Source organism: Somniosus microcephalus, unplaced genomic scaffold (genome assembly GCF_052327205.1).
Source record: "Somniosus microcephalus isolate GS21.2 unplaced genomic scaffold, FLI_Smic_1.0 scaffold221, whole genome shotgun sequence".
Lineage (NCBI taxonomy): Eukaryota > Metazoa > Chordata > Chondrichthyes > Squaliformes > Somniosidae > Somniosus > Somniosus microcephalus.
The window spans coordinates 170948-315126 of record NW_028225408.1 but is presented as its reverse complement, the minus strand read 5'-3'; the positions used below and the strand labels follow the sequence as shown (position 1 = coordinate 315126).

The window sequence follows — 144179 nt, the reverse complement described above, 5'->3', positions numbered from 1 at the left end:
CACTCAGCGGAGCCTCCGCAGAACGCTGCCGATCACGCCCCAACATTGCCTCAGTTACCGCCCCGCCAGGAAGAGGAGCGCTCGACATTGCGTTCCACTTCCTGTGCCGGACGGTTAGCTGAATTTAGCAGCCGGGGCGGTACTTCTGTGCAAGGCACTAAGGCCTAGAAATTCAGTTGGTTGCGCCAGCCATTAGCGCCTTAGGAGGAGTAGATGTCGGGCGCTAGGCGGGTAGCGCCCGGGCGCAGCGCGAACTGCGCCTCGCCCCAACTTCACTAGAGATTTAGCGGCGGCGCAAAGTCTTTGTGCGCGCTCAGCTGCGCGCGCAGATCATGACGTCATTTCCTCGTGCAACGCCCTTTGTGCGCCCCCAACCGGAACTTCAGTGGCGACGCCCCATTGTGCGCCTGGCACCCCTAGCGACTGTTAGAGTGGAACGGTGCTCAGCCGATGCGGGGCGCGGGGGGCGCAAATTAAAGGGCACTCCTCCTGCAATATAAAAGGCTGCCATTTTGCAGCACACCTTCTTGCGAAACGGATCTTTGGAGAGAGACCAAGGTAGATAGCTTTCTGCTTTGGCCCAACACTCGGACAGGTACTTCTGGCTTCAGGCCACAGCTTTCCACTAGTCTTTGCCTTCATTGACATCTCATTGTTTGCCAGCATATTATGGGGGCTGCAATGGGCTGCTGGCTTTCTCAATTACATCCAAAGGGCTCACAGACGCCGTGAGAGAGTGGCAGCCCTGGCTAGATGGAGAGGGGGCAACGGGCGTCGGCAAAGGAGGCCTTACCCACCCAGGGTATACCGCCAGCAGTTCTCCTATCTCAACATGTCTGAGGAGCAGTGTGTTCGGAGGCTGCAATTCAGAAGGGACGATCTGCCAGCTGCTTGGCGGTGATCTGCAGCCACAGCTGAGGAGCAGGACGTCTCTGTCGGTGGCAGTGAAGGTGACGGTGGCTCTCAACTTCTATGCCACCGGCTCCTTCCAATCCGCTACTGGGGACATTGCCAACATCTCCCAGTTCGCCGTGCATTGCTGCATCCGGCAGGTGACCAATGCCCTTTTCAAAAGGAGACGTCAGTTCATCTCCTTCTCCATGGCCCTTGACAAGCAGCAACAGCGTGCAATGGGCTTTGCAGCATTCGCGGGCTTCCCCATGGTGCAGGGCGCCATTGACTGCATGCATGTGGCTTTGCGGGCACCTCTGGAGAATGCCGAGGATTACCGCAACCGGAAGGGCTACCATTCGCTGAACGTCCAGCTGGTGTGTGACCACAGGCAGCTCATCCTAGCTGTCAATGCCCGCTTTCCAGGCAGCAGCCACGATGCCTTCATCCTGCGACAGACTTCTGTGGCAGACATGTTCCAGGCACAGCCTCGCCCACGAGGATGGCTTATCGGGGACAAAGGCTATCCTTTGTGTACCTGGCTGATGACCCCGCTCCGTGCGCCCAGCACCCCTGCTGAAGAGGGATACAACGAGAGCCATCAAGCGACCAGGAACATCATCGAACAAACAATCGGCGTCCTGAAGCAACGGTTCCGCTGTCTGGATCGTTCCGGTGGAGCCCTCCAATATTCGCCGGAGCGAGTCTCCCATTTTGTGGTCGTTTGCTGCATGCTGCACAACCTGGCTATCCGCAGGACTCAGCCACTGCCACCACAGATTGGAGGACCACCTGAGGAGGAGGAGCAGGAGGAGGAGGAGGAGGAGGACCAGCACAGGAGGGAGGCAGAAAGTGCAAGGGCCGCCCGTCGCCGGCTTATTGAACGTCGGTTCTAGGCCCCCTCTCAGGGACTGGCTTGTGCCAATGTCAGCAGATGAATGTAGCCGCTCCACAAGCCCTCAGCCGAGCAGGGCAACCAGGACTTAACCAAAAAACCATGCACACTGCAATTTAACAACAATAATTTATTGAAAACCTCTGCCCTTCCCACATTACATGCTCATGTGGAGAAGCCCCCTCCAAAAACACAAAACTACCAGTCTAGGCCTTACAAAAAGAAAGAAAGACACCAGTCTCAGCCTTACACAAAGAAAGAAACACACCAGTCTCGGCCTTACACAAAGAAAGAAAGACACCAGTCTTGGCCTTACACAAAAACAACTGCACCAGTGTCGGCCTTACAACAAGCACCAGGCATTTGTGCATACCTCTACTTTTTGCCCTGCGAGGGCGATGCCTTGCGCATCCTTGCCTGGCCCCTGCCCGCCCTGCTGCTCCTCCTCAATGGGAGCCCAGTGGCTGCAGCAAGGCTGGGGGAAGGCTGCTGAGGGGCAGATGGCGAGACGGCAGATGCCCTTGGGGGTCGGCCTGCACCAGCTCTGGCCTTGGAGTGGCCGGCTGCTGACTGCTCCAACTCTGGCTGGGCGGCAGCAGTCTGTCCAGCAGCTCGTGGCAGCTGCAATGGTGGAGTGGCAGTGTCGGCTGCAGGAATGGTGGCAACCTGGCAGCTCGCAGGTGCTCGCTGGTCGCCTGACACATTGGCACTCGCACGGGCCAGCACTGCAGCATGCGCAGCAACCAGCTGAAGGACAGATTGCTGGGCTGCTGCTGCGCGGCGAGTGCCCTGGCGAGGCCTGGCTGATCCAGCGAGGGTGGCAGCAGTTAGTGCCCGTGTGGCCCTGGTCTGTGTCCGCAATACACCAGCCAGTGAATGGACGGCACGACTGAGCACTTGGCTAGAAGCCGACTGTGCTGCCGTGAAGTCCTGCAGACTCCTGGCCTGTGCTCCCGCGATGTCCTGCAGACTCCTGGCCTGTGCTGCATTGATGTCCTGCAGACTCCTGGCCTGTGCTGCATTGAATTGTTCCAGACTCCTGGCCTGTGCTGCACTGAATTGTTGCAGACTCCTGGCCTGTGCTGCCCCGAATTCCTGCACACTCCTTGCCAGTGACTCTATGGAGTCAGGCATCCTTGCCACTGCAGCCATGAGCTCAGTGTGCCTGCGCTCAGCCTGAACGGCCATTTCCTCTCGGAGGTGCACCTCCTCTGCGCTCACCGTTGCAGGACTGGAGGCCGCACTCACCCTCTGGGGAGAAGTCCGCCGAGCTTCCCCACCCCTCCCGCGTTGCTGCAGGCCGCTGGGCCCCGGAGCTTCACTCTCCTCCGACCCTTCCCCCCGGCTCCCCTCCAGGGAAGACGTTTCCCCTACATCGCCATGGGCTGGCGCGGCTGAGGGTGGCACTGATGGGCCGGCTTCCTCTTCCTCCTCCTCGTCTTCCGAAGGGCTGACAGTGGCAGCTTGCGGGCCCGCCTCCTCACCTGGCGATTCACCATCTGAAAGCAGGAAGGCACAAGAGTAGCTTTAGAGTGAGGACAGGGTGGCAGCGAGGGAGGCATGAGTGGTGCCATTCACCGCATTGGTCGGACAGTGGCAAAGGATGCTGATCTGATGCGCAAGTGGAACGAAAGAGGTCCAAAAGGTGATGCCCTTACCATTGGTGCCCAGAACAGGGTCGGCATCTCCAGTGGTGACGGGGCGAATCAGCCGGCCTCCCATAATGCGCTCCACACGCTGGTCGAGGTCGGAGAGCTCTTTGAGGTCAGGACAGCCTCCCCCGGTCTCAGTTCGGTTGCGCCGGTTGTGCGCAACCTTGGCCTGCGAGAGAAAGGACGGCCTCTAAGTACAGTGTGTAGCCCTGATCTTGTCTGCAATGCCTCCCATGGTCGAATAGCTTGGACAGTGTGTAGCCCTGATCTTGTCTGCACTGCCTCCCATGGTCGAATAGCTAGTACAGTGTGAAGCCCTGATCTTGTCTGCACTGCCTCCCATGGTCGAATAGCTAGTACAGTGTGAAGCCCTGATCTTGTCTGCAATGCCTCCCATGGTCGAATAGCTTGGACAGTGTGTAAAGTGCTGAATGTGCAATTGATTTTCATGCCAGTGCCATAGCTGCTGGATGAGGGCTGGCCATTAGGGCTTTGAGGTCCCTTTGCCCATAATGTGAGGTGCACATGCAAGGATGAGGAGGACACTGGAAAGGGTACTCACCCTGACAACCTGAGTGAGGTCGTTGAACTTCTTCCGGCATTGCACAGGAGTCCTGGCAACCACGCTGTTGGGAGACACCCTATTGGACACCTCCCTCCAGGCTTTCCGGTAGGCGCTGGGCAGCGGCCTCTTGCCACCTTCTGGGAACAAAACATGGCGCCTGCGCTCCACTCCGCCAACCAGCACCCTCAGGTCACCGTCGCTGAAGCGCTGCGCTCTCTCCCTGGCCTTCTCCATAGTCCTGGGCGTTGTACAGGTGAAGCTGAAGTGGTCAGGCCTAGGTTGAGGGGGCAAACAAATCCACCCTCCCCCTTTAAGAGATGACCGGCGCCAGAGTGTCTGCCGTAAATCAAGAACTCGCCGCACCTGCGCTGCGCCCGGCCTCGGGGCTATCGCTCAGCACCGCCGGCTTAGCGCCTAAAGATAGTCGTGCATCGCCTGTTTTTGCGCAGCAGCAACCTCTTGGGGTGATGCGACTGAATATCGGCGAAGGGGGCGCAACTTTGCGCCGGGCGCAAACTTTAGCGTCCGCCCGACTTTACCGCCCCAAAAGTGGCTATACTGAATTTCTAGGCCTAAATGTCTGGCCTTAACTTGGTTACGGCCCCAAACGGGGCGTAGCTGAATTTTGCGCCCTTTAAGAATCTAAATGGGGTTCAGATACACAGATCACTAAAAGTAGCGATGCACATTAATAAGGCCATAAAATGAGCAAATCAAGCACTGGGGTTCATTTCTAGAGGGGCAGAATTGAAAAGCAGCGAAGTTACATTAAACGTGTATTGAATCTTGGTTAGACAGCACGTGGGAGTATTGTCCACAGTTCTGGTCACCATATTACAATAAGGATATAGAGGCACTAGAGAAGGTGCAAAACAGATTCACAAGGATGATACCAGAACTGAAAGGATATACTTATCAGGAATGGCTGAACAGGCTGCGGGTTTTTCCCTAGAAAAGATAAGGCTGAGGGGTGACCTGATACAAGTCTTTAAGATTATGAGATGGATTAACAGGGTAGACGTAGAGAAGATGTTTTCACTTGTGGGGGAGACCAAGACTAGGGGCCATCAATATAAGTTAGTCCCCGATAAATCCAATGAGGAATTCAGGAGGAACTTCTTTACCCGAAGAGTGTGAAGAATGTGGAGTAGTTGAGACGACTAACATGGGTGCATTTAAGGGAAAGCTTGAAAAGCACATGAGGGAGAAAGCAATAGATGGATATGGTGCTAGGGTGAGAGGAAGAGGGGTGGGAGGAGGCTCATGTGGAGCAGAAACCCCGGCATAGACCACTTGGGCCAAATGGCCGGTTTCTGTGCAGTAGATTCTATGGCCGGGATTTTCCTTACCTCGGTGGGTCCAGGGCGGGTGATGTCGGTGGTGGGTCGTGGCCCCGCTGCTGGCTCCATCCTGCTCTGGAAAATGAATTTACGTTGCTGGGGTTTGTTAAACCCCGCCCAGCGCGTTTCCTGGCCCAATTAGAGGAAGCGGGTCTGGTGACGTCATTCATGACGTGTCATCAGCCGGTTTCCTTAGAGGGACCAGAGCCAACTTTCTTTTGACATTTGTGTGTCAGTGTTCTACAGCATTGAAAGGCTGAAAACACTGACAATGACTGTACAGAGGCACAGGGCTGTACCCAGGCTCTCCCATGACACCTCTATATGCTTATGGAGGGAGTCAGAGCACGCAGGGAGGTCCTCTTCCCTTCCAATGGGCAGAAGAGACCTCCCCAGGAGAATAAAACAGCCTGGTTGCACATTGCACAGGAGGGCACAAGCAGGGATGTGGTCAGGAGTTCCTGGGTTGCAGTGGAGCAAACCTTTCAATTATCTCATTAGATCACAAAACGTTAGTACAAAGCCACACTCGACCTCATCCTGCTGTGCCTCTCAACACATCACCATCACTCTGCTTTCCCTACCCTACTCCTGCACTTCCTTACTCACACCAACTTACCTTGCACCTCCACCCATCCCTCTCGATCTACATTATCACATCTCCATCTCACTAGCCACCCCTCACACTCACCCTCATCCTAGTGTAATCATATCAACTAACAACACACATGAATAACCACTTGGGTGTTTTATGCAATGTTCATGTAAGATTTCTCTTAATGTGATGTCAAACATTGAAACCTTTATTTTCAACACTTTCCGATCTTGGACAGATTTGTGTGCACCTTTGGAAGTGTCTTAGTGAGTTTCACTGAATGATGAGACATAACGGTCCTCCCGCAATGGTGGTGAGTGTGAAAGGAATGGATTGGACATTGTAGGGATGCTTTACCGTGTTGGTGTGAGGTGGTGCCAACCTGGCGCATCATGTGGCAGCCAGGGTGTACAGCGTCAAGTGAAGTAAATCTGGCCATGGTGAGGCCATCCCTGGCCTCTCGGGCAGCAATGTGCTCGGGTGCTAATGCTTTCTGTCCTGTGTAGCATCAGGTTGGTGTTGTTGGTGCTGCTGGTGTGCCTGGTGCTGCTGGTGTTGGGGCTGATCGTGGTCGGATTCTGAGGACCAAGATGAGACAGTATAAAGGGCACCCATGTTGATGGAATAGATGGCAGGTGAAGTAGAGATGACAGAAGCATTCTATCAATGGTGAGAGAGTTCTTCCAATGAGGTAAGAGTGGATGGAGAGTGGAAAGTGGAAAGCCCGCAGAATCTGTGCTGGAAATGGACTGAGAAACAGCTTGTGGCTGAGGAAAGTGATGATCTGTCAAGTGGGAGCTTTTACTGTACATTTGAAGCTGTCAAGTGATCAGCTGGAGCAATGGTCATTCAACTCCCGCCTCAGGTTCACAGACTTGGTCCCCGAGCAGCAGGGACCCCGTGGGTGAGCAGTTAAAGTTAAAAGGTAAGGTTAAAAGCATTATTAACTGTCTGTCAACAACCCAATAATTGCTTTAATTGGGTTGCCCGTCTCTGCAGGCTGGGTTGGATCGGAGATCATACATGCGCCTGTGGGAAAGTCACTTTGCAGTGAGTTGACAGCGGGGTCCCGTCCCACTGTCAAAAATATCAAATTTCCCACCGACCCGCCACCAATCCCGTCCGCTGACCCGAGGGAAATTTCCAGCCTGTGTAATTATGTTATTTGCAGTCAATAAATATGTATGCTCATAGGTTGGTTATGAACGACAAAATGTCCTTTTTCCAAGCAATGCTTTGCAGGCTCAGATTTCCAGGTGCTATTTCGAGGTTCAGCGGAGGGATCTTGCACCAAGGTCGGTCCTTCCCAGCAGAGTCAACATGGAGCAGAAACCAGGAAAATTCCAGCTGCAAGTTGTAGTGATTCTGAGAAATGTTAGAATCTGAAAAAGAAAACCTGAGGATTTATAACAAATGAAAACATGTTTAAAATGTAAAATCAGACAACAGCAGAGAGAAGGGGTTTGGTTTCCACGGTTGCAGTTCCAGTGACGGGTTTCTCGCTGCCTTGTGCAGGTTCCTCTGCCCCAGTCTCCGAAGCCTTTTGTTCAGCAACCTCCTTTCTCCTCTGGTTCACAACAACACTTTCCCAGTAAGCACGAGACTTCGTAGTGGAGTAAACTGAACAGACTTTATTGATACACAGTAAAGGTGATCAGTCTTAACTGAATACAGAGAGTGACTTTACCGCTTTCTCTATCTTTCCAGCCCATTCTGACAAACTGTTGACACCGTGCTCCTTTATACACCATATAATATATCTTGACTACATCAAAGGAAAATGTCAAAATGACGAATCTATTTCCCAAATCCTCTGGAAACAGATTATCGATGGAAACAGTTTGCAGTTGTTTACCTCAGAACCATTTCCCCAAAACGAGACTTCCTGACGTAATATTTTCTAGCATCTTTGACCAATTGTTATCTGCATCTAATGGACACCTACTGCTCATGTTTATTACCCTAAAACTAAACATTAACCATTCATGGGTAATGTCATCACTGACACTTCTTCCCTTACACAAGCACTTTACATTTCAGAAACAAGCACTGCCTTCTCCCAGACTCTTCAATGTCATCCTGTTTATATCTTGGAAAGCCTGACAATGCATTCCTTCTACGACACTTCCAGGAAAACCTGATGCTTTAAGATACAAAGTAGTTTAACTGTTAAACTTTTAACTTTCACGATGTCCAACATATCCGCCACTTTTTATTTCTTCTTCTAATGCATGCTCCTATAATGAGGTCAGCTGTTTATACAGGATAATTCTAGTCCATAAGTGCTGAACTATGTTTTAAACTGTCACCCACCATTCACGATTTCAAAAGGTAGATGTCCCCTTTTTAACGTTAGCATTACATCATATCATATACATTTAGGCCACGATTTTGCCGGTGCTCAGGGGGCGGGTTCAGAGGCGAGTCAGATGTTAAACTCGCAATGATTGACGGTGGGTCAGAAACCCGCCGCGAACCCGCCTCCGTGTGAGTTTCAAGAGTGTCTGGTCTGTTTTTTCACCAAAGACCCGGCACCAAGCAGCAGGTAAGGGACTTAAGGCACTTAACTCCTTGTTAGGTGCTTGTTAACTGCTATTTAGAGAGCCTTTTGCAATTTGCCAACATTTGATTGGGGTTTCACGACGTTCGGACAACACGCCAGGTCAGTGTGTCGGGAAGACCAACGAGCTGGAAACGCCACAGCTGTAAATGCAGAATAAAAGCTGCTCTCTCAAATCTGCTCAATTTCAAATGTCAGAGGCTGCTGATTTCACAATTTGGGATACTGTCTTGAGGCTGTAAGTGTCTATTGTTAACTCTATATGCACTGTCACCTGCATTGCTGGACATAAAAGGCGCCCTCATCCATCATTTTGCCACTTTAAATTGGGATCACACAAATGGCAACGATGTCAAATGTTCAGACAAGATTAATTTATTCCAACATAATAAAAGAAAAGAAACTTAACATTGAATTTTATCAGAACACTCAAGTGAGTACCCTTGTGATCATTTATGTGTCAGCTTTCTCTTACGCGTGCTTCTACGTTGTGCTACCCCTGTGTTTTCAGCAGAGGTAGAGACAGCCTGCTCACTTCTGTGCTGCACCTGCTTAGACACCTTTGCCAGTTGTCCTCTGGGTATTGGAGCCTTTGCAGACACATCCCATTGTGCATCATCATGAGCATTCCATTTCTAATGACATCAGATATCATATGTATCACTGGTGAAAGCCAAATAAGATGGATGGAGAAGCATTCTGACACCAGGTTGTTCAACTGAGCCCATCTCTCCGTTCCCCACTTCGAGCTGTTCCACTGATCCCACAATTTCCAGAGCGGCCTCCTCAGCTTTGGTCAGCTGTGATAAAGATGGTGGTCCTCCTCCTGTTCTCTCGCTCTCCCTCTTATTGTGGGCTCTCTTTTCCTGCAATGAGGAAAGAAGTGGAGTTTCAGTGAGAGTGATGGAATGAGTGTAAAGAATGGATAGGATAGATGCTTAGAGGGAGACTGTGAATGAGTGGGTTCCCATAATGAAGTTCCCTCCTTTTGAGTTGTTAGTTGTTATCAGTGCATAAACTTGAGGGTGGGTGTGAGGGGTGCATTGTAAGATGGGGAAGTAAATCTGTGCATAGGGAGAGAGGGATGGGGGATGGTGCAAGGGATGTTAGGTTGAGTCAGGCTGTGCAGGAGTAGGATTAGCAATGCAGAGTGATGTGGATGTGATGACAGGCACAGCAGAATTAAGGTAAGTGAGCATTTATACTCAGAATGCAGGAGATCATTGAACCTTTACCTGCATTGGACCCAGGTGCATCTGTACACAGACCCGGCATTGACCTCCTCAGCTATTCGCAGCCAGGCTGCCTGATGTGCCTCAATAGTTCCGAGACTCGATGTTAGCGAAACAAAACAAGGCTTTTATTAACTTAGAAGGTAACACGCAGTGGAGAGAGGTATCTTCCATCTGGAGGTCTGCAGTACTGGATATGAGGCCAGACTGAGCTTGCTTACATAGGGGCCAGGTATGGGCGGAGCCCTACACACAATACATTACAATATACAATACAATGGTGAGGAGACGGAACTGAGGTAAGGGAACTGAAACCTGAAACCAACCACAGTCACAGGCAGTGATGAATGGAATATTTCATCACATTCACCCCTTCTATAGATTTAGTCTGCTCGGGGGTTTGATAGTCCTCTGCGACCGACGTGGCTGTTGTGGTGTCGCGGGTGTCGGCTGGGTGTCCCCGGTGGCCTCCTGGGTCTCTGCCGGGGGTGCCGCCAGGGTTGTTGAAGGGGTAGTTGGTGGGGGTGCCGTTGGTCGATGTTCTTCCGGGGGTGATGAAAGAGTAGTGGGTGGGTAAGAGTTGCTGTGATCGTTGTTGTTGCTATTGCCGTGGTTGATGTCGTTAGCGGCTGGGGCGACATCTTTTATGGACACGGTGTCCTCCCTTCCGTCGGCGTGCCGGACATACGCGTATTGGGGGTTGGCGTGGAGTAGGTGCACTGGCTCCACGAGAGGGTCCGTCTTGTGGCCCCTCACATGCCTTCGCACGAATACCGGACCTAGGGTGGAGAGCCATGACGGCATGGATACGCCTGAGGTGGATTTCCGGGGAATGACAAACATTCGTTCATGAGGCGTGGCATTAGTGGCAGTACACAATAGCGACCGTATCGAATGGAGCACATCTGAGAGGACTTCCTGCCAGCGGGAGATAGGGAGGCCCTTGGTCCTTAGAACTAGAGTGACTGCTTTCCATACTGTCCCGTTCTCTCGCTCCACTTGACCGTTACCCCGGGGGTTGTAGCTGGTGGTACGGCTCGTGGCGATCCCCCTGGACAGCATGTACTGGCGTAGCTCTTCACTCATGAAGGACGCCCCCCTATCCGTATGGATGTAGCTCGGCATACCGAACAGGCAGAACAGGCTGTTGAGGCATTTAATGACCGTGGCGCTGGTCATGTCTGGGCAGGGGAAGGCGAATGGGAAACGGGAGTATTCGTCCACAATGTTCAGGAAGTAAACATTGCGGTCGACTGACGGGAGGGGGCCCTTGAAATCTAAGCTGAGCCGCTCAAAGGGCCGTGTAGCTTTGATTAAGTGGGCTCTATCTGGGCGGTAGAACCAAGGCTTGCACTCAGCGCAAGTGCGGCAGTTCCTGGTCAGAGACCGAACTTCCTCAATCGAGTAGGGTAAGTTACGGGACTTTATGAAGTGGAACAGCCGCGTGACCCCTGGGTGGCAGAGGTCGTTGTGGAGGGTCTGTAGCCGATCCCCGGTGGCGCTGGCACACATCCCTCGTGAGAGGGCGTCAGGGGATTCGTTAAGGGCCCCTGGCCGGTAAATGATGTCATACTCGTAGGTGGAGAGCTCGATCCGCCACCTAAGAATCTTATCATTTTTAATCTTCCCCCTCTGTTTATTATTGAACATAAACGCTACCGACCGCTGGTCGGTAAGTAGGGTGAAGCGTTTGCCGGCTAGGTAGTGGCGCCAGTGGCGCACTGCCTCCACGATGGCTTGGGCCTCCTTTTCTACGGAGGAGTGTCTGATCTCGGGCCCTTGGAGGGTCCTCGAGAAGAAAGCTACGGGCCGCCCCGCCTGGTTGAGGGTGGCCGCCAAGGCAAAGTCAGACGCATCACTTTCCACTTGAAAGGGAGTGTTCTCGTCCACTGCCTGTACCGTGGCCCGCTCAATATCCTGCTTAATGCTTTTGAAGGCGGCGTGGGCCTCAGCAGAGAGCGGAAAAGAGGATGCTTTCAAGAGGGGGCGGGCTTTGTCGGAGTAGTTGGGGACCCATTGGGAATAATAAGAAAATAACCCCAGGCACCTTTTCAGGGCTTTGGGAGTGTTGGGCAGGGGCAGCTCCCGTAGGGGGCGCAATCGGTCGGGGTCTGGTCCGATTTCCCCATTCTCCACCACACTGCCTAGTATGCAGAGACGTGTGGTGTTGAAAACGCACTTGTCCTCGTTGTAGGTGAGGTTGAGTTTTTGTGCGGTTTTCAGGAACCTCTCGAGGTTCGAGTCGTGATCCTGCTGGTTGTGACCGCAGATGGTGACGTTGTCGAGGTAGGGGAAGGTTGCCTGCAAGTGGTGGTCATCGACCATGCGGTCCATCTCCCTCTGGAAGACCGAGACCCCATTCGTCACCCCAAAGGGGACTCTGAGGAATTGGTAGAGGCGTCCGTTCACCTCGAAGGTGGTGTACGGGCGGTCCTCTGGTCTGATAGGGAGCTGGTGGTACGCTGACTTGAGGTCGATGGTGGAGAACACCCGGTATTGGGCGATTTGGTTCACCATTTCTGATATGCGGGGTAGCGGGTAGGCGTCTAGTTGGGTGTACCTGTTGATCGTTTGGCTATAGTCAATCACCATCCGTTTCTTCTCGCTACCCCTTACCACTACCACTTGGGCGTGCCACGGGCTGTTGCTGCGTTCAATAATGCGCTCTTTCAGGAGCCTGTCTACCTCGGTCGCGATAAACCGCCTGTCCTCCCAGCTGTACCTCCTGCTTTTGGTCACTATTGGCCGGCAGTTAGGGGTAAGGTTCGCGAATAGCGAAGGCGGCTTTACCTTCAGGGTAGCCAGACCGCACACTGTGAGGGGCGGCTGGGACCCACCGTACTTGAGCGTGATGCTTTGGTGGTTGCACTGGAAATCCAGGCCCAAGATCACGCTCGCACATAGATTCTTCATGATTAATACTTTAAAATTATCGTATACAGTTCCGTTAATGGACAATTGTACCGTGCAGTAACCCAGAATGGTCGATGTCTGGGTTTTATCAGCCATAGAGATGGTACCCTGAGTAGGGACCACCTTTAGGGAGAGTTGTTGTGCCAGTTCAGGGTGGATAAAACTCTCCGTGCTTCCACTGTCAATTAAACATTTAACCCGGCACCCGTTTACCTCGATGTCCACCATTGATTTGGATAGCGGGTGCGGCCTGGTCTGGTCCACTGTGACCGATGCCACTGTAGGGCCCTGATCGAGACAAGATGGCGTCCACGCTGTCTGCTCATGAGATGGCGGACCCCACGAGGTCGGGCAAGATGGCGTCCAAGATGGCCGCTCCCACGGCGCACACGCGGCGGTGGCGGGTTTTCCGGCGGGGTTCCCTCTGCACACCTTCCCGAAGTGCCCCTTCTTACCGCACTTAAAGCAGGTGGTGCCTTTCGCCGGGCACAGGTTTCTGGTGTGCTTTGGCTGCCCGCAGAAGTAGCAGTTGGATCCCCGACGCGTCGCGGCTGTCGTAGGGCTTCTGGGGGGAGAGCGGGGCCCCGACAGTGTCGGGCTGCCGGGCGGGGAAGATGCCTTCCAAGATGGCGGCACCCCTGGTGCACACGTGGCGGCGTGGACGGCGCGGGCTGAAGAGTAGGCGTCCGAGTTTCTCTGGGCCACATCCAGGGATCGCGCGGTGTCCGCAGCCTGTTTCAGGTCCAATCCCGTTTTTTCCAGCAGTCTCTGCCGGATGTAAGTGGAGCTGAGGCCTGTGATAAAGGCATCACGAACAAGCTCGTCAGTGTACACTGCGGCTTTTACATCTTGGCACTTGCAGTCTTTGCCAAGCATTTTCAGGGTGCCTAGGAACTCCTCCACCGATTCCCCGGGTTGCTGTGCGCGAGTAGCGAGCAGATGCCTAGCATACACCTCATTCGTAGGCTGCTGGTAATGCGCCTTTAAGATGTCGCAGGCGGCCAGGTAAGTGTCGGCGTCTTGGATGAGGGGGTAAACCCGGTGGCTTACCCAATTCCGCAGAATTCCGAGTTTCATACTCGCAGCGTCCGTAGCGCCTTTGACGGCTGCGGAATTGTCCAGGAAGAATTCCATACACATAAACCAGTGTCCGAAGCGTGCCGATGCGTCCGAAGCATGCTGGTCCAAATCCAAACGTTCGGGTTTTAGGAGTTGATCCATTGTGTTGAAAAATAAGTTAATAAAATTGATGTGCCTCAATAATTCCGAGACTCGATGTTAGCGAAACAAAACAAGGCTTTTATTAACTTAGAAGGTAACACGCAGTGGAGAGAGGTATCTTCCATCTGGAGGTCTGCAGTACTGGATATGAGGCCAGACTGAGCTTGCTTACATAGGGGCCAGGTATGGGCGGAGCCCTACACACAATACATTACAATATACAATACAATGGTGAGGAGACGGAACTGAGGTAAGGGAACTGAAACCTGAAACCAAGTGATGAATGGAATATTTCATCACACTGCCTTTGTCTGCTGAGAAGGTTTCTTTCTTCCATCAGATGGGTGCAGGACCTCCCGACATCCTCTGACTCCCTCCACAAGAACATGGAGGGAGTCCTGGTTGAAGCGGGGAGCTGCCTTTTGTTTCTCTGCAGACATCGTGGTGAGAAGCAGCAGTCAGAAACACCAGAAACCACCTGAGATCTAAAGGGGAAATGGCCCCTTAAATGCACCGGCTGCAAACGCGTCAGCCTATCAGCTGACCAGAGCCGCACCTTGTGATCAGGGCGGGTAACCCACACGGCGGCTTAACGAGGCCAATCAACGGGAAATTGTGTCAGCAGGCCAGCAGGAGCCGGCAGCAGGACGGGAACCCGCCCACTACCATTCCCGACACAAACCCGCCTCCAGGAACAAAATCACGGCCTTACTGTTTGGGTTTTAAACTATAGGGGACAAAATTTGGCTCCTTTGCGCCTGTGACTAGCGCCTCTGGGGGGCGCTAATGGGGCACAAAGGCGTTATTACCCAGGGCGGGGTGGGGGGCGGAAAAAGACCCTCCCACGAAATTCGGCGGGGCATTGCTGAGGTGCTACCCGATAGTGCCGCGCCACCACCGGTAGCGCCCCGGGCCACCGTGCCGCTGGTGATGACACCATCACCGTGCACGGCAACCACTCAGCACGCCGCTGCGTCCCCTTACCACCCTGCAGCAGATATTCAGCTGTGCCCCATGAGGCTGCTGCGGGCGGTGTCAGTGCCAGCCTCGCGGGTCATGAGCCGGGCCAACCTCTGCTCGCGGGGCGGTACTTACAGGGGAGTTGCGGCCTTGACCGTCGCCGCCATTGTCTTTCTATTGCTGACCTCCAGGTCGACCCTCCGTGGTGGTTCGTGGCGTGGTCCTGGCCGCCATCGCGCAGCCGAGCGCCCCGTCTCAGAGCCAGGCTGTGACCATGGCACCACGCTGCCCTGGTGGCCTAGTGTGGGCCATGGGAGGCCCTGCAGAGTGCGGAGCAGCCCCTCCCCTTTAACTGAAGTGCAGGGTGTTGTAACGCGGCAGTGCTCTGCGGCGCCACCGTCAATCGCTGCCGATCGCGCCCCGACATCGCTTCAGTTACCACCCTACTAGGAAGTGGATCTCCCAAGATTGCACTCCACTTCCTGGGCGGGGCGGTAAGGTGAGTTTCACGGCTGTGGCGGGACTTCCTCGCCGGGCGCAGGATGTCCCGCCTCGCCAGCGTTACCGCCCCGAAACGGGGAGCTACCGAATTTCGCGCCCTAGCGGTCTTGTCTATGTTTAACTTGGGTAGTAATGTTACTCATCATGATACACACAAAGAAAATCTTAACACATTGTACAGAACATTACAGTTTACCATATGATCAAGTACTCAGAGATTAATAGAGTCTCCAGCTCTCCTTTTACAATTATACATCTTGTGGATGTTGTCTCTAACTATTGGCCCAGAAATTCGGGTCGGAGGCTTCCCACAGGTGCAAGCCTCCGACCTGCACTTACCTTGCGCGCCAGCCGTTGAGCTGTGGGCCCCTGTGGAATTGCGATCCTGGGCCTCCTCCAACTGCCGGCACGCATTGCTTGCGTATCCCAGGGGCGCAGTTAGTTTGATGCATCCCCTGGGATCACGTGGGCCATGGAGAGCCAATGGTAGCAGGGAATGCATCATTCATAAATTTGACAGGAAAAGCTGTCAGGAAAAGCCCCAAAACATCACTAAAACTTCAAATAAATATTTTAAAAATACTATAAATTACATGAAATAACTATTTAAAACAATAATTTAAATTTTTGAAAAAAAAATTACATTTTCTAACGGAGCTAAAAATAAACTTACCTTTCTTTAAATTATTTAAAAGTAATAAACCTGTTGTGTATGTCCCTTTAAGGGAATAACTGGTCTTAGACTGCAGTACCGGCAGTGACCACCCCTGTATAAAACGCCCTAGCAGGCTTCTGTAGTTTCAGTTTCAATCTGCCTCTTGTTCAGTAAAGTACCTGTTAAACTGTTCTCCCGAAGTCCAAGTATTATTCAGGCGCGGACTTTACAGTGGCGACGAGTAAGTTCGAACTCACCTGCAGTGTGGCATCATCTCACGGGGATCTCGCCTGAAAGGAAGGTCCTGGAAGGTCGTAGTCTGAGCAACGGGTGTCGACGGAGGGCAACCGCCCAAAGAATCCATCGGTGTTTGGAGAATTGCGGGAGAGACTGTGGTTCCAGCGAATCGTGCTGGTAGCAGGTAGCGCGCTGACCCTTCCGGACTGCGGCGGGCCCAAGCTCGATCGAGCGGCTCTACAAATCGGGCCGCGCAGTGTCGCCGGATAAGAAAACAAGAGAGAGAGGGTGGAGCGCACAGGGCACGGTCGGTGCTCGAGAACAGGACAGTGGAGAGAAACTAAACGGGGGGGAAGGAAAGCGAGACGAGCCGAAGCTGCGGGTCGCCGCCATTACCCCGTAGAACGCTAGGAGCAGCGTGGCAGTAAGGGGAAGAAGCAAAAGCGCGGGAGGTGCCATTTTATCCTGTTGGGGAAGAAGCGAAAGCGTGGGAGGCGCCATTTTATTCCATTGGGGAAGAAGCAAAATCGCCCAAGATGCCGAAAAGCGGCAGTATCACTGCTTTCGACAACGAGGTAGAAGACTGGACCACGTATGTGGAAAGAATTGAAGTGTACTGCAAGGCAAATGAGGTGGCTGATGGAAAGAGGGCGTCGGTATTATTAAATCTGATGGGTGCGAGTACGTACGGCCTATTGCGGAATTTAATTACCCCAGCTAAACCAATGGAGAAAAGTTTTGAGGAGATTGTTCATATCTTACAGGAACATCTAAGCCCTACACCACTGCTGATAGCAGAAAGATTCAAGTTCCATAAAAGAAACCAGCACAAAGATGAGAGCAATGCTGACTATCTTACGGAACTACGCAAGTTATCGAAGCACTGCCAGTTCGGAGCAGGACTGGCAGACACCTTATGGGATAAGTTTGTCTGCGGGCTCCAGAGTGAAGGAACCCAGAAATGACTACTTTCAAAAAAGGACCTGACGCTAGAACAGGCTTTCAGTGTGGCAGTATCCTACGAAGCAGCAGCATGGGGAGCTGCGGAAATACAACAGAAACCACAAGAACACAGCGCTAACGAAATGGCGTATGGAGCCGAAAAGTGCTATCGCTGCGGCAGAACAACCCATGAGCAGAAGGACTGCTGCTATGCAGGCAATGCGGGAAAATGGGACATATAGCAAGAGTCTGCAGGTCGGGAAAGAAGACCAACACGACAAGAACTACTAAGGAACAGTACAGGAAAGTAAGGAAACTGACAGATAGTAGTTCAGAAGATCAGGAGAGTGATAAGGACTCCGGGAACAGGCGACTAAGTTGTTTAAAGTTACACAACGTGATCGCAAAAGAAGATCACCGAACCATTTGGGTCACCCTCATGATAGCAGGGTCCCCAGTGAAGATGGAATTGGACACAGGATCAGCCCTAACTGTCATGAATCGACGAGACTATGAGCGGCTATTCTCACACATAGCCTTAAAGGACACGTCCATTGTATTGAAGACATACACGGGGCAAAAGGTCTACCCCAGAGGAAAAATAAGGGTGCCAGTTGAATATAACGGAAAAGAAACACAGAAACTATACATGTATATACTACGAGATGGAGGACCACCATTATTGGGACGTGAATGGATCCGAAGACTACAATTGGATTGGCATTCCATTCTGGCACTAACTGTGACTGACAAAAAAGATGATGACGTCGCACCTGGACGTCTGTCACAAATTCTATCTGACGCGGAAGAGGTGTTCCAACAAGGACTTGGGACTCTAAAAGGAGTAAAGGCAACCATAAAGATTGAGGATAACGCTACCCCAAAATTTTTCAAGGCCAGACCGGTGCCATACGCAATACGCCCAGCTGTGGAAGCTGAACTGGAGAGTCTGGAGAGTTCGGGGGTTCTGTCTTAGGTGGACTGGAGCGAGTGGGCCACACCCATCGTTCCTGTAATGAAGAAAGCATTGAGCAGCACGCCTGGGAAGCCAAGGAAAGTTCGCATCTGTGGGGACTTCAAGGTGACTGTGAACCCAGTCCTGCACACAGTACAGTAGCCAGGGCGTTTGCGTGGTGGCCGGGAATCGATAAAGAAATCGAGGATATGACCAAGAGATGCACAGGATGCCAGAAGGTCCAAAACGCTCCACCACAGGCCCCGCTACATCCATGGGAGTGGCCCTCACCTCCATGGCAACGGGTGCACATTGATTTCGCTGGTCCATTTATGGACTCAATATTTCTAATCGCTGTGGACGCCCATTCGAAATGGCCAGAGGTCATTAAAATGTTCTCCACCACCACGGAGAAAACTATTGCAGTCCTAAGGACCATCTTCGCCAGGAATGGGTTGCCAGAACAGATCTGTTCCGACAACGGCCCACAGTTTGTGTCTGAGGATTTCCGGAGGTTCCTGAAGAATAATGGGGTGAAACATTACACATCTGCCCCATATCATCCAGCCACAAATGGATTGGCTGAGAGGTTTGTTCAGACCTTTAAAAAGGCCATAAAGGCAATGTATAATGACGACATACCACTGCAACACAAGGTGGATAACTTCCTGTTTGCTTACCGGAATGTGACGCATGCAGTAACCAACCAAACTCCAGCCGTACTGTTTTTCAACCGGAGACTAAGATGTCGCTTGGATTTGCTCAAACCAAACATAAGACGAGATGTTGAGGATAAGCAGTTCCAGCACATAAATGAGAAGCCAACCAGGAGCTTCAAGATAGGGCAACCAGTCTTGGCCCGCGACTACCGAACAGAAAAATGGCAGCCAGGCACGATATGCACACAGCAGGGACCACTAATGTACACAGTGGGCGTTGGAGAGAGCATCATGAGATGCCATGCTGACCAGATTCTAGAGTCACAGGAACAAGCCAAACCTGTACCACAAGCATGTGCACCTGGTAATGAACCCGAAGTACAGATTGCGTCTACCTCAGAAGCAGGGGTATTGGAAGCTGACGAACCAACCAATGACAATGAGCCAGAATTGACTCCACCGCCAGAACAGGATACTCGAGAAAGGCGCTATCCAGTCCGGATCAGGAAGCCTCCTCAAAGACTGAACTTATAAATGACTATTCCAGTGGATGTACATATTACTGAGAAAATTGTAATTGTAATTAGTTATTATTTAGTTGTTAAATGAATGTTATGTACTGTTTATCTAAAAGGGGAGGAATTGTTGTGTATGTCCCTTTAAGGGAATAACTGGTCTTAGACTGCAGTACCGGCAGTGACCACCCCTGTATAAAAGGCCCTAGCAGGCTTCTGTAGTTTCAGTTTCAAGCTGCCTCTTGTTCAGTAAAGTACCTGTTAAACTGTTCTCCCAAAGTCCGTGTATTATTGAGGCGCGGACTTTACAAAACCTGTGGAAAAAATGTTTTAATTTTAATTAATTCACCACTTACCTTGTTAAAAGCAGACCTTGCGACTGCTTTTTGCATGTCTAACTGCTGGAGACTTAACTTCCCGGAAAAACCTGTAAAAAAAACGTAAGTTCAATGCACACGCGCAGCCTCTCCTGCGCATGCGTTCGACTTTTGAACCCCTTCTTTCAGGGGATGGAAGTGCCGGTTTCCCGCGCATGCGCAGTGCATGCAGGAAACCGTCACTTTCGTTGGGCCTACGCGTCAGTACCCTGTGCGTACTCACGCGTTGGGACCCGAATTTCTGGGCCATTATTTCCCACTAACTTTCAGTTATTCCAACTTCATTGTGATCTCCACCCTGAATTTTAGAAATCGAAATCCTATGTCCCAACTTTTTTAATTCCAATCCCTCTGATAGGCCCCAGTGCATTTAACTCTAAGGTTTTCTACAGTCTGAGCAAAGTCCTGTAACTGACTCCGAGCTCCCGTCTACAGAAGGCTCACAATCAGCTGGTCCCTTGGCGGTGATGTCGTCCATGTGGCGTGTCCCAGCCACATCCGCCTGGAAAGTTTGGCTGATGATCCTCTGCTGCCAGCAGGTCTTGATTGGTTTTTGACACCAGCCCAGCCTCACATCCTCTTCCTCTCACTTGCTTCTTTTGGGGTAAAGCACGCACTGTAATATTCTGGGGTTCAGCAGGAGGCCCCATTGGCTGCCCATTCCTCCACATCATCCAGCCGTGTCTGGGGCTTTCCTGATGCTATTTCCCACCTCGTGGAGGATACCCAACCGGTGATGTCATCAGCAACTGTGAGGAAGCTCCAGTCCTGTATCGAGGTGTTGGAGTGTTGTTGCCATAAATGAGGAATGGGGGTGGGCCGTGTACGGATGGAGTGGTCCACTTCCTTTACCAAGCTGCCGTCTAGTTCCTTGTGATTGGGTTTGGTGTGGACAGGGCAGAGGTTATCATTGAAGAACTCTGCTCTCTCTGGGCCTGTCTCCAAAGACCAAGAGACTAGTCCCACTGATTATTCATGAATCCAAGAGCATATTTCAAATGAATCGGTTTCTGCATGTGAAGCCAGCCAAGAATTTACCAGCGGAGAATGTAAACAGGAGTTGGGAACATTTTTAAAAAATTTGTTTATGGGATGTGGGCGTCACAGGCAAGGCCAGCATTTATTGTTCATCCCTAATTGCCCTTGAGAAGATGGTGGTGAGCCGCCTTCTTGAACCGCTGCATTCTCCCACAGTACTGTTAGGGAGGGAGTTCCAGGATTTTGACCCAGCGATGATGAAGGATCGGTGATATACTTCTAAGTCAGGATGGTGTGTGACTTGGAGAGGAACTTGGAGGTGATGGTGTTCCCATGCGCCTGATGCTCTTGTCCTTCTAGGTGGAAGAGGTCGCAGGTTTGGAAGGTGCTGCCGAAGAAGCCTTGGCGAGTTGCTGCAGTGCATCTTGTAGATGGTAGACACTGCAGCCACAGTACGCCAGTGGTAGAGGGAGTGAATGTTTAAGGTGGTGGATGGGGTGCCAATCAAGTGGGCTGCTTTGTCCTGGATGGTGTCGAGCTTATTGAGTGTTGTTTGAGCTGAACCTATCCAGGCAAGTGGAGAGTATTCCATCACAGTCCTTATTTGTGCCTTGTAGATGGTGGAAATGGTTTGGGGAGTCAGGAGGTGAGACACTCACCGCAGAATACCTAGCCTCTGACCTGCTCTTGTTGCCACAGTATTTATGTGGCTGGTCCAGTTAAGTTTCTGGTCAATGGTGACCCCCAGGATGTTGATGGTGGGGGATTTGGCGATGGTAATACCGTTGAACGTCAAAGGTCGGTGGTTAGACTCTCACTTGTTGGAGATAGTCATTGCCTGGCACTTAAGTGGCAGGTAACATTCGCGCCACACATCAGCCCAAGCCTGAACGTCATCCAGGTCTTGCTGTATGTGGGCATGGACTGCTTCATTATCTGAGGAGTTCTGAATGGTGCTGAATCAGCGAACATCCCCATTTCTGACCTTAAGTTTGGCTGAAGGTCATTGATGAAGCAGTTGAAGATGGTTGGGCCTAGGACACAGCCCCGAGGAACTCCTGCAGCAATGTCCTGGGGCTGTGATGACTGACCTTCAAGCACCACATCCACAACTGTAAGATCCACAAAATTTGAACATTGTATTATAAGGGTCCTTTGGCAGAATAGGCCCTGTTTTAAAGACTGTTTTAAAAGAAGCCCAGGAAAAAGGGGCATATAAAACGGCCGCCAGACCCCATGACTAGCATTTTGGACACTTTAAAATGGTTCCTGCAGTCCCCAGGCAGCCTTTGTGGATTCAACCCACAGTAAGTTCTGGAAGCCGTTTCGGAGAAAACGAAACCAGACAGAAACACATACAGATAGATAGGATGCAGATCCAGTCAGAACGGCCTGTAGATAAAGACCGTCTAAATGTTTACCCAGACAAAGGGAAACAGTTTCATATTCATAATGGGAGCATCAAAGACCCATTAAAGACATCAAGAGGACATTCAGAACAATGCAGGGTCATTCCAGACCAGAGATGGCCATCACCGGCCATCCCGAAAGCAGTTTAAATATAATAACTACCCCGCTGTGATACAAGCCCGCCAAAAGTTAAACAAAGACTAACTTTGATTTGGCGGAAGATAGAGGCTTCTCTTGAGAAGTATATTTGGGGAACCCGGGGTAGCCATCGAGAGCGATTAGCCATCGAGGACGCTGGTCATCCTCCTTCACAGATCACCAGCTCGGAAGAAGAAGAAGAAGAAAATGAGGCAGCCATCAAGAAGGTGATTCGAGTCTGCGTCCCGCCCCGGGGTAACCATCGTCGACAAACCCCGGGCCGCTGACGAGACCAAGGGCAGCAGCCCTACAGAAGAAACCCATGTGAAAATGGTAACCAGCTAGAGACCCCTCTAACCGTGGTCTCCGTCACCGCCGACGTCCAGGCCTGCCAGTGTCCAGCCTGCCCGTGACCTTCACCTCGAGGAGAGAGTAGAGTAGAGTAGCGCAGCTCGCTGTGGCTCCACTGACCACGCGGAAACAGGACGCCTGAGGGGATCAAAACGCAGGCTTGTTTCAAAACTCTATACTTTTCCAACTGGATTGGTGAGCATGTTTCTGGCCCTTCATAATCGGATCTAGATAGGTTTAAGGGGGTGGGCATTTTGGGTATAATTAACATGAGTTGTCCCTCGATGTTCCGTGTGTTTCCCCATTTCATGATGACGTTTGTTAAGTATAATATGCCTGTATCTATTTTAGTTAGTACTGTATTTTGATTTGTTTTTCCCTCCCATGTACCCTCTTATTTGCTTGCATTTGATTTGTTTTTCCTTATGCAATAAAATTTCATTTTGTTTCATTAAACTTGGTCCATTGTAGTTCCTGCATCTAAGTCCAGTGTCTAGAACCTAAGGGGTGAGTGGGTCGAACCACTCAAGGTTTTACTGTGCAAGAGGGAGAGAGAGGCCTCTAGAGAGAGAAACCTCTGCGATCCAGATAGGAGGAAACCCCTTACACAATCATTCACACCTCATCTAGAGTCATCTTTTGTTTCTTAACTTGTCCCAATACCTCTCTTTATGCCTTGCACCATCATCCCTTTTGTCAGTCAATCTCTCCTGCCTTCCAGCCTGTCACAGACCTTCCCTTTGTTCTTTCCGCCCCATCTCCCTGCGCCTGCTTAAAAATCTCTCTTCTCTAAACTTTTCTAGTTCTGACGAAGGGTCCTCGACCCGAAACGTTGACTCTGTTTCTCTCTCCTCAATGCTGCCTGACCTGCTGAGTGTTTCCAGCATTTTCTGTTGTTAAACCACAGCCATCTTCCTTTGTGCTAGTTATGACTCCAGCCAGTGGAGAGTTTTCCTTCCAATTCCCATTGACTTCAGTTTTACTAGGGCTCCTTGATGCCACACTCGGTCAAATGCTGCCTTGATGTCAAAGGCAGTCACTCTCACCTCACCTCTGCAATTCAGTTCTTTTGTCCATGTTTCGACCAAGGCTGTAATGGGGTCAGGAGCTGAGTGGTCTTGGCGGAACCCAAACTGGGCATCAGTGAGCAGGTTATTGGTGAGTAACTGCCGCTTGATAGCACTGTCGATGACACCTTCCATCACATTGCTGATGATTGAGAGGAGACTGATGGGCCGTAATTGGCCGGATTGGATTTGTCCTGCTTTTTGGAGGATGGACAAGATGTCTGCTGGGCTGGCAGCTTCTTTCTGAACTGCTCGTCTCTTCAACTGTAACCGTGGTCATCCATTGCCATCCTTTGCCCTTTCTTCCCCCAGTCTGCTCTCTTCAATTGCTTAAGATACCCTGCCTCTGATAGTGAAGGCATTTCAGCTCAAACTACAAGTTCAAACTACAAGTTTAAAGCTCCCCCTGCAGAGTCCACTGCCCATCCCCCAGTGTCTTTGTTCTCACTGAGCTCCTTCAACTGCTGGAACTCTGCTGACCCTTGCCCTCTATCACTGGATTCCTCGCGGACAGGACCTCGGTGACTACACCGTTTGACTCAGCGGCTGTGGCACTGCTTTGTTTTTTAGTCACTTCAAGTCTTAAGCTGCGGAATTCTTTCGTCAAATTAGCTTCCGATCTCCTGGTCTTCTCCGGACATCTAGACTATATTTCTGCTTTGAACTACATTGGATTACACTATGTTTCTGCACTGGATTACACTGTAAGACATAGCTGCTGTGTCTCTATCTCTGAAAAGGAAAAATGATTTTTACCTTTAACCCTCGGGCTGTGTGTCTGCTGAACTGGTTCTACTGGTTTTTCAGCTCTGCTGGATTGTAGGTAGCAGCTCCACTTGCTGTCCGGTGACTCGTTTTGCCGGTTTTCAGCTTCGCTGGTCACTGGTTTATGGTTTTACTTTTTCTCCGCCGCTTTGATCTATGGTGACCTCCAACTTGCGTCAATTTCACCATCATCTTTCTGCACTGCTACCGACTCTCATTCCTACAGCAACAACCTCCATCCTCGAACTCTCCACCCTTCAAATAGCTTCTGGACTTCACTCGCCTGCTTTGGACAGCAGTTCGTCGATGCTCCGTGCCGGCCCCATCCTGCTCACGTCAGCTTGTCCTTCCATGGGACCTCTGACTTTGACCCTGGTCTCCCTGTTATTGTCTCCAACCTATTCCCTGCTACCAGGAAATATGTATCCCATTAATTATTACATTAAAACAGGCCTATGTAACCTGAGCTTTTCCCGTTTCCATTTGTTTTCACACTTTGGCTGTCGCTCCAAACCCGAGCCATTCCACTTTTTCCCCCATTTTCCTTTTCTCTCTATCCCTCCCTGTCCGCTCTCTCCTGTCGTCATGCCTCCTTTCCTCTCTTCTCTCTCAGATACACTGCCCTCCCAAATCCCTACCCCAATCCTTCATTACACTTTGACCTTTCTACTCTCCTGCCGCCATCCCAGGATTGACTCCCTCTTAGATAAGCCTACAGCTCCTCTCTGTGCCTCTCTAGGCATCCTACGAAGGGCCCATCGATGCACTGATCGCAGCCGCAACAATCCCAACTGTCCCATCCTGCTCTCTGGCTGACCTTCCAGCCCAGCGCGCCCACTGGGAGCAAATCTTGCCAATCTCCTCCCCGTCCATATCATCTCCCCCAGCGCTGACCCTGTGGATGCTGGCAGCGGGGCAGCCATCACCGACCCTCTCCGCATCTCCCTCCAGAATGTCCGTTCACTTGCCAACAAGGCCCTTGCCATCCATGAGCTTATCGTGGATGATTGCATTGACATCATGGCCCTGACGGAAACTTGGTTGAGGGGTGATGACACCTTACCACCTGGCTAGACCTTCCACCACTTGCCCCGCTCAGACCGCCGTGATGGCGGTGTGGCTCTCATCACCAAATCTCACCTTGGTCTGTCCCGCTATTCCTCCGCCACTTTCTCCTCCTTTGAGCATCTCACCTTATTCCACCCATCTCACCTCTCATTTAAAAACCTTGTTCTCTACCGCCCACCCAAGTCCCATAAACATTTTATTACTGAGATATTTTCAATGCTCTCCTCCCTCAGCCTCTGCACCGAATGACTTCTCATCCTCGGTGATTTCAACCTCCATCTCAATTCATCATGCTCTCTCCCCTCTGAGTTCACTAGCCTTCTATCCTCCCTTAATCTCTCCCTTCATGTAAACTCCCCAACCCATACTCACGGCCACTCCCTTGACCTTGCCATCCATCGTGTCAATTGCAGATAAAGCCATCGCTGACCATTTCCTTGTATCGCTCTCCACCCACATCCCCCTTCCACCCCCCCTACCCCACAACCCTACTTCCTTCTGTGTCTGCCCCTGGAAAAAACATAGAAACATAGAAGATAGGAGCAGGAGTCGGCCATTTGGCCCCTCGAGCCTGCTTCGCCATTCAATGAGATCATGGTTGATCATCCAAATTCAGTACCCTGTTCCTGCCTACTCTCCATATCCCTTGATCCCTTTAGCCTTAAGAAATATATACAACGCCTTCTTGAATATATTTAATGAATTGGCCTCTACTGCCTTCTATGGCAGGGAATTCCACAGGTTCACCACTCTGTGGGTGAAGAAATTCCTCCTTATCTCTGTCCTAAATGGCTTACCCCTTATCCTTAGACTGTGACCCCTGGTTCTCGACTCCCCGACCATCGGGAACATCCTTCCAGCATCTAGTCTGTCTAGTCCTGTTAGAATTTTATAAGTTTCGACGAGATCCCCTCTCATTCTTCTAAACTCCAGCGAGTACAAGCCCAATCGACCCAATCTCTCCTCATATGTCATTCCTACCATCCCAGGTATCGGCCTGGTGAATCTTCGCTGCACTCCTTCCATGGCAAGGACATCCTTCCTCAGATAAGGCGACCAAAACTGCACACAATACTCAAGATGTGGCCTCACCAGGGCCCTGTACAACTGCAGCAAGACATCCTTGTACCTGTACTCAAACCCTCTCGCTACGAAGGCCAACATACCATTTGCCTTCTTAACCGCCTGCTGCACCTGCATGCTTACTTTCAGCGACTGGTACACAAGGACGCCCAGGTCTCATTGCACTTCCCCTTCTCCCAATCTATTGCCATTTAGATAATAATCTGCCTTCCTGTTTTTGACACCAAAGTGGATAATCTCGCATTTATCCATGTTATATTGCATCTGCCATGTTTCTGCCCAATCACCCAACCTGTCCAAATCATAATGGAGTTTCTCGGCATCCTCCTCACAGCACACATGCCCACCCAGCTTTGTGTCGTCTGCAAACTTGGAGATATTACATCTAGTTTCCTCGTCCAAATCATTAATATATATTGTGAATAGCTGGGGTCCAAGGACCGATCCCTGCGGTACCCCACTAGTCACTGCCTGCCACTCGGAAAAAGACCCGTTTATTCCAACTCTTTGATTTCTGTCTGCCAACCAGTTCTCTATCCAAGTCAATACCTTGCCCCCAATCCCATGTGCCTTAATTTTACACGCTAATCTCTTATGCGGGACCTTATCGAAAACCTTTTGAAAATCCAAATACACCACAGCCACTGGTTCTCCCTTATCTATTTTACCAGTTACATCCTCAAAAAATTCCAGTGGATTAGTCAGGCATGATTTGTCTTTTGTAAAGCCATGTTGACTTTGTCCGATCCGGTCACTTTTTTCCAAGTGCTCTGCTATTACATCCTTTATAATGGACTCTAGCATTTTGCCCTCTACCGATGTCAGGCTTACCGGTCTGTAATTCCCCATTTTCTCTCTACCACCCTTTTTGAACAGTGGGGTAACATTACCTACCCGCCAATCCATGGGTACTGTTCCAGAGTCTATCGAATTTTGGAAGATGAGCAACAATGCATCTATTATTTCTAGGGCCACTTCCTTAAGTACCCTAGGATGTAGATTATCAGGCCCTGGGGATTTATCGGCCCTCAATCCCATCAATTTCCCTAACACCATTTCCCTACAAATACTGATTTCTATCAGTTCCTCCCTTTCATTAGACCCTATGTTCCCCGACATCTTTGGGTGGTTATTTGTGTCCTCCTTTGTGAAGACAGCACCAAAGTATGTATTTAATTGATCTACCATTTCTTTGTTCCCCATTATAAATTCCCCTGTTTCTGACTGCAAGGGACCTACGCTTGACTTCACCAATCTTTTGCTCTTCACATATCTATAAAAGCTTTTACAGTCAGTTTTTATGTTCCCTGCAAGATTACTCTCATACTCCCCCCTTTTTCCCCCTCTTAATTAATCCCTTTGTCCTCCTTTGTTGGATCCTAAACTGCTCCCAATCCTCAGGTTTACTGCTTTTTCTGGCCAATTTATATGTCCTCTCCTTGGATCTTATGCTATCTCTAATTTCCCTTGTTAGCCACGGTTGAGTCACCTTTTTTGTTTTATTTTTATGCCAAACTGGGATGAACAATTTCTGTAGTTCATCCATGCGATCTTTGAATGTTTGCCATTGCCCACCCACCGTCAACCCTTTGAGCGACACTCCCCAATCAATCCTACCCAACTCGCACCTTATACCATTGTCGTCTCCTTTATTTAAATTCAGGACCCTAGTCTCTGAGTCAACTATTTCACTCTCCATCTTAATGAAGAATTCAATCATATTATGATCGCTCCGACCCAAGGGGCCTCGCACAACAAAATTGCTAATTGATCCTTTCTCATTACATAATACCCAGTCTAAGATGGCCTGATCTCTGGTTGGTTCCTCGACATATTGGTCCAGGAAACCATCCCGTATACACTCCAGGGATTCCTCCTCCACAGTATTGTTACTAATTTGGTTAGACCAATCTATATGTAGATTAAAGTCACCCATGATAACTGCTGTGCCCTTATTGCACGCTTCTCTAATTTCCCATTTAATGCCATCCCAGACCTCCGCATTACTGTTTGGAGGTCTATATACCACTCCCACTAACGTTTTCTGCCCCTTGGTATTTCTCAGTTCTACCCATACAGATTCCATATCATCAGAGCTAATATCCTTCCTTTCAATTGTGTTAATCCCCTCTTTAACCAGCAATGCTACCCCACCTCCTTTTCCTTTCTGCCTATCTTTCCTGAATATTGAATACCCCTGGATGTTGAGTTCCCAGCCTTGGCCACCCTGGAGCCATGTTTCCGTAATCCCAATCATATCATATTCGTCTACCTCTATTTGCACAGCTAATTCATCCACCTTATTACGAATGTTCCTCGCATTAAGACACAAAGCCTTCAGGCTTGTTTTTTTAACACTCTTAGACCTTTTAGAATTATTATTTACTGTGGCCATGTTTGATTTAAACCTTTGATTTATCTGCCTGTCACTTTTGCTTTTCTCCTTCCTGTCTTTTGCTTTTATCCTTGTTTCCCTTTCCTCTGTTTCCCCGCTCAGGTTCCCAAACCCCTGCCATTTTAGTTTAAACCCTCCCCCACAGCACTAGCAAACACTCCCCCTAGGACATCGGTCCCGGCCCTGCCCAGGTGCAAACCGTCCGGTTTGAACTGGTCCCACCTCCCCCAGAACCGGTTCCAATGTCCCAGGAATTTGAATCCCTCCCCCTGGCACCATTCCTCTTGCCACGTATTCACGTATTCATCTGAAATATCCTTCTATTTCTACTCTGACTAGCACGTGGCACTGGTAGCAATCCTGAGATTACTACCTTTGAGGTCCTGTTTTTTAATTTACCTCCTAACTCCCTATATTCAGCTTTTAGGACCTCATCCCATTTTTTACCTATATCGTTGGTACCTATTTGCACCAGTACAACTGGCTGTTCACCCTCCCCCTTCAGAATGCCCCGCAGCCACTCCGAGGCATCCTTGACCCTTGCACCAGGGAGGCAACACACCAACCTGGAGTCTCGTTTGCGGCCGCAGAAATGCCTATCTATTCCCCTTACAATAGAATCCCCTATTACTATAGCTCTCCCCCTCTTTTTCCTCCCGTCCTGTGCAGCAGAGCCACCCCTGGTGCCAGGAAGTTGGCTGCTGCTGCCTTCCCCTGGTAAGCCATCCCCCCCATCAGTATCCAAAGCGGTATATCTGTTTGAGAGAGGAATGGCCACAGGGGACCCCTGCACTACCTGCCTGTGCCTAGTACTCTGCCTGTTGGTCACCCATTCCCTTTCTGCCTGTGCCACCTTTATCTGAGGTGTGACCAACAGATTAAACTTGCTATTCACGACATCCTCAGCATTGCGAATGGTCCAGTATGTATCCAATCACTGCTCCAGCACCACAATGCGGTCTGCTGTAAAGTCTGTGGGTTGTGCAGCTAATAAATACACAGACTTCAGGAGTAACAAACAAACAGGTCTTTACTATTCGAAGGTCCGGGCGAATCTGCCCCAGAAATCCTGCTACAACACTTATATACTGGTGTGGTCACTATCGGTATTACAGTATACAGAAGCCAAACAAATAGTGCCACACCTAAAGTAGTTCCCTTAAAGGTGAACGGTTACATTCAATATTTCCCTTAAAGGTAGATGGGTACATACACTACAATCCTCCCTTTTTAGCTTATTACTTACAGAGTCCCCGTTAAACATACATATCTTCAACTTCCTATAAAACAAATTACAGCTATAATCTCGGTGGAGTCAATGTCATATAAAACAATTTACAAATATAATCTCAGTGGAAACAGTTCACAGGTTCCATCTCTGCGGAAACAGTTCATAGATTCAGTCTCTGATCTTGACTCGTTCCGAACAACATTTCTTTGGGGTAGCCGGTTCACCTGGCTAGCGTGACTCCTCCATAGCCTTTTTCTTGACGTAGCAGCTTGAACTTTCGTCCTGTTGAACCAGCAGTGCGGACTTTGACAACCAACTGGCTGTCTTGACATTTACCAGTTTTTCAACTAAGTTAGCTCCTTTCGTAATGTCCCGCCTGGAATGGTAGAAGTGCTAATATTTTAGACAGTTATTATCTTCTGCTTCTTCTTTTTCTTTTCTGCCTTTTTGAAACTCTCGGAGCTCCTTTCTCGGCTGCCAGCTGTAGCGCCACCAACTCTCTATGTTCCTTAGACCTTAAGTGCTTCATCCGGATTTCAGCACTTTGAGAGTTTTCTTCACAAGCTGGCAGACCACATCCTCATAATATTCAGTGTCACTCAACAGGTCATGGTAATATTCAGGTTCGTCCTGAGTTAGGCCAGCGAGAGAGACTTCTTCTTCCTCCTCACCCGTCTGGACGTTAGCTGACGGTGGTTCCTTCCCTAAACATCTTTCTTGAAAAGCCTTCTTCATGCATTCATATTCATCCCGCTCTTCCTGGGTTATCTGCCATTCCTTCCCGACGGACCTCATTTGTGAGTTCAATACCTTCCGTTCCACTGGTAATTGCGTTATCAGGCTATTTAACCCTTCTACTGAAGTAACGGGTTCCACCTTCTTCTGTTCACCTTGACGTGATTCAACGTACTTTTGGCATCCTTGTAAAATTTGTGTTGCCACCTCAGCTATCTCCGTGACTTTTGAGAGCTCCGAACTCGTTCCCCCTGAAGATTGAAGCTCGTGTTCAGATTGTTCCCCTTGTAGAGTCTTGTCCTTCAGCATATGAAGGAGTTGGCCGACCGTTAACTCTTCCCTGGGAACACGGTGGATCAGAGTCTTCTCCATTTCATCCACCTCTTTCTCCAATACTTCCACCTTACGTTCCTCTTGAACTTTGGCTTTCAGCGCTCGGAAAAGTTGCGCCCTGATGCTCTCTAGTTCATGTTCAGGGACCATTCTTACAGTGTCCTGTTCTTCCACTGCAAGGATTCCCAGTTGAATCTGTTCTTCAAGTTGTTGAACCTCAGACATTGCCGCCTCATATTTGTCTTGGGTGTCCTTCAATGTTTTTATAAGTTCTTGGACATCCTGTCTTTCATGCTCTGCCATGATTTTCACCTCTAATTGCTCATCTATGGATGGAGCTTCTATCGATGAGTCTGTCTTGGCCTTGAGCTCATCAAGAATTTCCTGCAGCCTTTGGACTTTTTGCTCATGTTCAACCTTTAGTTGTTCATATGCTTCTACTGAAACTAGCTTTTCGGAGGCTGCCGAGTTAACCCCCTTCTGAATTGTAGCCTGGGCCTGTTCATACTGTTCTTTCAACTTCTCACACTCTGCTTGTAAGGAGTCGTAAAGAAGAACTGGAATAAAATCCTGGCTCCCTGAAGATTCCTCTTCCTTTGGTTCATTCTGTAAATATTCTAGTTCCTGAACAGCATCAGGGGAATGTGATTGGTATTTGACCATGATGGCTCTATGGTCGTTCTCTGCTTGAGCTAGCTGTCTCTGTAGTCTTTCCAGGTTCCCCCATTCGGTGTCCCAGAACTTTTCCATATTTTTCATCTCCTGTACGAGACGATCACTCAACTGTTCTAATTGTTGTCGTACTTTGACATAAGTTTGCGTCCGAGCTCGGTGTTCTTCCGTCATGGATGAATCCTTTGCTTGAACAGGCTCAGAATTCTCTGTCAACCTGGAGTTCTGCTCTGCAGCTTTATTCTTCTTGGTACCATAAGTCCTTCTGCCTGTCTTCGTTTTCGACTTGGTCTTATCATCATCCATTTCAGAATCTGAGCTAATAGCTTGCACCGAGTCCTCCCTCATTATGGCTTTTAGGTAATGCCCTTCCATGTCTATTTTCTTAATCCACTCCCATCCTAGAAGTGGTGGTCCTCCCTCAGATAATACGTACAAGCTCATTCTTGGTTGTTCTTTACCCCTATCTCTCACCTTGACTCTTATTTTCCCCACGGGGTACATGTTATGCCCCGTGTATGTCTGTAATACGAACTTGGTATTTCTTAAAGGTATGTGAGAGAATAGCCGGTGGTAGTCCCTTCGGTTGATGACTGATAGAGCTGATCCAGTGTCCAGCTCCATTCTTATTTGGACTCCAGCTATTTTTAGTATGACCCAGATGGCCTGTAGATCCGTTTCTTTACCCACATTGTGTATTCTCAGACTACCCAGCTCCTGGTTGTTTGGGTCTGAGTCTGAATTCTGTTCGTCTGAACTCTTCTCAGCCACCTTGTGTACCTTGTTGTACTTTTCTGGTGGTGGCTTCCTTTGATTATTGATCTTTTTCCCGGACCGGCATACCTTCGCGATGTGACCCAGTTTGCCACATTTCCTACACTCTTGGTTCCTAAACCAGCATTGATTCTGGTCATGCGTTGTCTTCCCACAACGGTAGCATTTTGTTGTGCTTGAAGTAATTTGGTCCACCCCGAGTGCCGCCGCCTTTAGTTGCATTTCCGCCGTTCCTTTCGCTGCGGCTTCGTGCGATGCAGCTATAAGGACAGCCCTGTCCAGTGTGAGGTCGTTCTCTTCCAGTAGTCGCTTCTGCGTCCCTTCTTTGGACAATTCGCATACGAACTTGTCCCGCAGCGCTTCTGTCAGATTCCCTCCGAACTGGCAGTATTTCGCTAGCCTACGCAGTTCGACCAAGTATTCCGCATTGCTTTCGCCTTTCTTCTGCGTTCTTGCGTAGAATTTGAATCGTTCAGCCAGCATCAGCGGTGTGGGGTTCAAGTGGTCCTTCAGCACAGCCACAATCTCTTCGAAGGTCTGATCCGCTGGTTTATTTGGTGCTATTAGATGCTTCAAGAGCCCGTATGTTTGTGCCCCCATCGAGTTTAGCAATGTTATCGCCTTGTCGTCTTCCTCTATTTTGTTGGCTTCGCAATAGATCTCTATGCGTTCCACGTACGTGGCCCAGTCTTCTATTTCAGAATTAAAGTCGTTAATATTCCCTCGCTTAGGCATCTTTCTTCCCTTGGGAGCAGCACCAGTATTTCTTTAAGTATTCTTATTTATTCATTTGTTTCTAAGATGGCGGTTTTCCCGCGAAATCGGCGGTTTCCCGCTCTTTCCTTCTCTCCCCGCCCACTTCAATGGCGGTATGTCAATCAAGATGGCGGTTTTCCCGCGAAAATGGCGGTTTCCCGCTCTTCCTATCTCGCCCCGCCCACTTCAATGGCGGTTTCCCGCTTCTGGCGTCTTCTCCGCCTAACGGCGGCTTCCCGCGTTTCTTCCCGATGGAAGGGGTACGCTTCCCCCTCAGCGGACAGGTTCAGCCGCTGGCTGGCTACCGCACAGCTCCCCTTACTCGGCTATGTCGTTTCCTCCCGCCCGCACGGCTCTACCGGCGCTGGGTACACCCCGTTAGCGGAGGACAGTTCAGCCGCTGGACTGGCTCTCGCGCAGTCTCTCTCTCCGTACCCGGCTCTGTCTCTCTCACCCGCACGTTCGATGCTGCCGGCCCTGGGTACCCCGTTGGTGGAGAACAGCTCACCGCTGGACTGGCTCTCGCGCAGTCTCTCACCCCGTTTTCGGCTGTGTCTCTCACCCACTCCCGCACGTTCGGTTTTGCCGGCTCTGAGTACCCCGTTGGTGGAGAACAGCTCAGCCGCTGGACCGGCTCCTCGCAGTCTCTCTCTCCACACCCGGCTCTCACCCGCACGGTTCCCGTTCGCCTCCCCAGCCCTCTCGCAGACCGGTGTTTCCCTCCCCGGCTGCGGCTGGGTTTCTCTTCCCGCGCCTACTCGCAGGCTCAGCGCTTCGTGGCTGCGGTCGCTGCCCCGATTGTCCCGCCGATTGCGGTCCGGCTGTTACCCGACGCCGTTGGACCCGTCTTTTGGCCGGCACAGCTCCCCCTCGACCGAGGTCGAGTGCTCTGCCCTTATCCTCCGGATGCTTCTACACCTTCCCCTACTCACAGTCTCTTCGGCCGCCTTGTTTCTTGCTGGTCGGCTCACTCCGCACCGTGGCAGAAGGGTAGTCAGTGCCTGTTGCTGATACAGCTTTTGTTGTCCTGCTTTCTGTTGTTGCAGCCTCGTGTTTTCTTTTGGTAGCACGACGAGGGCGGTTGTCTCTCTTCGACGCTCTTCGTTGCTTATGGTAATCTTGCCACAGGGCACGATCGGACTCGTCGCCACTGTAAAGTCTGTGGGAAGTGCAGTTAATAAATACACAGACTTCAGGAGTAACAAACAAACAGGTCTTTACTATTCGAAGGTCCGGGCGAATCTGCCCCAGAAATCCTGCTACAACACTTATATACTGGTGTGGTCACTATCGGTATTACAGTATACAGAAGCCAAACAAATAGTGCCACACCTAAAGTAGTTCCCTTAAAGGTGAACGGTTACATTCAATAGTTCCCTTAAAGGTAGACGGGTACATACACTACATCTGCCAGTAGCTGCAGCTGGACACACTTCCTGCACACGTAGTTGTCAGGGTCACAGGATATGTCCCTGAGTTCCCACATAGCGCAGGAGGAGCATACCACGGCACCGGGCTGTCCTGACATGACTTACCCTTTAACTAATTGAAATTAAATCAAATCAAATCAATCCCACCAATTACACGACAGATAAATGATATATTTTAGGGCCCTGGTTCACCAACAGTCCCTGCTACACCACAGGGACCCTAGAAACTATAAACCACAGAGTTAGAGTTAAAAAGGAAAGAAATACTAACCAACCAATCACTTAGCTGCTTTCTGGTGACGTCACACTTCGATTACTTTTGACTTCTCTCCCTCTCTGAGATTGGAGATTAGCATGCTATGAGGCCTACCTGGTCTCTGGGGGCCTTTTAAAGCCTCGCTGCTTATGTATCCCGCCGCCGCTGCGGCCGCTGATGCTATGAGGCCTACCTGGTCTCTGGGGGCCTTTTAAAGCCTCGCCGCTCATGTATCCCGCCACCGCTGCTGCCGCTGATGCTGTGAGGCCTACCTGGTCTCTGGGGGCCTTTTAAAGCCTCGCCGCTCGCGTTTCCCGCCGCCGCCGCTGCCGCTGACGTTGTGAGGCCTACCTGGTCTCTGGGGGCCTTTTAAAGCCTCGCCGCTCGCGTTTCCCACCGCCGCCGCTGCTGCTGACGCTAACATCTCTCTCCCAACTCTCTTACAACTGCACTTATGAAATCCCAACTGTCCAGCCTCTGGCCCTCCATTCACCATAACATTTCTGCAGCTACCGATCTGCTCAACCACACCCTCACCACTATCTTTGATGCCCTAGTCCCTACTAAAACAATAACCCTCTCTCACCCTGACTGTTCCCCCTGGTACGGCTCTCATCTTCGCTCCCTTTAGTCCAAGGGATGCAGACTCAAACGGATATGGCGGACAACTGGTTTAGCCATTCACCGCCAGATCTGGATGGACCACATGAAGCATTATCGGGTCCTGCTCTCGTCTGCCAAAACTGCTCACTATTCCAGAATCATTCTGGATTGCAAAGATAAACCCTGGCTCCTATTCTCTACTGTTAACCTTCTTCTTAAAACCCCTCCCCTGTCTCCTCCACCATCACCTCCAATAACAAGTGCGAGGAGCTCATGGACTTCTCTGTCTCTAAGATTGGGACCAGCCGTTAAGCTGCCTCTGCCACTTCCCTTCCTTCCCCTAGCCCACTTGGACAAACTTTCTCTAAGGTTCCCCCCTGCCCTAGCCCTGAACTCACATCTTTCTCCAGTTTCTCTTCGATCTCCCCTCATGAACTCTGTGCTCATCTTGTCCATGAGACCCACCTCCTGCTCCCTCGACCCTATTCCCACCAAACTGCTGACCACCCAACTTCCTTTTCTGGCCCCCATGTTAGCTGATATTGTTAACGGTTCGCTCTCCTCAGGTACTGTCCCACTCTCCCTCAAATCTGCCATCATCACCCCTGTCCTCAAAAAAACAAACCTTGATCCCTCCTTCCTTGCAAACTACCGCCCCATCTCCAAACTCCCTTTCCTCTCCAAAGCCCTTCAACGTGTTGTTGCCTCCCAAATCCGTGCCCATCTTTCCCGCAATTCCATGTTTGAATCCCTCCAATCAGGTTTCCGCCTTTCCACAGTACTGAAATGGCTCTCATCAAAGTCACAAATGACATCCTTTGTGACTGTGACAAAGGTAAACTATCCCTCCTCGTCCTTCTTGACTTCTCTGCAGCCTCTGATACGGTTGACCACTCCATCCTTCTCCAATTCCTCTCCACCGTCGCCCAGCTGGGTGGGACTGCACTCACCTGGTTCCATTCTTATCTATCTAATCATAACCAGAGAATCACCGGCAACGGATTCTCTTCCCGCTCCCACATCGTTACCTCTGGTGTCCCCCAAGGATCTATCCTTGGCCCCTCCTATTTCTCATCTACATGTTGCCCCTTGGCAACATCATCAGAAAACACAGCGTCAGTTTCCAGATGTACGCTGACGACACCCAGCGCTACCTCACTAACACTTCTCTCGACCCCTCCACAGTGTCTAAATTGTCAGACTGCTTGTCCAACATACAATTCTAGATGAGCAAAAATTTTCTCCAATTAAATATTGGGAAAAACAAAGCCATTGTTTTCGGTCCCCACCACAAACTCCATTTCCTAGCCACTGACTCCATCCCTAACATCTGTCTGAGGCTGAACCACACTGTTTGCAACCTTGGTGTCATATTTGACCCTGAAATGAGCTTCTGACCACATATTTACAGCATAACAAAGAATGCTTATTTCCACCTCCGTAACATTGCCTGTCTCCATCCTTGCCTCAGCTTATCCGTTGCTGAAACCCTCATCCATGCCTTTGTTACCTCAAGACTTGACTATTCCAACGCACTCCTGGCTGGCCTCCCACATTCCACTCTACATAAAATTAAGGACATCCAAAACTCGGCTGCCCGTGTCCTAACTCGCACCAAGCCCCGTTCGCCCATCACCCCTGTGCTCGCTGACCTTCATTGGCTCCCGGTTAAGCAGCGCCTCGATTTCAAAATTCCCATCCTTGTTTTCAAATCCCTCCATTGCCTCATCGCTTCCTATCTCTGTAATCTCCTTCAGCCCCACAACCCCCGAGAAATCTGCGCTCCTCTAATTCTGGCCTTTTGAGCATCCCTGATTATAATCACTCAACATTTGGTGGCCGTGCCTTCTGTTGTCTTGGCCCTAAGCTCGAGAATTCCTTGCCTAAACCTGTCCACCTCGCTACCTCTCTTTCCTCCTTTAAGACACTTCTTTAAACCTACCTCTTTGACCAAGCTTTTGGTCACCTGCCCTAATTTATCCTTATGTAGGTCGGTGTCAAATTTTTTTGTCTTAAAATACCTCTGTGCAGCGCCTTGGGACGTTCTACTACTTTAAAGGCGCTATATAAATACAAGTTGTTGTTGTTGTTTTTGTGGTCAGGACATACCTGGGCAGTTTTCCATATTGTCGGATAGATGCCAATGTTATAGTTGTACTGGAACAGCTTGGCTAGAGTCGCGGCTAATTCTGGAGCGCAAGTCTGCAGCACGATAGCAGGGATGTTGTTGGGGTCCAAAGATTTTGCTGTATCCAGTGCGCTCAGCCATTTCTTGATGTCACGTGGAGTGAATCGAATTGGCTGAAGACTGTCTTCTGTGATAGTAGGGACCTCAGGATTAGGCCGATATGGATCATCCACTCGGCACTTCTGGCTGAAGATGGTTGCAAACGCTTCAGCCTTGTCTTTTTACACTCATGTGCTGGGCTCCACCATCATTGAGGATGTGGATATTCATGGAGCCTCCTCCTCCCGTTAGTTGCTTAACGGTCCACCACCATTCACGACTGGATGTGGCAGGACTGCAGAGCTTTGATCTGATCCGTTGATTGTGGGAATGCTTAGCCCTGTCTATAGCCCTGCTTCCGCTCTTTATCCTGCATGTAGTCCTATGTTGCAGCCTCCGCAGGTTGGCACCTCAATTTTAGGTATGCCGGTGCTGCTCCTGGCATGCTTTTCTACACTCCTCATTGAGCCAGGGTTGGTCCCCTGGCTTGATGGTAATGTTAGAGTGAGGGATATGCCAGGCCATGAGGTTACAGATTGTGGTGGAATACCATTTTGCTTCTGCTGATAGCCCACAGCACCTCATGGATGCCCAGTTTCGAGCTGCTAGATCTGTTCTGAATCTATCATTTAGTATGGTGGAGGTTGTCCTCAGTGTGAAGATGGGGCTTAGTCTTCGCAATGACTGTGCGGTGGTCACTGTTACCAGTACTATCCTGTACAGATGAACCTGCGCCAGGTAGATTGGTGAGGATGAGGTCAAGTAGGTTTTTCCCTTGTTATAGTTTTCACACCACCTGTCGCAGGCTCAGACTCGGTCAGCAGTGGTGCTACCAAGCCACTCTTGGACACTGAAGTCCCCCACCCAGAGTACATTCTGTGCCCTTGCTACGCTCAGTGCTTCTTCCAAGTGGTGTTCAACATGGAGGAGTATAGATTCATCAGCTGAGGGAGGGCGGTAGATGGTAATCAGCAGGAGGTTTCCTTGCCCATGCTTGGCCTGAAGCCATGAGACTTCATGGGGTCCGGAGTCAATGTTGAGGACTGTATATATTATATCCGTGTATAATTGAGACACGGACTGCAGGAGTTGGTTATAACAGGTCTTTACTGAATGGAGGCAACCTGGAACTACTATGCAAATGTTACTACAGAGGCTTATATACAGGGGTGGTCACTATTGGTACTGCAGTATACAGAGGCTGCAGAATATAGTTCCTTCTGCAAAGTACATACACTACAATTCCTCCCCTTTTAGCTAAACAGTACATAACATTCGATTAACAATGAAATAACATATTTACAATTACAGTTGCTAGATACATTAGTTGAAGTTAAGCAATTATAAGTTCAGTCTTTGAGGAGGCTTCCTGATTCTGTCTGGATAATGCCTCTTTGGGGTATCAGGTTCTATTGGCAAAGTTGAGTCGGGATCAATGTCGTTGTTTGGCTCGTCTGCTTCCAATATCACCGATTCAGAGGTAGATGCCATTGGCACTTCGGTTTCATCGCCAGGTGTATCAGATCGTGGTGTGGAGTTGACGTTTCCCAGTGACTCTAGAATCTGGTCAGCATGGCGTCTTACAATGCTCTCTCCAACGTCCACGGTATACATTAGAGGTCCTTGCTGTGTACAGATTGTTCCTGGCTGCCATTTCTCTGTGCGGTAGTCCCGGGCCAAAACTGGTTGACCTATCTTAAAACTCCTGGTCAGCCTTTCATTCATATTCTGAAACTGCCTGTTCTCTACATCTCTTCTGATGTTTGGCTTAACCAAATCCAAGCGGCATCGTAATCTATGATTGAAGAACATCATGGCTGGAGTTTGGTTGGTAACCGCATGTGTCGCATTCCGGTAGGCAAACAAGAAGTTATCCACCTTGTGCTGTAGGGGTATATCTTCATTACACATTGCCTTGATAGCCTTCTTGAATGTTTGAACGAACCTCTCGGCCAATCCATTAGTGGCTGGATGATATGGGGCGGATGTGTAATGCTTAACACCATTGTTCTTTAAGAACCTCCGGAACTCCTCAGACACAAACTGTGGTCCATTGTCGGAGCAAATCTGTTCAGGTAGCCCATTCCTGGCGAATATGGTTCGTAAGACTGTGATAGTTTTTTCTGTGGTGGTTGAGGACATTTTTATTACCTCTGGCCACTTAGAATGTGCATCCACCGCAATTAAAAACATCGAGTCCATAAATGGACCAGCAAAATCAATGTGCACCCTTTGCCATGGAGATGAGGGCCACTCCCATGGATGTGGAGGGGCTTGTGGTGGGGCGTTTTGGACCTTCTGGCATCCTGTACAGCTCTTGGTCATCTCTTCGATTTCTCTATCGATTCCCGGCCACCACACAAACGCTCTGGCTAAGTTCTTCATTTTTACCCCTCCCAGAAGACCCTCATGAAGCTCATTGAGCACTCTATCCTTCAATTTGGGTGGAATTACTACTCTGGATCCACACATCAAGGTTCCTCTGCACACTGACAGCTGTTCTCTTCTCGGCGAGAATGCTGGCAGCAGTGGTTCGCCATGTGCTGGCCATCCCTTCACCGTTAAATCATAGACCCAGGAGAGTGTCGGGTCATTTCGTGTTTCCTTTTCTATGTTCGCATTCGTCACAGGGAGACATTCGACTATGGTCGAGTGGAAAATCTCCACTGGATCCACTGCAAGTTCTTCTTCCACCGCCGGCAACGGTAGGCGCGACAATCCATCAGCATTCCCATGCTGTTTAGTTCCTTTGTACTCGATGTCATATTGATGTGCCCCTAGGAAAAGGGGCCACCTCTGTAGCCGTTGTGCTGTCATTATCGGTACGCCCTTCTGAGGGTTGAAAATGGAGAGAAGAGGTTGATGATCAGTAAGTAGAGTAAATTTCTGACCGTGCAGGTAGTGATTGAACTTCTTCACCCCCCACACCAGGCTGAGGGCCTCTCTGTCAATCTGGGCGTAGTTACGCTCGGCTGAAGTTAACGAGCGTGACGCAAAAGGTATCGGCCTCTCTGAACCATCAAGGAATTTACGTGACAGTACCGCCCCAATGCCGTAGGGAGACGCATCACATGCCAGCCTTATCGGTAGTGATGGGTTGTAGTGAGCCAATACTTCTCTTGAAGTGATTAGGTCCTTACTCTTCCGAAAGGCCCGCTTACATTCATCGCTCCATTTCCATGCTATTCCCATTTGCAGCAGGGCATTCAGTGGGTGCAGAATTGTGGACAAATTCGGCAAAAACTTATGGTAGTAATTCACCAATCCGAGGATTGACCTCAGTTGCGACACATTTTCAGGCGCTGGAGCCTTAACTACCGCTTCAATTTTGTCAGGGGACTTATGTAACCCCTCTTCATCAATCACGTGGCCACAATACGATATCTGTTTCTTAAAAAACTCGCACTTGGGGCGATAGGCCCATAGCCCATGTTCACGTAGTCTAGTGAGCACCTGCTCTAGGTTGGCAAGGTGTTCACTGTCATCTTCACCTGTCACTAGGATGTCGTCCAAGTAACACTAAGTCCCCGGAATTCCTTGCAGGACTTGTTCCATCGCTCTTTGCCATATCGCCGGAGCTGATGCTACTCCGAATACCAGTCGATTATACTGGTAAAGACCTTTGTGAGTGTTTATCGTGAGATACTTCCTAGAGGATTCTTCAACCTCCATCTGCAAATATGCTTGTGCTAGGTCAATTTTTGTAAAACGCTTCCCTCCAGATAGTGAGGCGAAGATATCTTCTATCCTTGGAAGAGGATATTGTACTGTGTGAAGGACTGGGTTCACAGTCACCTTGAAGTCCCCACAGATGCGAACCTTCCTTGGCTCCTCAGACTTATTGTTTAACGTTTTCTTCATGACAGGAACGATGGGTGTCGCCCACTCGCTCCAGTCTACCTTAAATAACACGCCTGCATTCTCCAGATTCTCCAGCTCTGCCTCGACGGCTGGGTGAATTGCATATGGCACCGGTCTTGCTTTGAAAAACTTGGGAATTGCACTCTCTTCTATTTTTATCGAGGCGGTTACGCCTTTAAGAGTTCCCAGTTCTTGTTGAAATACCTCTTTGGCGTTAGCTAAGATTGTTGACAATCGTCCAGGACTGACGTCGTCATCCTTTTTACCAGCCACCGTCAGTGCCTGAATGGAGTGCCAGTCTAAACTTATCTTTCTGATCCATTCACATCCCAATAACGGTGGTCCACCATCTTGCAGTATGTACAGATACAATTTCTGTATTTCCTTGCCATTGTATTCGACAGGCACCCTTATTTTTCCTCTGGGGTATACTTTTTGCCCCGTATACGTCTTCAAGACAATGGATGTCTCTTTCAAGGGTATGTGTGAGAATAGCCGCTCATAGTCTCGTCGATTCATGACGGTTAGAGCTGATCCTGTATCCAATTCCATTTTGACTTGGGACCCTGCTATCGTGAGGGTGACCCAAATGGTTCGGTGATCCTCTTTTGCGATTACGTTGTGAAGTTTGAGGCAGCTTAGTCTCTTGTTCCCGGATTCACTATCGCTCATCTGGTCTTCGGAACTACTGTCCGTCATCTTTTGTACTTTCCTGTACGGTTCCTTCGTAGCCTTTTTGTTGTCGTTGGTCTTCTTCCCAGACCTGCAAACTCATGCAATGTGTCCCATCTTTCCGCATTGCCTGCATATTTTGTCCTTGGACCAGCAGTCCTTCTGGTCATGGGTTGTTCTGCCGCAGCGATAACATTTTGCAAATCCCCGTGTCATTTCGTGGGTGCCGTATTCCTGTGGCTTTTGTTGTATTTCTGCAGCTCCCCTTGCTGCTGCTTCGTACGATACTGCCACGCTGAAAGCCTTATCTAGCATCAGCTCTTTCTCTGAGAGTAACCTCTTCTGGGTTCCTTCACTCAGGAGTCCACAGACAAATTTGTCCCGTAAGGTATCTGCCAGTCCTGCTCCGAACTGGCAGTGCTTTGATAGCTTGCGTAGCTCTGTAAGGTAATCAGCATTGCTCTCATCTTTATGCTGATTTCTCCTGTGGAATTTAAATCTTTCTGCTATCAGCAGCGGTGTAGGATTTAGGTGTTCCTGTAGGATATCAACAATTTCGTTAAAACTCTTCGCCTTCAGTTTGGCTGGAGTAATCAGGTCCCGCAATAGGCCGTACGTTCTTGCGCCCATTAAGTTTAGCAGTACTGATGCCTTTATCTCATCGGCTACTTTGTTTGCCTCGCAATATACCTCGACTTTTTCCACATACGTGGTCCAGTCTTCTATTGCATTATCGAAGGCAGTGATATTGCCAGTCTTCGGCATCTTGGAAATCTATGATGGCGCCTCCCGCGCTTTGCCTTCTTCCCCGCTGGATTAAGATGGCGCCTCCTGCGCTTTCTGTCTTCTCCGCTGTTGCTAGCGCTGTTGCTGGCATTTTATGCATTGATGGCGACGCCCTATGGTCTTCGCGCACTTCCCCCCGCGCTGCTGCTAACGCCGCTCTCCGCGGTTCCCGTGGCAAACTGCAGCTCCTCGCGGCTTTCTGCACGTTTAATTTTTATTATTTCCCCGTCGTCGGAACAACACTGCGGGACACTTGCCTCCCTCTTCTCGGGTCTGTACGCTTCCCGGCTTCGTAGCACCGGCCGCGCCCTGTATGCTCCACCCTCTCTCTCTCTCCTCTTCCCGACAACGCTGCTCGGCCCCGTTGCAAAGCCACCCGCTCGAGCTCTAGACCGCCGCAGCCCAGGAAGGATCAGTGCACTACCTGCCACCAGTCCGATTAGCTGAAACACCATCGACAGGATAACCAAGCCCCGCTCTCGACAGCCTCTCCTGCAAATCTTCAACTCCGCTGACTCAGAGGCGGATGCCCACGGTCGACGCTCGTTTCTTCTGTTTCTTTCTTCCTTCTGGCCTCGACCTCTGATAACTTCGCTTCAGGGATGGATCCCCATGAGGTGGTGCAGACTGTAGGTAAGTTCGTATCTGCTCGTCGCCAGTATTATGTCCGTGTATAATTGAGACACGGACTGCAGGAGTTGGTTATAACAGGTCTTTACTGAATGGAGGCAACCTGGAACTACTATGCAAATGTTACTACACAGGCTTATATACAGGGGTGGTCACTACTGGTACTGCAGTATACATGGGCTGCAGAATATAGTTCCTTCTGCAAAGTACATACACTACAGTATACCGCTGTGCCACCACTCCTGGTGGGTCTGACCTCCTGTGATGGAGGATGTTGGGACATTGGCTGAAAGTATGATACTGTGAGGATGACTATGTCAGGCTGTCTGTGCAGCAGCTCTCCCAATTTTTGCACAAGTCCCCGATGTTGGTGAGGAGGACTTTGCAGGGTCGACTTTGCCTTTGCTGTGTTGGTGCCGGGTGGTCTGTACAGTTTCATTCTTATTATTGTGTTTCGTAGCATTTTGTTACAACTGAGTGGCTTGCTAGGCCATTTAAGAGTCAACCACATTGCTGTGAGTCTGGAGTCACATATAGGCCAGACCAGGTAAGGACGGCAGATTTCCTTCTTTAACGGACATTAGTGAACCACGTGGGTTTTTATAACAATCCGATAGTTCTATTGCTGATACTAGCTTTTTATTCCAGATTTTTTTAATTAACTGAATTTAAATTCCCAGCTGCTGTGGTGGGATTTGAACTAACGTTTCTGGATCATTAGATCCAGGCCTCTGGATTACTAGCCCAGTGACATTACCAGTATGCTACCATTCCCACAGGGAGACTGTAGTGGGAACTGGTCCAAGGCCCAGAGCAGCACAATCCAGGGAAAGGGGCAGAGCCACAGGTTAGTAGGAACCCCATTCAGGGCCAGACAGGGCCGGTTACTGATTGGGGGACATATTAAAGTATAAATTCAGCCCCACCCTGGGCACTGTTCCCGTGGATATCAATGGTCCCCTGTTCTGTTCCTCTCACAGTGAACGGGCAGCAACAAATCAACAAACTCAGCGACAGATTGTAAAGGGCAGATTATTCATCAATTTACAGCTCCGCTCCCTCACACATTACTGCCAGTAATAACCTTTCACCCCAGCGTGCCTTGCCCTACCCATGAGCCCTGTCTATCCAGACTGGGGTGGCACTGAGTAAAGATCTACAAATTGAATAGTGTGGGGAAACATGCTCGGGGGGGGGGGGGCAGGGCGACTACCCACTGCGGTTCACAGCCGTGCAGGCAGCAGGTAAAATCTGCCCATGCTGTTCATTGGCTGCAGGCCTGAAGGTGGGGCCTAGTATTGGGAGTCCAGGACACTACTTAAAGGCAGCCAGCACCTCTTAAATGGGAGGTGCACTGTGGCTGCAATTGCTGTTCTACAAGTACCTGTGAAAGAAATGGCTGCAGCAGGGAGAGAGAGGGCACCAAGGTTCTCTGATGCTGCACTGGAGGCCTTGGTGCAAGCAGTGAACATGAAGAGGGCCATCCTCCCCACCCCCACCACCCCTCGACTGGCAGGATGTCATCCAGGCAGCTGATGAGGCAGTGGGAGGAGAAGGGACATCCTTTATCCCCTGGGGGCAGGAGGCCCCCCTGGTACCTGAGGCAGAGGCAGTGGGAGGAGATTGCTCACAAAGTCAATGCTAGGTGTATTGTTCCCAGAACGTGGAAGGAGTTCAATGATTTGACTAGAATCATCAAGGTAAGAGCACTGAAGTACTTTCTCATCACAGCTGCACCACTCACAGACCATGAATGACAACACTCACAGCACTCACTACACTCCCCTCCCCCACTACCCTGCACGGTGCTGCAATCACTGCACCACAGTTCACTCAACATCCTTCTCCTCATCCTCACACGCTCAGCACGATTACAAACTTCACTTACCCACAACTCACATCTCACACACACACGGTCAGCTTTTCCACCATGACAGCCACATTCTCCAAACACCTCACAAGACTCTCACTGACACACTTCCCTCTTTATTGCAGGAGAACTATTAGTCGAACGTCTGTTGTGGGGAGGTTATTACAAACTGTTATTAGGGACAGAGTGACTGTCGGATTTTTTAATTTACTCTCTGAGTACTGAGTGCGGTTTAAACAGAGTTCTGCTAGTTGGGTGAGTCAGGGATTCTTAACTGTTTGCTAAAATCAAACTTTTGTTTGTTTTACTTTTACTGTTACTGTTTAAAATCTACATTTCCCAGCTTTAAGCAGGGTTATAAAGGGATATACAAGGCCTACAATTCAGAGGAGCTGAAGGCAGTTAATTAGGGGAACTAGATTAAACTGGTTCTCCTGTAGCAGGGCAGGGCCCAGCAAGCTCCTTGGTTTCAAGGCCTATAAAAGCAGGCTTTGAAGTGTGATTTTGCACTGTGTGCGGTTTGAACAGAGTGCTGCAAGTTGGGTGAGTCAGGGAGTTAGGTGAGGAGTGGAAGGAGGAGCTCCCTTGCTTCGCCTTTGTTTTTCCTAACTTTTCACCCTGTAGGAATTGGTTCTTACTCTACACCAATGAAAGAGTCTGAGAGCGGGACCAGTCAAACAACAACAACTGCGAAACCACTAAAGTGACATCACAACCAAGGAAGGAGCTGATTGGTAGGTAGGACCTGGTGAGTATTTCTACAGTCCAGTCGTTAAATGCAAAGTAATGTCTCTAGTTTAGAGCAAGTAATGTTTAAAGGGAAGTGACGTCCCTCGTGTAATTAATATTATTTAATTTAAAGGGAGTAAATTAAGGGTAGGACATGGCAGGGCAGCTCGGCTGCGTGGAGTGCTCCTCCTGTGCTGTGTGAGAAGTCAGGGACACTTTTGGTGTCCAGGGCGAACACATACAGGAAGTGTCTCCAGCTGCAGCTACTCAAAATCCGCGTTTCAGAGCTGGTGCTGCGGCTAGAGTCACTGTGGAGCATCCGCAAAGCTGAGGTCTTCATGGATAGCATGTTTAATGAGGTGGTCACACTGCAGGTAAAGACTGCTCAAGCAGAAAGGGAAGGGGTGACCGCCAGAGTAAAAGAACTAGGAAGGTAGTGCAGGAGTCCCCTGGATCCATCTCCCTTTTGTGGTAGATTTTCCATTTTGGATACTGCTGGGGGAGATGGTTTCTCAGGGGAATGCAGCAAGAGCCAAGTCTGTGGCACTACGAGTGGCTCAGCTGCACAGGAGGGGAGGAAAGAGTGGGAGAGCTATAGTGATAGGGGATTCTATCGTAAGGGGAACAGATAGACGTTTCTATGGCCGCAGACATAACTCCAGGATGGTATATTGCCTCCCTGGTGCCAGGGTCAAGGATGTCCCTGAACGGCTGCAGGGCATTCTGAAGGGGGAGGGCGAACAGTCAGAGGTCATGGTTCACATTGGTACCAACGACATGGGTAGAAAGAGGGATGAGGTCCTGCAACAAGAATTTAGGGAGCTAGGTAGCAGATTAAAAAGCAGGACCTCAAAGGTTGTAAACTCTGGATTACTCCCGGTGCCACGTGCTATTGAGTATAGGAATAGGAGGATAGAGCAGATGAATGCATAGCTGAAGCGTTGGTGCAGGAGGGAGGGCTTTAGTTTCCTGAATCACTGGGTCTGCTTCTGGGAAAGGTGGGACCTGTGCAAGTCGGACAGGTAGCACCTGAACTAGAATGGTACCAACATCCTGGCGGGGAGGTTTGCTAGTACTTTTGGGGGGGGGTTAAACTAACTTGGAAGGGGGATGGGATACGGAGTGGAGCTATAGTAGAGGGTGATGCACAGCCAAATATAGAGGAAAAAACAAGTCAGCCTGGAAGGCAGAGCAAATATGTAATGGCACAAGGGAGTATGGCAAGGCTGGATGGCATTTATTTTAATGCAAGGCGTCTTGCGAATAAGGCAGATGAATTGAAGGTGTTGATGAACACATGGAAGTATGATATTGTTGCTATCACAGGGACATGGTTGAGGGAGGGGCAGGACTGGCAGCTCAATATTCCGAGGTATAGAATCTTCAGCCGAGACAGAGGGGGGTGTAAAAGAGGAGGGGTTGTCGCAATATTAATCAAGGAGTCAATTACAGCTGTAAGGAGGGATGGTATCTTAGCAGGTTCCTCTAATGAGGACATATGGGTAGAACCTAAAAACAAAAAGGGGGCAAGCACATTGCTGGGAGTGTACTATAGGCCGCCAAACAGTCAGGGGTAGATAGAGGAGCAGATATGTAGGCAAATCTCAAAGAAGTGCAGAAATAATAGGGTAGTAATAGTAGGGGATTTCAACTTCCCCAATATTAACTGGGATAATCAGAGTGTGAAAGGCTTAGAGGGTGCAGAATTCTTAAAGTGCATCCAGGTGAGCTTTTTGAGCCAGCATGTAGAAAGTCCTACAAGAGAGGGGGCAGTACTGGACCTAATTCTAGGGAATGTAGCCGGGCAAGTGGTAGAAGAGTCAGTAGGAGAGCATTTTGGTGACAGTGATCTTAATTCGGTGAGATTTAAGGTAGTCATGGAAAAGGACAAAGAAGGACCGGAAATAAAGGTTCTAAATTGGGGGAAGGCCATTTTAATATGATAAGGCAGGATCTGGCCAAAGTGGACTGGGATCAGCTACTTGTAAGAAAATCCACACCAGAGCAGTGGGAGTCTTTCAGAAAGGAAATAGAGAGAGTACAATGCAAACATGTTCTCGCAAAGGTCAAGGGTGGGTCCAACAAACCCAGGGAACCTAGATGTCAAGGGATATACAAGAATGGATTCGGAAAAAAAGGGAGGCTTTTTGCAGATACAAAGGACTAAAAAGAGTGGAAGCCCTAGAGGAGTATAGAACGTCCAGGGGGGTACTTAAAAAATAAATTAGGAGAGCGAAGAGGGGAATGAAAAAACACTGGTGGGCAAAATAAGGGAAAATCCCAAGATATTTTATAAGTATGCTAAGAGCAAGAGGATAACCAGGGAAAGAGTAGGGCCCATTAGGGACCAAAGTGGCAATCTGTGTGTAGAGTCGGAAGATGTAGGTGAAGTATTAAATGAATATTTTGCATCTGTGGTCACTATGGAGAAGGACGATGTAGGTATAGAAATCAGGTTAGGGGATTGTGATATACTTGAACAAATTAGTATTGAGAGGGAGGATGTACTAGCAGTTATAGTGGGCTTAATAGTGGATAAATCCCCAGCCCCTGACGAGATGTATCCCAAGCTGCTGTGTGAGGCAAGGGAGGAGATTGCAGGGGCTCTGACACAAATTTTCAGAACCTCTCTGGCCACAGGGGAGGTACCAGAGGACTGGAGGACAGCTAACGTAGTACCATCATTCAAGAAGTGTAGTAGGGATAAACCAGGGAATTACAGGCCAGTGAGCCTATCATCAGTGGTCGGGAATTATTGGAAAAAATTCTGAGGGACAGAATTTGTCTCCACTTGGAGAGGCAAGGATTAATCAAGGATAGTCAGCATGGCTTTGTCAGCGGGAGATCAAGTCTAACCATTTTGATTGAATTTTTTGAGGGGGTGACTCGGTGCATGGATGAGGGTAGTGCAGTTGATGTAGTCTACATGGACTTCAGTAAGGCTTTTGACAAAGTCCCACATGGGAGACTGGTCAAGAAGGTAAGAGCCCATGGGATCCAGGGCAATTCGGCACATTGGATCCAAAATTGGCTTAGTGGCAGGAGGCAGAGAGTGATGGTCGAAGGTTGTTTTGGTGACTGGAAGCCTGTGTCCAGTGGTTTACCGCAGAGATCGGTGTTGGGTCCTTTGCTGTTTGTCATGTACATTAATCATTTAGATACGAATGTAGGAGGTATGATCAGTAAGTTCGCAGATGACACAAAATTGGTGGAGTGGTAAATAACGAGGAGGGAAGCCTCAGGCTACAGGATGTTACAGACGAGTTGGTCAGATGGGCAGAACAGTGGCAAATGGAATTTAACCCGGAAAAGTGTGAGGTGATGCATTTTGGGAGGACTAACAAGGCAAGGGAATACACAATGAATGGTAGGATCCTAGGAAGGACAGAGGATCAGAGGGACCTTGGTGTGCATGTACATAGATCCCTGAAGGCAGCAGGACAGGTAGATAAGGTGGTTAAAAAGGCATATGGGATACTTGCCTTCATTAGCCGAGGCATAGAATATAAGAGCAGGGAGGTTATGATGGAGCTGTACAAAACGCTAGTTAGGCCACAGCTGGAATACTGTGTGCAGTTCTGGTCGCCACACGATAGGAGGGATGTGATTGCATTGGAGAGGGTGCAGAGGAGATTCACCAGGATGTTACCTGGGCTGGAGCGCTTCAGCTATGAAGAGAGACTGGACAAGCTGGGATTGTTTTCCTTAGAGCAGAGAAGGCTGAGGGGGGACCTGATTGAGGTGTACAAAATTATGAGGGGCATAGATAGGGTAGATAGAAAGGAACTTTTCCCCTTAGTAGAGGAGTCAATAACCAGGGGGCAGAGTTTCACGGTAAGGGGCAGCAGGTTTATAGGGGATTTGAGGAAAAACTTTTTCACCCAGACGGTGGTTGGAATCTAGAACTCACTGCCTGAAAGGGTGGTAGAGGTAGGAACCCTCACAACATTCAAGAAGCATTTAGATGAGCACATGAAATGTCACAGCATACAAGGCTACGGACCAAGTGCTGGAAAATTGGTTTAGAATAGACAGGGCTTGATGGCCGGCGCGGACACGATGGGCCGAAGGGCCTCATTCTGTGCTGTATGACTCTATGACTCTTTACTGTTTAATCAGTGGTAAGATCAACAAGGCTTTAAGCATTTCTAACTAATTGCTTTTATTAACGTTAAAATACAAGTAGTTTTACAGATAGAGATTCATACAAGCTTTAAGTCAGTAGTAGAACTCAACTCAGAATGGTCAATTCTTCTGCTTCGGGAGACTGAGAGGTTAATTCTCCATCGGCATCCTGTGAGGTGATCTTCTGGTCTGTCTCATGGACTGTCTCCTTCCATCTTACTAAAATGGCTGGTTTATACCCTTCTTGCTGGTAAAATCACACAGTTGGTACTTTTCCACTCTCTCTCTTTCCCACGGTTTAAAACAAGTTGATACGACAGCATCTGATGTTTACAGCAGTTTCTCACAGCCCATCAAGGCCACGCGGCTGTCTGACCTTTAACCTTCTGGACAGTCTGCTGAATAAGACTTTCCCAATGTGGCCAACCTTCCCAGCATACCCCTCAACAGGCAGCTTAACAATTCCTTGGTTGAATTCATACTGTTAAACAAACTCAGCTCCTTTAACAGGGAATTAATAACTGGGATTAAGAATTCCAAGATCCATCAATCCTCCATCAGTGAGTGTGAGAGATCAAACAACTCCCTTTAAATCATTCATGGAATCTGAATTGTGCTCGCCACAATCGGGCCCCGCCCACAGCATCACCAGGGGGAGGGGCCTGAGAACCCAGCCCACAGCATCACCAGGGGGAGGTGTCTGAGAGAGGCCTGCACACAGCATCACCAGGGGGAGGAGTCTGGGAGAATCCCACCCACAGCATCACCAGGGGGAGGGGCCTGAGAGCCCCACCCACAGGATCAAAAGGGGAGGGGCCTGAGAACCCAGCCCAGAGGATCACCAGGGGGGGGGCCTGGGAGAGCCCCACCCACAGCATCACCAGGAGGCAGGGCCTGAGAGAGCCCCGCCCACAGCATCACCAGGGGGCAGACAAGGAAGTGACATTATCAGTGCCCCCAGCCCAGAAGTGACATCTTCAATGTGCCAAAACAGGAAGTGACAGCATCATTGACCCCCAGGCAGGAAGAAACATCACAAACCCGTTTATGAGGACCCGCCCAAAACCGGAAGTGACATCACCCGATTCCCGGAGCCGGAAGTGATGTCGCCGAGTCTCAGTTATGGGGCTTAATTTACCAGGGGGAAGGGTCTGAGAGAGCCCCGCCCACAGCATCACCAGCGGAGGGGCCTGATAGAGAGCCCCGCCCACAGCATCACCAGGGTGCAGACCAGTAAGTGACATCATCATTGACCCCAGCCAGGAAATGACATCATCATTGACCCCAGCCAGTAAGTGACATAACAAACAGCAACAGAAAATGCTGGAAAAACTCAGCAGGTCAGGCAACATCCGTGGAGAGAAATTTGAGTTGACGTTTCGGGTTTGACCCTTCTTCAAAACTGGAGAGAAAAGGAACTAGATCGAAGGCAGGGCTGCGATCGGACAAAGGAATAAAAGAACCAAAAGAAGTAAAAGAGATTAGAAGCTAGACGAGATGGTAATAGGCTGGGATTAGGTGTAAAGTGTACTGGCAGGGCAAAAGATAGCTGCCAGGTGTGAGCGAGAAACAAAAGGAAAGGGGGGGGGGAGGAAAGGAGTGGAAAAATATAAGTAAAAATGAAATAGGGGCCGAGGTTATGATCTGAAATTTTTGAACTCAATATTGAGACCGGAAGGCTGCAGAGTGCCTAATCACAGACCCGTTTCAGAGGCCCCACCCCAAACCGGAAGTGACGTCACCCGATTCCCGTAGCCGGAAGGATGTCGCCGAGTCTCAGTTATCGGGATTAATTTAACAGTTTTAGGGATTTGTTCCAACAACAAAATGCTGGAAACACGGGTTCAGTGAATGTGGTTTGAAATGTGTGTAAATGTGTCAGTGAGTCAGTGACCTGGTGAAATGACACAGTCCCGGCCTCGCAGTCCAACTGAACTCGGATCCTGCTCCCAGACCCGAACCGTCCGAGGTCAGTGACCTGGGAATTGTGCCGGGCCCTGAGAGAACCAGAATAATAATTTAAACCCCAGGATTTACTGCTGTTCCCAATGACAGAGTTTCTCCCCTCCCTCTCGACACTCCCACACACAATCCCGATTCTCCAGCCATTCCCATCAGTCTCCACATCCCAGGAATGGGATCCTGAGGAGAAGCTCTGGGAGCAGAGGACTTGGGAACAGTCTTTAAACCTCTCTGGGTGAGGTGGGTAGGGCTGTTTCTGTTCAGTCCATGTCACTGATCTCAGATCATCAGACAGAACCAAGTTCCAGTTTGCTGTCTTTGGATCCAGGCTCATCGGTGAGCTTTGCCCTAGAGAGGAGAGAAGAGATTGGTCAGACAGGGTTATTCCACTCAGATCAATGATTGACAGCTGCTAGGTAGGAGTGTCAGTATTTCCCAGACAGTGTCAGCCCCATATTACCGGTTAGAATGGATTCTTCCCATGTTAAATCAATGGCCTTCAATCAGAATCCCTGTTCACTAGCAGTGTGTGGGCCCCAGTGCTGTACACTCAGGCCAAACACTGCAGTGAGACACACAGTAGCAGTCAGTTTAATCACACAAGCCCCTGGCACTGTGCACACGTTCTCCCAGACACAATGGAGGAGATTCACCGGCACACAACACATCCAACAGCCCCACAATCTCAGCACTGGCTGTACTGGGAACGCACAGCTCACAGGAGTGTGCCCGGGGCTCACTCCCTCCTGTTACTGTTTATCCTGACTACAGGAATGTTCCTGGGCTCCCTCCCTAATGTTACTGTTCATCCAGAATACAGGAGTGTGCCCTGGGCTCTCTCCCTCCTGTTACTGTTCATCCTGAATACAGGAGTGTGCTCTGGGCTCTCTCCCTCCTGTTACTGTCCCATCCTGAATACAGGAGTGTGCCCGGGGCTCTCTCCCTCCTGTTACTGTTCATCCTGAATACAGGAGTGTGCTCTGGGCTCTCTCCCTCCTGTTACTGTTCATCCAGAATACAGGAGTGTGCTCTGGGCTCTCTCCCTCCTGTTACTGTTCATCCAGAATACAGGGGTGTGCTCTGGGCTCTCTCCCTCCTGTTACTGTCCCATCCTGAATACAGGAGTGTGCTCTGGGCTCTCTCCCTCCTGTTACTGTTCATCCTGAATACAGGAGTGTGCCCTGGGCTCTCTCCCTCCTGTTACTGTTCATCCTGAATACAGGAGTGTGCTCTGGGCTCTCTCCCTCCTGTTACTGTTCATCCAGAATACAGGGGTGTGCTCTGGGCTCTCTCCCTCCTGTTACTGTTCATCCAGAATACAGGAGTGTGCCCTGGGCTCTCTCCCTCCTGTTACTGTCCCATCCTGAATACAGGAGTGTGCTCTGGGCTCTCTCCCTCCTGTTACTGTTCATCCAGAATACAGGGGTGTGCTCTGGGCTCTCTCCCTCCTGTTACTGTCCCATCCTGAATACAGGAGTGTGCTCTGGGCTCTCTCCCTCCTGTTACTGTTCATCCTGAATACAGGAGTGTGCTCTGGGCTCTCTCCCTCCTGTTACTGTTCATCCTGAGTACAGGAGTGTGCTCTGGGCTCTCTCCCTCCTGTTACTGTTCATCCTGAATACAGGGGTGTGCTCTGGCCTCTCTCCCTCCTGTTACTGTTCATCCAGAATACAGGGGTGTGCTCTGGGCTCTCTCCCTCCTGTTACTGTCCCATCCTGAATACAGGAGTGTGCTCTGGGCTCTCTCCCTCCTGTTACTGTTCATCCTGAATACAGGAGTGTGCTCTGGGCTCTCTCCCTCCTGTTACTGTTCATCCTGAGTACAGGAGTGTGCTCTGGGCTCTCTCCCTCCTGTTACTGTTCATCCTGAATACAGGGGTGTGCTCTGGGCTCTCTCCCTCCTGTTACTGTTCATCCTGAATACAGGAGTGTGCCCTGGGCTCTCTCCCTACTGTTACTGTCCCATCCTCTATACAGGCGTGTGCCCTGGGCTCTCTCCCTCCTGTTAGTGTCTTATCCTGAACACAGGTGTGTTGCCCTGGGCTCTCTCCCTCCTGTTACTGTTCATCCTGAATTCAGCTTTATTAAAGCCTCCACCATTTTACACACAGCAGTGAGGATTCAGTTGTGAATTGAGATGAATCTGAGGACCCTTCTGTACATTAAACTGTTGCTCCCTGTTCACTCTGAATTCACCAACACCCCCTCGGCCCCAGGTTCTGAGACTCTGTGAGGAGGGAACAGGTGCAGGAACTTGACCCTCAAATCCCTCACACTGAACCCTGACTGACGAAACAACACAGAAAGACAAAGGGTAAAATAGAAATTTAAAACTGTCAGAGTGATCCCCGTTTCAGATTCTAAACACACATTGGGATACTCCCTCTCTCCCCCTGATCCCAGTCGACTGTTTGATGGCGCTCTGTGGGACAGGGGCTGCCCCAGAGGAGCTGTGTGGGGGAGGAGTTACGTTCGATGGGCCCCTGTATTCGGTGGAAGCTGGCACTGTAAACAAAGCAGACGGTGATTGGGAATTGTGACACAGCGAGGTCCCGACTCCTTCATATTACTCGATGGGGGGGTTATATATTCCATACTTAGCTATTCTGACATTACAACTGTGACTACACCTCAAAAATAGAACTTCATTGGCTGTAAAGCACTTTGGGACCTCCTGAGGTTGTGAAAGGCGCTATATAAATGCAAGACTTCCTTTTTTTTACTTTACTCTTTAATAATACTGACGGCCCTGTGATGAACGGTGCCCCTTTAAGAGACACTCTGATTGAACATAAGAACATAAGAATTTGGAGCAGGACTAGCCCCTACGGACCGTCGAGCCTGCTCCGCCATTCAATAAGATCATTGCTGAACTTCGATCTCAACTCTACTTTCCCGCCCGGTCCCCATACCCCTTGATTCCCCTGGAGTCCAAAAATCTATCGATCTCAGCCTTGAATATACTCAACGACTCAGCATCCACAGCCATTTGGGGTCGAGAATTCCAAAGATTCACAACACTGAGTGTCGAAATTCCTCCTCATCTCAGACTTAAATCCTGAGATTATGCCCCCTAGTTCTAGACTCTTCAGCCAGGGGAAACAACCTCTCCTATATGTTTCAATGAGATCCCCTTTCATTCCTCTAAACTCCAGAGAGAATAGGCCCAATCTACTCAATCCCTCCTCTCATCCCAGGGATCAATCGAGTGAACATTCGTTGCACCTCCTCTAAGACATGTATGTCCTTTCTCAGATAAGGACAACAAAACTGTGCACAGTACTCCCGGTGTGGTCTCACCAAAGCCCCATACAATTGTAGGAAGACTTCCTGACTCTTGTACTTCAACCCACTTGTAATAAAGGCCAACATGCCATTTGCCTTCCTAATTGCTTGCTGTATCTGCATGCTAACTTTCTGTTTTCCCAGTACGAGGACACCTAAATCTCTCTGATCACCAACATTTAATTGTTTCTCACCTTTTAAAAAATATTCTGTTTTTCTATTCTTCCTACCAAAGTGAATAACCTCACATTTCCTCACATTATACTCCATCTGCCACCTTATTGCCCACTCATTTAACCTGTCTCTACCCCTTTGCAGGCACTTTGTGTCCTCCTCACAGCTTACTTTCCCACCTAGCTTTGTATCATCAGCAAACTTGGATACATTGCACTCGGTCCCTTCATCCAAGTCATTAAAATAGATTGTAAATAGCTGAGGCCCAAGCAATGATCCTTGTGGCACCCCACTAGTTATAACATGCCAACTGGAAAATGACCCGTTTATCCCTACTCTCTGTTTTCTGTCCTTTAACCAATCGTCTATCCATCCTAATAAATTGCCCCCAACCCCATGAGCCCTTATCTTGTGTAGTAAACTTCTATGTGGCAACTTATCGAATGCCTTTTGGAAATCCAAATATACTACATCCACTGGTTCCCCTTTATCTACCCAGCTAGTTGCATCCTCATAAAACACTAATACATTTGTTAACCATGATTTCCCTTTCATAAAACCATGTTGACTCTGCCTAATCATACTATGACTTTCTAAGTGCCCCATTATCACTTCCTTAATAATAGATACCAGCATTTTCCTGATGACTGATGTCAGACTAACTGGCCTGTATTTCCCTGTTTTCTCTCTCCCTCCTTTCTTGAATAGCGGGGTTACATTTGCTACCTTCCAATCTGCTGGGACCGTTCTAGAATCTAGGGAATTTTGGACGATCACAACCAATGCATCCACTATCTCTGCAGCCACCTCTTTTAGAACCCTAGGATGTCGGCCATCAGGTCCAGGGGATTTGTCGGATTTTAGTCCCATTAGTTTCTCAAGTACTTTTTGTTCACTGATATTAATGACTTTAAGCTCCTCACTCTTATCAGTCTCTTGGTTCCTCACTATTTTGGGTATGCTTGGCAGAGTATAACCCGCCCCTACCTGGCCCATGGGGGGTGAAGCTCTGGCCCATTACAGTGAGGAATGTTTAAAGCAGGTGTTACTGGGGGCTGAGGATTAATCTCAGGCTCCTGATCCACAGACACAGGGAGCTGATATTAAAATTCGGGATATTCACTGTCTGAACACAACTAACCCGACCTGCTCCCAGTCCCTTATATTGGAGAAAAGCTGCATGTTCTTACTGATGATTCCCAATATGTCGGAGTGGTACTTTTCCCATCCATTCAGCCTCTTCTGGATAAGTTGAGATATATTGGACAGGTTGAGGGTGAGCGCTGGAACATCTGGGTCTGTGATTCTCCGAGTCTCAGTCACTCTAGAATGAAAGAGGAGAGAATGTTTTTATCAGTGGGGACATTTCGATCAGAAACCCAAAGGGGAACGAGTGATCAGTGCAACAACCTGCAGCCCTTCTAATGCTCGTACTGACACCCTGCAGCAACCCATCCTGAAAATGGCAGAATCCCGGGATTGTCAGTCTCCCTGCATTCACACTGATCTCCACACGTGCAGTGGGATCCTGCTTTGCTGCCACTTCAGCTCAGTTTGTGATTTTCAAAGCTGTCTGTGTTCAGTCCAGTGTCTCTGTCCTGGAGCCTCATCTTTCCATTATTAATAATAATTATTATCCCGAGGGTCTCCAGTCCGTGCTCCCCCTCGCTGCAGGAACACACTCACTACAATCACGTGAAGTGAGGAGAGGAGAAGGAACAGCCTCCCAGGTACCTGGGATCGGTGGGTTTCCCTCACAGATGTCTCGATTTTAATCCCCTCACACCCCGATGGGCGGGAGAGGATCTGGGGTTAAAACATCCGGATCGAGTAACCCGACCCCAGCCGACCCCGTTCCCAGCTATTTCAATTTAAACAAACACAAATCAGGCCATCGACGAGGCTGCTACGAAAGGCAGGCGGGGCCTCATTAACATTCGAAAGTCACGGCCTGATGACATAATCAGGATGGTGAGTGAAATGTGAGTGTGGGTCAGGGGGAGGCCGGCGCTGTCGGCTGCCCCACAGCAGATCCGAGACGGGAGGAGCCGACTGGCCAAGGTAAGTGCGAAAGATCAGATCATTTTAGCACTCCTTGTGGGCCAGGAGGAGCAGGAGACCCCCAGGCCTGACAAGGAAGCATTGGGCCTGCCCCAGCCCCAATCTTTCAGTCTTCGTCCCCAGCCCCCCGCACCTCCCTCCCAGTGGGCCCCCGGTCCCTCTCCTCTCCCCACCCCTACCCCACACCCCCCCAGGCCTTCTCCCAATGGGTCCCCGGAGACTCTCCTCTCCCCCCCCCCTCCCTCCCCTCTCCCAATGGGCCCCCGGAGCCTCTCCTCTCCCACCCTCCCCCTCCCTTCCCCCCCGCAGTGGGCCCCAGAGCTTCTGCTTCCCTCTCTCTGAGTGACGGGGAACGCCCCCACGGGCCCCCGGCTGCAGCCTCCTGCCGCTTGTTTTGTTCCTGTCCGCCGGCCAGGCCGTCAATCAATAGGGCCTCCATGTCCCCGGCATTCCCACGTTAACGGCCTCCCCCGCACCCTCCCCGTTAATATCAAGGTCATAGTGTCCAGTGACACTGACATTCCTGGGAAATCTCAGCACCCACTCATTTCTCTGTTAGTGGATAGAATGAGCCAATCACAACACATTTTACTGTCACTCTGACACTAGGACCCGCCCCTCTCCTCATTCTCCATGGGCTGGTTGACAGAACAAGCCAATCACACAGCACTTACTGACCCAATGGAATAAAGCTGTCACTGACACACATGGAGCCTTTAGGAAGCCTCGGTTAGATACAGGTCACTGCAGCTTTAACTCTCTCTCACTTCCTGTCTAACAGGTTCCGGAGAAGCTCGACACACCGATGGAACAGCTCATGTCACTCAACAACAACAACGTGCTTTCATATCGTGCCTTTAATGTAGTAAAACATCCCAAGGCACTTTACAGGAGCTTGGTCAAAGAGGTAGGTTTTAAGGAGCATCTTAAAGGAGGAGAGAGAGGTAGAGAGGCGGAGAGGTTTAGGGAGGGAATTCCAGAGCTTGGGGACCAGGCAGCTGAAGGGGCGGCGGCCAATGGTGGGGCGAAGGAAATCGGGGATGTACAAGATGCCAGAATTGGAGGAACGCCGAGATCTCGAAGGGCTGTAGGGCTGGAGGAGGTTACAGAGATAGGGAGGGGCGAAGCCATGGAGGGATTTGTAACACAAGGATGAGAATTTTAAATTCAAGGTGTTGCTGAACCAGTGGTCAATGTAGGTCAGCGAGCACAGGGGTGATGGGTGAACAGGACTTGGTGCGAGTTAGGATACAGGAAGAGTTTTGGATGAGCTGAAGTTTATGGAGGTTGGAAGATGGGAGGCCGGCCAGGAGAACATTGGAATAGTCAGCTCAGGGTCACACAGGACACTGAGGTTACAAACAGTCTGGTTCAGCCTCAGACAGTGAGCAGGGAGGGGGGATGGAATTGGTGGCCAGGGAACGGAGGTTGTGGCGGGGACTAAAAGACAATGGCTTCAATCTTCCCAATGTTTCATTGGAGGACATTTTGGCTCATCGGAGACTGGATCTCGGACAGGCAGCGTAACCAGACAGATGCAGTGGAGGGGTGGAGAGAGGTGGTGGTGAGGTAGAGCTGGGAGTCCTCAGTGGACATGTAGAATCTCCCATTTCCCACAGGCTGCCTGAGCCAATAACCCCTCAAACCCCAGTTACACATCACTCAATATTCCCACCATTTGAAAGCTCCTTATCTGGGAAGGTTTCCAAGCCGTGATTCTACTTTCACTCTTCTCCCAGATACAGCTGAAGGTTCCCTATCAGCAGCAGCTACTGTATGACTGAGAGGAACTTACCTGGAAAGGAGCTGCTTCGAGTTCTGTGAATAAAGAGAGGAGATCAAATCAGTCAATGAACAAACCAACACCCAATGGAACCAAACCGTGAATTTGGGATTGAGAGTAAAGAGTTCAGTGTGGGACAGTAGGTGGGGCCAGTCACAGGAATGGGGAATAATCCCATATTTCACTGCACTCCATCCTGGGGCAGCACCAACACTCCGAGGGCAGGGCTGAGGGGACAACAACACTCCGAGGGCAGGGCTGAGGGGGCACCAACACGCCGAGGGCAGGGCTGAGGGGGCACCAACACTCCAAGGGCAGGGCGGAGGGGGCACCAACACTCCGAGGGCAGGGCTGAGGGGCACCAACACTCCGAGGGCACGGCTGAGGGGGCACCAACACTCCGAGGGCAGGGCTGAGGGGGCACCAACACTCCGAGGGCAGGGCTGAGGGGCCACCAACACTCCGAGGGCAGGGCTGAGGGGGCACCAACACTCTGATTGCAGGGCTGAGGGGACACCAACACTCCAAGGGCAGGGCTGAGGGGGCACCAACACTCCGAGGGCAGGGCTGAAGGGGCACCAACACTCCGAGGGCAGGGCTGAGGGGGCAGCACCAATGCTGGGTCCCACCAACAATCTTCAAACAATTCAGCCCTCACACCAGCCTCACACAAACGCCCCATTCCCCAGCCATGGCCCTGTTTATATTGAAGATGTACCTGAATAAAGGAGAGAGGGTCCCTCTGTACCAGACTCTGGGTTTCTCCATCTATTGATGAAATCTGTTCCATCCTCTTGTTTAATGCTTCAGAACAGCTTCTAATCTGAGAGAGAGCTCGGAGCCCCTCCTCATCGATCAGTTTCAGTGCGTATTCTTCATCTTCTTCCAGCTGTCTCCTCCATTCAGAGAAGCTCTTCGATAGCTTTCCTTTCAGCTCATTGATTCGTGTCTGAAACCCAAACCAACTCTCATTACAAACGTCCCTTCCACACAGCTGTTACCCTGAGCACACGGCACTCTCCAGGGACGGGACAGTTTGTTTAGATCACAACTCGATCACCCGTTAAAGATAGACAAGCAGTGGGGGGTGTCTACTGGGAGAGAAAACAGAGTTTAACCAGAGTTGCCTTGAGCCTTCTTAAAAAAAAAACCTGCAAAGGAGTTAACCCTTTCCACTGACAGCTGTTTAAGTTCACCAAGCAGCAACTTTAGTGTTGCTGAATGAAATTTAAAGATATTGGACATTATTAAATTTAAGTTTCTTAATTTTAAGTTAATATTTCCCCACAATGAATGAAGGAAAATTATGATTTGATAAATTAACCCCTTGGGTTCTTAAGCAGAGCCACAATGGATTCTCTGCTTTCTTTTGTTATCTGGAAGTCACCTTGTAAACTAATTGTAGCACTTCTGTCTCTAATGATCAAACTCGGTGTAAACCACCTAGCCTGGGAATCACTGGTTTCTGAAATTGGAGTTAAGATAAATTGATAGAAATGAAATTGAACACTGACAAAACCGGTCAGTTCAACAGTACTGCTTTTTGGATTTTGGGATAATTTTGAAATGACAAAATGAACCCAGGCACTATATATTGGGTTACTTTCGGGAAAATAAAAGATCCTCTAAATTAATGATAAATAAAAAGTGTTAATAACTTGGACCAAGTGAGAACGTGTGATCGATGCTTTCTATCTTAAATATTGTACTGGACAGTAAAGTTCCTCCAGGGCTGATGAATGAGATATGAATGGTAATTAATGGGATGTGTACAATGGAGAGAGGAAGTGATTGAGGGTGTAAGATAGAAGCAGGAAAATTACACCACCAAATGAGAATGTTCCTAGCTTTCTATTGAAAGGCAGAAAAGCGTAAAGAGTAGTAAACTGACAGCTTTCTCTCGGAGACATTAGTGTCCCTGCATTGACACATACTCCACCGAGAAACTATATAATTAATGAAACAATCAGAATAGAGTTAAACACACTGGTACCTGTTAGAGGAATTGAAATTGAAGTTTAAGTGAAGAGATACATGGAATTTGGATTGGACGGCTGAGGGCGTCTTTGGGCTTGTGTGTTCCCAATTTCCAGAGGTAAGGGCTAGACACAAACAGGATTGTGGGAGGGTCGATATGACACCCTTCATAATCAAGAGGGAAACCCACAAACCACATAAACAATATCCTACTTAATACTGGATGGTTAAGAGCAGTATCAGATAGCCGAAGAGCAGCATGGGAAGCGGTACTTATCCCAAAGGATAAGCCCGTACAGATTGTTAAAGACGGTGGATTAAACCCTGTGGGCGGCATATTAATGGAAGGAGAAGAACATCAGTGTGAACTAGTGGTAGAGGATAAGGAAAGTTGTGGGGTAAAAGATAGCCCACTTGAAGGGGAATGTGAAGTCATCCTTGTTGATGGTTCTAGGAAATTTAGAAGTGGTACACCCCATACAGGATGAGCAGTCGTGAGGAAGGATGGTCGGGTGGTCCGACAAGGGGCTCTGGAAGGAGGGGACTCCGCCCAGGTAACGGAACTGGTAGCTCTTATCGAAGAATTACAGGCTTGTCAAGGGAAACGAGTGAATATTTTCACCGATAGTCGGTACGCATTCAGCGTAGTCCATGATTATATGGCCTCATGGGCTTGAAGGGGATTTATAACATCTTCAGGGTGATCACATTATACATGAAGTGCTAGTAAAGGCATTGGTGGAGGCTGCAGGGCTCCCACTGGAGGGAGCAGTAGTCAATGTAAAAGCACATCAGAAGGGGGGCGATTGGATACAGAAAGGATACGAATGAGCAGATATGGCGGCTAAAGGGGCCGCAGGAAATATGCCCCCTTCTCCAGCCCCGGTGGTAGCTTGCGCCATCGGACCAGAGGAAATAAATATGGTGCAACTGCCCGAAGATACGTCAAAGGAAGGGAGAGAGGTTTTGGAGAGTCACAGGGCAAAGGAAGATGTGACTGGGGTATGGGAGAATCACGGGGCAAAGGAAGATGTGACGTGTATGGGAGAGTCACAGGGCAAAGGAAGATGTGACTGGGGTATGGGAGAGTCACGGGGCAAAGGAAGATGTGACTGAGGTATGGGAGAGTCACGGAGCAAAGGAAGATGTGACTGGGGTATGGGAGAATCACGGGGCAAAGGAAGATGAGACTGGGGTTTGGGAGAGTCATGGGGCAAAGGAAGATGTGACGGGTATGGGAGAGTCACGGGGCAAAGGAAGATGTGTCTGGGGTATGGGAGAGTCACGGGAAAAAGGAAGATGTGACTGGGGTATGGGAGAGTCATGGGGCAAAGGAAGATGTGACTGGGGTATGGGAGAGTCATGGGGCAAAGGAAGATGTGACTGGGGTATGGGAGAGTCACAGGGCAAAGGAAGATGTGACTGGGGTATGGGAGAGTCACGGGGCAAAGGAAGATGTGACTGAGGTATGGGAGAGTCACGGAGCAAAGGAAGATGTGACTGGGGTATGGGAGAATCACGGGGCAAAGGAAGATGAGACTGGGGTTTGGGAGAGTCACGGGGCAAAGGAAGATGTGTCTGGGGTATGGGAGAGTCACGGGGTAAAAGGAGGATGCGACTCGGGTATGGGAGAGTCATGGGGCAAAGGAAGATGTGACAGGGGTATGGAAGTTAGAAGGGGCAGATCAGGTGGTAGCCCCCGAGTGTATCAGGCAGAATTGACTAGAAATCTATCATGGGGATATACATCAGGGACGTGGCAAAGCACTGCCAGAGGTGCCTGATCTGTGCGCAGTATAACCCAGGAACGGGGATAAAGGTTCGTATGGAAATCACCCGAGACCGAAGGGACCATGGGAAAACCTACAAATCCATTTCACCGGTCCCCTTCCAAAGAGTAGGGGAAAGACCTACTGCCTGGTGATAATGGATTACTTCACTCGCTGGGTAAAGGCCTTCCCAACACGGGATTGCACCGCTGTTACGGCCGCAAGCATTTTGGCAAAGGAGGTGATACCTCGGTGGGCGGGTCCCCCTACAAATAGATTCAGACCAGGGGACCCACTTTACTGGTAGGATCATGAAGACGGCATGTCAGTTACTGGTGGTAAAGCAGAGGTTCCACATACCTTACTACCCTCAGAGTTCCGGAATACTCACAATGGCGGCCTGGTGGACGGCCGTGTTGGCGATCACCCTCCTGACAATTACAGTAGCGTGGGAGGCGCCCACCGTGCACATCGATAAAAGTACTTGATTACATCCAGAACAATACATGCAACTGCCACGGGGGGGAAAAGGGGAATGGATAAATAAACCCAATATATGGATCACGGACCGGGTCACCGCACGTACCCATACGACCAAGGTATGGAAAATAAATCCCAAATGTAAAATGGGACAAGGATACTGGGACACTATCTGTGGCAGCAACCGTGAACTGTCCGCCTCCGGTCAACCAGTCCGATTGGAAACGCCTCCCTGCCCATCACAAAGGGAAAGTTCAGTGTCCGGCACCCCGGGCGGTTGGTCCTACGGCACCACGTAAGCAGACTCCTTCAACTCGGTCTGGATCCCTGTTATCGGACCCAGAAGTGACAATTATACACAACTACAAATTAGCGTGAATACTGATGGAGATATAACAGTCACCGGCATATATGATGACGCCGGACTGTGACGTTGGTTATACTCCTGCTCGCTGCACAAAGGACAGCGCGGAAAAATGAGGGGTGTGGTCATCAGTACCGTCAACATTATAGCAAGGTGGACTAAATTTCCCCCATTCATTTGGGAACCAGGACTTATGGGACAATATTGCCAAGAATTGTGTAGCGATGTTCTTAAGCGGTTGGGATGTACTGATATAAGATGCATTGATTTAACAACATGTGGATATCAAAAGCCGTCGCGATGTCCCACCACGGTGCCATCTCCAATGGATGGCATGATCAGTGTCGGGGGTCCAAAGGCACTGTTACATGATGTAACTATGGTCACTTTAGAAGTAACCTATAACCTGAGCAGTATAGTGCCAGCGTTAGAGGCCAATGGTGGTGATCACCCAGCATCAATTGCTTGGGCTAAGCATAAATTGCAGCGATTACTTAGTGATTATAAGGACCACATAGCCCCCGAAGTAGAGGCCCCCAAGGGGCGGCAGAGACGGAAAATATATGGGGAAGTCGGGGGCTTGTTTGGAAGTGCCAACTTGGTCCTAAATTCATGGCAAATCACGGGCCTGGGTAGCTATGCCTCCTGGGTGGCGCAGGAAAGCGCCAAGGGTCTGCGGTTCACAGCTCAGGGAATGGAGTATGCGCTTACGGCAGTAGAAGTGCAGGGAATCTGGTTAAAGAGAGGTATAGAGGTCCTAGGGAAAGCCGTAATGAAGGCGAGTGATTTACAGTCCAAGGGGCGAGCATGTGATATGCTGGCTTGGGACTTGATTGACAGTGTTGAATCAGACATTGAAGACATCAGGATTGGGACGGTGCCCCGGCAGTCGCAGAAGGAAGTCAGCAGTCTCAATCTGATTAACTGGGAGGAAGATAGACAGGAACTCCTGGTAACCCGACCAGCAGGCAGGGGGGCCTGCAGATGTATTTAGATTTCTAATGCTGATGCCACAGGGGCACAAGAATGGGACATATAAATGGGGATGTAAAGTAGAGTCTCTGGGAGTGGTCAGAAGTGAATCGGCGTACCAGGTGGGTACCCGCGGATACGTAGCACCTGGCAAGAATGGCAACCTCCTTATGACCACGGATGAGTGCTGTACTGTGTAGATTTCAACAAACCCAGTACAATAGCAAAATGCTGGAAGCCTGTTTGGCCCAGTGGTAGGGGCGAGGTGCAGTTGGACCTAGAAGCACAGACACACCTGTGAGTTTCAATTTAACTTTGGAAAAGACATTTACTTTGGACAATGAGCGTCTCGATAGGTGATTTAACGGTGAATAGATGATTTAACTTTGGACATTGAGACTTTGTGTTTTAATGGGTTTCGATGGATCTTCAATGGATAAGACAACGATGCCAATTTTGCCGGAATAATGGACTTCCTGGCCTCAATGAAAAACATTTTAACCTTGGGCAAAACACATCAGCAGTAAGACTAAATCACATCAAATATGTACCACAGGGAGGGGGAGAAAAGATAAGGAATTGTCTTCCATCCCCCAGCCCTGTACGTGTCCTGTGGTTTGGATTACTGGGTGTGGATTGTTGGGGGAAGGCCCAGACGGGGGAAGGCCCAGACTCAAAAAGGCGGGACGGAAGAACTGTAAGAAGGAACCACACTAACAGTTTTGGGTTGAACGTAATCCTTTGTGTCATCTACGATTTTGTTCCTGTAAAACCCAGAGTCAAGGTACCCTTGTAAGGACGAGGAAACCAAACACCTTCCATATCTTGGCGACTGTGGCAAGGACTCTTGAGGTGTGGAGCAAAATAAGGCACAAAGTAAGGGCAACAAACCCTTGGGAGGCTAAGGTAGTCTCAGGGATGCTAAAGTAGTCTCAGGGAGGCTAAGGTGGTCGCAGGGAGGCTAAGGTGGGCTCAGGGAGGCTAAGGTGGTCTCAGGGAGGCTAAGGTGGTCTCAAAGAGGCTAAGGTGGTCTCAGGGAGGCTAAGGTGGTCTCAGGGAGGCTAAGGTGGTCTCAGGGAGGCTAAGGTGGTCTCAGGGAGGCTAAGGTGGTCTCAGAGAGGCTAAGGTGGTCTCAGGGTAGCTAAGGTAGCCAGAGTAAACATTTCTGAGCCAGGGGCAAATTAAATGATGTACTCTCCGCAGGAGAAAGCGGCAGAGTGGGCGGTTAGAAGTAGCCGTAGGAAGTCTATGGGGGCTAAGGTAGCCTCGTATATATGTAGCAAGTTAGACATTTCTGAGCCATGGGCACGAGAAATGTTACACTCTGAGGATCCGCAGGAGAAAGCGGCAGAGTGGACGGTTAGTGTTAACCATAAAAGAACGAGAGAGAAGGCGATTTGGCTACTGTGTCTACAGAAGCAAACCTCAATTCTCAGGGAAAAGGTGAAACAGCTGGAAGATGAGAAAAGGGAACTAGAAACCAAGGCAAGCGATAAGGACGCCGTCATAGAGCGACTGACGAAAGATTTAAGTGAAGAAAGGCAGGAGAGAAAGGTTAAGGAGGAGAGGGCGCAGAACAATTTTGAATACTTACAGTGTCAGGTGTCAGAGGGTAAGAGGCTGGGTCAGACTCACTGCGAACAAAGTGAAAGGAATCTAGAAAGAGGCGAAGAGGCGGAGGAACGATTGAAAGGTATCAGGGTAGCGAAATGAGTAGCCCAAACTCTGGGTTATGAGGGGGCAGATCACAGGCCTTGTAATGAAAAGATCTGTAAGTTGACCTTAAAACTATCCAGGGCCAGAGGGATGGTTCATCTCATGTCGCCTGGAGAGGTTGTGGAAGACTGGGATATGGAGAGTAAAGAATCAGATGATGGGCCCCCGTACAGCGAGCATCGGCCGGCTCCCGAAGCACCGGGACCACCGAGACCAATGTGTCCCCTACGACAGCAGAAGTTCGGTCCGCCACCAGTGCGTGGTGGCCCAGTGCCATTGCAGAACGATTATGTGCTCCCATTTACACCGCTTCAGCTACAGGGAATGCTGACGAGTGTGGCTAAATTAAAGCAGGGAGGAGACGCCTCCGTTCATTTCGCCAATGTAGAGCAGGTAGGGGGCATTAATAACTGCAACAAGCAGGAGATGAGGAAGTTGATACTGTTCTCCCTAGAAGGGAAGCGATATCAGAGTTTGTCGGCAGCCACCAAGGGGGAGGAACCATGCACGGCTTAAAAGATGAGATCTTGGTAGCACTGGGGCACAGCCAAGGTAGTCCGTTCTTGCAGGTGGAGCAGACGAGGCAGCAGGCAGGCGAGTTACCAGATACTTTTGCAGATAGATTGTGGCCGACTTACGTGAGGGCCACTGGAGGAGATCGAGTGCGCGCAGAATTAAGAGGGGCTCCCAGGAATCATTGGCTGAGGACCGTAGTGTCCAACAGTTTGCCGTGAATCAGCGCAAAGGCTGAGTTATGGTTTGACCCAGAGGGCCTCCACAATACGGAGATGGGTGTGCTGAGGAAGCTGGCTCTAGCTTTCAAGTCAGGACAAGGGAGGAAGAGGAGAAACACGGGGAAGGTGCACGAAGTGAAAGGGAATGTGAGGAGTAAAAGGGAATGGAGACAGGAGGGAAGTAATGCGGGTCGATCCCAGGCGTGTTGTAACTGTGGGAAGTTGGGACACTGGAGTAAGGAGTGTAAGCTCCCGAAAGGGGGGAAACCAGGGCACGAGGGTCCCAAGGTAGAGACAAACCGAGGGAAGGTAGAAGACGACCCAATAAAAATCTTAGTGGCCGCATTACAGCAGGTTCTGGGCAAGGATAAAGGGAAACTGGATGTTGCTGTGGGTGACAGAGGACCCAGCGCGTCTGCACCCTCACTGTGACGGGGCCGCGCCCAGCCCGAGTACCTGTGTCCGCTCATCTACAATGAGTGGGGTGTGGAAATATGATTTTGCCCTTACTAGTGCATGATGGGATACTTGACATCTAATGTATTTTTGTATCATTGCCGCTGGACTAAAGTCGAGTCAGCAGCAATTAACGTAATCTTCTGACCTATTGCAAAAGTTAATCACAAACTGCTAGAACAATACATTGCAGAACTATTGGGTAACCGCACCACGTTTTGTACGCTTGCAAACTGAGAGGTGATAATGACATCTGATCAAAGAGTGAAAAGTTCTGTTAAAAGTTAATCTCGTTCTGCATGAATACTGAAATAGCTTTGTACAGAGTTGACTTGCTAACTTTTATACATGATCATATGGAACTTGTGTTCTTCACTGTATAAATATGATAATCAGACATGAGTAAGCAAATCATTTTTGGTAACAAGATTCAGACAGAACCTCCTGACAGAATGTAATTAACTAACCTTGTCTGAAGATATTTCTGTCCTGCTGACCTTTTGATTGTCCTTGTGCCAAACTCTTAATTTGTTTGAACTCTTAATTCATTTTAAAATGATACAATCCCATTACAGGTGATTTATGGAGCACGGGCTTGTTTGAGTGTATAAATATGCTGCATTCACAGATGTTCTCTGGAGTTGTGAGCCGAGCCATTGACTGGGCTCTCGCTCCCCTTGTGCAAGTCAAAATAAAGCTTTGCTTATCTGACGGTATTTACGTGTTTCAGAGTCTTACTCGGAGTCGAGATTTTGACGGGGCAGACCATGTGTAGATGTGAAAGTGGAGTCCGTTAGGGGAAGGTATTTGGTAGATACAGGCGCCTCTCACGGTGGTCCACTCACCGAATCCAACCACTACCCCATGGTCGAGCGGGGTCCCATTTACACTAGCAGGTTTCACAGGTAATGAACAGGCTGGGGCGGTATCGAAACCCTTAACAATAGAATTAACAATAGAATTAGGACCCAACGTAACAATATGGGAAGGGAATCAGAAGGCTGATGTACCTGCCAAAATGGGGGCAGGGGAAGGGATACCTTGGGACCCGTACCGATCTGGACAGATCATGGCTGTAAAAGGGAAAAGAGAGACCCAAGGAGGTACAATTGCCACCCGATTTGAAACAGGCTCAGTTGCAAGATGCAGTCCTTAAGATGGTAATTAAGGATAAGGAATGTGGGAAGCCTGTAGAGGGACCTTTGGAGCAGCAGACGTAGCAGTGAAACAGGGGATGTAAGTCAAGGGCAATAGGTGGGTCGTGCCCGTGCAGTACAGGGAAGAATTGTTGCAGCTAGCTCATGGGGGTCCGGGGGCCGGACATACAGGGCCAGAAACGACTTGGAATAAAGTGGAGGCTGTGGGATGGTGGCCCCAGCTCATGGAAGATGTAAGGGATTATTGTGAGAACTGTTTAGTGTGCGCGGCGAATAATCCAGACCCCCACCGAAGGAAGGTTCCGTTGGGACACACAAGGAGGGTAGAGGGACCATGGCAGTCTATACAGGTAGATTGCATTGGGCCACTGCCCACCACAAGTAGGGGCAATAAATATTGCCTGGTATTAGTGGATACTTTCTCGAAATGGGTGGAAGCTTTTCCTTGTAGGGCAGCGACAGCGTTAAACACGCCGAAGATTCTAGTGAAGGAAGTGTTTTCCCGGTGGGGACTGCCCCTAATAGTAGAGTCAGATCAGGGAAGTCATTTCACCGGACTAGTAATGCAGGACACCCTGAAGCTGCTGGGAATACAGGGAAAATGGCATGTGATGCATAACCCCCAATCATCGGGTATAGTAGAGAGGATGGACCGGACCTTAAAAGAGAGGCTTAGGAAAGAGATAGGAGAGGTCCTGAAAAGATGGGATGAGGTCCTACCCGTCCTACTGAGCATCAGAGCCAGTCTCTGTAAAAGTACGGGGCACTCCCCGCATGAGTTAATGACAGGGGGGTCGCTGAGAACCCCGACTCATGTGTTGGTCCTGGTCCTGACCCAAACACAGGTTCAGCAGGTCACACGGGACAGGTTTGTTAGAGATCTGTACCATACTCTAAGGGGGCTGCATTGGGAGGCAGCTAACAATATGGGAAGGCAGCACCAACAGAATAAAATGCTGTTGGAACCACGAGTGGAAGGTAGGGGACCAGGTAATGGTCAGGAATTATGCCAGAATAGGGGCATTCGAGCCATTATTTAAAGGACCCTATAACATCGTGGATAAGGCAAGTCCTATGGTCGATGCGATCCAGCTGCCGAGGCGAGTAAAATGGTTTCACATTAACCAGTGCAAGCTGTACGACTCCGGAGAGAGAAGCACAAAACGGGCCAAGGCCCAAGGAACCGTAATGAGTTTGATCAATGTGAGCCTTTCTCCCGTGCTGTGGGATGGTGAGGATGACTCAGAGGGCGGAGCGGTGAGACGAAGTAGTCGGGTGCCGAGACCCAGGGTGCTCTGGACACCTCCTCCTACTCCACCCCCGGGCCTCAAGAATCCCAAACATCAGGACAAGAAAAAACGAAAGCAGTGATTGAACCAAAGTGTAAATATGTGTATCAGTTAAGTGTGACCTGTGAAGGGGAGACCCCTCACAGAGCAGTGTTATTCTTTTGTTTTGTTTTTATAGAAACGAATCGAATCAAGGACGCGAGATGAGGTGGACGCTGCGGCTGAGCGTGTGGATGATCCTGCTTAAAGCAGGGTGGGGAGATCGGGGAGACACCGAGACATTCTTTACATACAGGTGTATGGGAGGAACTGGCCCCACCGTAACTCAGCGGGGGCAACACGGGGTGATAATGGTACAGTTACATACTCCCACATTGGGAATTGGCCGGGTTGGCTAAGGTCGAACTCGGCCAAGTATTCAAGGCGAACCGGGGACAAGATTTGGGAAGTGTCAGTGTCCTGCCCAAAGGTAAACATCAGGACTAAGAGGGTACGGGTGAAAGAGGGTAGACGGGTTTGTCTGGAATGTAAGGGAGCACCCCCATGGGATGGTGGTGGTGGTTGCGGAAAACAGACAAAGGTAAAAATAATGCATCCACGGAATGGGAAAAGTTGGATAATAATTCAAACAGACGGACCATGGGAACTAAGGAAGGGGTAAAATTGTGTTGGGATAAAAGGTGGAAGAAGGAGCAAGGAGTTTATGTGTTCATGGTCGGGTCGGGGCACAACTGCAAAGGGGGGGTTGCCATTACTTTCAAATGGCAGTGGCAGGACTCCGGATCAGGAGTGAATTGGACTCAGAGTTTTGACTCTTGCGTGACCCCGGATCCTCCAAAAGCAGTCAATGCGACCAAACTGGTCGCAAGCAAGATGAAGCCTCTACCGAAAGCCCCAGAGACTCAGGGTACAGAGGTCAAATGTCCCGTAACAGCACCCGGGCCTAAAACTGGGCTGGTGTTGATCCCAACAGGAAAATTAATGGCCCAGAAATTCAGGTCTCCACGGGTGAGTACGCACGGGGTAATCGCCCGTAAGCCCAATGGAAGTGCCGGTTTCATGCATGCACTGCGCATGCGCGGGAAACCGGCACTTCCGTTCCCCTGAAAGAAGGGGTTCAGAAGTCGAACGCGTGCGCAGGAGAGGCAGCGCGTGCGCTTAGAACTTACGTTTTTTTTGCAGGTTTTCCCGGGAGGGTAAGTTTCCAGAAGTTAGACATGTAAAAAGCAGTTGCAAGGCCTGCTTTTTACAAGGTAAGTGGTGAATTAATTAAAATTAAAACATTTTTTCCACAGGTTTATTATTTTTAAATACTTTAAAGAAAGGTAAGTTTATTTTTAGCCCCGTTAGAAAATGTAATTAATTTTTTCAAAATTTAAATTACTGTATTGTTTAAAATAGTTATTTCATGTAATTTATAATTTATTTTAAAAATGTGATTTTTAAAAAATGTATTTGAAGATTTAGTGATGTTTTGGGGCTTACAGTATTTATAGGTTTGGCAGGTCTTCCTGTCAAACTTATGAATGAAGCATTCCCTGCTACCATTGGCTCTCCATGGCCCACGTGATCCCAGGGGATGCATCGAACTAACTGCGCCCCTGGGATACGCAAGCACTGCGCGCCGGCAGTTGGAAGAGGCCCAGGATTGGAATCCCACGCGGGCCCACAGCTCAATGGCCGGCGCGGTAGGAAAGTGCAGGTCGGGGGCTTGCACCCGCTGGAAGCCCCTGACCCGAATTTCTGGGCTGATGTATCATGCCGTATATTATGAAGTAGCGTCGGTTATTCTTAATTTAACGGAGTTACAGTTGCCCCGGTGGTGCCCGCCAAAAGTTGTATGAAAAGTTGTTAAAAGGAATGTTCAGACAATTCTACTAGAGGAATTATGGGGACAAAAGTCGGGTGGGAGCATACATACCGGGAAATAACAGCCACACGGGCTGGGGGAGATGAAAAAGGGGACTGATTAATGATGTGGCCACGGTGTTTAATGCAGGGATGTCACTGGTCAACAGTATGGACAAGGTGCAGTTGCAATTACAAGTAAATAAACTAAGGGACTAGCTGAGGAAAATACTGGGGGGGCAGGTAATGACATTGAGGGTCAGGAATTGCAGGAAGACCAGGTGATGACGATTCATCTAAAGGAAATGGCAGCTAAGCTGGAGACTCATGCTCAGACCATCAATGTATTAATAAAGGAGGGCTGAAATGTGTCGGATCGGGCTGCCCAAAATGATGTGTGTGTCATGTACGGGGCCTGGTTGTTAAACGAGGGGCGCAGTAATTTAAAGGATAATCCCCATCTCAGACCACAAACACATCGGTATCACAGTTAACGGTACTTCACCGAACCTCCAAGAATACATATCACGTTTTGGCTACGATATCCTGTCGTTACCCGAACATTTGGTTAAGCTATTAGTTGTCCCTAAAACATTATTATGTGTTACAGCAAAAGAATGAGAAAGAAAGGGAGGAAATTGAAGAGATGATTACCCCTCCATGGTGTGATGTGGGACTCAACATTGAGGTCCCTCCTTGGATTCGAATCGCATCGCATGTGTTGGTAATTGTACAATTGTGTATTATGTTGTATCTATTAATCTTGTCATGTAAATTAAAAAGGAAGACAAGAAGGGGGAAACTTAAAAGATTGAAACGGGAGGTTCAGAGTGTTTGAACCGAATATATGTATGTATGTAATAAAAGTGAAATGTAAAGGTTTGGTTGAGACCGGCAATGCACCCAAAGGCAAAGAAGGAGTAGAATTCGTCAAGAGTAACGTCTCTAGTTTAAAAAGAGACATTAAATGGAGGAATGTAGATTTCAAAAAACCCAGTACAATAGCAAAATCCTGGAAGCCTGTTTGGCCCAGTGGTAGGGGCGAGGTGCAGTTGGGTCTAGAAGCACAGACACACCTGTGAGTTTCAATTTAACTTTGGAAAAGACATTTACTTTGGACAATGAGCGTCTCGATAGGTGATTTAACGGTGAATAGGTGATTTAACTTTGGACATTGAGACTTCCTGTTTTAATGGGTTTCGATGGATCTTCAATGGATAAGACAACGATGCCAATTTCGCTGGAACAATGGACTTCCTGGCCTCAATGAAAAACACTTTAACCTTGGGCAAAACACATCAGCAGTAAGACTAAATCACATCAAATATGTACCACAGAGAGGGGGAGACAAGATAAGGAATTGTCTTCCATCCCCCAGCCCTGTACGTGTCCTGTGGTTTGGATTACTGGGTGTGGATTGGAATACAAGAGTTGGGGGAAGGCCCAGACTCGAAAAGGCGGGCCGGAAGAACTGTAAGAAGGAACCACACACAGCTCTCTCTCTCTTTCGCTCAGAAGCTCTCTCGGAAGCTCTCTCTCTCGGAAGCTAGCTCTGACTACAGCGACTGCCAGGTGTAAGAAGGAAGGGAAGACGGTCATCTCCAGCTCCCAGCCTGCAATCAACGCCGGCCACGACCAGCCGGATGGGTGATTGTATATAACAGCTGACTCTACAAGGGGTTTGTGCTGTGTAGGCAGCTGCAGTCAGATAAAGGAGGACGGGGACAGGTCATCTCCGATCCAGGCCTACAATCCACAACGGTAACGACCGGCCGGATGGGTGATTGTAAGTTTCAGCCAAATCGCAACAGGATTTTGTCTGTGTTTTGTTGCTTTTAATAAACTAACAGTTTTGGGTTGAACCTAAACCTTTGTGTCGTCTACGATTTTGTTCCTGTAAAACCCAGTGTCAAAGAACCCTTGTAAGGACGAGGAAACCAAACACCTTACAAATGAGTCAGAGCACTACATCATATGTACCTGTAACACCCTGAAACCGATAGATGAGGACTCAGCAGTGGTGGTGATGGTAGAGCCTTTAGGGCAATTCAGGCATCTCCAACTCAGTGGTGTTCTCTGAGTGATGAGAAGAACTACCTCTACGGAGGATTGGTTTGTGCAAATAATCATATGTTTTGCCTTCAAGTTTCAGACTCACCTTGGGTGATTTCCATCTCCCAGGCAGAACCCTCGCCGGCCTGGTCTTCAGCTCACGGTGGGATGACAAGTTGAGTGTGGATGATACACCAGGGAGGGCCGCTAGGGTGGCGGTGGAACAGGCCTTGAATGCCACAATGGAATAAATTGCACGAAGTAAACAGGCCCTCACGGGGAAGAATGGAAGTGGACTTGGCCAATAGAACGGCTAGAAGGCTGGAGGTAGGACATTTAGGACTGAGGTGAGGAGAAATTTCTTCACTCAGAGGGTGGTGAACCTGTGGAATTCTCTACCACAGAATGCTGTGGAGGCCAAGTCACTGAATATATTTAAGAAGGAGATAGACAGATTTCTAGACACAAAATGCATCAAGGATTATGGGGAGAGAGCGGGAATATGGTACTGAGATAGAGGATCAGCCATAATCATATTGAATGGCGAAGCAGGCTCGAAGGACCGAATGGCCTGCTCCTGCTCCTATGTTTCTATGTAGGCTTTGCAGTTATGGAAGATTTCAGGATTGTTATATAGCGCTTGCAAAGCCACGTGGGTGCAGTCGATGGCGCCCTGCACCATGGGGAAGCCCCTATCCTGACAAAGCCACATGCGTCCTCGTCCTTCTTCTCTCTGCTCAGAGAGAGGACAATGTAGTCCCTTCTCCTGGTGTAGAGAGCCTCAGTGACCGCCCGGATTCAGAGATGGACGGTGAGCAGTGAGATGTTATCTATGTCTCCTGCTACAGACTGGAAGGATCCGCTGGCGAAGAAATTGAGGGCCACGGTGACCTTGACTGTCACTGGGAGAGCCGTGTTCACCCTGCTCTCAGGCTGCAGGTCTGGCAGAGTTCTGTGACGACCTCCTTGGTGAAGTGTCGCCTCCTAATACACTGCTCCTCACTTAAATGGACATAAGAGGAGTGCTCTGGGAAGACCCGAGGTGGGTAAGGCCTCCTGTTGAGAACTCTCATTGCCCTCCTCCTCCTCCCTCTGCGCACATCTTCTCCACTTTTTCACTTCCACCATTCCCTCTCCCAAAGATACTCGAGCGCGAGGCCGCCGTGACTGAGCAGAAGCCTTTAAATAACAATAGCAGCATTTTCCACTTGCAGCAACTTCAGAGTCACATATAGGCCAGACCAGGTAAGGACGACAGATTTCCTTCCCTAAAGGACATTAGTGAACCAGATGGTTTTTTTTAATTAATGGAATTTAAATTCCCCAGCTGCCGTGGTAGGATTTAAACTCACTTCTCTGGATCATTAGTCCAGGTCTTTGGATTACTAGCCCAGTGACAGTACCACTACGCTACCATTCCCGGTTGGGACTCAGCCCCAACAGAACCAGCCTGGTTTGGAAGGCCTGTTTCTGATGTGCTCATTGACTCAGTGGGGAGAGAAACCCTTTCGAAATCCAGTTCCACTTTTCCCTACCTTTATTTCAGCTTCTGATCTCCCCAAGTCTCGCTCTTTGCTGGAACAATTCTGCTGGACTCGCCGAAGCTTCTCGATTTCTCTCTCCAATTCTTCCTGTAAAGTTCATTGGAAAGTGTTTAAATTAACAACCTGCATTTATATCGCGATTTTAACGTAGTAAAACATCCCAAGGTGCTTCACAGGAGCGAAATCTGACAAAAATTGACACTGAGCCAAAGGAGGAGACATTAGGACAGGTGAGAAAATGCTGGGTTAAAGAGGGAGGTTTAGAGGAACGTCTTAAAGGAGGAGAGGGAGAGGCGATGAGGTTTGGGGAGGAAATTCCAGAGCTCAATGTAGTGTATGTAACTGTTCTACCTTTAAGAGAATTATTGTATGTAACCGTCCACCTTTAAGAGAACTATTTTAGGTGTGGCACTACTTTATCTTGGCTGCTGTATACTGTAATACCGACGGTGACCACACCGGTATATAAGTGCTGTGTCAGGATTTATTGGGCAGATTCGCCCTGACCTTCGAATAGTAAAGTCCTGTTAAAGTTACTCTTGTAGTCTGTGTATTAATTCACTATAATACTTACAGACTTTACAGTGGCGACGAGTTCGATCTTACCCTGCGGCAGCGATACATCCAAAGCAGTTACCGAGCGTCGAGAAGAGGCACCCACCCTTGTCGTTCTGCTGAGAGAAAACTCGAGTCTGCAGAGCAAAGAAGAAGGAAGACTTCAGACACGAAGCCTTCCATCAGCAACAGGCACTAATTGTCCCTTCTGCCATGGTGGTGAGTGAGCCGATCAGCCAAGAGAAGCAAGTCGGCCATGTGGACTGTGAGTAAGGGGAAAAGTAAAAAAAAAATAAACGGAGGATAAGGGCAGTGAACTCGACCACGGTCGGGGGAAAGGAGCCGGACAGAAGTCGGGCCCAGAGGCACTGAAACTGGGGCAGCGTGGAGCACGGAAGCTGTGGTACAAGCGGGAACGCAGCCGGTGTGGGAGACCGGGCTACCAGGGGCTGGGAGACGCAACAGCGTCGTGAGGCAGCTCGACCGCAACCGGCGAAAAAGGCCGGGCAGCTACCGAAGCCGCGAGGCGCTGCGACCGGGATCATAAGGCGCGGGAAGAAATAAAAATAAATAAACCGCGGAGAACGCAGCCGCAGCCGGGGGAGGAAAGGACCGGACTGCGAGAGGGCTGGGAGGCGCGATTAAAGCCGCTGAGGGAGAGCCGCGCGAGCGGGGGAGACAGAGCCCGAGAGAGAGCGAGCGAGAGCCGAGCGAGCGGGAGAGACAGAGCCCGAGAGAGAGACCGAGCGAGGTTCCGGCCAGCGGCTTACAGCAGCTGCCGTGAAGGACCAGGAGCTGGATCTGTCCGACGCCAACTGGTTGTCCCCAGCGCCGGTTGCCCTGCGAGAAAAGGGAACAAGGAACGCACTGAAGCCGACGCGCAGGCTGCGAACCCCGAAAGCCAGCGGTCGTCGCCCGTAGGAAAGCTTACCCCTCCCGCCAGGGGAAGAAACGCGGGAAGCCGCCAGTAGGCGGGGAAGAAGACAGGAGCGGGAAACCGCCATTTTGGAAGTGGGCGGAGAAGAATACAAGCGCGGGAAACCGCCATTTTTGTTAAAAAAAAAGTTAACGAACAAATTCGTTGTTGTTTCACAGAAAGATGGTGAAGATGCCTAAGCATGGTAACATCAACAATTTCGATGCCGAGGTGGAAGATTGGGCCACGTACGTAGAACGTATGGAGATATATTGTGAGGCTAATAAAATAGAAGATGAGGATAAAGCTCTCACCTTATTAAACGCAATGGGGGCAAAGACATACGGGCTATTGAAGCATCTCCTATCACCAGCTAAACCGGCGGAGCAGACTTTCGCTAATATTGTTACTGTTCTGAAGAATCATTTGAACCCCACACCACTGATGTTGGCGGAACGATTCAAATTCTATGCGAGAACACAACAGAAAGAGGAAAGCAACGCGGAATACTTGGTCGAACTGCGTAGACTAGCGAAATACTGCCAGTTTGGGGAAAATCTGACAGAGGCATTGAGAGACAAGTTCGTGTGCGGGTTGTCGAAGGAAGGAACACAAAAGCGTCTGCTCGAAGAGAACGATCTTACACTTGATCGGGCTGTCCTTATTGCAGCATCGCACGAAGCCGCAGCAAAAGGCACTGCGGAAATGCAGCTGAAGGCAGCGGTACTCAGTGTGGATAAAATTACTTCAGGTACATCGAAATGTTATCGTTGTGGGAAGACAACACACGACCAGAACCAATGCTGGTTTAAAAACCAGGAATGTAGAAAATGTGGCAAGCTTGGTCACATAGCTAAGTATGCCGGTCGGGACAGAAGACCAACTACAACAAAAAAAAGTCACCGCAGGAAAAGTACAACAAGGTACACAAGGTGGCAGAGAAGAGTTCAGATGAACAGAATTCGGATTCAGACCCAAACGGCCAGGAACTGGGTAGTCTGAGAATTCACAATGTGAGTAAGGAAACTGACCTGCAAACTATCTGGGTCAGGCTAAAAATAGCCGGAGTCCGAGTGAAAATGGAATTGGACACAGGATCAGCCCTATCAGTCATAAATCGAAGGGATTACAACCGGCTATTCTCACATATACCCTTGAGAGATACCAAGATCGTATTGCAGACATACACGGGGCATAAGGTATACCCCATGGGAAAGATCAAAGTCAAGGTGAGAGACAGGGGCAAAGAACACCCAGGAATGGACTTATATGTACTACCTGAGGGAGGTCCACCACTTCTGGGACGGGAGTGGATCAGGGAAATAAACATGGAATGGCACTACCTAAAAGCAATAGCGAGTGAGAACTCGGTGAAGACAATCAGCTCAGACTCTGAAACGGATGACGAAAAGACCAGCCTAGGTGAGAAAGACAAGCCTAAAATGGACGTGCTGACTAAGGTTGGGAAAACGAAGGAGTGCATAAATGCTTATGTTTCAGAAGAGAACAAAGTTTCCGAACAGAATTCCACTGAACAACAACAACATAATGTGACAGAGAATTCTGAGTCTGTCCAGGTTACAGACAGGCACAATTCTGAGGAACACCGGGCTCAAACTCAACTCCATTTCAAATTACAACAGCAATTAGAACAATTGAGTTGCCGTCTCGAGCAAGAGATGAAAGCAATGAAAAAGTTCTTTGACACAGAGTGGAAGAACCTGGAAAGACAACAGCCACAGCGGATGGAGAAAAGGAAGCAGGAGAACATAAACCGGCTGCGCGAGGAGACCAAATGAATCAAAGCTGATTTGGGTTCTGAAGGTGCGTGCTCTAATCTAGGGGAACAAGATATTCAGCAACTGAAGGCACTTGTTAGCGGATTGCAGGCAGAAAAGGCTGATTTGGTAGCCAGGAATTCCGAGCTCCTACTGAAGTTGGGTGCAGCATCACCGGACGATTCACGTGTGGGAATTCGAAGGGTGGAGGCTGCGGATGATGGCGAAGGAGAAACAGCAAAGGAGCCCCAGGGCAAGGTTATAAACAGCCCTGCAGCTACTGGAAAAAGGATGAGGTCAGAAGAGTTAACGGTCAGCCAACTCCTTCATATGCTGAGGGACAAGACTCTGAAATGGGAACAATTCGAACATGAGTTTAAATCTTCAAAGGAGAGGGGTTTGGAGCTCTCAAAAGTTGTTGAAATAGCTGAGGCTGCAACACAGACTGAGAAGATGGCAGCAGAGCAACCCTTGAATGCCAAAAGTACACTGACTCACGTCAATGTTGAACAACAGAATGTTGAAGCAGCTGCTACAGTAGAGGGATTGAATAATACAATCAATCAACCTCTGAATGAAGTTGAAGTATTGAAATCACGAATGAGGTCATTAGTAAAAGACTTGCAGGAAGCCCAGAAAAAGCTGGAGGAAGCTGAAAACATGAAGAAGTCTCTTCCAGTGAGATGTCGGGAGGGGGAACAAAAGCTGGCTAACGTCCAGCTGGGCATGGAGAAAATACAAGACCCTCTCGCAGGCCTAGCTCAGGACGACACCGATTATTACCATGTCCTGTTGAACGACACCGAATATAACGATGACCTGTTCTGCCCAGCTTGTGGGGAAATCTTCCGAAGTGCAAAAACCCGGAAGAATCACAAAAAGTCTAAGAAACATCGGGAGATGGTGGCGCTGCTAAGGCAACAGGAGAAAGAGGAGGAGGAACTGTGCATGCGACTGGCAGCGGAGCACAGAGAGTCTCCAAGAAGCAGGAAAGGAAAAGACGAACCAGAAGAAGAAGAAGATGACCCATCTGAACCATTAGCACCTATACTAGATCACGCACGTGGTTCCCCCCGAACGGAGTCAAATCAGTTGGAAGAAGGAAAACTTCCCAACGTACTCAAGTTTTTAGAAGTCAGCAATGCTGGTTCAGAAGTGACGGAAGTTCAAGCTGTTAAGGCCAGTGAAAGGCTATTGGATGAGTCACTCCAGCAAGGTGAACCGATTACACCACAGGGAACTGCTACACCACCGAGGCGTTGTCCGGACCGGGTCAAGAAGCACAGGAGGCGCCTCCACTGAGACTGAGTCTGTGAACTGTTTTCCACAGAGACTGAATCTGTGAACTGTTTCCGCAGAGACTGAATCTGTGAACTGTTTCCGCAGAGACTACATTTGTGAACTGTTTTTGCATAAAGTATATATATGTTATGATGTTATGTCTAATGGGGAATAAGTATGTTGTAAGCTAAAAAGGGAGGATTGTAGTGTATGTAACTGTTCTACCTTTAAGAGAATTATTGTATGTAACTGTCCACCTTTAAGAGAACTATTTTAGGTGTGGCACTACTTTATCTTGGCTGCTGTATACTGTAATACCGACGGTGACCACACCGGTATATAAGTGCTGTGTCAGGATTTATTGGGCAGATTCGCCCTGACCTTCGAATAGTAAAGTCCTGTTAAAGTTACTCTTGTAGTCTGTGTATTAATTCACTATAATACTTACAGACTTTACACTCAAGGCCTAGACTGATGAAGGTGGAGCTGCCAATGGTGGGGCAAAGGAAGTTGGGGATGTAGAAGAGGCCAGAATTGGAGGAACATAGAGTTTTCTGAGTTGGCTGGAGGAGATTACGGAGATGGGGGCGGGTGAGGCAATGGAGGGATTTGAACACAAGGATGAAAATTTTAAAATCAGGGTGTTGCCAGACCAGGAGCTAATGCAGGTCAGTGAGCACAGGGCTGATGGGAGAACGGGACTTGGTGCGAGCTAGGATACGGGCAGCAGAGTTTCAGATGAGCTTTTGTTTATGGAGGGTGCAAGGTAGGAGGCCGGTCAGAGAGCTTTGGAATAGTCAAGTCTGGAGGTAACAAAAACCTGAATGAGGGTGTCAGTAGCTGATGGGCTGAGGCGGGGCGGAGACGGGCGATATTACAGAGGTGGAAGTAGGAGGTCCTCGTGAAGCTGAGAATCGGGTCGGAAGCTAAGCTCAGGGTCAAATCGGCCACCAAGATTGCGATAAGTCTGGTTCTGGCTGAGACAGTGGCCAGGGAGGGGGATGGAATGGATGGCTAGAGAACAGAGTTTGTGGCCGGGACCGAAGACAATTGCTTCGATCTTGCCAATATTTAGTTGGAGGAATTTCTGCTCATCCAGTACTGGATGTCGGAGAAGCAGCGTGACAAATCAAAGATTGTGGAGGGGTCGATAAAGGTGGTGGTGAGGTAGAGCTGGGAGTCGTCAGTGTACATGTGGAACCTGATGTTGTGACTTTTAGATGATGTCGCCGAGGGGCAGCATGTAGATGAGAAATAGGAGGGGGTCAAGGATAGATCCATGGGGGACTCCAGAGGTAACAGTGCGGGAGCGGGAGGAGAAGCCATTGTAGGAGATTCTGTGGCTATGACTGGATAGGTAAGAGTGGAACCAGGTGAGGGCAGTCCCACCCAGCTGGACAACAGAGGACAGGCGTTGGAGGAGGATGGTGTGACACTGTGTCTGTGGTAAACCACTGTTAACCCTGTACATGTCTGTGTGGTAAACCACTGTTAACTCTGTACAAGTCCAGGCATGTCTCAGCCCCTGGCTCCACCCCTAAGCCCGGGTATAAAGGTGACTCACCACCCTTCCCCCGGGAGCTCTTAGGATGGATTCACTAGCAGAGGCATGCTCTAGTTCTTAGTCAATAAAAGCCAACTTCATATAAGTCCATCTCGTAGTCTTTGGTGTTGTTGATAGCGCATCAATTTTATTGACTAATTTTTGACATGGAGCAAATCTTGAAGCCGGAACGTTTAGACCTGGATCCTCAAGCAGCAGATGCAGCCAATAACTTTGAACACTGGCTGAGCTGTTTCGAAGCCTTCCTGGAGGCCTCCAGCACTACCGTCACTACAGATGACGCGAAACGGCTTGTCTTGAACTCATGGGTGAGCCACCGAGTCTACTCGATCATCCGAGACGCCACTACTTACGCGGCCGCCATCGCGACGCTAAAGGAACAATACGTGAGGCCTGTTAACGAGGTCTACGCCAGACACCTCCTGGCTACCCGAAAACAGCGCCCCTGGGAATCGGGCGCCGAATATTTACTGGCACTGAGAGTCCTCGGCCGGGACTGTAATTGCAAAGCGGTGACGGCCAAGGAATGCACGGAAGACCTGATCCGAGACGACTACGTAGCCGGCATCAGGTCCAACTATACTCGGCAGAGGCTGCTGGAACAGAGGGGGCTCGACCTGCAGAAGACGGTGGCCCTCGCTAACTCGTTAGACGTGGCCCTCCAGAACATGGACGCCTACCCCCCCTGACCGGATGGCCACGTGGATGCCACGGGAGCAGCCATCTTGGGACCCGGTAAGGCCACAAGCCGCCAGCAGCCCAACTACAGCGGCAATGACCAGAGGCCAGAAATGCTACTTCTGCGGCCAGGCCAAGCACCCCAGACAGCAATGCCCAGCAAAGGACGCGACCTGCTCCAAATGCAGCAAGAAAGGCCACTACGCGAGAGTGTACAGGGCGAAATCGACCCCCAATTCTAGCAGCGCCGCATGTGAACCATACAGGCCGCCATTTTGGACCCCACCAACCACGTGTGAGCCGTGCGGGCCGCCATTTTGGGCACCACCAGACGAGGGGGAGCCGCCATCTTGGACACCATTTCGGGACCAGGCCCTCGGCGCGGGCGAATACTACAGCGACCCACCGACCTCGACGATGGCCTCCATCACCCTGGACCAATCTAGGCCCCATCAACTAGCCAGGTCCATGATGAACGTAAAGGTAAATGGCCATGCCACAAATTGCCTTTTCGACTGCGGAAGCACAGAGAGCTTCATCCACCCCAACACGGTGTGACGCTACTCCCTATCGGTTATGCGCACACGCCACCAGGTCTTTATGGCCTCAAAGTCCCATACGGCGGACGTCGGCGGCTACTGTGTAGCGACTCTGACAGTGAACGGCGTGGAGTACAGAGAGTTTAAATTCCTCGTCCTGCCACAGCTCTACGCTCCCGTACTGCTAGGATTAGACTTCCAGTGCCATCTGGAGAGCGTCACGATGGCATATGGCGGGCCCCTGCCCCCACTTACAGTCTGCAGCCAGCAGAATTTAAACACGGCGCCGCGCAAAGTATGCAGCCTGTCCACCCTGAAGGTCAAACCCCCCCCCCGTTGTTCGCTAACCTCGCCAAAGACTGCAAGCCAATTGCTACTAAAAGCAGGCGGTACAGTGCCGGGGATAGGAGCTTTATTAAATCAGAAGTAGAAAGACTCCTGAGGGAAGGGATTATCGAGGGCAGCACCAGCCCATGGCGAGCCCAAGTGGTGGTAGTAAAGACCGGCGAAAAACAGCGCCTGGTTATTGATTACAGCCAGACGATCAATCGATACACGCAATTAGACGCATACCCACTTCCCCGCATATCTGACATGGTCAACCAGATAGCACAATACCGGGTATTCTCGACGATTGATCTGAAGTCGGCATACCACCAGCTCCCCATCAGGCCTGAGGACCGCCAGTACACGGCCTTCGAGGCTGACGGTCGCCTCTACCACTTCCTCCGAGTCCCCTTCAGCGTCACCAACGGGGTCTCGGTCTTCCAAAGGGAGATGGACCGGATGGTTGACCAGAACGCGCTGCAGGCCACCTTCCCCTATCTAGACAACGTCACCATCTGCAGCCATGACCGGCAGGACCACGACGCCAACCTAGAAAAATTCCTTCGTACGGCCCAATGGCTGAATCTGACATACAACAGAAAAAAATGTATGTTCCGCGCGCCTCGCTATTCTTGGCTGCGTGGTGGAAAACGGAGTCATCGGCCCCGACCCCGACCGAATGCGCCCCCCTCCTGGAACTACCCCCCCCCCCCACTGCCTAAAAGCCCTGAAGAGATGCCTAGGGTTCTTCTCTTACTACGCCCAGTGGGTGCCCAACTATGCGGACAAAGCCCGGCCCCTCATCAAGTCAACCTCCTTCCCCCTGACGGCAGAGGCCCGTGCGGCCTTCACCCTCATAAAAGAGGACATTGCGAAGGCCACAATGCACGCAGTGGATGAGTCCATCCCTTTCCAAGTGGAGAGCGATGCATCCGACTTCGCCCTAGCCGCAACCCTTAACCAGGCGGGGAGACCCGTGGCCTTCTTTTCACGGACCCTCCAGGGCCCCGAAATTCGACACTCCTCAGTCGAGAAGGAGGCCCAGGCGATAGTGGAGGCTGTACGGCACTGGAGGCATTACCTGGCCGGTAAACGTTTCACCCTGCTCACTGACCAACGGTCAGTAGCATTTATGTTTAACAACAGACAAAGGGGGACAATCAAAAATGATAAGATATTGTGGTGGAGGATCGAGTTATCCACCTACAACTACGATATCTTATACCGGCCCGGGAAACTTAATGAGCCCCCAGATGCCCTATCCCGTGGGACATGTGCCAACGCACAAGTCGATAGGCTACGGACCCTCCACAATGATCTCTGCCACCCGGGGGTCACCAGGTTCTTCCACTTTATTAAAGCTCGCAACCTGCCTTACTCCATCGAGGAGGTCAGGACCATGACCAGGAACTGCCAGGTCTGCGCCGAATGCAAACCGCATTTTTATAGGCCAGACAGGGCACACCTGATTAAAGCCACCCGCCCCTTCGAACGTCTCAGCGTCGATTTCAAGGGGCCCCTTCCCTCCTCTGACCGCAACACGTACTTCCTCAATATTATTGACGAGTACTCCCGTTTCCCCTTCACCATCCCCTGCCCGGACATGACCAGCGCCACAGTCATCAGGTGCCTCCACGACCTGTTCGCCATATTTGGCTTCCCCAATTACATCCACAGCAACAGGGGCTCGTCGTTCATGAGCGACGAGTTGCGCCAGTACCTGCTCGAGAAGGGCATAGCCACGAGCAGGACTACCAGCTACAACCCCCGGGGTAATGGACAGGTAGAGAGGGAGAATGCAACGGTGTGGAAGACCGCCATGCTCGCCCTAAAATCCAAGGGCCTCCCAATCTCCCGCTGGCAAGATGTCCTCCCCGATGCGCTCCACTCCATACGATCACTGCTCTGTACTGCCACAAACGCCACCCCTCACGAGAAGATGTTCGTCTTCCCCAGGAAATCCACCTCGGGGACATCACTACCACCATGGCTGACGTCTCCGGGACCCGTCCTGCTCAGGAAACACGTGAGGAGCCATAAGACGGACCCCCTGGTCAAAAAGGTTCACCTCCTCCACGCCAACCCACAGTACGCCTACATGGCATATCCTGACGGGCGGGAGGACACAGTCTCAATTCGAGACCTCGCACCCTCAGGTACCACCCGAAACACCATCGATCACCATCCACTACCTCCACCCACCACCACTACCCACGACGCACCACCGGGGTGTCTACCACGAACTGACGACATGCCGGTGCCATCCCTACCCCAAGAGGACGACACGCCAGTGCTCCGTCCCACGCGAGAAGCGGCCGCGGGCAAAGAACCGCCGCAACCGGCACCGCAAAGATCATTACGGCAGATAAGACCCCCGGAGAGACTTTCGTATACGAACTTTTGAAACACTTCACCCCGCTGGACTCTTTTTAAACGAGGGGTGAATGTGGTAAACCACTGTTAACCCTGTACATGTCTGTGTGGTAAACCACTGTTAACTCTGTACAAGTCCAGGCATGTCTCAGCCCCTGGCTCCACCCCTAAGCCCGGGTATAAAGGTGACTCACAACCCTTCCCCCGGGAGCTCTTAGGATGGATTCACTAGCAGAGGCATGCTCTAGTTCTTAGTCAATAAAAGCCTACTTCATATAAGTCCATCTCGTAGTCTTTGGTGTTGTTGATAGCGCATCAGTGTCAAAGGCTGCAGACAGGTCGAGAAGGATGAGGAGGGATAGTGCATCAGGGTCATCGTCACACAGGATGTCATTTGGGAATTTTTAGTTGGGCTGTTTAAATACTGTGGCAGAGGCAGAAACCTGATTGGAGAGGTTCAAACATGGAGTTGCTGGAAAGAGAGGCACAGATTTGGGAGGCAACAACACATACAAATACTTTGGAGAGGAAAGGGAGGTTATGATGGGGCGGTAGTTTGCAAGGACCAAGGGGTCAAGGTGAGTTTTTTTGAGGAGTGGGGCGATGATGACAGATTTGAAAGGGAGTGGAAGAGTACCTGAGGAGAGAGAGCCATTTACACTATCAGTGAGCATGGGGGCCAGGAAGGGAGGTTGGGTGGTCTGTAGTTTAGTGGGAAGAGGTTCCAGCAAGCAGAAGGTGGGTCTCATGGACAAGATGAGCATGGAAAGGGCATGAGGGGAGATAGGAGAGAAATTATGGAGAGATGTGAGTTCAGGGCTAGAGCAAGGGCAAACTTGGGGATGGTTTGGTTTGTTGCACTTGGAGAAAGGAGGGAAGCGGCAGAGGGAGCTGAACGATGGCCTCAATCTTGCTGAGAAAGAAGTCCCTGAGCTTCTGGCACTTGTTGTTGGAGGTGAGGGAGGTGGGGCAGAGGAGAGGGGTTTCAGGAGACTGTTGGTGGTGGAGACAAGAAGCGGGGAAGGTGCCTCCTTCCGGTTTAACGGCGGCGGGTTGGGTCTGGGCCGAGTAACCCGCTCAGGAGAGGCGGGCCGGTAATTATAATATTTAAATCAGGCTCCGTGCCTCAGATTTTGGCAGCGATTGGATTTAACGGCTGCGGGCCGTCTATCCCGGGGCTTGGGAATCCCCACAGCTGAAGGGAGGCGGGAGCTGCCAGATCCAGCAGGCAAGTGTTTTTCCAGCACTGCGTGTGGGCCTGGAGGAGCAGGAGAGCTTCCCCCGAACCCTCAAACAAACCTGCCCTTGACCTTCTTGGTGGAAGAGGTTGCGGGTTTGGGAGGTGCTGCCGAAGAAGCCTTGGCGAGTTGCTGCAGTGCATCTTGTAGATGGTACACACTGCAGCCACGGTACGCCGGTGGTGGAGGGAGTGAATGTTTAAGGTGGTTGATGGGGTGCCAAACAAGAAGGCTGCTTTGTCCTGGATGGTGTCGAGCTTCGTGAGTGTTGTTGGAGCTGCGCTCATCCAGGCAAGTGGAGAGTATTCCATCACATTCCTTACTTTTGCCTTGTAGATGGTGGAAAGTCTTTTGGGAGTCAGGAGGTGAGACACTCGCCACAGAATACCTAGCCTCTGACCTGCTCTTGTTGCCACAGTATTTATGTGACTGGTCCAGTTAAGTTTCTGGTCAATGTTGTGCCCAGGATGTTGATGGTGGGGGATTCGGCGATGGTAATGCTATTGAATGTCAAGGGGCGGTGGTTAGACTCTCGCTTGTTGGAGATAGTCATTGCCTGGCTCTTGTGTGGCACGAATGTTACCTGCCACTTATCAGCCAAAGCCTGAACGTCGTCCAGGTCTTGTTGCATGCGGGCATGGACTGCTTCATTATCTGAGGAGTTGTGAATGGCACTGAACACTGTGCAGTCATCAGTGAACATCCCCATTTCTGACCTTATGTTGGAGGGAAGGTCATAGATGAAGCAGCTGAAGATGGTTGGGCCTTGGACACTGCCCTGAAGAACTCCTGCAGCGATATCCTGGGCCTGTGATGATTGACCTTCAATCACCACAACCATCTTCCTTTGTGCTAGGTATGACTCCAGCCAGTGGACAGTTTTCCCCCTGATTCCCATTGACTTCAGTTTTACTAGGGCTCCTTCATGCCACACTTGGTCAAATGCTGCCTTGATGTCAAGGGCAGTCACTCTCACCTCACCTCTGGAATTCAGCACCTTTGTCCATGTTTGGACCAAAGCTGTAATGAGGTCAGGAGCTGAGTGGTCTTGGCAGAACCCAAACTGGGCATCAGTGAGCAGGTTATTGGTGAGTAAGGGCTGCTTGATAGCACTGTCGATGACACCATCCATCACTTTGCTGATGATTGAGAGTAGACTGATGGGGCGGTTATTGGCCGGATTGGATTACATTGACAAGTCCTGCCAGTCCCACAATACTGCTCTCTGGATTTGGGATAATTTTGAAATGATATAATAAACAAAAATGTGTTGATGACTTGGCCCAAGTTGGGAACGTTTACTCTGTGTTTTATGGGTTGATGATAATATTGTATTGGACAGTAAAATTCCTCCAGGGCTCAGGAATGAGATGAAATGGTAATTAATAGGATGAGTGAAATGGTGTGAGAGGCAGTGATTGAAGGGATGTGATGGAAGCAGAGAAAGTGCCTCACCAAATGGGGTCGAGGGGCATTGCCCCAGGTGATTGAAAGATGTGTGAGGGCACCCACGAGTACATTATAGTGAAAGTCAGGAAAGTGCAGGTGAGAATCGTTAATTGATAGCTTTCTCTTGGAGATGTTTGTGTCGCCATCTATACTGAACAATGAGAAAAGGGTATTAGATAGCCTGGCCGCTAACAGAGACATTGGGACCACACGGGGGAGATAAGCAAAGACCTCCAGACAACCCCCGATCTTCTGATCAGATAATCTGGAGAGAGGGAAAACCCAACAACAACAACTTGCATTTATAAAGCGCCTTTAATGCAGTAAAACATCCCAACGTCCGAAAAGGAGACGTCTACCCTTGGGAATGTTGCATGGTGGGAGATGGTTAACAACACAGCTCAGCACCCAGGGGCTAGAATAATATCAGTGAGTTTTGTCACAGCCCAGATAATTGTCCTCATCATTCTAATTGATTCAGTGTGTTGGTTCAAATGGTTAATTAAGAGACTGTCACAGAAAACCCAGAGCTTGGAATTATCTGCTTTGATTAAAGGATGAGGGGAGTTGGAACATCCTGAACCCTCCCTACCTGAGGTTTAACGAAGAGTGCAGGAGGGCATGCCGGGAACAGCACCAGGCATACCGAAAAATGAGGTGTCAACCTGGTGAGGCTACAACACAGGACTACTTGCATGCCAAACAACGGAAGCAACATGCGATAGACAGAGCTAAGCGATCTCACAACCATCGGATCAAATCAAAGCTCTGCATTCCTGCCACATCCAGTCGTGAGTGGTGGTGGACAATTAAACAGTTAACAGGAGGAGGAAGCTCCAAAAATATCCCCATCCTCAATGATGGTGGAGCCCAGCACGTGAGTGCAAAAGACAAGGCTGAAGCATTTGCAACTATCTTCAGCCAGAAGTGCCGAGTGGATGATCCATCTCGGCCTCCTCCTGAGGTCCCCAGCATCACAGATGCCAGTCTTCAGCCCATTCAATTCACTCCACGTGATGTCAAGAAACGGCTGAAGACACTGGATACTGCAAAGGCTATGGGCCCTGACAACATTCTGGCAATAGTACTGAAGACTTGTGCTCCAGAACTAGCTGCGCCTCTAGCCAAGCTGTTCCAGTACAGCTACAACACTGGCATCTACCCAGCAATGTGGAAAATTGCCCAAGTATGTCCTGTCTATAAAAAGCAGGACAAATCCGACCCGGCCAATTACCGTCCCATCAGTCTACTCTCAATCATCAGCAAAGTGATGGAAGGTGTCATCGACAGTGCTATCAAGCGGCACTTACTCAGCAATAACCTGCTAACTGACGCCCAGTTTGGGTTCCGCCAGGGCCACTCAGCTCGTGACCTCATTACAGCCTTGGTCCAAACATGGACAAAAGAGCTGAACTCAAGAGTGAGAGTGAATGCCTTTGACATCAAGGTAGCATTTGATCGAGTGTCGCATCAAGGAGCCCTCGCAAAACTGAAGTCAATGGGAATCAAGGGGAAAACTCTCCATTGGTTGGAATCATGCCTAGCACAAAGGAAGTTGGCTGTGGTTGTTGGAGGTCATTCATCTCAATCACATGACATCACTGCAGGGGTTCCTCAGGGCAGTGTCCTAGGCCCAACCATCTTCAGCTGTTTCATCAATGACCTTCCCTCCATCATAAGGTCAGAAGTGGGGATGTTCGCTGATGATTGCACACTGTTCAGCACCATTCGAGACTCGTCAGATACTGACGCAGTCCGTGTCCATATGCAGCAAGACCTGGACAACATTCAGATTTGGGCTGACAAGTGGCAACTAACATTCGCACCACACAAGTGCCAGGCAATGACCATCTCCAACAAGCGAGACTCTAACCATCTCCCCTTGACATTCAATGGCATTACCATCGCTGAATCCCCCACTATCAACATCCTGGGGGTTACCATTGATCAGAAACTGAACTGGACCAGCTATATAAATACTGTGGCTACAAGAGCAGGCCAGAGGCTGGGAATTCTGCGGCGAGTGTCTCACCTCCTGACTCCCCAAAGCCTTTCCACCATCTACAAGGCACAAGTCAGGAGTGTGATGGAATACTCTCCACTTGCCTGGATGAGTGCAGCTCCAACAACACTCAAGAAGCTCGACACCATTCAGGATAAAGCAGCCCGCTTGATTGGCACTCCATCCACCACCTTCAATGTTCACTCCCTCCACCACCGGCGCACTGTGGCTGCAGTGTGTACCATCTACAAGATGCACTGCAGCAACTCGCCAAAGCTCCTTCAACAGCACCTTCCAAACCCGCGACCTCTACCACTCAGAAGGACAAGGGCAGCAGACGCATGGGAACATCACCACCTACAAGTTCCCCTCCAAGCCACACACCATCCTGACTTGGACCTGTATCGCCGTTCCTTCACTGTCGCTGGGCCAAAATCCTGGAACTCCCTTCCTAACAGCATTGTGGGTGTACCTACACCATATGGACTGCAGCGGTTCAAGAAGGCGGCTCACCACCATCTTCTCAAGGGCAATTAGGGATGGGCACTAAATGCAGGCCTAGCCAGCCAGCGACGCCCACATCCCATCAATGAAGTAAAAAAATAAAAAAAATAGGTGAGAACCATTAAAAACACCAAGAGAAGGACTTGGAGTTGGAAATTCCCAATGTACATGTGTGTGTGGGATTGAAAGGGTTAATTTCAAACCAGTCTGTGAGCCGCCAGCTCCAACACAGAGAGAGAGAGAGAGAGAGAGAGAAGCTCGAGTCTCTCGCATGTTGCTGGCTGCTCGCCAGCTCCAAAAGAGAGAGAGAAACCTCGGGAGATGAGGCGGAGCGAGTCTCTCGCAGGTAGTTTTCAGGGTTTGTCTCAGTTAAAGAGATTGTCCGACAGGGCCAGGGTGCTGTGTGTGGCCCGGGGCGGCTCAAATTAAAGGGCAGGTGCCGGGCGGACAATTATTTTGGGCTGCCTGCCAGCACCTGCTCCCTCTCGCCTCCTCCTGCGGGGTGCCGGCCGCGATCGGTCAGCCCGGCACTCCTCTTGAGTGCCGGGCTCTTTTGCAGGCACCCCGCTCCCCGGTGGTCCAGCAGGGGCCCGGTGCGTGCTGTGCCGAGCCCCTCCCCTTTAAACAGGAGAGTGAGGCCTGCAGTACCGCCTCGCTCTGGGCCGACACACATGGCGCTGTTACACATGGTGCCGCGATACTGAATGGGAGCCCCCCCAGAGGGAGGGGTAGCGCTTCCAGTAGCCCCACCTCCTGCTGGGGGCGTTACCATTCAATCTCCGGCAAGAGGGCAATAACTTTTTTGAGGGGCTAAAAGCAGCGACCCGGCGAAGTTAATGCTCCAAAGGGGGCGCGACCCAATTGTTCCCCATTATTCTTTAAATTAGATCATTTAGTGAGATTGAAGCCCTGATTTAGTCAATGATTATAGATATTTTACACTTGCAACCTAAACAATCACTGATGTCAGATATTCACCAAGAGCATATATTCCCTCTTTCGGATATATTCCCGCAGTTGACCCATGACCTTATTGCTCGCTGGCGTGTTGGGCAGCGTCGTGCCCCTCGGTGAATCGAGAAGCCTCTCGGGCGACTGGCACTGTGTCGTCACGAGTTATACCAGCAATGAGACCCGGCCATGGTCAACACGGGGCGGTTCACACACGGACCAGCAGGGAAAGGGCTTCGATTGACGTGTATGTGTATCGGTAAAGGGATCGCCAATGGCACAGCATCAGCTATCAAGTGGTCTCGGACAGAGTGAACACCAGTAAAGACAAGGACGCTGAGCCTTTTGCCAAACCCTATATGGGAGACACTAAGAACACTTTGCGTATTCCTAATGGGACACGGGCAATGAGCAGCTCTCGCAATTCCCCTCGGGTCTGGAAATAACATGCTGACTGAAAGGGGGTGAATGAACAGAGAGCCCATGGGGTATATGTGCACAAATCATTGAAGGTAGCAGGGCAGGTTGAGAAAGCAGATAAAAAAGCTTAAGGGATCCTGGGCTCCATGAATAGAGGTATAGAGAATAAAAGTGTGGAAATTATGACGAACCTTTATAAAAAAACTGGTTCGGCCTCAACTGAAGTATTGTGTCCAATTCTGGGCATGGCACTTTAGGAAGGATGTGAAGGCCTTAGAGAGGGTGCAGAAAAGATTTACAAGAATGATTCCAGGGATGAGGGACTTCAGCTACGTGGATAGACTGGAGAAGCTGGATTTGTTCTCCTTAGAACAGAGAAGATTGAGAGGAGATTTGATCGAGGTGTTCAAAATCATGAGGGGTCTGGACAGAGTAGATAGAGAGAAAATGTTCCCATTGGCGGAAGGGTCGAGAACCAGAGGACACAGATTTAAGGTGATTGGCAAAAGAACCAAAGGCAACAAAAGAAAAAACTTTTTTATGTAACGAGTGGTTAGTATCAGGAATGCACTGCCTGAAAGGGTGGTGGAGGCCGACTCAATCACGGCTCTCGAGGTGGGACTGAACAGGACCGGAAACAGTACTCGAGGTGGGACTGAATAGGACCGGACACAGTACTCGAGGTGGGTCTGACCAGAACCGGACACAGTACTCGAGGTGGGTCTGACCAGAACTGGACACAGTAATCGAGTGGGTCTGACTTGAACTGGACACAGTACTCGAGGTGGGACTGACCAGAACTGGACACAGTGCTCGAGGTGAGACTGACCAGAACTGGACACAGTACTCGAGGTGGGACTGACCAGAACCGGACACAGTGCTCGAGGTGAGACTGACCAAAACTGGACACAGTGCTCGAGGTGAGACTGACCAGAACTGGACACAGTACTCGAGGTGGGTCTGACCAGAACTGGACACAGTACTCAAGGTGGGACTGACCAGAACTGGACACAGAACTCGAGGTGGGTCTGACCAGAACTGGATACAGTACTCGAGGTGGGACTGACCAGAACTGGACACAGTACTTGAGGTGGGTCTGACCAGAACTGGGCACAGTACTGGAGCTGGGACTGACCAGAACTGGACACAGTACTCGAGGTGGGTCTGACCGAAACTGGACACATTACTCGAAGTGGGTCTGACCAAAACTGGACACAGTACTCGAGGTGGGACTGACCAGAACTGGACACAGTACTCGAGGTGGGTCTGACGAGAACTGGACACAGTACTCGAGGTGGGTCTGACCAGAACTGGACAAAATACTCAAGATGGGTCTGACCAGAACTGGACACATTACTCGAGGTGGGTCTGACCAGAGCTGGACAAAATACTCGAGATGGGTCTGACCAGAACTTGACACAGTACTCGAGGTGGGACTGACCAAAACTGGACACATTACTCGAAGTGGGTCTGACCAAAACTGGACACAGTACTCGAGGTGGGTCTGACCAGAACTGGACACAGTACTCGAGGTGGGTCTGACCAGAACTGGACACAGTACTTGAGGTGGGACTGACCAGAACTGGACGCAGTACTCATGGTGGGACTGACCAGAACTGGACGCAGTACTCATGGTGGGACTGACCAGAACTGGACGCAGTACTCATGGTGAGACTGACCAGAACTGGACACAGCACTCGAGGTGGGACTGACCAGAACTGGGCGCAGTACTCGAGGTGGGACTGACCAGAACTGGGCGCAGTACTCGAGGTGGGACTGACCAGAACTGGGCGCAGTACTCGAGGTGGGACTGACTAGAACTGGACACAGGACTCGAGGTTGGTCTGACCAGAACTGGACACAGTACTTGTTGTTGGACTGACCAGAACTGGAAGTAGTACGCTACGCATGGCTGCTAACCACCTCCTAAATTTTGCCCAGGCGCTAACGAGAGGCTTCATTTTGTTGTGGGTAGTGAAGTGTCAACCAAATTGCTGTTTGTCCGGAGTCACATATCGGCCAGACCGGGTACGGACGGCTGTAATGTATGTACCTTTAAGGGAGGAACTATCTTTTACAGCCCCTGTATACTGCAGTACCAGCAGTGACCACACCTGTATATAACACTGAGTAGTAATCTGTACAGTTAGTTCCAGTATACCCTACGTTCAGTAAACACCTGTTACACCGTTCTCCTGCAGTCCGTGTTTTATTTATACGCGGACATAACAGTGGCGACGAGCAGGTTCGAACTCACCTGCAGTTCTGCATCACCTCACGGGGGTTCGTCCCTGAAGAGCAGCATCTTGGAGGTCGAAGCCAGAGCAATGGGCGTCAACCGCGGGCAACGCCCAGTAATCCATCGGAGATTAGAGAATCACGGGGGAGACTGTCGAGAGCCGGGCTTGGTTCTCCAGTCGAGGTGGTCCAGCAAATCGGGCTGGTAGCAGATAGTGCGCTGACCCTTCCCGGACTGCGGCGGGCTAGAGCTCGACTGAGCGGCACAGTAAGAGGGCCGAGCAGCGTCGACGGGAAGAAAAAGAGAGAGAGGGTGGAGCGCACAGGGCGCGGCCAGTGTTCAGGAGCCGGGCAGCGTTGAAGAGGGAAAGAAAAAGAGACACGCAGAGGGCAGCGTTGAAGAGAGGAAGAGAGAGAGATGCGCAGAAAGCCGCAAGGCGCCGCCATTTGCCTCGAGGACCGCCGAGAGCGGCATTGGCAGCAGCGCAGGGGAAGTGCGCGAAATCCACAGGGCGCCGCCATTACCATAAGAAACGCTAGGAGCAGCATTGGCAGCAGCGGGGGAAGAAGGAAAAGCGCGGGAGGCGCCATTTTGAACCATTGAGGAAGAAGGAAAAGCGCGGGAGGCGCCATTTTAAACCACACCCAAGATGCCGAAGAGTGGCAGTATCACTGTTTTCGACAATGAAGTCGAAGACTGGGCTACATATGTTGAGAGGATTGAAGTGTACTGCAAGGCAAATGAGGTGTCCGATGAGAAGAAGGCATCGGTATTGTTGAATCTGATGGGCGCGAGAACGTACGGCCTATTACGGAATTTAATAACCCCAACTAAACCAATGGAGGAAAGTTTTGAGGATATTGTCACTATATTACAGGAACACCTAAACCCTACACCGCTGCTGATAGCAGAAAAATTCAAGTTCCATAAAAGAAACCAGCACAAAGACGAAAGTAATGCTGGTTATCTCACGGAACTACGCAAATTATCAAAACACTGCCAGTTTGGAGCAGGACTGGCAGATATCTTAAGGGATATGTTTGTCTGCGGGCTCCAGAGTGAAGGAACCCAGAAACGACTTCTATCGGAAAGGGACCTTACGCTGAGCTTTCAGCATTGCGGTATCCTATGAAGCAGCAGCACGGGGCGCTGCAGAAATACAACAGAAGCCGCAAGAATATAGCACCAATGAAATGGCATATGGAGCAGAGAAGTGCTATCGCTGCGGCAGAACAACCCACGACCAGAAGGATTGTTGGTTTAAGGACAAAGTGTGCAGACAAGTGTGGAAAAGTAGGACACATAGCACGAGTCTGCAGGTCAGGAAAGAAAACCAACACTAAAAGAACTACTAAAGAAAAGTACAAGAAAGTACAGAAGATGACGGACAGTAGTTCAGAAGATCAAAAGAGTGATAACGACTCCAAAAGCAGGAGACTAAGTTGTCTGAAGTTACACAATGTGATTGCAAAGGAGGATCACCGAACCATTTGGGTCACTCTCATGATAGCAGGGTCCCAGGTAAAGATGGAATTGGACACAGGATCAGCCCTAACAGTCATGAATCGACGAGACTATGAGCGGCTATTCTCACATATACCCTTGAGAGACACAAAAATTATCTTGAAGACGTATACGGGGCAAAAAGTCTACCCCAAAGGAAAAATAAGGGTGCCCGTTAAATACAACGGTAAGGAAATACAGAAACTGGATCTGTATATATTACAAGATGGAGGACCACCATTACTGGGACGTGAATGGATCCGGAAAATACAATTGGATTGGCATTCCATTCAGGCACTGACTGTGGCTGACAAAAAGGATGACGACGTCACACCTGGGCGACTGTCAAAGATCCTAACTGACGCGAAAGAAGTGTTCCAGCAAGGACTTGGAACACTAAAAGGCATAACTGCAACGATCAAAATTGAAGAAAACGCAAACCCAAAATTTTTTAAGGCCAGACCGGTACCTTATGCCATGCGCCCAGCCGTCGAATCAGAGCTGGAGAGTCTGGAACGTTCAGGTGTACTGTCCAAGTTGGACTGGAGCGGGTGGGCCACACCCATCGTTCCTGTAATGAAAAAGTCGTTGAGCAGCACGCCTGGGGAGCCAAAGAAGGTTCGCATCTGTGGGGACTTTAAGGTAACTGTGAACCCAGTCCTTCACACCGTGCAATATCCACGTCCGCGGATTGAAGATATTTTCGCCTCACTATCTGGCGGGAAATGCTTCACTAAGATTGATCTGGCCCAAGCATATCTGCAAATGGAGCTCGAAGAAGCATCAAAAAAATACCTCAAAATCAACACTCATAAAGGTCTCCAGCAATACAACCGGCTGATATTCGGGGTAGCATCAGCTCCGGCTATTTGGCAGAGGGCGATGGAACAAGTCCTGCAAGGGATCCCAGGAACCCAGTGTTATTTGGACGACATCCTGGTTACGGGCGAAAATGACAGTGATCACCTTGCCAACCTGGAGCAGGTGCTCACTAGATTACAGGAATATGGGCTCCGAGCCAACCGCCCCAAATGCGAGTTTTTCAGGAAACAAAGCTCGTATTGTGGCCACGTGATTGATGAAGAGGGGTTACATAAGTCCCCAGACAAGATTGAGGCAGTAGTCAAGGCTCCAGCACCGGAAAATGTGTCATAACTGAGGTCATTCCTCGGGCTGGTAAACTACTACCATAAGTTCTTGCCAAATTTGTCTACTATACTACACCCACTGAATGCCCGACTGCAAAACTGGAGTAGCATGGAAATGGAGTGACGAATGTAGGCGTGCTTTCCAGAAAAGCAAAACCCTAATCACTTCAAAAGAAGTATTGGCCCATTACAATCCAACACTACCAATTCGGTTGGCATGTGATGCGTCACCCTACGGCATTGGAGCGGTGCTGTTGCACAAATTCCTTGACGGCTCAGAGAGGCCAATAGCCTTTGCGTCACGTTCATTAACCTCAGCCGAGCGTAACTATGCCCAGATTGACAGGGAGGCCCTCAGCCAAGTTTGGGGGGTGAAGAAGTTCAATCACTATCTGCACGGGCAGAAATTCACCTTGCTGACTGATCACCAGCCTCTTGTCTCCATCTTTAACCCAAAGAAGGGCGTTCCAGTGATGACTGTGCAATGGCTGCAAAGATGGTCCCTTTATCTAGGGGCACATCAATACGAAATTGAGTATAAGGGCATGAAACAGCATGGAAACGCTGATGGGCTATCACGCCTGCCACTGCCTACGGTGGAGGAAGCACCTGCAGTGGATCCTATTGAAATATTCCATTCAACTATAGTCGAATATCTACCCGTAACAAATGCAAGTATAGAGAAGGAAACCCGAAATGACCTGACACTTTCTCGGGTATATGATTTGACGGTGAAGGGATGGCCAGCACATGGCGACTCACTTACCAGCATTCTCGTCAAGGAGAGAACAGCTGTCAGTGTGCCGGGGGACCTTGATGTGTGGATCCCGAGTGGTAATTGCACCCAAGTTGAGAGATAGAGTGCTCAATGAGCTTCATGGGGGTCATCTGGGAGGGGTAAAAATGAAGAGCCTAGCCAGGGCGTTTGTGTGGTGGCCGGGAATCGATAAAGGAATCGAGGAAATGACCAAGAGCTGCGCAGGATGCCAGAAAGTCCAAAATGCACCACCACAGGCCCATCTACACCCATGGGAGTGGCCCTCATCTCCATGGCAACGGGTGCATATTGATTTTGCTGGTCCATTCATGGACTCAATGTTTTTAATAGCCGTGGATGCACACTCGAAATGGCCAGAGGTCATCAAAATGTCCTCCACCACCACGGAGAAAACTATTGCAGTCCTACGGACCATTTTTGCCAGGAATGGCTTGCCAGAACAGATTTGTTCCGATAATGGACCACAGTTTGTGTCCGAAGATTTCCGGAGGTTCTTGAGAAATAATGGGGTAAAGCATTACACATCCGCCCCATATCATCCAGCCACAAATGGATTGGCTGAGAGGTTCGTACAAACCTTTAAAAAAGCAATAAAGGTGATGTATAACGACAACATTCCACTGCAACACAAGGTGGACACTTTCCTATTAGCCTACCGGAATGCGACACATGCAGTCACCAACCAGGCCCCAGCCATGATGTTCTTTAACCGAAGGTTAAGATCTCGCCTGGATTTACTCAAACCAAATGTACGATGAGATGTGGAAAACAAGCAATTCCAGCACATCAATGAGAAGCCAACAAGGAGCTTCAAGGTAGGGCAACCAGTCTTGGCCCGCGACTACCGAACAGAAAACTGGCAGCCAGGAACGATATGCACACGGCAGGGACCACTAATGTACACAGTGGACGTTCGAGAGAGCATCGTGAGACGCCATGCTGACCAGATCCTAGAGTCACATGAACAAGTCAACCCCATACCTCGCTCATACGTACCTGGTGATGAGCCCGAAGTACCGGTTGCATCTACCTCAGAAACAGTAGCGTCGGAAGCTGATGAACCAACCAATGATAAGGGGCCAGAATCGCCTCTGCCGCAAGAGCAAGACACTCGAGAAAGGCGCTATCCAGAAAGGATCAGGAAGCCTCCCCAAAGGCTGAATTTATAAGAGATTATTTTCAGCTAATGTATATTGTACAAAATTGTAATTGTAATTAGTTATTATTTAATTGTTTAATGAATGTTATGGTACTGTTAATCTAAAAGGGGAGGAATTGTAATGTATGTACCTTTAAGGGAGGAACTATCTTTTACAGCCCCTGTATACTGCAGTACCAGCAGTGACCACACCTGTATATAACACTGAGTAGTAATCTGTACAGTTAGTTCCAGTATACCCTACGTTCAGTAAACACCTGTTACACCGTTCTCCTGCAGTCCGTGTTTTATTTATACGCGGGCATAACAACGGCAGATTTCCTTCCCTAAAGGACATTGGTGAACCAGTTGGATTTTTACGACTATCCGATAGCTTTTTATTCCCGATTTATTTATTTAAATTCAAATTCACAAACTGCCATGGTGGGATTTGGACCACATCTCGGGATTATAAATCCAGGCATCTGGATCACTGGTCCAGTAACATAATCACTATCCTACCGTCCCCATTGGCTGAGGGCTTGACATTAAGAATGCTACGAATGTTTAACAAGCTGCAGCTTTCCTTTTGTTTCAAAGTCTCTCTTAACAATGTGTCTGTGTGATGTTTGTTTGTGGTGTCAGCTCCGCCCCCTTTTCCCTTCACAGAGCGAAAAGCAGTTTAACCCTCTGTCGTCTTGTCCATCATGTTGGGAGCATTTCAAACATTTTAATCAATGTCTTTTCTATAAGCATAGGCTGTCTTCAGTTTGTTCATTGCTTTCTCTGTGTGCACACACATGCGGGTATTAGTTTTGAGATATTGAGTCCTTCTGTTTTGAATTCATAAATTCAGTGGTAGCGCCCCCAGCAGGAGGTGGTGTGCTACTGGAAAGTACTCCCCCTCCTGCTTGGGGAGCCACGACTGAATTTCACGGCGCTACGTGTAGCAGCGCCACACATGGCAGCTCGTAGCACCGCGTCATTGTTCGCCTCCCCCCTGATTAAAGGGGAGGGGCCTAGCGCTGCGCGCACCGGGGCCCTGCTGGACCCCCGGGGAGCGGGGTGGGTGAAAACAGCCCGGCACTCAAGAGGAGTGATCGCGGCCGGCACCCCGAGAAACAAAGGGAAAGGGGGCAGGTGCTGGCAGTCGGCCAAAATACAAATGGCCGCCCGACACCCGGCCTTTAAGTAGCATCACCACCGCTGCAGAAACGCCCCCTGATCCTGTCGGACACATCGTCCGGCGATAGGTCAGGGGGTGAAAGGGAAGTTTGCGGCCGGAGCGCGAGCGGGGCGCTGTGTACGGCGATGATGTAATTGCCGGCGGTGCAGCTTCGCGGGGCGCTATAGGCTACCGCCGCCGCTAACCACCCGCTGAATTTCACGGGAGGCATTAGCAGCGCCGTGCCCGGGCGCTAACGAGTGGTGCAAACCAGCCCAATTTTCCCCCCAAAGAGTTTTTCTACAAAAGAAGATAAAATGCAGCTTTGAAGAATCCCAAGTTCCAGTTGCAGGACGGGGTCGGGTTGTTCATCAATTGGAACTTCTTCAAAGCACTTTGTTTGAATCGGATTACAGCTCAAAACTGCTCTTGCTTTCTGCAGTTTAAATGAGATGAACCAACTGAAAAGCTGCCTTTCCTGACAAGACTGTGTTTAAAGTTAATCCAGAATTGAATTGTATCAGGATCTTTGTGCAGGTTTTGACGGCATTGAGACTTTTGGAGTTTGGTTCCTTTTCTCTGGGCGATGTTTTGAGCTTCAGGTGAAAGCTGTGTTACACAAGCTGCGCCAGTCTGACCATATCTGGCTCCGCCTCCTTATAAACACACAAAGCACTTAACCCCTTCCGCTGACAGCTGCTTTAATTCACCAAGCAACAACTTTCACATTGCTGAATGGAAACAGGTTTTGGACTTTGTTAAATTTGAAGTTTCTTAATTTGAGTGGATATTTCCCCAGGGTGACAGAAGGAAATCATGAATTGACGAATTAACCCCTTGGACTCTCTAGAAGAGCCACAGTGGATTTTCTGTTTTTCGGGACTGCGAGTGTTAATGGTGCAGGATTACCGAGAGTAGCCTTGACATAAAAATGGTTTCACAGAGTTACGGAGCGACCTCTGCTGGAAAAGTGTTGGTGCGGGCGGAGATCCAGCAGTGTTTAGAGTTCCAGACCTCATCTGCAGACATCAGTAGACATCAAATGCCACAGCGTGGTGACGATTTGGACCAAGACTTTGCCTCTCAAAGGCTCGGCTTCAACCCATTCATGGCCATTTTATGATTTGACCTGGCCATCTCACGTGGCCTCGCTACTCCCATCGTGTCAATGACAGATAAGGCCATCTCTGACCACTTCCTCGTATCGTTGTCCACCCACATCCGCCTTCCACCCCTGTCCCCTTCCCCCCGCAACTCTATAAGAACATAAGAAATAGGAGCAGGAGTAGGCCAATCGGCCCCTCGAGCCTGCTCCGCCATTCAATAAGATCATGGCTGATCTGATCCTAACTGCCAATCCATTATCACAGAACCATCTCCTGAATCTAACAGAATTAGACACACGAAATAGGAGCAGGATCAGGCTACAAGGCCCCTGGGCCCGCTCCGCTACCCACAGGGCCATGTCCGATCCGAACCTAGACTCATGTCCAAATTCCTGCCCGCTCCCCGTAACCCTTAATTCCCTTTACTTCTAGGAAACTGTCCATTTCTGTTTTAAATTTATGTAATGATGTAGCTTCTACAGCTTTTTGGGGCAGCATATTCCATGGACCTACCACCCTCTGAGTGAAGTAGTTCCTCCTCATCTCAGTTTTGAAAGAGCAGCCCCTTATTCTAAGACTATGCCCCCTAGTTCTAGTTTCACCCATCATCGGGAACATCTTCCCTGCATCCACCCGATCCAACCCCTTCACAATCTTATATGTTTCAATAAGATCGCCTCTCATTCTTCTGAACTCCAATGAGTAGAGTCCCAATCTACTCAACCTCTCCTCATATGTCCATCCCCTCATTCCCGGGATTAACCGAGTGAACCTTCTTTGTACTGACTCGAGAGCAAGTATGTCCTTTCTTAAGTATGGACACCAAAACTGTACGCAGTATTCCAGGTGCGGTCTCACCAATACCTTGTACAACTGAAGCAATACCTCCCTATTTTTATATTCTATCCCCCTAGCAATGAAAGCCAACATTCCATTGGCCTTCTTAATCACTTGCTGCACCTGCATACTAACCATTTGAGTTTCGTGCACCAGGACCCCCAGATCCCTTTGTACTTCAGTACTTTCCAGTTTCTTGCCATTAAGATAATAACTTGCTCTACGATTTTTCCTGCCAAAGTGCATAACCTCACACTTTCCAGTATTGTATTCCATCTGCCAAATCTCTGCCCACTTCCTTAGCCTGTCTATGTCCCCTTGAAGGTTTTTTATGTCCTCCTCACTCACTACTTTCCCCCCCATCTTAGTATCATCTGCAAACTTTGATATGTTACACTCGGTCCCCTCCTCCAAATCGTTAATATAGATTGTAAAGAGTTGGGGACCCAGCACTGACCCCTGTGGAACACCACTAGTTACTGATTGCCAGTCTGAGAATGAACCATTTATCCCAACTCTCTGCCTTCTGTTAGATAGCCAATCCTCTATCCATGCCAGAATATTACCCCCAATCCCGTGATTTTTTATCTTAAGCAATAATCTTTTGTGTGGCACCTTGTCAAATGCCTTTTGGAAGTCTAAATACACTACGTCCACTGGTTCCCCTTTATCCACCCTATATGTTACTTCCTCAAAGAACTCCAGCAAATTTGTCAAACATGACTTCCCCTTCATAAAACCATGCTGACTTTGTCCTATTAAATTATGATTATCCAAATGTCCTGTTACTGTCTCCTTAATAATGGACTCCAAAATTTTACCTACCACAGATGTTAGGCTAACCGGTCTATAGTTTCCAGCCTTCTGTCTACTGCCCTTTTTAAATAAGGGTGTTACATTAGCAGTTTTCCAGTCTGCCAGGACCATTGCCGAGTCCAGGGAGTTTTGGAAAATTATTACCAATGCATCCACAATCCCTACCGCCACTTCCCTCAAGACCCTCCTTCTGTGTCCGCCCCTTGAAAAAACTCTCTCCCAACTCACTTACAACTGCACTTCCAAAATCCCTACTGTCCAGCCTTTGGCCCTCCATTCACCATGTTATTTCTGCAGCTACCGATCTGTTTAATCACACCATCACCGCCCCCTTTGATGCCCGAGTCCCTATTAAAACTATTACTATCTCTCTCACCCTGGCCGTTCCCCCAGTACGGCCCTCATCACCGCTCCCTTAAGTCCAAGGGACGCAGACTTGAACGGATATGGCGGACAACTGCCTTAGGATTCACTGCCAGATCTGGCTGGAACACATAAAGCACTATCGGGTCCTGCTCTCATCTGAAAAAGCTGCTTCCTTTTCCAGGATTATTTTGGAATGCAAAGATAACGCCCAGCTTCTTTTCTCTGCTGCAAACTCTCTTTTTAAACCCTTCTTCCCGTCTCCTCCACCCTCAACTCCACTAACAAGTGCGAGGAGCTCGTGAACTTCTTTGTCTCTAAGATTGAGACTATCCAAACAGCTGCCTCTGTCACTTCCCTCCTTCCCCAAGCCCACCGGGCCAAACTTCCTCTCAAGTTCCCCCCTGCCCGAGCCCTGAACTCACATCTTTCTCCAGTTTCTCTCTGATCTCCCCTCCTGACCTCGCCGACCTCATCTTGTCCATGAGACCCACTTTCTGCTCCCTCGACTCTATCCCTACTAAACTGCTGACCACACAACTTCCTTTTCTGGCTCCCATGTTAGCTGATATTGTTAACGGTTCTCTCTCCTCAGGTACTGTCCCCCTCTCCTTCAAATCTGCCGTCATCACCCCTCTCCTCAAAACATCAACCCTTGACCCCTCCGTCCTTGCAAAACTACCTCCCCATCTCCAACCTCCCTTTCCTCTCCAAAGTCCTGGAACGTGTTGTCACCTTCCAAAACCGTGCCCATCTTTCCTGGAACTCCATGTTTGAATCCCTCCAAACAGGTTTCTGCCCCTGCCCCAGTACCGAAATGGTTCTTCTCAAATTCACGAAGGCCATCCTCTGAGACTGTGACTCCTCTTGAGTGCCGGGCTCTTTTGCCGACACCCCGCTGCCCGGTGGTCCAGCAGGGCCCCGGTGCGCGCTAGGCCCCTCCCCTTTAAACAGGGGTGGGAGGCCTGCAGTCCCGCCTCGCTATGTGCCAACGCTCGTGGCGCTGTTACACGTGGCACCACGATACTAAATGGGAGCCCCCCAGAGGGAGGGGGAGCGCTTCCAGTAGACCCGCCTCCTGCTGGGGGCGTTACCATTCCATTTCCGGCGCGGGAGCAATAACCTTTTTGAGGGGCTAAAATTAACGACCCGGCGACGTGAGTGCTCCAAAGGGGGCGCCACCCAATTGCTCCCCCATTATTCTTTAAAATAAATCATTTAGTGAGACTGTAGCACTGATTTGGACAACGATTATGGATATTTTATGCTTGCAACCTAAACAATCACTGCTGTCAGATATTAACCAAGACCCTATATTCCCGCGGTTGACCCTTGAACTTATTGCTCGCTGGCATGTTGGGCAGCGTCGTGCCCCTCGGTGAATCTCTCTCCTCCACCATCTCTCTCTACGCCATCTCTCTCTCCCCCGCCCGCTCTCTCTCCCCGCCATCTCTCTCTCCTGCCTTCTCTCACCCGCCTACAATCTCCCCCCTGTGCTCCGAGCCCACCCCCACAAGCCCTGATCTTTGATTCCCCGTCATCAGCGTTCCCCGGCTCCAGCCTTGTCCCGCAGGATTTCCCGCCCGGCAGTGCTCAGCCTCTCCGTGTGGCTCCGCTGCTGGGAGGGAAACAGAGTAAAACAATTCTAATGATGTCCTGACATTAAATTGGGCCGGACCTCTGTGTTCCCGGAATTTCCGTGTTTCCCGGTCACTGACAGGCCCCCTGCTCCCTCCCTGCCTTCCCGTGAATCTCGGGGCCTCAGTGTCTGGACCCTGAGCAGAAATATTGCCTTCTGTGTCTCTCAGTAAAGAGGCTCCTGCCCTGTATAAACTGAGTGAGCTCACACACACCGGCTTCTTTTCAGTGACACACCGTGTGCTGCATTTTCACAGCGACTCAGCTCCTCCATTTCCAGCAATCAGCCGCGGGAAAAGGGAAACAGACTCCAACACACCAGCATTTCTCAAACAGCAATTCCCTCTTGTTGTGAGGAACAGTTTCTCCACCCAGCCCCTGAGTCTCCCCCTGTGGGTGTCCCTCACTCCCCCACCGGTGATGGTCCTCTCCCTGCTGCTCAGAGGGCAGAATCCCCCAGCGTTACACAGGGCCACAACATGCTCTGCTCTCCAGCCCTATGCCATGGAGTGCCAGTTCTCACAGGTGCCCACACAGTGAATTACTGAGCTCTACAGTGCCCTACCCAGGAGGGGCTGAGTGTGGGTGAGGGGCAGTCACCCGGGGCCACTCTCACACCCCTCCCAGTGCCCACCCTGCTCTCTCAGACAGACTGTAAGAGAAAGGGGAGGGAGCAGATCTGACTGACAGAAAACAAACACCCAGACCCAGGGCAACAAAAAACACTGGGCTAAAGCAGCACTGTCTGCAGCCAGTGGGTATGTCCTGTCCCACCTGACTTGGGAATATATCGCTGTTCCTTCATCGTCGCTGGATCAGAATCCTGGAACTCCCCCACTAACACCACTATGGCAGTACCTTCACCACACGGACTGCAGCGGTTCAAGAAGATGGCTCACCACCACCTTCTCACGGGCAACTAGGGATGGGCAATAAATGCTGGCCTTGCCAGCGATGCCCACTTCCCAGGAACGAATAATTAAAAAAAGGAAAACTCGCGCTCACTGTATTTAATATCGGGAATTGTGTCACTCACCTTAATTGCAGCGTGTGCCTGATCTAGGCTCAGCAGTGTGTGGGGTTTATGTTTCCCTATTATTGTACAGGAAGCACACACACACTCTTCATCATCTTTACAGTAGAATTCAAGGATCTTCTTATGTTCCGGACACTGTCTCTCTGTAAGGTCAGTCACGGGTTCGATTAGGGTGTGATCTTTGTAGGCCTCTTTCAGTAAATGTGGCTTTAAATGAAGGGAGCAAAAAGATGTTTCACATTTCAGACACGTCTTCACAGCTGGGGTTGGATTCTCGATGCAGTTATCACACATGACACGGGCTGAATCAGCAGCAGGCTGTGAGCGGTTGTATTTTTCCACTATATTACACAGCGTGAAGTTTCTCTCCAGTCTGGGCCTGGGGTTGAATTTCCGGCGACACTGAGGACACTCAAAGCCTCCTGGGCCTGCTGCCTGGGCCCAAACTCCCTCAATACATTTCAAACAGAAACTGTGCAGACAGGCTAATGCCACAGGATCCTGGTACACGTGGAGACACACAGCACAGGTTAATTCAGCCTCTAAAGCTCCGGGCTCCATTGCTACAGCACCTGAAGAGTTTTCACACAGCACCGGAGAGAGCGAGGAGCCAGAGCAGGAAGTGAAACTCTTATAAACAGTCCGTGCAGGGAGTGACAATGTTAGTTTCACTTTTATGACTCACTTTGGCTGAAGATTAACACTTTCAGGCCTGCAGTAGCAGTTCAGAACCAAAATCAGAAAAACAAGATTGCAATTTTACAATATGGAGCCAGAATACAGCAAGCTGGGCCCAGGAAACACAGACCCAAAACTAATCAGCTCAGACCAGACCCAAAATAGTTCAACAAACAAATTAAAACTGATATAAAGAGGAAAAATAAACTTTACAAACCCTGCCGAGAGGAAGGGGAAGGAGCTCTCTGGGAGGAATAGAAAAATATACAGAAAAAGTTAAAGGTTCATCAGAGGGGCAAAGAGAGATGGGAAAAAGCAAAGCAGCAGAGGCAACAAGCCTCAGTAAACTCAACATGAAACATGTCCAACCAACGCAGAGCTGCAACAACAAAGACAAAATAATGTTGGACTAAAAATCCTGAACAGGAGAATCCAGTCACAGGAAATCATGATCAAACTGTACAGGCACTGGTCAAACCCACCTCGAGTACTGTGTCCAGTTCTGGTCAGTCCCACCTCGAGTACTGTGTCCAGTTCTGGTCAGTCCCACCTCGAGTACTGTGTCCAGTTCTGGTCAGTCCCACCTCGAGTACTGAGTCCAGTTCTGGTCAGACCCACCTCGAGTACTGTGTCCAGTTCTGGTCAGTCCCACCTCGAGTACTGTGTCCAGTTCTGGTCAGTCCCACCTCGAGTACTGTGTCCAGTTCTGGTCAGACCCACCTCGAGCACCGTGTCCAGTTCTGGTCAGTCCCACCTCGAGTACTGTGTCCAGTTCTGGTCAGTCCCACCTCCAGTACTATGTCCAGTTCTGGTCAGTCCCACCTCGAGTACTGTGTCCAGTTCTGGTCAGTCCCACCTCGAGTACTGTGTCCAGTTCTGGTCAGTCCCACCTCGAGTTCTGTGTCCAGTTCTGGTCAGTCCCACCTCGAGTACTGTGTCCAGTTCTGGTCAGTCCCACCTCGAGTATTGTGTCCAGTTCTGGTCAGTCCCACCTCAAGTACTGTGTCCAGTTCTGGTCAGTCTCACCTCGAGTACTGTGTCCAGTTCTGGTCAGTCCCACCTCGAGTACTGTGTCCAGTTCTGGTCAGTCCCACCTCAAGTACTGTGTCCAGTTCTGGTCAGTCCCACCTCGAGTACTGTGTCCAGTTCTGGTCAGTCTCACCTCGAGTAATTTGTCCAGTTCTGGTCAGTCCCACCTCGAGTACTGTGTCCAGTTCTGGTCAGTCCCACCTCGAGTACTGTGTCCAGTTCTGGTCAGTTCTACCTCGAGTACTGTGTCCAGTTCTGGTCAGTCCCACCTCGAGTACTGTGTCCAGTTCTGGTCAGTCCCACCTCGAGTACTGTGTCCAGCTCTGGTCAGTCCCACCTCGAGTACTGTGTCTAGTTCTGGTCAGTCCCACCTCGAGTACTATGTCCAGTTCTGGTCAGACCCACCTCGAGTACTGTGTCCAGTTCTGGTCAGTCCCACCTCGAGTACTGTGTCTAGTTCTGGTCAGTCCCACCTCGAGTACTGTGTCTAGTTCTGGTCAGTCCCACCTCGAGTACTGTGTTCAGTTCTGGTCAGTCCCACCTCAAGTACTGTGTCCAGTTCTGGTCAGTCTCACCTCGAGTACTGTGTCCAGTTCTGGTCAGTCCCACCTCGAGTACTGTGTCCAGTTCTGGTCAGTCCCACCTCAAGTACTGTGTCCAGTTCTGGTCAGTCCCACCTCGAGTACTGTGTCCAGTTCTGTTCAGTCTCACCTCGAGTAATTTGTCCAGTTCTGGTCAGTCCCACCTCGAGTACTGTGTCCAGTTCTGGTCAGTCCCACCTCGAGTACTGTGTCCAGTTCTGGTCAGTTATACCTCGAGTACTGTGTCCAGTTCTGGTCAGTCCCACCTCGAGTACTGTGTCCAGTTCTGGTCAGACCCACCTCGAGTACTGTGTCCAGTTCTGGTCAGTCCCACCTCGAGTACTGTGTCCAGCTCTGGTCAGTCCCACCTCGAGTACTGTGTCTAGTTCTGGTCAGACCCACCTCGAGTACTGTGTCCAGTTCTGGTCAGTCCCACCTCGAGTACTGTGTCCAGTTCTGACCAGTCCCACCTCGAGTACAGTGTCCAGTCCTGGTCAGTCCCACCTCGAGTACTGTGTCCAGTTCTGGTCAGTCCCACCTCGAGTACTGTGTCCAGTTCTGGTCAGTCCAATCTCGAGTACTGTGTCTAGTTCTGGTCAGACCCACCTCGAGTACTGTGTCCAGTTCTGGTCAGACCCACCTCGAGTACTGTGTCCAGTTCTGGTCAGTCCCACCTCGAGTACTGTGTCTAGTTCTGGTCAGTCCCACCTCGAGTACTGTGTCTAGTTCTGGTCAGTCCCACCTCTAGTACTGTGTTCAGTTCTGGTCAGTCCCACCTCGAGTACTGTGTCCAGTTCTGGTCAGTCCCACCTCGAGTACTGTGTCCAGTTCTGGTCAGTCCCACCTCAAGTACTGTGTCCAGTTCTGGTCAGTCCCACCTCGAGTACTGTGTCCAGTTCTGGTCAGTCTCACCTCGAGTAATTTGTCCAGTTCTGGTCAGTCCCACCTCGAGTACTGTGTCCAGTTCTGGTCAGTCCCACCTCGAGTACTGTGTCCAGTTCTGGTCAGTTCTACCTCGAGTACTGTGTCCAGTTCTGGTCAGTCCCACCTCGAGTACTGTGTCCAGTTCTGGTCAGACCCACCTCGAGTACTGTGTCCAGTTCTGGTCAGTCCCACCTCGAGTACTGTGTCCAGCTCTGGTCAGTCCCACCTCGAGTACTGTGTCTAGTTCTGGTCAGACCCACCTCGAGTACTGTGTCCAGTTCTGGTCAGTCCCACCTCGAGTACTGTGTCCAGTTCTGGTCAGTCCCACCTCGAGTACTGTGTCTAGTTCTGGTCAGTCCCACCTCGAGTACTGTGTCCAGTTCTGGTCAGACCCACCTCGAGTACTGTGTGCAGTTCTGGTCAGTCCCACCTCGAGTACTGTGTCTAGTTCTGGTCAGTCCCACCTCGAGTACTGTGTCTAGTTCTGGTCAGTCCCACCTCGAGTACTGTGTTCAGTTCTGATCAGTCCCACCTCGAGTACTGTGTCCAGTTCTGGTCAGTCCCACCTCGAGTACTGTGTCCTGTTCTGGTCAGTCCCACCTCGAGTACTGTGTCCAGTTCTGGTCAGACCCACCTCAAGTACTGTGTCCTGTTCTGGTCAGTCCCACCTCGAGTACTGTGTCTAGTTCTGGTCAGTCCCACCTCGAGTACTGTGTCCAGTTCTGGTCAGACCCACCTCGAGTACTGTGTCCAGTTCTGGTCAGTCCCACCTCGAGTACTGTGTCTAGTTCTGGTCAGTCCCACCTCGAGTACTGTGTCTAGTTCTGGTCAGTCCCACCTCGAGTACTGTGTTCAGTTCTGATCAGTCCCACCTCAAGTACTGTGTCCAGTTCTGGTCAGTCCCACCTCGAGTACTGTGTCCAGTTCTGGTCAGTCCCACCTCGAGTACTGTGTCCAGTTCTGGTCAGACCCACCTCAAGTACTGTGTCCTGTTCTGGTCAGTCCCACCTCGAGTACTGTGTCTAGTTCTGGTCAGTCCCACCTCGAGTACTGTGTCCAGTTCTGGTCAGACCCACCTCGAGTACTGTGTCCAGTTCTGCGGTGCAGACCATGGAACCTAAAGGGGTAGGAAGCACTAATGATGTTAATTCTGCGTTCTCATCTTGTATCTTTCCCCCAAAATCCTGTTAAGACTGGAGGTCAATTGCAAACTTCAAAACTGAAATTGATATATTTTTGTTCCGAAGGCAATTAAGGGTTACAGAACCAAGACGGGTAGATGGAGTTAAGATACAGATCAGCTATGATCGAACTCAAAGGAGGAACAGGCTCCAGGGGCTTAATGGCTGAATCCTGTTCCTGTGTGTGTGCATGTGTGTAGGTGTCTGTGTGTCCGTGTGTGTAGGTGTCTGTGTGTGTGTGTGTGTGTCCGTGTGTGTAGGTGTCTGTGTGTGTCCATGTGTGTGTGTGTGTGTGTGTGTGTATGTGTAGGTGTCTGTGTGTGTCCGTGTGTGTAGGTGTCTGTGTGTGTGAGTGTGTGTAGGTGTCTGTGTGTGTGAGTGTGTGTGTGTGTGTGTGTGTGTGTGTGTGTGTGTGTGTGTAGGTGTCTGTGTGTGTCCGTGTGTGTAGGTGTCTGTGTGTGCGTGTGCGTGTGTGTGTAGGTGTCTGTGTGTGTGTGTGTGTGTGTGTGTGTGTGTAGGTGTCTGTGTGTGTAGGTGTCTGTGTGTGTGCGTGTGTGTGTGTGTGTGTATGTGTAGGTGTCTGTGTCTTTGTATGTGTGTGTGTGTGTGTGTGTGTGTAGGTGTCTGTGTGTGCGCGTGTGTGTAGGTGTCTGTGTGTGTGAGTGTGTGTAGGTGTCTGTGTGTGTATGTGTGTGTGTGCGCATGTGTGTAGGCGTGTGTGTGTGTGCGTGTGTGTAGGTGTCTGTGTGTGTCCGTGTGTGTAGGTGTCTGTGTGTGCGTGTGTGTGTGTGTGTAGGTGTCTGTGTGTGCGCGTGTGTGTAGGTGTCTGTGTGTGTGAGTGTGTGTAGGTGTCTGTGTGTGTATGTGTGTGTGTGCGCATGTGTGTAGGCGTGTGTGTGTGTGCGTGTGTGTAGGTGTCTGTGTGTGTCCGTGTGTGTAGGTGTCTGTGTGTGCGTGTGCGTGTGTGTGTAGGTGTCTGTGTGTGTGTGTGTGTGTGTGTGTGTGTGTGTAGGTGTCTGTGTGTGTGCGTGTGTGTAGGTGTCTGTGTGTGTGAGTGTGTGTAGGTGTCTGTGTGTGTATGTGTGTGTGTGCGCATGTGTGTAGGCGTCTGTGTGTGCGCGTGTGTGTAGGTGTCTGCGTGTGTGAGTGTGTGTAGGTGTCTGTGTGTGCGTGTGCGTGTGTGTGTAGGTGTCTGTGTGTGTGTGTGTGTGTGTGTGTGTGTGTAGGTGTCTGTGTGTGTGCGTGTGTGTAGGTGTCTGTGTGTGTGAGTGTGTGTAGGTGTCTGTGTGTGTATGTGTGTGTGTGCGCGTGTGTGTAGGCGTCTGTGTGTGCGCGTGTGTGTAGGTGTCTGTGTGTGTATGTGTGTGTGTGCGCATGTGTGTAGGCGTCTGTGTGTGTATGTGTGTGTGTGCGCGTGTGTGTAGGTGTCTGTGTGTGTGAGTGTGTGTAGGTGTCTGTGTGTGTATGTGTGTGTGTGCGCATGTGTGTAGGCGTCTGTGTGTGCGCGTGTGTGTAGGTGTCTGCGTGTGCGCGTGTGTGTAGGTGTCTGTGTGTGTTAGTGTGTGTAGGTGTCTGTGTGTGTGAGTGTGTGTAGGTGTCTGTGTGTGTATGTGGGTGTGTGCGCGTGTGCGCGTGTGTGTAGGTGTCTGTGTGTGTGCGTAGGTGTCTGTGTGTGTGCGTGTGTGTAGGTGTCTGTGTGTGTCCGTGTGTGTAGGTGTCTGTGTGTGCGTGTGCGTGTGTGTGTAGGTGTCTGTGTGTGTCCGTGTGTGTAGGTGTCTGTGTGTGTGTGTGTGTGAGCCCTCTCTAGGGCAGTACGGAGGGAGTGCTGCAGTGTCGGAGGTGCCTTCCTTCCGATGCTGCATTAAACTGGGGCCCTGCGGACCTGCTCAGGTGAATGTCAAAGATGCCAGCATATTATTTGAAGAAGAGCAGGAATAGTATGTTCTGGTGAACATACTTCCCTCTACAAACATGCGGTGGGGGGTAGGAGCATTGTGGGGGGAACACGGGGGTGAGAGGGGGAGAAGCATGGAGGGAGTGGGCGCACAGGGGGCCAGCACGGGGCGGGGGGAGGGGAGCACGGGGGGGTGCGTGGGGGAGCACGGGGGAGGGGGAGCACGGGGGAGGGTGATTACGGGGGTGAGGGGGAGCACGGGGGGGGAGGGGGAGCATGGGGGAGGGGGAGCACGGGGGAGGGGGTGGAAGGGGGGAGGGGGAGCACGGGGGAGGAGGGGGAGCACAGGGGGAGGGGTGTGGGTGTAGCAGAGCCACTTGCCCCAACATTTATTCAAGTTTTGCAGCATGCTCGTGATTAATAACCGATTGCCGGAATCAAGCTGAGTTTAAAGAATTGTCTTCCTGAATTCATAAAACTCCCGAACACATATCTGAACAAATCAAATAGCAGATTTGTTTTTGAAGTTCAGGGGCTCGGCTCCTCCCTCAGTAACTATCTGGTGAACCAATCCAGCAATCGCTGCAACAAATCCATCGAGTTAAACTGGGACATGACTTGTCTTGAGTGAAGCTGGTTTTTAACCCCTTGTTTTCCACGACAGAAGCCGAAACATCTACAACACTGGCAGAAACTGAAGAGCTCGAGTATTGACCTCTACAACACACAAATGTGCCCAAATTACAGGTCCAGTGTCAGGCCTGAATCGGGAAGAGTTTAAAAATATCCACCCAAGTAAGGGAAGTGTAGCAGCAACTTGTCAGGAAACACATGGTGACAACATGCTGGATCATCTCCGATCTATCCCACCTCCTGCACTCACACAAATCACAGCAAACACACATCTGTCTCCAGCTGGGAGTTTGAGCAGCAAAGCATTTCTGAAATGTAATTGTAGGAAACGGTCACTGAGTCACCAACATCTTTCAACAATTCGAACCCCCCACCCCCATTACATGATCCCAATGAGCGTGGATGGGAAATTGCAAAGGTCACAGGGTCAGTATCCTTTCAGTGTCTCTTCTCACTTTCTGCAGAATTCAATGAATTTAGTTGCATTATTTTCCGTATTTACTTCTGTCATTCACAGCTCCTCAGAAACATAAAACCAATTTAAGACAGAAGAACACTTTTTCCTCCCCCTGCCTTGTGCCCCCATTATTCTGCCCTTTACTCTGCTCCTCAGCGGAAGCCCCTTAGCTGGGCCAAGGTTCCATGGGAGACAAGTTGCTGTTCTTCATGGAGGAGCCGAGACTGCAAGTGTCGGCAGGTTATTCAACAATGGAGGGCATCTTGGCTGATCCTAATCGCATCCACATGTGCACTTCCCCCCCTCCCAAGCCCAGTAGAAACTGAGACCAGTTTTAGTCCCATATCACTGCCCTAGTTGGGATCAGCTCCAAGACCTGTGGTCTGTGTGACTCAGTACCACACCAAGGGGTTCATTTACCTACTGAGCCATCCAGGGAAGCTCTGAATATCACAATTAAATGGCATGAAATCATAATTCTCTGTGAAGCATTCAAACTGTAACTTTTTCTTCTTGCAAATTATTCAATCCAAGTCCATGTCTGTTCCCTCTGCTCTAAGCCAGCCTGGGAAGCTGGATTCTGGTTTCTCTCTGACCACTGGCAATGCCGTGCTGTTATCTGGCAGCAGGAAGCAGGACTGAGTTAACATGAGGTTAGTTGTTCCTCTTCCTGAGATCTCCAATGTCCATCTGTCACACACCACCACAAACAAGGCAGCCAAAGCCTGAGGGAACTTTCCACGCCCAGACAGCATTTATGCTTCGTCTGTTCTTTTAAAGCAGAAATTGAGAAATGAATGTTGTTTAAACCCAATGCAGAGCTGATGGGATATGACTGGGTATTTCGACAACTTCACGCCTGAACTTTGTCGTTGGTTATCGGCATTCACGGCATCGAACGAGGTTAGGATCTCCCCAATACTTCAATAAGAAATCTTTTTAAACTGAGAAGCCTCAGTAAAGGGGTCAGGTTCCAAAGCTCATTGTACAGGTGTTGATGAGGCCTTGACAAAGTGTCCCAGAAAGTTTCCCGATGTGTTTCAAAAGTCCTCTTCAAACCTCCAGCAGCAAGTGAACAGTAAAAGGTGATCTACCTTTAAATAGCGCTGGAAATCCTCAGCAAGGACGAGTTTACTGACAATCAGCTGGTCGCTGTTAGGAGAGGGTGTTAGGACAAGCGCTTGCCACCAAAATTCCACGCAGCCTCATTAATGAGTGCCGGCTGGCAACTTAAGTGGCAATCGGCAGCTTAACCATCCTCCGGGCGTCCATTCCTAACGCTGGCTTCAACTCCTTTACCAAGATGGCGTCTTGTGCTAAACGTGGGCTAAACCAGCGTTGCAGCTTAAGACACAATCTTGGGCCCTTCGGAGGCTCTTTAGCGTCTAAAGTACCCAGGGGAAATCGCCCCCTTGAAGTTTTAACATCTCACTTGACCCCAACCCACCCGTTTTTGAGGTTATGATTCAGTCCCCAGAGTCAGCATCAAGCTCTCCCAGGTCAGATACAGCACAGTGAAGGTTCTCTAGCCTGCCCCAACCTCAGAAGAACAGAACACCCCCTACTGTACCATTGTGATTTTTATATCCCCATTTCCCCCATCAGCCATCCTGAAGCCTCGCTGAGTGAGGTAATTGGGGACAAATTAGGGAGAGTTTTGTGTTGTAGGCCCGTGCACACTTAGAACTGTTGCTGCCCGTTTCACACCGGACCCTTGCAGTCAGCAGATAGAGGGGATTTCCATCTCATCAGCCTGCGCTGGATGTGAAGCCAGGTCCCAGAGGGGAAAGGTCACTGTCTAACCCACTGCAGTACCCAGTCCCCCTAAAGCATTGGTTTAATGATATTTTAGATCCTTATTCAGCAACAAGAAGTCAGACTATTCACCGAGAGCAGATTGGATGTTGACCGAGTTGATCTTTTCCAAGTCTACACAGCATAAAAAGTCCTGCGCCTGTACCTGTGTTCCCTTTTAACCCGTTGAAGGAAGGAAGTGTTCCACATCATTGAGGATAATCACCCAGTTCCCAGGCTCATGTACTTGGCTGCAAAAACAGCAAAGTGAACTTTGACCCACCCACACCCAGTTCCAGCCTGTGCTTGTGTGACAGGCAAAGTAGGGAGTGTCGGACCAGAAGAAGTGAAGCTAATTATCGAATGATGAAATGCTGTGGTTTTCAGAATCATGAGATTTCGAGGATTAATTAGCAATCTTGTTGTACGAGGCCCCTTGGGTCAGAGTGATCATAATATGATAGAATTCTTCATTTGGATGGAGAGTGAAGTAGTTGACTCGGAGACTAGGGTCCTGAATTTAAATAAAGGAAACTACGATGGTATGAGGCGCGAATTGGGTAGGATTGATAGGCAATGGCAAAGATTCAAAGACCACATGGATGAACTACAGAAGTTGTTCATCCCAGTTTGGGATAAGAATAAAACAAAAAGGGTGACTCAACCGTGGCTAACAAGGAAAATTAGGGATAGCATAAGATCCAAGGAGAGGGCATATAAATTGGCCAGAAAAAGCAGTAACCCTGAGGATTGGGAGCAGTTTAGGATTCAACAAAGGAGGACAAAGGGATTAATTAAGAAGGGGAAAATAGAATATGAAAGTAAGCTTGCAGGGAACATAAAAACTGACTGTAAGAGCTTTTATAGATATGTGAAGAGAAAAAGATTAGTGAAATCAAGTGTAGGTCCCTTGCAGTCAGAAGCAGGGGAAGTTATAATGGGGAACAAAGAAATGGCAGACCTATTAAATGCATATTTTGGTTCTGTCTTCACAAAGGAGGACACAAATAACCTCCCAGAGATGTTGGAGAACATAGGGTCTGATGAGAGGGAGGAACTGAACGTAATCAGTATTTGTAGGGAAATGGTGTTAGGGAAATTGATGGGATTGAAGGCCGATAAATCCCCAGGGCCTGATAATCTACGTCCTAGGGTACTTAAGGAGGTGGCCCGAGAAATAGTAGATGCATTGCTGATCATCTTCCAAAATTCGCTGGAATCTGGAACTGTACCCATGGATTGGAGGGTAGCTAATGTTACCCCACTATTCAAAAAGGGTGCTAGAGAGAAAGCGGGGAATTACAGACCGGTAAGCCTGACATCGGTAGTGGGGAAAATGCTAGAGTTCATTATAAAGGATGTAATAGCTGAGCACTTGGAAAACAGTGACAGGATCGGACAAAGTCAACATGGATTTACAAAAGGTAAATCGTGCTTGACTAATCTACTGGAATTTTTTGAGGATGTAACTGAGAAAATAGATAAGGGAGAACCAGTGGATGTGGTGTATTTGGACTTTCAAAAGGCTTTCGATAAGGTCCCGCATAAGAGATTAGCGTGTAAAGTTAAGGCACATGGGATTGGGGGCAAGGTATTGACTTGGATAGAGAACTGGTTGGCGGACAGAAAGCAGAGAGTAGGAATTAACGGGTCTTTTTCCGAGTGGCAGGCAGTGACTAGTGGGGTACCGCAGGGATCGGTCCTTGGACCCCAGCTATTCACAATATACATTAATGATCTAGATAAGGGAACTAGATGTAATATCTCCAAGTTTGCAGATGACTCAAAGCTGGGTGGGCGTGTGTGCTGTGAGGAGGATACCGAGAAACTCCAGGATGATTTGGACAGGTTGGGTGATGTGGCAGATGAAATATAACATGGATAAATGCGAGGTTATCCACTTTGGTGTCAAAATCAGAAAGGCAGACTATTATCTGAATGGCAATAGATTGGGAGAAGGGGAAGTGCAACGAGACCTTGGTGTCCTTGTGCACCAGTCACTGAAGGTAAGCATGCAGGTGCAGCAGGCGGTGAAGAAGGCAAATGGTATGTTGGCCTTCATAGCGAAAGGCTTTGAGTACAGGAGCAAGGATGTCCTGCTGCAGTTGTACAGGGCCTTGGTGAGAACACACCTTGAGTACTGTGTGCAGTTTTGGTCGCCTTATCTGAGGAAGAATGTTCTTGCCATGGAAGGAGTTCAGCGAAGATTCACAAGGCTGATCCCTGGGATGGCAGGAATGACGTATGAGGAGAGATTGGGTCGATTGGGCTTATACTCGCTGGAGTTTAGTTGAATAAGAGGGGATCTCATCGAAACTTATAAAATTCTGACAGCTCTGGACAAACTAGATGCAGGTAGAATGTTCCCGAGTGTCGGAGGGTCAGGGGTCATAGTCTAAGGATAAGGGGTAAGCGATTTAGGACAGAGATGAGGAAGAATTTCTTCACCCAGAGAGTGGTGAACCTGTGGAATTCTCTACCACAGTAAGCGGTTGAGGCCAAATCTTTAAATATATTCAAGAAGGAGTTTGATATATTTCTAAGAGCTAAAGGTATCAAGGGATATGGGGAGAAGGCAGGTACGGGGTACTGAGTTTGGTTGATCAGCCATGATCTCATCGAATGGCGGAGCAGGCTCGAGGGGCCGAATGGCCTACTCCTGCTCCTATCTTCTATGTTTCTATGTTTCTTTCTTTCATTGTGTCACATATTACTTCATTAATTCTCTCCTGAGTCTGCCGAAAGTTGTCAACCATTTCCTTCAAATACACTAAACTTGTTGCTGTTCATCCAACGACCCTGTCACTGTCCTATTCTCCCCTCTCATAATGCCCCTTAATTGCTCTCGCATGGCTTCATCATGCTCCCACATGCTTTCTCTATCCTGTTCCAAGCGGCCATCCCTGCTGTAGCCCCGATACCCAACCATTCAGCTCGATCCCGTTTTCCTCGCTGTCTAATGGGGTGTGTGGTCTTATCCCTTGGAACTGCATCTATAACTCCACCTGAATTTCTCTCCATAAACTGTTGAAGTTTTTCAGACAATATCTGTTAGTCGAGCCTCTCATATGTTTTATTACACAAGCCTGATAGCACAGCAATTTTTGAAAAATCAAACAGAGCCGGGAAGATTTCAAATCTCACATCGTCATATAAGGTCTGACGTGTTTTGAAAACCAATAAATCATTGCTGGGACCCTTGTCCACAACTGGGCATCCGGTACAGGCTGATGTGCCTCAATAAATCCGAGACTCGATGTTAGCGAAACAAAACAAGGCTTTTATTGACTTAGAAGGTAACACACAGAGGAGAATGTATCTTCCATCCAGAGGTCTGCCGTACTGGATGTGCTGCAGGCTGGGCCAGCTTACATAGGAGCCAGGTATGGGCGGAGCCCTACACACAGTACAATACAATGGAAATGAAACTGAAACCAACCACAGTCACAGGCAGAGAAATACTGATGAATGATGAATGGAATATTTCATCACATTCACCCCTTCTATAGATTTAGTCTGTTCGGGGGTTTGATAGTCCTCTGCGACCGACGTGGCTGTTGTGGTGCCGCGGGTGTCAGCTGGGTGTCCCCGGTGGCCTCCTGGGTCTCTGCCGGGGGTGCCGCCAGGGTTGTTGAAGGGGTAGTTGGTGGGGGTACCATTGGTCGATGTTCTTCCGGGGGTGATGAAAGAGTAGTGGGTGGGTAAGAGTTGCTGTGGTCGTTGTTGCTGCTGTTGTCGTGGTTGTTGTCATTACCGGCTGGGGCGACGTCTTTTATGGACACGGTGTCCTCCCTTCCGTCGGCGTGCCGGACATACGCGTATTGGGGGTTGGCGTGGAGTAGGTGCACTGACTCCATGAGAGGGTCCGTCTTGTGGCCCCTCACATGCCTTCGCATGAATACCGGACCTGGGGTGGAGAGCCATGACGGCATGGATACGCCTGAGGTGGATTTCCGGGGAAAGACAAACATTCGCTCGTGAGGCATGGCATTAGTGGCAGTACACAATAGCGACCGTATCGAATGGAGCACATCTGGGAGGACTTCCTGCCAGCGGGAGATAGGGAGGCCTTTGGTCCTTAGAGCTAGAGTGACTGCTTTCCATACTGTCCCGTTCTCTCGCTCCACTTGACCGTTACCCCGGGGGTTGTAGCTGGTGGTAAGGCTCGTGGCGATCCCCCTGGACAGCATGTACTGGCGTAGCTCTTCACTCATGAAGGACGCCCCCCTATCCGTATGGATGTAGCTCGGCATACCGAACAGGCAGAACAGGCTGTTGAGGCATTTAATGACCGTGGCGCTGGTCATGTCTGGGCAGGGGAAGGCGAATGGGAAACAAGAGTATTCGTCCACAATGTTCAGGAAGTACACATTGCGGTCGATGGACGGGAGGGGGCCCTTGAAATCTAAGCTGAGCCGCTCAAAGGGCCGTGTAGCTTTGATTAAGTGGGCTCTATCTGAGCGGTAGAACCGAGGCTTGCACTCAGCGCAAATGCGACAGTTCCTGGTCAGGGACCGAACTTCCTCAATCGAGTAGGGTAAGTTGCGGGACTTTATGAAGTGGAACAGCCGCGTGACCCCTGGGTGGCAGAGGTCATTGTGGAGGGTCTGTAGCCGATCCCCGGTGGCGCTGGCACACATCCCTCGTGAGAGGGCGTCGGGGGATTCGTTAAGGGCCCCTGGCCGGTAAATGATGTCATAATCGAAGGTGGAGAGCTCGATCCGCCACCTAAGAATCTTATCATTTTTAATCTTCCCCCTCTGTTTATTATTGAACATAAATGCTACCGACCGCTGGTCGGTAAGTAGGGTGAAGCGTTTGCCGGCTAGGTAGTGGCGCCAGTGGCGCACTGCCTCCACGATGGCTTGGGCCTCCTTTTCTACGGAGGAGTGTCTGATCTCGGGCCCTTGGAGGGTCCTCGAGAAGAAAGCTACGGGCCGCCCTGCCTGGTTGAGGGTGGCCGCCAAGGCAAAGTCAGACGCATCACTTTCCACTTGAAAGGGGGTGTTCTCGTCCACTGCCTGTAGCGTGGCCCGCTCAATATCCTGCTTAATGCTTTTGAAGGCGGCATGGGCCTCAGCAGAGAGCGGAAAAGAGGATGCTTTCAAGAGGGGGCGGGCTTTGTCGGAGTAGTTGGGGACCCATTGGGAATAATAAGAAAATAACCCCAGGCACCTTTTCAGGTCTTTGGGAGTGTTGGGCAGGGGCAGCTCCCGTAGGGGGCGCAATCGGTCGGGGTCTGGTCCGATTTCCCCATTCTCCACCACGCTGCCTAGTATGCAGAGGCGCGTGGTGTTATAAACGCACTTGTCCTCGTTGTAGGTGAGGTTGAGTTTTTGTGCGGTTTTCAGGAACCTCTCGAGGTTCGAGTCGTGATGCTGCTGGTTGTGACTGCAGATGGTGACATTGTCGAGGTAGGGGAAGGTTGCCTGCAAGTGGTGGCCATTGACCATGCGGTCCATCTCACTCTGGAAGACCGAGACCCCATTTGTCACCCCAAAGGGGACTCTGAGGAATTGGTAGATGCGTCCGTTCACCTTGAAGGCGGTGTACGGGCGGTCCTCTGGTCTGATAGGGAGCTGGTGGTACGCTGACTTGAGGTCGATGGTGGAGAACACCCGGTATTGGGCGATTTGGTTCACCATTTCTGATATGCGGGGTAGCGGGTAGGCGTCTAGTTGGGTGTACCTGTTGATCGTTTGGCTATAGTCGATCACCATCCGTTTCTTCTCGCTACCCCTTACCACCACCACTTGGGCGCGCCACGGGCTATTGCTGCGTTCAATAATGCGCTCTTTCAGGAGCCTGTCTACCTCGGTCGTGATAAACCGCCTGTCCTCCCAGCTGTATCTCCTGCTTTTGGTCGCTATTGGCCGGCAGTTAGGGGTAAGGTTCGCGAATAGCAAAGGTGGCTTTACCTTCAGGGTAGCCAGACCGCACACTGTGAGGGGCGGCTGGGACCCACCGTAATTGAGCGTGATGCTTTGGTGGTAGCACTGGAAATCCAGGCCCAAGATCACGCTCGCACATAGATTCTTCATGATTAATACTTTAAAATTATCGTATACAGTTCCGTTAACGGACAATTGTACCATGCAGTAACCCATAATGGTCGATGTCTGGGTTTTATCAGCCATAGAGATGGTACCCCGAGTAGGGACCACCTTTAGGGAGAGTTGTTGTACCAGTTCAGGGTGGATAAAACTCTCCGTGCTTCCACTGTCAATTAAACATTTAACCCTGCACCCGTTTACCTCGATGTCCACCATTGATTTGGATAGCGGGTGCGGCCTGGTCTGGTCCACTGTGACCGATGCCACTGTAGGGCCCTGATCGAGGCAAGATGGTGTCCACGCTGTCTGCTTACAAGATGGCGGACCCCACGAGGTCGGGCAAGATGGCGTCCAAGATGGCCGCTCCCACGGCGCACACGCGGCGGTGGCGGGTTTTCCGGCGGGGTTCCCTCTGCACACCTTCCCGAAGTGCCCCTTCTTACTGCACTTAAAGCAGGTGGTGCCTTTCGCCGGGCACAGGTTTCTGGTGTGCTTCGGCTGCCCGCAGAAGTAGCAGTTGGGTCCCCGACGCGTCGCGGCTGTCGTAGGGCTTCTGGGGGGAGAGCGGGGCCCCGACGGTGTCGGGCTGCCGGGCGGGGTTGGTGCCTTCCAAGGTGGCGGCGCCCTTGGTGCACACGTGGCGGCGTGGACGGCGCGGGCTGAAGAGTAGGCGTCCGAGTTTCTCTGGGCCACATCCAGGGATCGTGCTGTGTCCGCAGCCTGTTTCAGGTCCAATCCCGTTTTTTCCAGCAGTCTCTGCCGGATGTAAGTGGAGCTGAGGCCTGTGATAAAGGCATCGCGAACAAGCTCATCAGTGTACACTGCTGCTTTTACATCTTGGCACTTGCAGTCTTTGCCAAGCGTTTTCAGGGTGCCTAGGAACTCCTCCACCGATTCCCCAGGTCGCTGTGCGCGAGTAGCGAGCAGATGCCTAGCATACACCTCATTCGTAGGCTGCTGGTAATGTGCCTTTAAGATGTCGCAGGCGGCCGGGTACGTGTCGGCGTCTTGGATGAGGGGGTAAACCCGGTGGCTTACCCAATTCCGCAGAATTCCGAGTTTCATACTCGCAGCGTCCGTAGCGTCTTTGACGGCTGCGGAATTGTCCAGGAAGAATTCCATACACATAAACCAGTGTCTGAAGCGTGCCGATGCGTCCGAAGCATGCTGGTCCAAATCCAAACGTTCGGGTTTCAAGAGTTGATCCATTGTGTTGAAAATTAAGTCAATAAAATTGATGTGCCTCAATAAATCCGAGACTCGATGTTAGCGAAACAAAACAAGGCTTTTATTGACTTAGAAGGTAACACACAGAGGAGAATGTATCTTCCATCCAGAGGTCTGCCGTACTGGATGTGCTGCAGGCTGGGCCAGCTTACATAGGAGCCAGGTATGGGCGGAGCCCTACACACAGTACAATACAATGGAAATGAAACTGAAACCAACCACAGTCACAGGCAGAGAAATACTGATGAATGATGAATGGAATATTTCATCACACAGGCCGAATGGGCAGTGATGTAAGAAAAAGGAGACTTACCATCAAGTAACTTTAAAGTAAGCTTTAAGTAACTTATAAACACACTATATACAAGAGAGGTCTTTACCATGCCTCTGGTAGAAGCCTCTTACAATACTGAACAGACCAGTATTTATACCAGTCCAACAGGAAGTGACATTTACAGGAAGTGAGGTATGTACACAGTTCATAGTTCATAGTTCATAGTTCACAGGAAGTGATGACATAACTTCCCGGAAGTTAGCATTTTTATCACATTCTTCCCTCCTGCAGGATTAGGAGGCTGTGGTCTACCTTTTGGTCCGCAGCCGCCGAACAAGGAAGAGTCGCACCCGTTTGGATTCCCGTCGTAGAGGGTCGCTGGTCCGCTTACATGCGGTTGGCCATTGGTCAGAGTCTGTGTGGCCTGGATTGCCCTGTGAAGGGTCGGGGAGATCATGGCTTCGAGTACGAGCCCCAATAGGTTCAAAGTCGGACTGCCTCTGTTCAGAGGGAGGTGCAGAGCTGGTCTGTGGCGGATCAGTACTTTCATGCGCGGTACTGGGAGGGTCGCAACCTTGAGCACGGGGTTCTACCGGCACCAAGCTAGTTGGTGTCCGATCAGGATCCTGGAGAGGGGTACCCGATAGGTCCCAAGAGTTTCCTGGTGAAATGCCATCACCCGATGTCCCACTAGGTCCTGGTGGGCAGGGAGCCAGATCCCGTAATGATACGGTAGATTCTCGGCCGTCGGAATATCGTATGTTTGCATAGGTGGGGTTGGCATCGGTTAGTTCGACCTCGTCTACAAGAGGGTCATTTTTAGACGTCCGAACGTATCTTCGGAGTAATACAGGTCCAGGAGTAGTTAGCCATGACGGGAGTGATGTTCCATGAGATGAGCGACGCTGGAATCCAAAGAACCGCTCATGAGGTGTAGTATTTGTGGCTGTAGAAAGCAGGGACCGTATAGAGTGCAATGCATCCGGAAGCACTGTTTCCCATTGCTGGTCTGGTAGGCCCCGAGATCTTAAAGCGAGACGTACGGAATTCCAGATGATACCGTTATACCTCTCTACCTGCCCATTTCCGATGGGATGGTATGGTGTTGTTTTGCTTGTAGCAATTCCCCGTTCTGAGAGGTAGTCCTTGAGTTCCCTTGACATAAAGGATGGACCCCGATCTGAGTGAATATAAGCCGGCATGCCACAGAGAGAAAATACCTGCTCAAGGCAGCAGATTACTGTGGATGCCAGCATATTGGAGCAGGGGAAGGCAAACGGAAAACGTGAATATTCGTCGATCATGGTGAGCAAATATGTGTTCCGAGTTGAAGAGGGCACTGGGCCCTTAAAATCGATGCTAAGTCGTTGCATCGGTTGGGTTGCATGTATGAGTATACCATCTGAGGGGCGGAAGAACTGAGGTTTTAATTCCGCACAAAGCCGGCATTCTGAGCATATTTTTTTTACATCTCCAGTGGAAAAAGGGAGATTCCGTGATCGTACGAAATGTAGCATGCGCGTAACGCCAGGATGACACAAACCATTGTGGACATCCATGAGAGTGGAGGATGACATAGTGGAGCAGAATGCCCGTGTGAGGGTGTCCGGGGCCACATTCTCCTTGCCAGGCCGATAGAGAATGGTATAACCAAAAGAGGCCAGTTCCATCCTCCAAAGTTGTATTTTATTATTCTTAATTTTGGTTCGTTTTCGATTATCGAGCATGAAGGCGACTGATCGTTGGTCCGTGATCAATGTAAAGTGCTGGCGAGCTAGAAAATGGTTCCACTTCCGTACTGCCTCTATGATGGCTGTGGCTTCTTTCTCAACCGGAGGATAATGTAGCTCGGCACCTTGTAAGGTCCTGGACATAAATGCTACAGGACGACCTTCCTGATTCAGAGTAGCCGAGATCGCCACCTCCGAGGCATCACATTCAACCACGAAAGGGAGATTCTCATCGATGGAGTGAAGAGCCGCTTTCTCCAACTGTTTTTTGAGAAGGTTAAAGGCTGCAACAGCCGCTGTTCCCAGTGGAAATGATCTAGCATGCAGCAAGGGTTGGATTTTGTCCGAAAAATGAGGAATCCATTTAGCGTAGTATGCAAACAGACCGAGAGCCCGACGTAAAGAAGCCGGATTCTTAGGTGACGGGAGCTCTTGGAGCGGGCGAAGTCTTTCTGGGTCTGGCTTAATGATACCATTGCCTACGCAGTAGCCAAGGATGTTGATGGTCGGTTGCGACTCAACAGATTTGGATTCATTCAGGGTCAAATTACGGCGATGGAGGGCATCCCGAAATTTTTGGAGGTTGGAGTCATGTTCCTGTTGATCGTGACCTGCAATGGTAATGTTATCAAGATAGGGAAAAGTGTCCCTTAGGTTTTCCTGCTTAACCAGGCCATCCATTGCCCGTTGAAAGACAGCCACTCCATTAGTAACCCCGAATGGGAGGCGACGAAATTGGTACAGCCGTCCATTAGCCTCAAAGGCTGTGTACTGCTTATCTGAGACCTTCAAGGGTAACTGATGATAGGCACTTTTTAAATCGTAAGTTGAGAACACTTTGTATTCGGCCAGTTTATTAACCATATCATCAATGCGTGGCAATGGGTAGGCGTCCAAGTCGGTATATTGATTGATGGTTTGCGAATAATCGATGCATAGTCGCTGTTTGTGAGGTTTTAGAGGGTTCTTGACAATGACGACTTGAGCCCGCCAGGGCGACGAACATGGTTCAATGATATCCTCTGCTAGAAGTCGAGAGATTTCAGCCGCAATAAAAGATTGGTCTCCCTGATTAAAGCGCCGCGATTTCGTTATTATCGGTTGGCATTGAGGCGGAATACTGGCAAATAATGAGGGTTCATCAAGTGAAGCTGCTGATAATGCACAAAATGGTAATTTAGATGGTATATTAGAAATAGTAAGTCCGGGTTTGGATCCACCAAACTCAATGGTGAGTTTCTTATGCTGTTTTTGGAAGTCCAGCCCTAAGAGGAGATCACTACATAAGTCTTTGAGCACTGAAAGTCGGGTGGAGGGATACATACGACCATGAAGTGTCATATCAACAACACAAAAGCCGGAGATTCTGGTATTAAGTGATGACTGGGCCATCGCAATTGCCTGGTCCGATGGGAAGACATGTAGTTTCAATTTCGCAACAATCTGTTCCTTAATGAAACTATCAGTACTTCCTGAGTCAATTAAGGCATCTAAGGTATGCCCTTTAATTGAAATTTTTGTGGCTGCCTGAGACAGGTTCTGTGGGCAAGCAGCTGTAATTGGTGTCATTGCACAGAGAGTGGCTAAAACTCTCGGTGTGCTTCTTCGGGAGAGAGCTCGAGAGGAAGCTTGATAGGTCCTAGCTGGAGCATCTTGATAGGCCCTAATTGGGGCAGTTCGGTAGGCCTTAGCTGGATTGGCCCTCGTAGAGGCCCTTGATAGGCAAACTTTAGCAAAGTGTCCTTTTTTCCCGCAATAACTGCAGATTGCATTGCGAGCAGGGCAGGTTTTCCTAGGGTGAAAAGCATCTCCACAAAAGAAGCATTCCTTCCTAGATTGCCAAGAGGCTGCTAAAGTGGGGTCGTCCTCCTCTTCTTCATCAGAATTATCAGAATTAGATTCCCCCATGATAGGGTTCACCTGAGACCGCTTGAATTGTCTGGTTGCAGCTACAGCAGCAGATCGAGATCTGGGCAGCTGATAGAGGTCTGCATTTCTCTTTGCCAAATCCAGTGAACAAGCTAGTTCAAAAGCTTTTTGTAGCTCAAGTGTTTTACTTTCTAGTAGACGCTGGCGTATAAATGGAGAGGCAATCCCGCAGATGAAAGCATCACGAATCATTTCTTGGCGGTACAGCTCAGCTGAGGCTGCCTGAAAGTTACAATCTACGCTGAGCCTGCGAAGTTCTTGCAGGAATTCGTCAATTGATTCCCCTGGCCCTTGTCGGGCTGTGGCCAGTAGATGTCTAGCATAGACCTCATTTGGGGTCTTCGCATACAGTTTCTTAAGTGCCCGAATCACCTCTTCGTAATTATCCCAGTCATCAACATATTCGAACACTTTTGGGGTCACATAATTGACAAGTATCTTCAATTTAGCAGGAGCATCCACTTTACATTCATCCAGAAAATTCTCAAAAGTACGATACCAATGCTTCCATACCCTGCCAGCTGCTGGTGTATTCGGGTCCAAGTCCAGATGAATAGGTCTAAGGATTTTCTCCATGATGGGTGGTTCCCTGGATCCTTAACTTCCGAGTTTGTCTGAAGGTCTAGTATTTGTCAGTGTAAATACTAAGTTACTTAAATTGATGTAAGAAAAAGGAGACTTACCATCAAGTAACTTTAAAGTAAGCTTTAAGTAACTTATAAACACACTATATACAAGAGAGGTCTTTACCATGCCTCTGGTAGAAGCCTCTTACAATACTGAACAGACCAGTATTTATACCAGTCTAACAGGAAGTGACATTTACAGGAAGTGAGGTATGTACACAGTTCATAGTTCATAGTTCATAGTTCACAGGAAGTGATGACATAACTTCCCGGAAGTTAGCATTTTTATCACAGGCAGTTGCCCCTGACAACTCTGCATTCTTCAGCACTTTGAAGCAGGAGGCCCAAGATGAAAGAGTGCGAGTATAGTCCCGAAACCTGGCTTCACACCCACAGCAGTCAGCATGTCGTCTCCAGACCTGAGGGGAATTGAGAGAGCTGCTCATTGCCCGTGTCCCATTAGGGAATGCAAAGTGTTGTTAGTGTCTCCCATATAGGGTATGGCAAAAGGCTCCACGTCCTTATCTTTACTGGTGTTCACTCTCTCCGAGACCACTTGATAGCTGATGCTGTGCCTTTGGCGATCCCTTTAACGATACACGTACACGTCAATCGAAGCCCTGCCCCTGCTGGTCCGTGTGTGAACCGCCCCGTGTTGACCATGGCCGGGTCTCATTGCTGGTATAACTGGTGACGACACAGTGCCAGTCGCCCGAGCGGCTTCTCGATTCACCGAGGGGCACGACGCTGCCCAACACGCCAGCGAGCAATAAGGTCATGGGTCAACCGCGGAAATATATCTGAAAGAGGGAATATATGCTCTTGGTGAATATCTGACAGCAGTGATTATTTAGTTTGCAAGCGTAAAATACATATAATCATTGACTAAATCACGGCTACAATCTCACTAAATGATCTAATTTAAAGATTAATCTCTGTAACTGAGATAAACGCTGAAAACAATGTAAGGTGTGGTGGTGTGGGTGTTATTTGTCAGCTTCACCTCTGACTCCTTTGAGCGGTTCGAATCGCTCCCACTCCCTTTTGTTCTAGACTTTGGATTATTTGGGGTTTGTAATAAACTTGCAACAGACACCTGGGTGAGTCAAATGAATTCAGATCTTTATTTTGAGACAGGAAAAATATACAATACAATAAACTTACACTTTAAAAGGGTGGGGAACACACGGAATAAGTGAGGGAGAATTACAATACACAAAATCCCTTACCCTCCCAACCCCACTACACTAGCTAGGCTGGAATCTAGAGGACCAGGAAATGTTCACCAAAACGACTTTCTTGACAGACTGTAGAGGTTTGCGATTTCGGGGTTCTCTTTAGTTGTGGCAGTTGGGGCCTGCCGTACCTCAGATGTGGTAGAAGACTGCACCTGCGCTGGGTCTTCAGATGGGTTTGGTCCGCTGATGCGGTTAGTCGCGCTCTTGGATCTATCGGGTAAGCACCAATTTTTTTGGTTCGAGCTAGTTTTAGGGTCTTTATGTTCAAAATCTTACCCAGGGGTAAGTCAGGCTAGCCTGTAGAGTGGAAACAAGTCTTTGGTTCGTGAGTTTTTCGGCAGTTGGTTCCTTGTTGGTCGCTGTGGCCCAATATTACCTGGTTGGTGGTAATATTGGCTGTTGTTGGTTTCTGTAGGCCTTTGGTTGCTGCGATCTCTGTTTCTTCTTTTCTTCCTTCGAGTCTCCAATGATGATCTCTCTCTTGAGCTGGTTGGCTGAACTTGACCTCAGACTGGCTGTCCGTTTGAACTGTCTCACTGTCTCTGCTGTCTATGTTCCAAACTGTACTGCCGAACTGTACTACTGAACTGAAAAGGCAGGCCTCAATTATACTAATTTGGGGCCTGGCTTATCTGCCCGCCAAATCTCAGTTTCCTTTGTTAAATTTGGTGGCTCATTATTTTAATGTCTTTTAAAACTTTAATGAGCTTCGGAGATGGCCCATCCAAACTTAACGAGTTTAGGGGATGGCGCATCCAAACTTAATCGGCCTTGAACTGGTTTTGGGATTGCCTTGAAACCAGTTTAAAAATGCAAAATTTTGTCAATCTCTTTAATTGACTTTGGACTGTGGTTTGTTTGTGGTAACTGCAGGGCTGATGTTCTTTCTTTTGTACGGCTGGGGACATGTCCTGTTTAATCGATACCTGGCTCCGCAACTTCTGGGTGGGAAAACAGGCTTCATTGTCCTTATGTAAAACTGGGGCGGCCCTGGACATTCCTCAGACAGTCCAATATCCAAACCTTGGGGGCCCACCCCGCCTCCCCGTTGTTCCAGCCTTTTCCAAGCCTGAACATGTCTTTTAAACCAGCCAAATCTTCCTGGGATTTTTATTTTAAATCCCCTTTTGCCCAATAACTCTTTAAAACAGTCCAATAAGTCTTTTCCTTAAACAATCTCTTTAATCTTCTGTTTGGCCCAACCACTACAATTATCCTTTTTGCAGATTCCTTCTGTAGTTTTCCCAAAATCATTTTAAAAATGACTTTCCTTGTGTTCTGGGGTTGTGCAGAAATTTTCAAACCTTACACACCCCCCTGTGATACTTTATAACACTACAGTATCATGCAGGTGTGAGCAAAATTTCTGATCCTCGGGAGCCAACCTTCCCCTGTATTACCTAAACTAATCCCCAAACAAAACACTCTCCCATCCCTTTAGGTGTAGTGTTTATCAAAATACACAAAGTACAAAACTTTTATTACATTCCCATCCAAGCACGGAGGGGTCCAACACCCCTGCACCACTTGGAAACATTACACACAGGAAAAATAAATTGGCACACACACTCGTCCAACTTTATTTTTCATCACATTCACGGTTGTTTTTATGCCTTTATTTTTGGTTTTGTCCCATGCTCCCTCATGCTGAGAGCGGAGCATTTGGTCCCATCCTTTGCACTTCGCACACAACAAAGAGAAAACTATTCCCAGCTGGCAAACCACTAAAATGTGCGAAGCCAGCCTAATCCAAGAGGGGACTTCTATGTTATCAAAAATGTCCCACCAGGGCGGGACCACAATATCCAATATCTTGGCCCCTATCTCTACTGTCTTCTGCTCCAATGTATAGAAATGTTTCTGTGAGACGATTACTGCTTTTAACAGGGCGGTAAGATGTTCTGGTAAAGGGGGAATCTCATCGCCAAAATGTGTGACGTAACTTTGCAGGTTGGTGATGTTTTCCCTGACAGTGAGGTGAACAGTCGAGGGTTTAGGGATGGGTACAATCCGTTCCTGGGCCACTTGAACTTCTGCCTCGGGTTTAAAACAAAAACTGCTGTCACTCACCAGACACCAGATGTACTGTCCATGCCGGTAGTGTGGCGCACTTGTGGTGACACAATATGTCCCAACCCCTATGAATGCTACCTGAGGGGAAACATGGGGGGAGAAATTCGGTATCGCCCCGTTTGGGGCGCTAGTACTGGCGGTGCGCAAAGTTTAGCGCCAGGCGCAATTTATCGCCACCTCGAGGGATATTGGGTAGCTGTGCCCCTGAAGGTGATTGTGGCACTAAATCAGGCGCTGCACGATAGTGTTAAGGCACTAACCCGGCGGCGCGACGCAATTTCTCCGCGGGCGCAGCGCAGGTGCTGTCAATTATCGATTTCAGCCAGACACGCTGGCGCCGGCCAGCTCTTAAATGGGCGGATCGATTATCATCTGCAGCCGCACCCTGCGACTCATAGGCCTCAAACTCGGCAGTAACCTACCTCTGGCGTCAACAACTGCATCAATATGGAGAGGGCCAGGGAGAGAGCGCAGTGCTTCAGCGAGGCGGCATTGGATGCTCTGGTTGGCGCGGTGGAGCGCAGACGATCTGTGCTCTACCCAGAGAATGGCAGGAGGCCTCAACACAGCGACTATCGCAGAGCTTGGAGGGAGGTTTCCCACAGAGTCACCTCCAGCAGCATGGTTCCCAGGACTCCTGTGCAATGCAGGAAGAAGTTCAACGACCTCACTCGGGTCGCCAGTGTGAGTGCCTTTTTCAGAATCATCTTCATCCCTCCATCTGCACCTCACTTTATGGCCAGAGGGTCTGCAAAGCCCCAATGGCCAGCAGTCATCCAGCACCCATGGCCCTTTCTGGAAACACACACGCACATTCAGCTCTGTGCATAATGAAGGGGCTAATCGACCATGGGAGGCATGTCATGCCAGATCAGGACAGCATAATGTAAGGGCTAATCGACCATGGGAGGCATGTCATGCCAGATCAGGGCTGCAGGTTCCATCACACCCCATCCTTTCTCTTGCAGGCCAAGGTGGCGAATAATAGAAGGCAACAGCATCGGACCGGAGGAGGCCGGCCTCACCTGCAGACCCTTACAGACCTGGAGGAGCGAGTCCACCAGATTGTGGCAAGCCGGATGATTGGCCCCGTCACCTCTGGAGATGCCGACCCCATTGTGGACAGCAATGGTAAGGTCATCGCCTTTTTGACCTCTCTCCTTCCATTTGTTCCCCACACCAGCATACTTTTTTCACTCTCAAGCCAACCCAGAGCAATTTCAGCACTCATGCATCCCTTGCTGCCACCCTGTCCTTTCGCTAAAGCCACTCTTGAACCTCCCTGCTTTCAGATGCTGCATCACCAGCTCGGGAGGTGGGCCCTCAAGCTGCCAGTGCGAGTGACTCTGGAGGCGACGAGGAGGAGGAAGCCGGACCATCCGTACCACCCTCAGGCGAGCCAGCCCATGTCCAGACTGGGGAGACGCCTTCCCTGGAGGGGAGCTGGGGGGAATGGTCTGAGGAGGATGCAGCTCCAGGACCCAGCGGCCTGCAGCAATGCGAGGGGGGTAGGGAAGCTCGGGGGCCGTCTCCCCGGAGGGCGAGTCGGGCTGCGAGTGCTGCTGCACAGAGCGCAGAAGAGGTGCGTGCCCTCGTAGAAATGAGCGCCCAGGCTGGGCTGAGGCACACTGAGCTCATGGCTGCAGTGGCAAGGATGCCCGACTCCATTGAGACACTGGCAAGGAGTGTCCAGGACTTCGGCGCAGCACAGGCAAGGAGTGTGCAGGACTTCGGCGCAGCACAGGCAAGGAGTGTGCAGGACTTCGGCGAAGCACTGGCACCTGCCACGCAAGTGCTGAGTGCTGCCACGCAGTCAGTGGCTGGTCTCATGCAGACGCAGATTGAGGCCACGCGAGCACTGACTGCTGCCACCCTCGCTGGATCGGGCAGGATTCCCCGGGGCCCTTGCCGTGCCACAGCAGGCCAGCAATCTGTGCACCAGTCGACTGATGTGCATGCTGCGGTGCTGCCCCGTCAGAGTGCCAGTGTTTTGGCCGACCAGGGAGCTGCTGTCCGCTCTCAGGATGACAGCATTCTTGATGCCACCACTGGCACTTCTCCACTGCAGCTGCCACCACCTGTAGGAAAGACTGCTTCCGCCCATGCAGAGTTGGAGCAGTCAGCAGCCGGGCCCTCCAGGCCCAGAGCTGGTCCAGGCCGTCCCTCAAGGGCATCTGCGGTCTCAGTTTCAGACAGTCAGCAGGCCTCCCCCAGCCTTGCTGCAGCCACTGGGATCCCATTACGGAGGAGCTGCAGGGCGGGAAGGGTGCAATTCCGTAAGGGAAGCAGATCACCATCAAGGAGCAAAAAGTAGAAGGTGCTGCTAAATTATGTTATTTCTTTCATTCAAGGCCAAGAATGCTGGTCTGAATGTTGGTTATGTTTGGCACATTGTCTCCAGGGTGTGAGAGACAGTTATGTTTTGGACATTGTCTCCAGGGTATGAGAGACAGTTATGTTTTGGACAGTCTCCAGGGTGTGAGAGTCAGTTAAGTGGCAGTCTTTTTGTTTTGATATTTGTTTCCATTGCTTTTTCATGCGGGAAGGATACATATTTTGTTAAATAAAGAAGTTTATTTATTCACAATGTCCATGTCTGTTCTTTGCACAAATTTTTGCCTTGACCGGCTTAGGGGTAGCAGAACAGTTCCATTCATGTTCTTGGAATGGCAGAAAGCATTCCCTCAGAGGGGCCTAGAAGTGACTTGCTATAAGCCTCTGATGGATGGCCCTTGCAGTTTGTGCCTCCCGTCTTGGTGCTCCTCCTCCTCCTCCTCCTCCTCCTCTGCTGTTGCTTCAATGTCTGGTGGCATTGGCTGGGTCCTGAGGATTGCCAGGTTATGCAGCATGCAACACACAACCATGAAGTGGGAGACTCGCTCAGGTGAGTACTGAAGGGCTCCTCTGGAATGGCCCAGACAGCGGAACCGTTGCTTCAGCACGCCGATTGTGTGCTCAATAATGTTCCTGGTCGCTTGATGGCTCTCATTGTAACGTTCTTCAACAGGAGTGCCGGGCGAACGGAGCGGGGTCATCTGCCAGGGGCACAGAGGATAGCCCTTGTCCCCGAGAAGCCAGCCTCCTGGGTGAGCCGGGGCTTCAAAAAGGTCTGCCACAGAAGTCTGGCACAGGATGAAGGCGTCGTGGCTGCTGCCTGGAAAGTGGGCATTGACAGCGAGTATCAGCTGTCGGTGGTCACAGACCAGCTTCACATTCAAAGAATGGAACCCCTTTCGGTTAGGCGCCCGCAAAGCCACATGCGTGCAGTCAATGGCACCCTGCACCATGGGGAAGCCCGCTATCCTTGCGAAGCCCTCTGCACGCTCTTGCTGCTTGTCCGGGGTCATTGGGAAGGAGATGTACTGCCGTCTCCTTTTAAAGAGGGCATTAGTCACTTGACGGATGCAGCAATGCACCGCAAACTGAGATGTTGGCAATGTCCCCAGTAACGGCCTGAAAGTAGCCACTGGCATAGAAGTTTAGAGCCACAGTGATCTTCACAGCCACCGACAGAGATGTCCTGCACCTTAGTTGAGGCTGCAGATCTGGCTGAAGCAGGTGGCAGAGCTCAGTGACCACCTCCTTACTGAAGCGCAGCCTTCGGAAACACTGCTCCTCCGACATGTTGATATACGAAAATTGTTGCCGGAAAACCCTGGCAGCGTAAGGTCTCGTGTGCCGACATCTGTTGGCCCTCCTCCGTCTGGCCATACCTGCCACTCTATCCCTGTGTCTCTGTGCCCTGTCAATATGATTGAGAAGGACGACGTTCCCATCCAATGCAGCCCCATAGTAAGTGCGCACTGAAAGTTATGCCGGTTGAGAAGCTTACCAACTGCAAAGTTATGTTCAGAAGGCTAAAGTTCCTCAGCCAGCGCTGGCTCACTGCAGAAATGGCTCTCCGTTTGCCTCTGAGCTACTCTCTCTCTCACTCTCACAGAAGGTATGCCCCAAAAATGGCTACCACTAATAATCCAGGAAGTGTCCCCTTTAAATTGCGCCCCCCCAGCCTGACAGCGACTGGGAAACGTTCCAGGTAAGCTGTCCTTGTTAGCGCCAGGCAGAACGGAGGGGGGCGCCACTGAATTTCCGGTCCGGGGCGCCCCAAGGGCGTTGCACACTGAAATGACTTCATGATCTGCGTGCGCCGGTGAGCGGGCGCAACGGTTTAGTGCCGGCGCTAAATGTCCGCTCAATTTGAGAAGAGGCGCAGGGTTTGCTGCGCCCGGGCGCTAGTTGGTTAGCGCCCCATTTCTCGACCTCTTTAGGCGCTAATGGGTGGCGCAACCAACCAAATTTTTCCCGCATGGTCTTTTGCCATTACCTCCATGGTACAGTTCACAGGTCGTGCACCAGCAGCTTTAAACCCACACTGTGATCTCGAATAGGCATTCAAGTGCTGGGGACACAGGATTATGTGCGCTCTCCGGCTCCGACACCCGGAGAGGTCTGTACCTGTCATAGCGTACTCCCACTTTATGACATAAGGTGGGACCTCTGCAAAACGAATGTATGCACCCCCTTGAATGATCCCAATGTTCTCCACCCTGTATACCGGTGCGGGTCGGGCTGTCCCACCCATGACCGGCATCCTCACTACTATCTCCATGATAGTGTGATTGGAACGTCCACAATCCATTGGGGCAGGGTAGGCTTCAGAAGCTAGCCGGAGTTGACATGGGCTCAGTGAATTACTAAATGGGTGGAGGGCTGCAAGGTGCTTGTTGCTAATCCAGGAGGGGACTAAACCTTGTTTAAAATCCTTCAGGTTGCTGTGGCCCTTGCCCAGCAACCATGCCCCGTATAGCACGCACACCTCATTCTGTGCAGCTTGGTCCGAAGCATTCCTGTCCTCCCATATAAGTGCATTTACTTTTTTGGCATGTCTCTCCAGCTCAGCTATTATCTCCTTTAAATGGACCGTCATGGCCTGGTCCTCATGCAGCTCTGAGCCCACCACTGTGTTCTCCTCTGTTAGGAGTTTTCTTAACTGGGTCTTGTAATGTTTGTACCTTTAAGGGGAGAACTACTTTTTACAGCTCCTGTATACTGTAGTACCGGCAGTGACCACACCTGTATATAAACCCTGAGTAGTGATCTGTACAGTTAGTTCTAGAGCAACCCTCATTCAGTAAACACCTGTTGATCGTTCCCTGCAGTCTTTTGTCTGATTATTGAAGGACACAACATTAAGATACACTGATCTAACATTGGCGACGATGCAGATTCGAACCTACCTGCAACTCTGCATCACCTCCCAGGGATTCACTCCTGGAGAACAGTGGAAGGAGGTCAAGTCCAGAAGCACGGGCGTCGACCACGGGCAACCGCCCAGTCATCCGGCGGAGATTTGAGCATCGCAGGGGAGACTGTCGAGAGCCAGGCTTGGCTTTCCAGTCACGGTGGTCCAGTGAAACGGGCTGGCAACAGGTATTGCTAAGACCATTCCTGGACAGCGGCAGCTAGAGCCCGACCGAGCGGCACAGAAAAAGGCCGAGCAGCGTCAACGGGGGAGAGAGAGAGGGCAGAGCGCACAGGACACAGCCGGTGCTCAGGACTGAGCGGCGTCAATGGGGAGAGAGACGAGAGAGAGCAGAGCGCAGCCGGTGTTCAAGGGCCGAGCAGCGTCAACGGGGGAGAGAGGCGAGAGAGAGCAGAGCGCAGCCGGTGTTCAAGGGCCGAGCAGCGTCAATGGGGGAGAGAGGCGCACAGGAAAACGCGAGGCACTGCCATTGCCACGAGGACCACAGAGAGCAGCATTGGCAGCAGCGCAGGAGCAGCGCACGAAACCCACAGGGCATCGCCATTTGCCACGAGGACCGCCGAGAGCGGCGTTGGCAGCAGCGTAGGAGACGCCATTTTAAGCCGCAGCGGGGAAGAAAGGAAAGCGCGGGAGACACCATTTTAAGCCACAGCGGGGAAGAAAGGATAGCGCGGGAGACACCATTTTAAGCCAGTCTAACCACATCCAAAAATGCCAAAGAGTGGCAGTATCACAGCGTTCGACAATGAAGTCGAAGATTGGACGACATATGTCGAACGCATAGAAGTATACTGCAAGGTGAATGAAGTGCCAGATGACAAGAAAGCGCTGGTATTGTTGAATTTCATGGGTGCAAAAACGTATGGCTTACTACGAACCTAGTAACCCCAGAGTAGCCAGTCGAAAAGGATTTTGAAAACATAGGGCTAAAATTCAGTTGGGTGCCATTTGGGGCGCCAAGCTCGCCTGGGCGCCGGAATTACTGCTGCGAGCGGAGCCACTTGCGCCATCCGGATATTCAGTTTCTGCGCCCCAAATGGAAGCGGGCCGCTAAACGAGGCTTCCCGCGCCCCGCTTGGGGCGCTGAAACTGAATATCGGCGCGCTAAGGGCCGCAGCGCCACACGCTGCGGCACGGCAGGCTGCGGTACTGCAGGCCTTCCTCCCACTGTTAAGGGGGAGGTGCCTGCAACAGCGCGATCCCCGCTCGCGAGTGCCGGCAAATGAGCCCGGCACCAAGGAGAAGTGCCGGGCTCTCGGGAAACAGCCGGCAATGCTGCGGGGGAGGGTGTAGGAGGCCGGGGACGGAGGTGCTGGCAGGCGGCCGCCGAAAAAGCGGTCGGCCGCACCTCCACCTTAACTAGCGCCACTACCGCCACAGGTAGGCCCCTGTGTACCGGTCGCTATTTGCGGCCGGCGCTGAAGAGGCGGGCGCGACCAAATATGGTCATCGGGGCGGGAGCGGGGCGGGAGCGGGGCGCTGCGCACACCGATGACATCATCGGCAGCGGCGCAGCGCTACAGGCTAACGCCGCAATTAGCGCCCCGCTAAATTTCGCGGTAGGTGTGGCCAGTGGCGCAAAAGCCTCTGAGCGCCCTCTTTGGGCGCAAACTGGTGGCGCAGGCCACTGAATTTCTAGGCCATAGTGTCAATCCTACAGGACCACTTATACCCCACACCGCTGCTGATAGCAGAAAGATTTAAGTTTCACAAAAGAAACCAGCATAAAGATGAAAGTAATGCTGAGTATTTAACGGAACTGCACAAGCTATCAAAACACTGCCAGTTTGGAACGGGACTAGCAGATACTTTAAGGGACAAGTTTGCGTGTGGGCTTCAAAGTGAAGGAACCCAGAAACAGCTTCAATCAGAAAAGGATCTTACGCTGGACAAGGCTTTCAGCATTGCAGTATCACACGAAACATCCGCACGGGGCGCTGCAGAGATACAACAGAGACCGCAAGAATATGGCACAAATGAAATGTCATACGGAAGAGTGAAGTGCTATCGTTGCGGCAGAACAACACACGACCATAATGATTGCTGGTTCAAGGACAAAGTGTGCAGACAGTGTGGAAAAGTAGGACACATAACAAGAGTCTGCAGGTCGGGAAAGAAAACCAGCAGCAAGAAATCTCCACAGGAGAAGTACAAGAAGGTACATACGGTGACGGAGAGTAGTTCAGACGAACAGAAAAGTGATACAGACTCCGGAAGCAAGGAGCTGGGTTGTCTGAAACTACATAATGTGATCAAAACGGAGGATCACCAAACTATCTGGGTCACGCTCAAGATAGCAGGAGTCCAAGTGAAAATGGAATTGGGCACAGGATCAGCCCTAACAGTCATAAACCGAAGGGACTATAAGCGGCTATTCTCACATATACCCTTGAGAGATACAAAGATTGTCTTGAAGACGTACACGGGGCAAAAAGTCTACCCCAAAGGAAAAATAAGGGTGAACGTTATATATAACGGCAAGGAAACACCAAAAATGGACCTATATGTATTGCCAGATGGAGGACCACCACTACTAGGTCGTGAATGGATCCGAAAGATACAGCTAGATTGGCATTCCATACAAGCACTGACTGTAGATGCCAAAAAGAATGACAACGTCACACCTGGACGATTGTCAAAAATGCTAACTGACGAACAAGAAGTGTTCCAGCAGGGACTCGGAACACTAAAAGGCATAACAGCGACGATCAAAATAAAGGAAAATGCAAGCCCAAAGTTTTTTAAGGCCAGACCGGTACCTTATGCGATCCGCCCAGCCGTCGAAGCAGAGCTGGAAGGTTTGGAACATTCAGGAGCACTGTCCAAAGTGGACTGGAGTGAGTGGGCTACACCCATCATTCCTGTAATGAAGAGGTCGTTGAGTAATACGCCTGGGGAACCAAAGAAGGTTCACATCTGTGGGGACTTTAAGGTGACAGTGAACCCAATCCTTCACACTGTACAATATCCACTTCCGCGGATTGAAGATATTTTTGCCTCGCTATCTGGAGGGAAACGCTTCACTAAGATTGATCTGGCCCAGGCGTACCTGCAAATGGAGGTAGAAGAAGCCTCGAAACAGTACCTCACGATCAATACTCATAAAGGTCTCTACCAATACAACCGGCTGGTGCTCGGGGTATCATCAGCTCCGGCTATTTGGCAAAGGGCAATGGAACAAGTCCTGCAAGGGATTCCAGGGACCCAGTGTTATTTGGACGACATCCTGGTCACGGGCGAAAATGACAGTGATCACTTCGCCAACCTGGAGCAGGTGCTCACTAGATTGAAGGAATATGGGCTCCGAGCTAATCGCCACAAATGCAAGTTTTTCCAGATCTCGTATTGTGGCCACATTATTGATAAAGAGGGGTTACATAAGTCCCCTGAAAAGATTGAGGCAGTAGTCAAGGCTCCAGCACCGGAAAATGTGTCACAACTGAGGTCATTCCTCGGGCTGGTGAACTACTACCATAAGTTCTTGCTGAATTTGTCTACCGTACTACACCCACTGAACACCCTACTGCAAACGGGGTTACCATGGAAGTGGAGTGATGAATGTAAACGAGCTTTCCAGAAGAGCAAAGCATTGATCACATCAAAAGAGGTGTTGGCTCATTTCAACCCAGCACGACCAATTCGGTTGGCGTGTGATGCATCACCCTATGGCATTGGAGCGGTGCTGTCGCACAAATTCCCAGACGGCTCGGAGAGGCCAGTAGCCTTTGCGTCTCGGTCACTAACCTCAGCCGAGCGTAACTATGCCCAGATTGACAGGGAGGCACTCAGCCTAGTGTGGGGAGTGAAAAAGTTCAATCACTATCTGCACGGGCAGAAGTTCACCTTGCTGACTGACCACCAACCACTTGTCTCCATCTTTAATCCAAAGAAGGGTGTTCCAGTGTTGACTGCGTAACAGCTACAAAGATGGTCCCTTTTTCTAGGGGTGCACCAATATGAAATCGAGTATAAGGGCACGAAACAGCATGCAAACGCTGATGGGCTATCACGCCTGCCACTGCCTACTGTGGAGGAAGCACCAGCAGTGGATCCTGTCGAAATATTTCATTCGACTATAATTGAATGCGTGCCAGTAACTAACGCTGGTATAGAGAAGGAGACCCGAAATGACCCGATGCTGTCTCGGGTATATGATGAGACGATGAAGGGATGGCCAGCACATGGCGACTCACTGTTGCCAGCATTCTTATCCAGAACAGAACAGCTGTCAGTATGCCAGGGGACCTTGATGTGTGGATCCCGAGTGGTAATTCCACCCAAGTTAAGGGAGAGAGTGCTCAATGAGCTTCACGAAGGTCATCTGGGAGGGGTGAAAAAGAAAAGCCTTGCTAGGGCTTATGTGTGGTGGCCGGGGATCGATCAGCAAATCGAGGACCTGACAAAGAGCTGCTCAAGATGCCAGAAGGTTCAAAATGCAGCACCACATGCCCCTCTACACCCATGGGAGTGGCCCTCATCTCCATGGCAACGGGTGCATATTGATTTTGCTGGTCCATTCATGGACTCAATGTTTTTAATAGCCGTGGATGCGCACTAGAAATGGCCTGAGGTGATCAAAATGTCCTCCACCACCACGGAGAAAACTATTGCAGTCCTACGGACCATTTTTGTCAGGAACGGCTTGCCAGAGCAGATTTGCTCTGATAACGGACCACAGTTTGTGTCCGAAGAGTTTCGAAGATTTATGAAAAGGAATGAGGTAAGGCATTACACATCCACCCCGTATCATCCAGCCACAAATGGATTGGCTGAGAGGTTCGTACAAACCTTTAAAAAAGCAGTAAAGGCCATGTGCGATGACAACATTCCACTGCAGCATAAGGTGGACAATTTCCTGTTAACCTACAGAAATGCGACACATGCAGTCACCAACCAGGCCCCGGCCATGATGTTCTTTAACCGAAGGTTGAGATCTCGTCTGGATTTGCTCAGACCAAGTGTACGAAGAGATGTTGCGAGTAAGCAATTCCAGCACATCAATGAGAAGCCAACAAGGAGCTTCGATGTAGGGCAACCAGTCTTGGCCCGCGACTACCGAACAGAGAAATGGCAACCAGGAACGATATGCACATGGCAGGGGCCACTAATGTACACAGTGGATGTTGGGGAGAACATTGTGAGATGCCATGCTGACCAGATCCTAGAGTCACAGGAACGAGTCAACCCCATGTCTCGGCCATACGTACCTGGTGAGGAACCCGACGTACAGGTCGCATCTACCTCAGAAACAGCAGCATCCGAAGCTGATGAACCAACCGGCGACAGGGGGCCAGAATCGCCTCCGCACCAAGAGCAAGACACTCGGGAAAGGCGCTATCCAGAAAGGATCAGGAAGCCTCCCCAAAGACTGAATTTATAAATAGACTATTTTCAGCTAATGTTGCAAGTTAAAAGTATTAATTGTAATTAGTTTGATATTTAATTGTTAAATGAGTATTATGGTACTGTTAATCTAAAAGGGGAGGAATTGTAATGTATATACCTTTAAGGGGAGAACTACTTTTTACAGCTCCTGTATACTGTAGTACCGGCAGTGACCACACCTGTATATAAACCTTGAGTAGTGATCTGTGTAGTGTATGTACCCGTCTACCTTTAAGGGAACTATTGAATGTAACCGTTCACCTTTAAGGGAACTACTTTAGGTGTGGCACTATTTGTTTGGCTTCTGTATACTGTAATACCGATAGTGACCACACCAGTATATAAGTGTTGTAGCAGGATTTCTGGGGCAGATTCGCCCGGACCTTCGAATAGTAAAGACCTGTTTGTTTGTTACTTCTGAAGTCTGTGTATTTATTAACTGCACAACCCACAGACTTTACAGTGGCGACGAGTCCGATCGTACCCTGCGGCAAGATTACCATAAGCAACGAAGAGCGTCGAAGAGAGACAACCGCCCTCGTCGTGCTACCAAAAGAAAACACGAGGCTGCAACAACAGAAAGCTGGAAAACTAACAACAAAAGCTATATCAGCAACAGGCACTGACTACCCTTCTGCCACGGTGCGGAGTGAGCCGGCCAGCAAGAAACAAGGCGGCCGAAGAGACTGTGAGTAGGGGAAGGTGTAGAAGCATCCGGAGGATAAGGGCAGAGCACTCGACCTCGGTCGAGGGGGAGCTGTGCAGGCCAGAAGTCGGGTCCAACGGTGTCGGGTGACAGCCGGACCGCGATCGGTGGGACAATCGGGGCAGCGACCGCAGCCACGAAGCGCTGAGCCTGCGAGTGGGCGCGGGAAGAGAAACCCAGCCGCAGCCGGGGAGGGAAACACCGGTCTGCGAGAGGGCTGGGGAGGCGAACGGTAACTGTGCGGGTGAGAGCCGGGTGCGGAGAGAGAGACTGCGAAGAGCCGGTCCAGCGGCTGAGCTGTTCTCCACCAACGGGGTACTCAGAGCCGGCAAAACCGAACGTGCGGGAGTGGGTGAGAGACACAGCCGAAAACGGGGTGAGAGACTGCGCGAGAGCCAGTCCAGCGGGGAGCTGTTCTCCACCAACGGGGTACCCAGGGCCGGTAGCATCGAACGTGCGGGTGAGAGAGACAGAGCCGGGTACGGAGAGAGAGACTGCGCGAGAGCCAGTCCAGCGGCTGAACTGTCCTCCGCTAACGGGGTGTACCCAGCGCCGGTAGAACCGTGCGGGCGGGAGGAAAAGACATAGCCGAGTAAGGGGAGCTGTGCGGTAGCCAGCCAGCGGCTGAACCTGTCCGCTGAGGGGGAAGCGTACCCCTTCCACCGGGAAGAAACGCGGGAAGCCGCCATTAGGCGGAGAAGACGCCAGAAGCGGGAAACCGCCATTGAAGTGGGCGGGGCGAGAAAGGAAGAGCGGGAAACCGCCATTTTCGCGGGAAAACCACCATCTTGATTGACATACCGCCATTGAAGTGGGCGGGGAGAGAAGGAAAGAGCGGGAAACCGCCGATTTCGCGGGAAAACCGCCATCGTAGAAACAAATAAATAAATAAGAAATACTGGTGCTGCTCCCAAGGGAAGAAAGATGCCTAAGCGAGGGAATATTAACGACTTTAATTCTGAAATAGAAGACTGGGCCACGTATGTGGAACGCATAGAGATCTATTGCGAAGCCAACAAAATAGAGGAAGACGACAAGGCGATAACATTGCTAAACTCGATGGGGGCAAAAACATACGGGCTCTTGAAGCATCTAATAGCACCAAATAAACCAGCGGATCAGACCTTCGAAGAGATTGTGGCTGTGCTGAAGGACCACTTGAACCCCACACCGCTGATGCTGGCTGAACGATTCAAATTCTACGCAAGAACGCAGAAGAAAGACGAAAGCAATGCGGAATACTTGGTCGAACTGCGTAGGCTAGCGAAATACTGCCAGTTCGGAGGGAATCTGACAGAAGCGCTGCGGGACAAGTTCATATGCGGATTGTCCAAAGAAGGGACGCAGAAGCGACTACTGGAAGAGAATGACCTCACACTGGACAGGGCTGTCCTTATAGCTGCATCGCACGAAGCCGCAGCAAAAGGAACGGCGGAAATGCAACTAAAGGCGGCGGCACTCGGGGTGGACCAAATTACTTCAAGCACAACAAAATGCTACCGTTGTGGGAAGACAACGCATGACCAGAATCAATGCTGGTTTAAGAACCAAGAGTGTAGGAAATGTGGCAAACTGGGTCACATCGCGAAGGTATGCCGGTCCAGGAAAAAGATCAATAATCAAAGGAAGCCACCACCAGAAAAGTACAACAAGGTACACAAGGTGGCTGAGAAGAGTTCAGACGAACAGAATTCAGACTCAGACCCAAACAACCAGGAGCTGGGTAGTCTGAGAATCCACAATGTGGGTAAAGAAACGGATCTACAGGCCATCTGGGCCATACTAAAAATAGCTGGAGTCCAAATAAGAATGGAGCTGGACACTGGATCAGCTCTATCAGTCATCAACCAAAGGGACTACCACCGGCTATTCTCTCAAATACCTTTAAGAAATACCAAGTTCGTATTACAGACATACACGGGGCATAACG

The 144179-nt window shown here is 50.0% G+C and overlaps 1 protein-coding gene and 1 long non-coding RNA gene across 6 annotated transcripts; one reads left to right on the top strand and one right to left on the bottom strand.

Moving 5' to 3' along the window:
• Positions 1-50628: 50628 nt before the first annotated feature.
• Positions 50629-107201, bottom strand: LOC147082036 (E3 ubiquitin/ISG15 ligase TRIM25-like). Of its 5 annotated transcripts, XM_085980515.1 has the most exons (7): positions 106575-107200; positions 76224-76319; positions 60593-60823; positions 59887-59909; positions 57221-57354; positions 54942-55076; positions 50629-52920 (listed from the first exon to the last, which is right to left on the bottom strand). In XM_085980515.1, exons 1-7 carry the CDS (start codon positions 107133-107135, stop codon positions 52400-52402), a joined length of 1701 nt encoding a protein of 566 aa, XP_085836641.1. In that variant the 5' UTR covers positions 107136-107200; the 3' UTR covers positions 50629-52399. The 5 variants fall into 5 exon arrangements, with proteins under 5 accessions (XP_085836641.1, XP_085836638.1, XP_085836640.1 ...); XM_085980512.1 differs by lacking the exon at positions 54942-55076 and having other exon boundaries at positions 106575-107194; XM_085980516.1 differs by lacking the exon at positions 54942-55076 and having other exon boundaries at positions 52710-52920; positions 57211-57354; positions 106575-107201.
• LOC147082037 (uncharacterized) lies at positions 57739-60626 on the top strand. The gene is made up of 3 exons (XR_015076331.1): positions 57739-58091; positions 58873-58998; positions 59831-60626. It is a non-coding gene; the product is annotated as an uncharacterized LOC147082037 (long non-coding RNA).
• Positions 107202-144179: the final 36978 nt, after the last annotated feature.

Bases quoted from the DNA above. Each gene is read 5' to 3' on its own strand.
- LOC147082036 (XM_085980515.1), bottom strand. From the start codon at position 107,135: ATGGAGCCCGGAGCTTTAGAGGCTGAATTAACCTGTGCTGTGTGTCTC. The intron at 57,355-59,886 runs GTAAGTTCCTCT...CTTTCATTCTAG, and splicing joins TCGAAGCAGCTCCTTTCCAG to AGTGACTGAGACTCGGAGAA. The intron at 55,077-57,220 runs GTAAGAACATGC...CTTTGTTTACAG, and splicing joins CGACATATTGGGAATCATCA to TGCCAGCTTCCACCGAATAC.